General features: G+C 40.5%; 2 protein-coding genes and 1 pseudogene across 2 annotated transcripts in view; 1 reads left to right on the top strand and 2 right to left on the bottom strand.

Moving 5' to 3' along the window:
- SLC25A31 (solute carrier family 25 member 31) overlaps positions 1–19,800 on the bottom strand; it is a 21,173-nt gene extending 1,373 nt beyond the window's left edge. Inside the window, exons 1-5 of the mRNA XM_040966988.1 lie at positions 19,533–19,800; positions 14,303–14,430; positions 10,804–10,921; positions 9,213–9,367; positions 6,763–6,888 (exon numbers count right to left, since the gene is read on the bottom strand). Coding sequence (XP_040822922.1) covers positions 6,763–6,888; positions 9,213–9,367; positions 10,804–10,921; positions 14,303–14,430; positions 19,533–19,773 — 768 coding nt within the window. The 5' untranslated portion in view covers positions 19,774–19,800. The remainder of the gene's footprint in view (positions 1–6,762; positions 6,889–9,212; positions 9,368–10,803; positions 10,922–14,302; positions 14,431–19,532) is intronic.
- A 7,522-nt stretch (positions 19,801–27,322) lies between these two features.
- INTU (inturned planar cell polarity protein) lies at positions 27,323–106,664 on the bottom strand. The gene is made up of 16 exons (XM_040966857.1): positions 106,468–106,664; positions 94,176–94,714; positions 82,156–82,241; positions 73,499–73,702; positions 67,323–67,441; positions 65,544–65,636; positions 59,946–60,023; positions 55,335–55,524; positions 47,129–47,182; positions 44,122–44,184; positions 43,514–43,735; positions 42,418–42,900; positions 40,977–41,074; positions 35,021–35,210; positions 31,665–31,822; positions 27,323–27,733 (listed from the first exon to the last, which is right to left on the bottom strand). Exons 1-16 carry the CDS (start codon positions 106,611–106,613, stop codon positions 27,622–27,624), a joined length of 2,835 nt encoding a protein of 944 aa, XP_040822791.1. The 5' UTR covers positions 106,614–106,664; the 3' UTR covers positions 27,323–27,621.
- LOC121147251 lies at positions 88,521–90,295 on the top strand (annotated as a pseudogene).
- Positions 106,665–144,179: the final 37,515 nt, after the last annotated feature.

Raw genomic sequence — 144,179 nt, 5'->3', positions numbered from 1 at the left:
AGACAGAAAATAAACACATCAGAGTGGCCAAAAAGTTGAAAAGTAATAGAGGAAAAACACACAGCAAGCAAAAATGTCTGAATGGGCAGACCTTTAGCCTCGTGGCTAAGCTGCCAGTTAGGAACACCACACCCACATCACAGTGCCTGGGTTCAATGCCCGGTCCCTTAGCTCGAGAATCCACATTCCTGCTAAGGCAGGCAGGTAGGCCTGGGAAGCAGCTTGATGGTTCAGAAGCAGTTGAGTTCCTGCATCCTTACAGCTCATCTGGATTGAGTTCCTGCGTCCAGCTTCAGTCTGGCCAAGTGCCAACCACTGATGATATTTGCAAATTGAACTAGTAGGGCAGGGTCTCTGAAATATTTGTGCAGCCATTGTTTCAGTAAAAAGGAAATGACCTCAGGATTATCAGATGTGGCAAAGGTACTAAATAGACAGAGATCCAGAAATTGAAGAAAGAGCAAAATGTATTACTTCCTGGAAAAAAATCTTTTTAATTAAAAAAAAATTATTTTTTACCTGAAAGTCAGAGTCACAGAGACAGAGAGAGAAGCAGAGAAGACAGTTTCCATCTGCTGGTTCACCCACCAAATGCCCGCAACAGCCACAGCTAAGGACCAATGCCAGGAGATGGGAACTTCTTTCGGGTCTGTCACATGGATGTAAGGTCTCAAGGACTTGAGCCATCCTCTGCTGCATTCCCAGGCCATCAACAGAGAGCTGAATCGGAAGCAGGGTAGCTTCTGGGATGCCAGAGCCTAGCACAGGATTAACCTACAATGCCACTATATTGACCCCATGACAATTATTTTAAAAATTCCAAATAGGGCCTAACATGATAGCATATGGTTAAAGTCCTCGCCTTGAAAGTGCCAGGATCCCATATGGACAACAGTTTTAATCCTGACAGCTCCACTTCCCATCCAGCTCCCTGCTTGTGGCCTGGGAAAGCAGTAGAGGACAGCCCAAAGCCTTGGGACCCTGCACCCATATGGGAGACCTGAAAGAGACTCCAGGCTCCTGGCTTTGGAAAGGCTCGGCTCCAGTTGCTGTGGCCACTTGGGGAGTGAATCATTGGACGGAAGATCTTCCTCTCTGTCTCTCCTCCTCTCTGTATATTTGTCCTTCTAATAAAAAGAAAAAATCTTAAAAAAAAAAGATTAAGAGCAAGACTGCGAGTTACTGCTTTTTAAAATTTAACAATGAATTAGAAGTCTCAACAAGGCCAAAAGGCAAGATGAGGAAGGAAAGTTTTAGGATAAAAAAAAAACCCATTTTCAGATTATATAGCCATTATGTGAATTAAACCATCCAAACATGTATCTGTAGACTAGTATTTGCAATACAATTAATAAAAATGTGAAATAACAAAAACAGAAAAACAATACAGCTAAAGGCTGATATGCATCTCTGCCATAGTGGTATGCTGAAGAATCTCAGAATAAAACTGTGTTTGGATATAGAATCTTTAAAGATAATGAAAGTTAAATTAGATCACTAGACAGCATGCTAATCGAATATAGCAGTCATTATAAAAAGATCAAAAAGACCATGTGATGATAAAGGAAGAAGGTAGTTACCTATAAACTAAGCAGAGATAATCCCAGAAAAAAAACCCTGACCACAACTTGGTCTCTGATTGTTAGCATTCACCACTGTGAGAAATAAATGACTTTTATTTCAGTCACTCTTTTGTGGCACTTATTATTACAGCAGCCTTAGCAAACTAAAATATGCAGAGATACAAAAATCCAAATAGCCATAATTATTTTTGTACAATTACTTTTATCCAGAAGCACCTCAGTGCACATTTTTAAATGAACATGGTATTTTATTTTTTTAAAAAAGATTCATTTTTATTTGAAAGACGGATTGTACAAGGAGAGAGAGAGAGCCTTCATCTGATGGTCCACGGCCTAAAAGGCCACAAGAGCCAGAACTGAGCCAATTTGAAGCCAGGAGCATCCTCCGGATTTCCCACATGGGGATGGGGGCCCAAGGACTGGAGCACAATCTACCTTTCCAAGTACAGTGTGCAGCAGCTGGGGGATCAGCCAGCGGAGTGACTGTGCTACCTAGCAGGGTATTTTTCTTATCCAATTATCAAAATCAAGAAATTTAGCACTGATACAATACCATTTACCTAATTTATGGTCTACATGCAAATTACGTCTCTATTTAAAAAATTATTTATTCACTTGTGTATTTTGGGTGAAGACTTGCTTATTTTTTTATATTATTTTCTGATACAGTTCCATAGTCTCTGGGATTTCCTTTCCACCTCCCCAAACCTCTTCCCTCCCGACACTGATTTCTCCTCTACTATTACAACAGTACAGTCCTTCATAAACAGTCCATCATTCTGCTTTTTAAGTTTATCCTGACAACGTAAGTATAAACAAAAAAAAAAACTTTCTACTGTCAAGACATATTTAACAGTTTCATTGGCAATCCATCTTAGATTCGCAAGTACAGACACATACTGCATTCTATCTTCACACCTGGATAGGATAGTCTCTATTACAATTACTATATGTCCTCTTAAATGAAAAGCCTTAAAATAAACAACAGGAAGAAAAATAGAAAATTTACAACATAAAGTCAAATAAAATGTTACTGAATGACCAATGTATCACTGAAGAAATGAAAAAGAAAATAAAAAACCTTCTTGAACAAAACAATGCTATTTTATGACCTATGTATCATTGATTAGTAAGAAACGAAATTTTTTTGAAGTGAAAATAAAAACAAAAATAGCAAAACTTGCAACAAAAACTGCATTGAAAGGGACATTTGTAATATCCAGTTCTTACAATAAATAGAAATATGTTGAAATAAGTGATCTAATACTGCATCTCAAGAGCTAATTGAACAGGAAGCAAGAAATGACAAAAATCACAGCAGAAATAAATGGAATTGAAACTAAAAAACTACAAGTTACAACAGAAAGGAGCCATTTTTAAGAAAATGAGAAAAAGAAACTTTTAGCCAGACTAACAAAGAAATGCAAGATACAAAAACCAAGTAAAATTAGAGATGAAAAAGAAAACATCCTAAGTAACTAGTAAGATGACCTCTTCCTGCTGAATAGATCCTTTGATCACTCTGTGGTGTCCTTCATCACTTTCAATATTTTTCATTCAATGTCTTTATGATCTGTTGTAAGAATGGCTACAACAGCTCCATTTTCTTTTCCACTAGCCTGGAATATCTTTTTCCATCCTTTCACTTTCAGTTCCTGTACCATCTTTGTTGGTGAGACTTGCCTCGTGAAGGCAAAAGATAGATGGGTTTTGTTTTTCGATTCACAGCTAATCTATGATGCTTGATTGATGAGTTTAAGCCATTTACTTTCAGGTTCAAATGGACAGACAGTAATTTGGTCCTGTCATTTTAGCAATGGATCCGTCACTGTTTTATTTAGTCTTCTTTAGTTGTTTTATTGGAACATTCTCTATGTTTGCCTTTGGTTTTGGTAGGTGCTATTCCTTTTCCCTGTCGATAGGACATCTTCAAGTACCATTTGTAGGACAGGTCTGGAAGATGTGTATTCTTTGAGCTTTTTTTTTTTCCTCCCCAAAATATTCATTTTCTGTGACTTTTCAAAAAAGATTTATTTATTTATATTGTAAACACAGATCATATTCCCAGAGAGAACCCAGGTCTCCTGCTCTGGTGCAGGTCCCAAGGCTTTGGTTGTCCTCTCTTGCTTTCCCAGGGCACAAGCAGAGAGCTGGATGGGAAGTGGGGCTGCCGGGATTAGAACCAGTGTCCATATGGTATCTCCACGCATGCAAGGCAAGGACTTTAGCCACTAAGTTACTGCACCAGATCCTGAGGGTTTCTTTACTATGGAAGAATATTCTTTCAGTTTCAAAGACAAAGGATAGGTTTTTCTGGGTTAATTATTCTGGGCTGACAATTTTTTCCTTTTAGAATCTGGAGTATGTCACTCCATTCTCTAAATATGTTGACTGATTTTTTTTTCGGGTGCATATTTAAGGATCTTTTTCCTTGTGTTCAACTGAAGAAAGCTTGATTACGTGTCATGGTGAACATCACTTGTTTTGAACCCTACTGGGAGTTTTGTGCCCCTCCTGTATTTTGTTTCCCAATTTTTCTTTTAAATTTATTTTTTTTTATTGCAAAGTCAGAAATACAGAGAACAGGAAAGACATGGAGAAAGATCTTCCACCCAATGATTCACTCCCCAAGAGGTCACAATGTCCAGAGATGAGGCAATCCGAAGCCAGGAGCCTGGAGCCTGGAGCCTGGAGCCTGGAGCCTGGAGCCTGGAGCCTCTTCTGGGTCTCCCACATGGGTGCAGGATCACAAGGCTCTGGGCCTCCTCAACTGCTTTCCCAGGCCACAAGCAAGGACCTGGATGGGAAGCAGAGCTGCCGGGATTAGCTGCACCCATATGGGACCCTGGCATGTGCAAAGTGAGGACTTTAGCCACTAAGCTACTGTGCTGGGCTCCCAATTCTTTCTCCAAATTTCAGAAGTTCTTTATTATTTCATTGAATACTTTTTTTAAACCTAGCCTCTCTTCTTTTGTCCGCTGGTTCGCTCCCCAAATGGCTGCAACAGCCAGAGCTGAGCTGATTCCAAGCCAGGAGAGATAAGCTTTTTCCAGGTCTTCCATACAGGTGTAGGGTCCCAAAACCTTGGGACATTGTCTAATGCTTTCCCAGGCCATGAGTAGTGAGCTTAAATGGAAGTAAAGCAGCCAGAATACGAACTGGAACCCATATGTGATGCCAGTGAATACAAGTTGAAGATCTGGCCACTAAGATATTGTGCCGGGCCCTTCTTTTTTATTCTAGCCTTGTGGTCTTGCCCCACCCAGACATTGTGGTCATTAGGGAGCAAATCACCTGATTAAAGTTGTTCATTTATCTCTCAGACTCTCAAACAAACTACTACTACTGTTTTCCATTTGCAATCATGCTATTATGTGACCACATTCAACATGTATGCAAGCAGTATTTCTCCATATGGCATTGTTCCCTATGTTTGGAACACTCTGGAGAAAGCCTTTTCCCCAAGCTATCCAAGATGCCATATCTAATCCAAAGGACAGTTTTAAGCTAATAGGTACCTCTCTGGAAACTATTAACATTTCTGTTTAAACCATGAACTTTTAAGTCTTCAATATCATACATGAGTTTACGTGCCAATTCCGACCGACTTTGTGTGACTTGAGTTTAACATAGATTAAGAACTCAAATATTTGTTGAAGGACTGGAATACAAGTAACAGCAATGAAATTAAAGTGTATAAAATTTTGGTTTATGGATGTTTATTCAGAACACAGACCATTATCATAAAAGTTTTTATCCTGGAGCTCAAACTGATTTACACTAAACCAGACCTGGCATAGTAAGTAGCCTAGTGGCTAAAATCCTCACCGTGCATGAGCCAGGATCCCATATGGACACCGGTTCTAATCCCAGCAGCCTCATTTCCCATCCAGCTCCCTACTTGTAGCCTGAGAAAGCAGTCAAGAATGGACCAAAGCCTTGGGACCCTGCACCCATGTTGGGCATCCAGAAGAGGCTCCAGGCTTTGGATCGACATAGCTCTGACTATTTGTGGCTACTTGGGGAATGAATCAGTGGACAGAAGATCTTCTTCAATGTCTCTCCTCTCTGTATATCTGATTTTCCAACAAAAATAAATAAATTTTGGAAGGCGTTGTAGCCTAGTAGCTAAATTCCTTGCCTTGCATGCATCAGGATCCCATATATGCGCTGGTTCTAATCCTGGCAGCTCCACTTTCTATCCAGCTACCTGCTTGTAGCCTGAGAAAACAGTTGAGGATGGCACAAAGCCTTGGGAACCTGCACACATGTGGGAGACCTGGAAGTGACTCCAGGTTCTTGGCTTTGGCTGAGTTCAGCTCTGGATGTCAGGGCCACTTGGGGAGTGAACCATCAGATCTAGATCTTCCTCTCTGACTTTCCAATGAAAATTAATAAATCTTACAAAAACACTATATCAATAGCTTATGACTATTCTTATCCTACTTAACCCTTCAGTTAAGATAGATGCATCTAATTTCTTTGATTATCCTTTACCCTCCAAGGAATTTTTCTTATAGGAACAGGACACATTTCTGTTCTCATGAAAGATGAGGAAAGAACACTGCCTGCTGATAGCTATTTTAGCAAAGTATTAAGACAGAAAATATTATGTATTTGCTGCAACTAAGCAAAATAAATGACTCTCGCCTTTCAGCCAAAATTTCTCTTTAACTGAATAAATCACACCTGTGTATCAGAGATGTTGGAAAAACTTAGGTAAGAGCATAAATGGGAAAGAAACATGGTTGGATCTGGCGGTCATTATATTAATTCACATAAGCCAAGCATGGAAAGACAAGTACAGAATGATCTCATTCATATGTATAAATCTTTAAAAAGTGATCTCATAGAAGTTAAATGCACAAAGGAGTTTGCCAGAGGCGAGGGAGGGGAGACAGGAGGCTGGGAAAAGGCTGAACAACTGATACTACTTTATAGTTAGGGCTAAGAAGTTATGGGTCCTCCTTTCACCATGTGGTGACTACAGATAATGTATCATGTTTTTCTCCATTTTTAAAAATCTACAAGATTCTGTTGCCACTATAAACAAAAACTGAAGAAACAGATATGTGTGTCTCCATTCTGAACACATGCATCCATGTACTGAAATACCAAATAGCACCCCCAAGTGTGTACAGTTTTTGTCAAGCTTTTCATTGAAACGCTTGTAAAATACCTGCATCATCATCCGTCTTCTAACTGTATCAAAGGGATAAGAGAGTATTCCAGAGCATGTAGTCACAATTTGAGCAATGAAAAATGAGATAAGAAATGGCGTTTCTTTTGGTTTTGGTAGTAAGCCCTAGAAAAGAAAAATACATCAAGTAAACATACTGCCAAAAAATACCCAAAGTATACAGTCAAAGGACAGTTTTCCTAAACACATAAAAGAGGTCTCAATTTACTTCAAACTCAATTAAGATAGTTGGGTTATTGTAGCAAATCAGGAAGAAACAGAGATGCTAACTACATGTAGCTATCCTTCAAAAGAATGCTTGAGGTGGGGGGAGATGGCAGCCACTTGGTATAGAAATGAAGCAAAGGCTTGGGATTCCGTATGCCAGCTGGAGTACCTGTGTTTGAGAACTGGTTCCACCCTCCATTCTAGCTTCCTGCTAAGGTGTGCCATGGAAGGCAGAAGGTGATGGCTGGAGTATGTAGGTCCCTGCCACCAAGAGTTCCAGGTTCTTAGTCTCAGCCTGGCTTAACCTGGCTATAAACAACTGGGGTGTGAACCAGCAAATAGCAGAGTTTTATAATCTTTCAAATTAAATATTTGAAAATTATTTTACAAAGAATAGTAGGATCCATTTTCAGCCTTTTGGGTAAGATCAAATGTAAAAAGAACACTGGGCAGAAAAAAAAATTCAGAATAAATATTTATTAATGGCATGCAAAACTGAAGAAGACAGCAGCTAGGGCCAAATAAGTTTTTTCATCGCTCTTTGTGGAGTTGAAAAAGATCCAAGAATATCTGCTATCTTCAATACACTCTATTTAACAAGTAACTTTAAAGTTCTAGGCGAGTGAAGAAGTATTCCTAAATTTTACAGCCACTACAATTACTAGGAGGAAAGAAGGAGAAGGCACATAAATCTCTCTGTGATTAAGAATCTGACAGTCTGTAGTTTCTATTAGCATAAACATACATAAATATTTTATTTGAAAAGCAAAATTACAGAGAGGAGAGAAAAAGACAGAGATCTTTCATCTGTTGGTTCACTCACGAAATGGTCACAACAGCCAGAGCTTGAATGATTTGAAACCAGGAGCCAGGAGCTTCCTCTGGGTCTCACACATGGGTGCCAGGGCCCAAGGCCTTGAGCCATCCTCTGCTGCTTCTGCAGGCCTGAAGCTGGTAGTTGGATCAAAAGCAGAGCTATCAGGACTTGAATTAGTGCCCATATGGAATGCTGGCACCACAGACAGAGGCTTATGCTAGAATCCCATGGAACTAACCCCAGCCTAACTGTTTAAAAATACATTTGTCTTGAACACAAGGATATTTAATTGCATTTATGCTAATGAAGGGGAGTAGAAATGATATATAAATCTGTTACGAATTTTCCTGAAGTTTTAATTTCATGTAATAAATAACATTGATACTAATTCCATTACTTCTTTTTGAAAGCATTATGTGATTAAAAGCATAGTTTGCAATTTAATAAATAAATTATATACCCATTCCTCGTCTATTTGTTAAAAATTGTAGTAAAAGTCATGTTAGAACACTGTGAATGCATGAAGTAACAGTTACTAGAACTAATAGCTCAAAAAATGGCAGCCATTACTAGAATCTTTCTACTTTGTGGAAGTGCTGTATATAAAAATAATTGCAGAACCTAATGGAGAATATGGCACAGGATTTAACACTATCCAACAGACAAACCACCACAGATTTAATTAATTATATCTAACCTACTTCCCAAAATGACAAAGGCTAATTATTCACATATTAAAAGTATTGATGGGGCCCAGCGTGGTGGCCTAGCAGCTAAAGTCCTTGCCTTGAACGCACCAGGATCCCATATGAGAGCTGGTTCTAATCCTGGCAGCTCCATTCCCATCCAGCTCCCTGCCTGTGGCCTGGGAAAGCAGCCAAGGATGGCTCAAAGCCTTGGGACCCTGCACCCGCATGGGAGACCTGGAGGAAGTTCCTAGCTCCTGGCTCTGGACTGGCACAGCACCGGCCGTTGCGCTCACCTGGGGAGTGAATCATTGGACGGAAGATCTTTCTGTCTCTCCTCCTTTCTGTATATCTGACTTTGTAATGAAAATAAATAAATCTTAAAAAAAAGTACTGATAAAATTAATGTGAAATCAGAGAAACTTCCAGCAAATTTTTAGATACCAAAATGTCAATGTTGTGCAATTTGTACCAGGTTATTTAAGGCAAACATCTTTTTTGGTGTGTGTGCTCTTTTGGTATGCACTTTACATATAAAGTCAAATTCAAAACACAGATACATTGTAATATGCTAAAGTCATAATTAAAGAGTTTTATCTCCCTTATTCTATCATTTAGCTTAATTCCTACAACTAAAAGCAACATCCATGGAATAAATTACTAATTAGAATAAAAAGAAATGTACCATCCATATAACCAGCTAAGTCTCCCAAATTTACCTTAACTGTATCATAAGCTCCAAAGTAAGAGGCTCGGTACACAATGATTCCCTGAACTGAAACGCCAAACCCTTGGTACAAGCCAACTATTCCATCCGATTTCGCTATTTTAACAATACAGTCACCTAAACCTTTGAACTGTCGTTCTTCAGGACCTAAAATAAATCATATAAAATATATTAGCAATATTACATGTAAAATATTTTAATAAAAGCAAATGAGATATTTTACAGATTTTAATGATCTAGAACTCTTAATCAGAATTTTAATGGAGGCAAAAATCAAAATTTTCATTCATATTAAGATAAACAAGATTTTAAACAGTATCTTAAAAGATGTTCTATTTTTAAAGATTTATTTTATTTTTATTGGAAAGTCAGAAATACAGTGAGGAGAGACAGAGAGGAAGATCTTCTGTCTGCTGATTCACTCCCCAAGTGTGCCCATCTGAAGCCAGGAGCCAGGAACTTCCTCCGGGTCTTCCACATGTGGGTTTAGGGTTCTAAGGTTCTGGGCCATCCTTGACTGCTTTTCCAGCCCACAAGCAGGGAGCTGGGTGGGAAGCATGGCTACCGGGATTAGAACCAGCACCCAAATGGGGTCCTGGTGCACGCAAGGCAAGGACTTTAGCCGTTGAGCTACTGCGTCAGGCCCAAAGATATTATCTCTTACAAAAATCAATCTAAGTCAAACAACCTTACTAAAAAATATTTCATGATTGTTATGACAATTCACCAGAAAATACTTATAAATAGAAAACATTTTAGCACTGCTGAAAAGAGAAAAAGACAACAATGCAGACTACCAAGTCTAGGACAAACATTTCATATGTGTAGTATTTTTCCACTTTTATGATTATGTATTTGCTTTTTTTTTAAGATTTATTTTATTTTTATTGGAAAGGTGGATATACAGAGAGGAGAGACAGAGAGGAAGAGCTTCTGTCCGATGATTCACTCCCCAGGTGGCCGCAACAGTTGGAGCTGAGCTAATCCGAAGCCAGGAGCCTCTCCCGGGTCTCCCATGTGGGTGCAGGGTCCCAAAGCTTTGGGCCGTCCTCAACTGCCTTCCCAGGCCACAGGCAGGGAGCTGGATGGGAAGTGGGGCTGCCGGGATTAGAATCAGCACCCAAATGGGATCCTGGGCGTGCAAGGCGAGGACCTTAACCACTGCACCATCGCGCTGGGCCCTGCATTTGCTTTTGATTTAGAACTCCTTAATAATACTTTACAATTATAACAATATTCTAAAATAAATTAAATCTCATTTTCAAAGATAAAAACTATAGAACTTGATAAGATACAGAGTCGCTTTTATTTTCAAGCAATATAACAGATGAAACTCCTATTATTTTTGTTTCAAATTTATACTTTCTGTGATTGCTTACATATAACTGGTATTTTCTTAATTTATCATAGACACTACAGTGTAGTTATTTGCTTACTTTTATTACTTCTATTTTACATTAAAATGTCATTGGTTGGGAGGAAAATCTGTAAACTACACCCAGTAACACTGTTGGTACAGCAAAAACTCTGCAAGAAATAACAACACAAAGAAGGAAGAAGTAATATTTCTAAATATTCCATACCTTTTCCAATATCAACACCTAATCGGGTTCGGGCAAAATCCAGAGGGTAAACTACACACAAAGAAGTTGCTCCGGCAGCTCCACCAGAGGCCAGGTTTGCCAAGAACCACCTCCAGAACTGAAACATGAAATAAAAAACTCATTAAACTACATAATCATTTAAAGTAGCTAATAAGTTTTTATGTTTACAAATGCTAAAACTCCAGGTTCAATAGAGAAAAAAGGAAAAGAAAAATAAATGGAAGAGGTCAGATTCCCAAGCAACTTATATAAAGTAAACATGTATACATAACATATTATCCAGAATTTCTTTTAATATCACGTCACCTTTGTTTCTCACTATGCCACCTGGAAGATATAGGTTAGATATTATCTGAAACTTCAGGGTATTTCAACATTCCACAGCAAAAGGAGACCAAGTTATTAAGAGACAGCACGGAAGATAATCATCTTTTCAGACTCTTTAAACTGTAGTGTCAGCTACACCCATGTTTAAATGTCAAGTATATATGCAGACTTTAGCTGAGCATTTTTCTTGGGAGGGGAGCAGATTTCACGTTGTCCTAATTTCATTTTGTAATTTCAACAGAATTAAATTTATTTTAAAGATTTATTTATCTTTATTGGAAAGGCAGATTTAGAAAGAAACAGAGAAAGATCTTCTATCTGCTGGTTCATTCTCTAAGTGGCTACAAAGGCCAGAGCTGAGCTGATCCAAAGCCAGGAGCCAGGAGCTTCTTCCAGGTCTTCCATGCAGGTGCAGGGTCTCAAGATTTTGTGTTGTGTTCCACTGCTTTCCAGGCCACAAACAGGGAGCTGGATGGGAAGTGGAGCTGTCGGGATACAAAGCTGTGCTCCTATGGGATCCTGGTGCACACAATGTGAGGATTTCAGCCATTAGGCTTACTGCCTTCTGCCCCTGGATTAAATTGTAACATCTCAAAAATATCCACTTATATTGAAACAACACGAAAATTGGCAGACATCAGTGATAATGTAGCTGGAATGCATGTGAAGGTTAGGTCTTACTGGTGTAGAATGTGTAACTTTTTTATAAACATTTAAGATATGGCTAACCCAAGCCTAACAAACTATTCTTCAACATCTCGTGCATAAGGGAAAAGACAGAAAATTCTGAATTTGCAATATTAAAGAAAACCCAGCCATTAGGCCCTTGTAATCACTAAATACTTTAAAGCAATAATATTCTAGTAGAGGTCACTTTATTCTGTGGCTCCTATTTCTAGTAAGTTTTGAGTCTTAAATAGCATTGGAATTCTCATTTATTATTTTACTGGTTTGGAAAGGACTTTCTTTGACAGTTTAGGTTCTATTTTTTTTTTTTTAAGATTTATTTTATTGCAAAGTCAGATATACAGAGAGGAGGACAGAGAGAGAGTAAGATCTTCCGTCTGATGACTCACTCCCCAAGTGGCCATAATGGCCGGAGCTGTGCCAATGCGAAGCTAGGAACCAGGAACTTCTTCCAGGCCTCCCACACGTATGTAGCATCCCTAGGCTTTGGGTTGTCCTAGACTGCTTTCCCAGGCCACAAGCAGGGAGCTGGATGGGAAGCGGGGCTGATGGGGTTAGAACTGGTGCCCATATGGGATCCTGGTGCATTCAAGGTGAGGATGTTAGTTGCTAGGCCACCATGTCAGGCCCCATGAAATTTCTTAAATCCAACTCATATAAAATTGATTGCAATAATATATACACACATACATACATAAGGATGCTCTTTTACACAAAATTTTCTTCATATGTGCACCAAGGTTGTTTGTGTATATTAGCTAGATATTTTAACATACTGATTTCAGTACCTTTGGATATACCCAGTAGTGGGACTGCTGAATCATACAGTAGTGCTATTTGCATTTTTAGTATGTTATTATTTTTTAAAGATTTATTTATTTATTTGAAAGCCAGAGTTTCAGAGGAGAGGCAACCTTTCATCCATTAGTTTACTTCTTAAAGGGTCTCTGGAACCAGTATTGGGTCAGGCAAGACCATGAGCTGGGAACTCTGAGTCTCCCACAGGGATGCCAGGGCCCAAGCACCTGGGCCATCTTCTGCTGCTTTCCCAGGTACAACAGCGGGAGCTGAATCGGAAGAGGAGCAGCTGGGACCCAAAACAGAGATGACATGGGATATGTGACAGCACCAACCCTCCTTTTAGGTTTTGTGATGATTCCATACTGTTTTCTAAAATGACTGTAAAACCAAAATTGTGTAAGCTGAGTCAGTTGAAATGTCTACGGCATTAGCTCGTTTCTTCTGTTAACCATCAGTCATCTTCAATTAGGCATGAAAAAGATTACTTTTTTCCTTACATACTGATATAGATGATCTGCCACTATAGGTTTCATCTTCACAATTGTCTCACGCCTTTTATTCATTTTGTGAATTGCTGACTTATTCAGATACTGTCTTCATTAAACTTTTCAAAAAGCATCAGTGATTTCACTATTGTTCCATCCAATTTTATGATAAATTTATATTTATTTTCTTCAATTTTAGCAGAATTTATATTTGTCTATTGGGAGTTCTTTTCAAACTTCTGTTTTAGTGCTTCAACCTAGATCCTTAGTTTTTTTATAATATGCTTCTTAACTTTTTGAAAACTGCTTGGATAGTTGCAATTGCTACCTTGTTGTATTTATAATTATATAATGACATTTATTTTTATTGTCTCTTACTTAGTCTATTTTGCCTCAGATTAGTAGAGTTTATGCAGCTCAAGTATCTTTCATCCAAAATACTTGGGACTGTGTGTTCTTAGGTTTTAGAATTCTTTGAATTTTGGAGTATTTCCAATGGCCTTTCTACTAAATATTTCTAATCTGAAAATTCAAAATCTAAAATGAAATGAAGAAAAATGACAATGTGGTTTATATGATTGGGAACTTTGAAATTAAGGTTTTATAACCAAGGGAATTAACCTGAAAACAAAACAAAAAAAAATATTCTTATAATAAAAAACCAGAAATCTCTAACCTAAGTTTGCTATTTTCCTGTTTTGTTTGATTTCCTTGGTATAAATTTTAATCACAGGTAAACAGATCATTAGTAGATAAAAATTCACTTTAGGCAATAATCTATCTCAGTGGTAGGAAATATAATCTGTTGACTCTTTCGTTTTAAAAAGAGATAATGTCAAATTATCCCCAGTGCAGTAAAACAGTGATTTATGATACAAATTGCATTACATTTTATATGAAATACTGCCTTGAGAGAAAATGCCCCTAGCTGTTAAGACTGTGAAGAGCTCAGTGAGCTTTATGAAAAGTTAACATAATTTTGTTTTTCACATATAACCTCCATTGGAACTCCAGTGGTACAATCGGCACACAATGTTTATCAACTTCACAATGTAGCACATCCCATAAATGTTAACAATTAGTCTGTTCTGATGGCCTTGTTCTACCTCCCAAGAACAAAACGTCACAAGAGAAATCTGACCAGATAAAACATTCTAGAAACATTGAAATGTAGTTACCTGTTTTTCCTTATTAACCCCAGACATGAAAAGTTGCTTGTATTTGTCCTTAAAAGCGAAGTTTAGAGCTTGTGTCGGAAAGTACCGGATAACATTTGCAAAATTGCCTCGCCAATAACTAAGGAAACCTATAAAATACAATATTAAAATATATTAACTTACACTATATTATTACTAGAGAATTCTCAGTTTCAACAAAATGAGTTATTTTTCTAAAGCATATCTGTTCTCCTGCAAATAAAATTTTCTAAAATATGTGTCCTCTGAAGAGGTAGTGTTAACTTAATGTACTCTACTGAAATTTTGTTAATTTAGAAAAAGGGGCCTGAGTAGATAAAACCTAAGGAAAGCATTATTAGCTAAATATAGAAGTCTTTACTATGGGAAAAACCAAGCTCATTCATGTTTGTCAGAGATTAGCATCTTCTAGCTCCACAATTATCAGAGAAATGCACATCAAAATCACAATATCACATTGCACTTGTTACAATGGCTATTTTAAATAAGATGAAAGAAGCATTAGTGAGGAAGTAGAGAAAGGGAAACTTTTTTATTGTGTTACAGGATGTTAAGCCACTTTGGAAAACAGCATGGAAGTGTCAAAAAACTAAAAACACAAGGTAGAACTGCTGTATGACCCACCAATCCCACAAGTGGGTAATACATCCAAAGGAACTTAAATCAAGATGTTGCAGATCTACATTCCTTGCAGTATTACATTAGCTAGTCATACTATTATTCATAATAGCTAACATATGGAAGCAACTTAGGTTTCCATATGAAAGAAAGTGACATGTATACTAGGAATACTATCAGTAGGCACTTGGCTCAGAGTTAAGACACCTGCTGGGGACTGGCATCAGGTGTCACAGCATCTGGATTCCAGTCCCAGCTCTGCTTCTGACTCCAGCCGTGTGTGTGTGTGTGTGTGTGCATTTTTACACACGTGTGTATACACGTGTGTATTTTTAAAGATTTATTTACTTATTTGAAAGGCAGAGTTACAGAGACAGATCCTTCCATCTGCTGGTTCACTCCCCAAATGGCTAGTCAAAAGCCTAGAACCCCATCTAAGTCTCCCACTTGAGTGGCAGGGGCGCAGACACTAAAGGCCATCTTCTGCAGGTGCATCAGCATGAAGCCGCATCCAAAGCAAAGCATTTGGGACTGAAACCAATGCTGGCATCTCAAGCAATAGCTTCACATACTGTGCCCCGATGCCAGCCTCTGACTTTAGCTGTCCTCTAATGCATGCTCTGGGAGACAGCAGGCGATGGCTTTTGCCACACAGAAGGAATATCGGCACTGAGTTTCAGGCTCTTAGTTTTGGCCTGATTCACTTCCGGCTGTTGCGGGCATTTAGGGAATAGATTAACAGATGGAAGACCTGTGGTTCTCTACCTTCCTAATAACTAAAAGAAAATTTTTTTAATGAATTTTGCAATTTACAACCTGGAATAACCAAAGGACATTAATGATAAGTAATATAATAGCCACACACAGAAAGACAAATACTGTGCCATCTTATTTACATGTGGAATCTGAAAAGCTAAACTTAAGTAGAGGATAAATGCATGGTTATCAGAGGTGGGATAGGTTTAAGGAGGGAGTGAGAGATAAAAACCAGGGAGATAGTGCTCCTAGTTAAAAATTACAGGATTTCAGTAGTGCCAGGTAAGTAAGCTCTGGATATCTAATGTGGTGGCTATGGCTGATAAAAATGTATTATATGCTTGACACTCACTAAAAGAATAGATCCCAAATGTTCTCATTCCCAGACAAAACAGTAACTATCTGAGCTAACAGATAAATTAATTATCTTCACTATGGCAAAAAATCTATGACACATAAACATATAAAAATCACTTAATATACTGTAAACATATAAAACTCTTATTTTTCAATTTCCTCAATAATGGTAAAAATTATCTTGGAATTAAAATTAACAAAAGTGAAAACCAATAAATTTCTATAGATCAGCTAATTTAATTCTTATAATCACTCAAGATATAAACTATTGTTCTCTCCAGTTTTCGCAAGAAATAATGAGTTAAAACAATTTCCAAGATACAGGGAAGTAGCATGCCCAAAGCCAGGAGCCAGGAGCCTCTTCTGGGTCTCCCACACGGGTGCAGGGTCCCAAGGCTATAATATCCTATAATGTACATTTGTAAAGCATTCCCAAAATATAAATTAAAGAATGAGATGATGATTATTAATTTGAAAATATTCTATTTGGTAATCACTGCATAGCAGACAATGTGCTAACTCACGCCGCCAGCCCTAGGTGTAAAGTTCTTGGTCTTACAGAACTTACATTTTAGGAGGAGAAACCAGGGAGACTAATGACGATTAAATAAGTAAGAACTATGGAGAATGTAGACAAACAATGATGAAAAACTATCAAGCCAAGGTTGTCAGGGGAAAGCTTCAACATTAGTCAATTTTAGAGCATTAAAACAGCATTTATTCAATAATCATTTTAAATACCTTGCTACATGATGTTTGCATCCCATCATCTGCTGTTACCTCAAGGTACCATCGGGTGAGGCATGCAGTAATTGTGCAGCATTGTAAGGCAATTTAAGCTGCCACTGAGCTGTCAGCTTCCCGGATGCACACCACTTGCACATCTGGCTGGCTCTAGTGCTGATCCAGTTCCCTGACAACACACTTGAAGAAAGCAGCAAATGGCTCTGTCACTAGGGCCCCTGCCCCTCATCTAGGAGTCCTAGATGGAATCCCAACCTCCTGGTTTAGGACTGGCTCAATCCTAGTTGTTGCAGCATTTTAAAGAATATTCTCTGTAACTATCTTCAAATAAGTAAAATAATCTTATAACAGTGCACACCAATCTACATTTCAGCCTTCTTGTCTCAGGTCTGATGCTTCCACTCTGTGAATGACGGAGTAATTCTTGGAGTGAATGGCACCATTTGTGTTATTTTCCTATGGTTTATCTGATAGTAATGATATGCTTGGTTGAGCTTTCATGGTACAATCTTGAAAGTATGTCCATATTTCAGGTACTTAGCTAACATTTGGTAATGAAGGCTACAAATCCACCAACTGGATACACGCAAATAACTGCATAATAACTGAGGAAGGATGCCTAGCATCATGTCTATTCCATGGAACTCCCACTGCTCTTTGCAGGATGACTCGCTCTCATGGACTACGTAACTGACTGGCACAGAGGTGTCAGTGTTACCTTCACAACAAACCCTTCCTAGTGTATTAAAACACCTTTGCTGTTCCAGTCTTATGAAAAATATGTGGCCTTTGCCTTTCATATCATTGCAGTTCAAGATTACACCTGTCTTGGTGCTAAGAAATTTCTTCAAATTTCCAAAAATGCCTCTAGATGGCAATATTATTCCTGTTGTGAATTCCCTCAGCTTAGGGCTCTATTATGATGCACCCAGAAGGCTTCCTATTTTCCTAAGAACAGAAAACTGCTTCTTAAAAGCTCATTTATGAGCATCTCAGCCTGGAAGGTACAGAAAGTAGTGGGTGATAACAATACTACTTAGGGGCTTGGAGCCTAATGGCTAAATCCTCACCTTCGAGCATCCCATATGGGCACTGGTTCGTATCCTGGCAGCCCCACTTCCCATCCAGCTCCCTGCTTGTGGCCTGGGAAAGCAGTGAAGGACAGCCCAGAGGCTTGGGACCCTGCACCTGCATGGAGACCTGGAAGAGCTCCTGGCTCCTGGCTTCAAATGAGCGCAGCTCTAGCCATAGTGGCCACTTGGAGAGTGAACCAGTGGATGGAAGATCTTTGTCTCTCCCTCTCTCAGCAAATCTGATATCCCTTTGCAATAAAAATAAATAAATCTTTTTTTTTTTAAGCCTGTCTCTCACTCTCAGTTGCCTCTGGACCTAATAGCTGTTAGCTAGAGGAAAGTACAAAACTGACTTCCAGAGTGATGGAAAATTTGTATTTCTTAAAAGAGAGAAAAAGAAAAGAGCCATAATAAATGCTTAGATTTAAACATTACCACAAAAACATTTAAAATTTAACCAGCATTGGTCAGCACATTCTGACCATAACCTTTGCTTTACCTGATTAAATATTCAAAAGAGACTAGCTAATAGTAAATAGGATCCTACTTCTCCAGAGGTCTTAGAACATAAACCAAGGAGGGAGAGGTTCCATCTTTCCTGGCATGGGAAAGTGGGGTACAAACCAGTGGCACAAAAACGGAATACCTGAGTGACTCAGGAAGCTGCTTTGTTAAAATGACTGCGAGTGGGGAGAGGCGAGCCAAAGCGACGGAAGTGAGCTCAGTTCCCAAGTGACTGTTTTAGAATCACAGTGTAGCCCTCAGGAAGGGTTGTAACCACATCCCCAGGGAAGAAGTACTTTTTGCTTTAGACCCAGGAGTGGAAGAAGGGGCTGCCACGGAGTTGAAGCCACTTCACTTCTTGTTCTATTTTCCTTTTCCTGGTGCTGATGTTTCTTTATATGAGAGGCACAGTTGCAGAGAGGTGGCTTATTTCCTTTTTAAAGTTTGTAAAGATCTCAAAAAGAATCCAACTATACGAGTGAAGCACATGGGAATACAGACAAATTTATCCCTCCCTGCAATCTTATGAACCACTGTATAACAACGGTTCTCAAAACACTTGCATTATTACCAGTATACATCATTTCACTATTAGTGAGAAAAGTTTCACAATGAGCAAAAAAAAAATTCTAAATAATGACCAGACCTGATTTTTAAAAAATCTTAAGACATTAATATTTTGTTTATCACAGATCTTCTCGCATAACTTTTGATTTTAAAACATACTATTTATCTCTATCAGTAAGCTTTCGGGTTTCCTTAAATTTTATGCATCACTGTGTGCCACATTAGTCTCAGCTCTGTGTTTTAGCAATTTCCAAGACTAAAAACAGAACCTCTTTGAAGTAACAGGTAGCCCGGTACTGAGGTGTTTTCGTACTTTAAGAAATAAGCTACGCGGAGCAGCAACTACACCAGCAGCCCTTCAACCCCGAGTAGTCCCCTCGGGTCATGTTCAGGTTGCCTGGCCTGTCCATGGGCAGCAGCAGGACTGGTCACGCGTGGGCCTTCCTGGCCCTGGGAAAGCCGAGTCTTCTGGACCGCCCGAGGAACTAACGAAGCCGTGAGAGGTTCAAGCATGGACGAGCTCATATCCCCGACAGACGTGGGCAGCACCCGCCTGGGGCAGCCCCGCTTCCCGGGAAGCCGGCCACACTCACCCTGCTCCTGGGGAATCCGCACCAAGCAGTCCACCATGCCTCGGTAGCGCGCCTCGGGGCTGATCTGCTTGGACGACGCCTGCACCTGCAGCAGCAGCTTCACTCGCTCGATGGGCGCCACCGCCGTCTTGGACACGGCCGCCGCCACGCCGCCGGCCAGCAGGTCCTTCCCGAAGGACATGGCGTCAAACAGCCGCTTCTCATGCTTCTCGGGCTTCTTCCTGGCAGGCTCACGCTGCATGGCAGGAGGATGGATGTGAAAACACCGACTCCAAGCCGACCCACACGCCACGAAAGCGACGCCGAGGGGGAGCCCCAAACTGCTGCGGCGTTGCCGTGGCGGGAAAGGGGCGCTAGGCACGCCGGGAAACCAGCGTGCCCGACGTGAGGGTTCCGCTGAGCTGCGCAGGCGCCCCCAACGGTTTCCCGCCATCCGGCGCCGGTCAGGTGACTCCCTGCCCACGTGCCTGCCGCGCCCAGCCGAGGTAGCGCCAGGCCCATCGGAGCGCCTGCTTCTTTTTCTGGCTGGCCGCAAAACTGGGGTGGAACAGAGTTACTTTCTGAGGTTGCTGGGGTTTGGTTTCATTTTATATGGTTATTCCCTAGCATTAACACACCCGTTTACTGGGGCAGGGAGCCGATGTCTGTATATATATATATATTTTTTTTTTTTAGATTTATTTATTTTTATTGTAATGGCGGATATACAGAGGAGGAGGAGAAACAGAGAGGAAGATCTTCCATCTGATGATTCATTCCCCAAGTGGACACAATGGCCGGAGCTGCGCCAATCCGAAGCCAGGAACCAGGAACCTCTTCTGGGTCTTCCATGCAGGTGCAGCATCCCAAAGCTTTGGGCCGTCCTCGACTGCTTTTCCAGGCCACAAGCAGGGAGCTGGATGGGAAGTGGAGCTGCTGGGATTAGAACCAGTGCCTATATGGGATGCTCGAAGGCGCACGTTCAAGGCTAGGACCTTAATCACTACGCCATTGCGATGGGCCCTTATGCTTGTGTAGTTTCTTGCTGCTATTGCTCGCTACACAACTCACAGTATAAATCTACACGTACCTTTCCCCCAATCTTTAAGTGACGAATTATTTTTGAAGCAATCATGTGCAGTCTAGACTGCGTATTATGAACCAGTGGCGGCATAGGAATTTCTTTTTTCTTAACGTTTGGGATTAATCCCTGACCAAGTCAGAACTTCTAGCGGTGAGGTTTAGCATTACCATTTAAATTTCCCAGGTAACTAATGTGTGGAGTTGAGAGCTGGCGACCTACTATAAAAGAGTAGCCCATTGGGGCCCTTGCTGCACATAGCAAGCTGAACTGCTGTGGTGCTGAGATCCCATACGATTGCCGGTTCAAGTTCCAGCTGTTCCTCTTCTGATTCCTCTCTCTACTGATATGCTTGGGGAACGCACAGATAATCTGCGAGTTGAGGCCCTGGAACTCACGTGGGAGACCTGGATGAAGTGCCTGGCTTTGGACAGGCCAGCTCCAGCTCTGCCATAATTTGGGGAGTAAACCAGCTGATGGACAATCTCCGTCACACCTTCTCTGTCTGGAACTCTGCCTTTTAAATAAAAATCTTAAAAAAGAAGAAATAGAACAGGGTCTAGCGTGATGGCTCAGTAGCTGAATCCTTACTCCATGCGCTGGGATTTCATATGGGCGTTGGTTTGTGTCCTAGCTGCTCCTCTTCCCATCTAGCTCCCTGCTTGTGGCCTGGAAAAGCAGTTGAGAACAGCCCAAAGCCTTGGGATCCTGCACCCACGTGGGAGACCCGGAAAAAACTCCTGGCTTCAGATAGGTGCAGCTCTGGCCATTGTGGCCATCTGGGGTGTGAATCAGTGGACAGAACCTTATTTCTGTCTCTCTGTATATATTTGACTTTCCAAATAAGTCTTAAAAACAAACAAACAAACAAAAAACAGAAGTTAGCAGATTGTTTTATTGCAGTATCCCCTTTGACTCTCAAAAATTACTGAAAACATAAAGAAATACCTGTTTTTGTTATATGGATTCACCATATCAGAAATTAAAATTTGGAAACAATTTAGAAATAACAATGGTAAGTCCATTACAGGACAAGTCAAGTTCCCAAGGAGGTAGGGGAAGGGAGAGGAGACAGAGATCTTCCATCTTTGATTCATTCTCCAAATGGCTACAGTAGCCAGAACTGTGCTGGACTGAAGCCGGGATCCAGGAGCTTCTTTTGGAGCTCCCATGTGGGTTCAGTAACCCAAGGCCAGGAACATTCTCTGCTGCCTTCCCAGACTATTATCACAGAGATGGTTCAGAAGTGGAGCATCCAGGACTAGAACCAGTGCCCATAGGGAATGCTGGCAACACAGGTAGAGGATTAGTATGCTATGCCACCACACTGTCCTAAAATAACACTTTTAATTGAAAAATAATACTCAAAATAGATTTGATGTCTTAATGTTCCTAAATGTCATAAAGGGGTCCCTCATACCTTAAAATGGATTTGGAAGAGTGGCAGAGAGTGGAAGGGCAGAGTTCATCCATCACTTGGTTTCTCAAATGGCCACCATTGCTAGAACAGGGCCAGGACAAAGCTGTGAGCCAGGAACTCTAGTTGGGTCCTCCACTGGTCATCTTCTGATGGCTGACTTCCCAGAATCACTAAGCAGGAGTATAGATTGGGAGTAGCTGGGACTTGAACCACTTGGTGTGGAACATTGGTGCTGGGTTTTAAGCCAGTCGGCCACAATGCTGGCCCTTGCATATCCTACTTTGAATACTCATGTAAAGTGATATCAAGCTTAGTTTTGCAAGAATATTTGTAGGTGCACATGTCTATTTTCTTCCACTCCAGGTTTTTTTTTTATATATATATATATATAACTCATCCTAGCACTCCCTCTATATTATTGAGGCTATATCCCTTGTAGGTACTCTAATGTTCTGTTTTTTTTTTTTTTTAATAGATTTGACCTTCTCTTACTATGTGGGAGCAACAGAGCCATGGAAAAGCTCTGTTGAAATGAGTTTGTTTTTTGGCACATTTGGACTTTAGGTTATAACCCTTGTAATACTGTCATTAACATAAAAACATTCAGGCCAGCACTCCAAGCTAAGAATTTTGTTAGCATTTTAGTTGGCTCATGTAAAACCAATCGGCTTGTTCTGCTGACATCTTAGGTTTGATGTTACTGCCCTCCCACAGTGGCTTATTCCTCATAGTTAGGTTTATCAACCTCATTTTCTCTCTCCATTTTACAGGCCACTGCTGGGGTTAACTTCTCTGTAACAACTGCAGGGACACGTTATCCCTAGACATCAGTGGTTTAAAGTCTATCATTATATTAACTTCAAAAGTCAAGAAGTAGCTGGCTTTTTTCTTCTAAAAAATGAGAGATGAAACCGGAAATATTTCAGTCATTTTCCCCCTCTTTGTTTTATTTGAATGTTACACAGAGGTTCACTCCCCAACCAAGATCAGGAGCCAGAAGCTTCTTCCAGGTCTCCTACATAGGTGGCAGGGGCCCAAACACTTCGGCCATGTGCTGCTGCTTCTCCTATGTCATCTGGAGCACAAGACTTGAACCCAGGCAACTGGAGAAGAGATGTGGGTATTCCAAGCTGTGTTTTAACCATAGAATCAAAGACTTACCCTGAAAATGTTGTTTTAATTTGTTGTATTGTATTTTATTTAGTGATTTAGGGAAGGAAAAAAGTTCTGGTGATTTATATGGATACTAGAAGTTGCAAGTCCCAGGGCCTTTGCACTGTCATTAACTGCTTTTAGAAACCAGCTGTTGCTTGCCTCATTGACTCCAATGCTGAGGTAACTGCAGCAACACTTTTTTTTTTTTTTTACAGTTCAATTACATTTCCTAGCTGTTTCTGGTTTCACTGTTTCTTCTTTGCTTAACTAACACATTTTACTTATTTATGGGTGATGCACCTCTCTTATTGCAACATAAACTCCATGAAGGCAGGATTCCTTAGCTCTGTTTTTTTTTTTTTTTGAAAGAATTATAGAGAGGGAGAGAGCTAGAGATTTTCCATTTGTTGGCTCACTTCCCAAATGGCCACGGTGGCCAGAGCTGAGCTGATCCGAAGCCAGGAGCCAGGAACTTCTTCCGGGTCTCCCATGTGGGTGCAGGGTCCCAAGGCCATCCTTTGGTGCTTTCCCAGGCCATAAGCTGAGAAATGGATTGGAAAGTGGAGCAGTTGTGACTTGATCCAGCGCCCAAATGGGAAGCTGGCACTGCAGGTGCAGGATTAGCTGGCTAAGTCATGGCGTTGGTCCCCAGGACTTCTTGGCTCTCTTATTCAGATATGTATCTTCAGTATGTAAAACAGCATGTGGCATAGGATGCAAATTCAGTATGTATTTTTTGGCTAAAGGGATTAAAAAGGAAACACAACTCCCAAAAAACTTCCAAATGATTTTTATTTAAAATTATAGTATAAAAATAGTTATATAGAACATGAAAATAAAATTCTGTGAAATTAAGTTATTTCATACAGCTTGGTGTATAGGTTTAAAGTTTTAATAACATTTAATATTTTAAATATCAAAAATATTAAGTCTTTGCTCTGGAAACTATTTATTGAACATGTTTTTCACCTTCTTTTCAATGTTTTGTACAATAGCAGGTGTGATTTAGCTGACTGGTTTGGTGTTCAGTAAATCCGTATTTTATGATAAGAATAATCTGTGGCAGTAATACTAGCTAACACTTGTCACGATGTAATATGTATCAGGCATTTTTTAAAGAGATTACAGAGTAAACAATGTTAAAATTAGACAAACCTAGAAAATTCAGTTTTCCCCTTTGCACTGGAGTAGTCACTGCAAAATTATTAGCTTTCTGGGATGAATCATCAGCAACAGTCTTTTGTCACCAATAGGAAGCATTTCTTAGCTAGGTACAGGTTTCTCACATGAAAAAAACAAGAAGATCTAAAGGTAAGAGAGGAAGAGATATAAAGAAGGAAACAGAGAGCAAGAATCTAAGTACAATGTTGGTGAATGAAAATATAGGGTACTGTTTGTTCATGAAATACATAAGGCTTACTAGATGTCAGTGCTCATTTGACAGTTAAATCTGTTGTTTAGAGTAATGGTGCTGTGTTCTGTATTTGGGTCTCTGATTTGCCTGAAGGTTGCACGCAGCCTCATGAAGGGCAGCCTCTGCTGAGGCCTCTATGACTTAGGGTTGCAGTTTGGACCACAGGTGCAGAAGCCTTTTTGAATTTGGGTGTGAACTGAGGAAGGAACCAGGGCTGGGCATACAGGTGAAGGGTTTGAGTTAGATCGTTGGGAGTTTCTCCCTCTTGCAGCAAGAGGTTATTAGAAACTGTTTGCAGCCTGTCTCTGTTCATTGTTTGGTTTGTTTCAACAGGGTCTTTGCCTCATTTGAGCCTTTCAGTGAATTGTTATGTGTCACTGCTGCATATTTATTCCACCCTGGGAACAGAGAGAATACCTGTTTAGTATTACCCTTTAGACTAGTGTCTGTTTTGTTAATGCAGCTGTGCCACAAATTCTTTTGTCTTTTAAAAAAGTTATGGCTTAAAATTATGATTTGTTTTGACTATGGAATAAATACACGAATGGAAAAGAAAGAAAATATATGGTACTAAGATAGTACTTTATATATTTAAAAACTAGTTAATAGTCTTTCACATTAATAGTCTGGTGAAAGGGGATATTTGAAGGATGCTAACAGCATCCAACTTTACAATGTCTATCTGTGGGCCTGGTGTGGTAACCTAGTGGTTAAAATCCTCGCCTTGCATGTGCCGGGATCCCATGGGCACCGGTTCTGGTCCTAGTGGTCCCACTTCCCATCCAGCTCTCTATCTGTAGCCTGGGAAAGCAGTCGAGGACGGCCTAGGCTTTGGAACCCTGCACTCGCATGGGAGACCTGGAGGAAGCTCCTGGCTCCTGGCTTCAGATTAGCTCAGGGCCAAGAGAAGTGGCCACTTGGGGAGTGAATCAATAGAAGGAAGATCTTCCTCTCTGTCTCTTCTCTGTATATCTGACTTTCCAATAAAGTAAATGAATAAATAAATCTTTAAAAAAATGTTTATCTGTGTTGTCACTTCATCCCCACCCCCCTTTGTTTACCTAACCGACAGACATTTGCCCAATAATCAGCTGGATCTACTTTCCAGTGTGAATCTGGACATACCTGGGAAAATGGGCTTCTAAGTATATAAACATCGCCTCCTTCAGTACCCATTTAAAGATGTTAAACAATGTCTGGTTGTACGCCTACAAATGCAGTGCCTCTGCAACACAGAAATTACAGTAACAGCTACAAAAATAGTGAATGAGGTTTTTTTTATTATTAATATCAGCATTCTGCTTTGCATTTTTATCTCAGTTACCAAGCAGTGGCTTCATGATTCTTCAACACTGAGAAACCAGTTGTTAAACAGATCAACATTTTGCTCGATGGAAATTTATAAGTCCCCCAAGATAGAATCCCAAGTATGAGTTCAGTCTGAAAACCTGAGGCAATCAGTAGCTGCATTAATTAATGATTCCTAGTACTGAGATACTTGTGGTGTTTTTGAAGGGGGAGCATATCTGGAGCTTTGAGATATTCAATAAATACTTCCAACTCTCATTAATACATACATGTGTGCACAGGCAAGCCTAGAACAGCAGTTAAATAGTCTACTGTGTGACTCAGTATTGTGCTCCTTAGAGGAGAGTTTGTCAAGCTACTCTACAACATTTCAAGAGCCAAGGTTAGAATGCTAAACTCCAGGCCCACAGGTCTCTTATGGGACATACGTGTAGCAGTTTGCATCTTAAATGCCTAGGTAAAAATCTGCTCATCTGAAGACTGGGATTACAGGTGTTCCTTCTAAGACCAAATGGCTCAAACAATGCAGCTAATTTTGCAGTCAGTTCTCACTGCTGGAGCGCTTCCACATGAGGTAGAGCAAACACAGACACTGGTTTCACATGTGCTGGGGACTTGTCTTGCAAAGCTTAAGTCCTGAAGAGGAAACAATCTAGTATTATAAAGTCCTGGAAACACGTGAAGCTCCAGAAGAATCCAATGAACAGTACTTGTTGTGTTTCTCTTTTCTCTCAATCTGTCAAAGGCTCACAAAGAAAATCTCCAGACCACAGGTTCCTCCTAAACAATAAGGGCCATTTTCACTGAAGTGTTGCCCATTTGGGAAAATCAAACGCACATTGATTCCTATTCATAAGACAAATGTTAGTATCTTACAAAAGAAGTCACCATACAATTTCATGAGCCAGTGTTTTTAACGGGATTTTTAAAATTATACATAATTTTCCTGAAATTCATAAACTGTCTGAAACGTTTATATACCTGAATCTATTTGAATAGAAATACTGAAAGCTTATCAACAGTTAAAAATATATATATCCTAGTCAAAATGAGTTCACCAGAAAGAATAAAAAAAAAAGTAAGTTTAATTTTTATTCTTCCTCTTTGTTCCCAGAGAGAGGTATGATTAAAGTACTTGAATTAGTGAAAATGTTTGAACTGACAAAGAATCAGTTCTTGGATGCTACAAATCTAGGGACCAGCCAACAGGCAAGAAGGGCAGAAGCATCACATTATACTCAATAGATTTTAAAACATCAATGCAGTCATTTCATTTCTACATGAAACTAAGCTTGAACAGTACCAAGGTTTGCCAAAGTTCTAGCATTAATTAGTTATAAAACCTGGCCACTTCCTTTCAAACTCATGATCCTTTCATTAGATTCCAATATTTGTTTTGAGAAAAACAAACAACAAATTGGGTGTGTTTTCAAAATAAACATTTCCTATATTACTTTTATATAAAACACTTCACATTATTTCAAATTAGTCAATAAATTAACATTATATACCCACATGGAAATAAGTTAACTATCCCTTTTCATATATCAATCAAATATTTTCCCAAAAGTCTCATAATAGTATACAAGATTTATGAAATCAAACAGCATTTCATCTAAATATTTAACAACACTGTGTTCAGTATTGAACAATAATAAGCAAAACTGCATCTCTCTGCTATTTCAGTTATGACACTGATGCTCGCATGGGCTGCCATGAACTAAGAAAACAATTACAAGGTTAATCCAAAGAATAATTTAAATGCCATTTCAACGGCAATTTCCTTGACCGAGTCATGAAAACAGACGTACAGTTCTTGAGGTTTTGGATGAAGAAACAGTCTCCTGTCAAGGAAAAGAACACACTTATTTCAAAAATCAAAGCACTGAAAGAATACAGGGAAAAAAAATCTCTCATTGAATATTCTGTTTCTGAAAGAATCTGTAGTAAATTAAAATCCACATCTAAGTTGATTATTCAATCTGAATCTAAGGGAGAATAAAGCTAGATTTATTTCTAAGCAGATAACATGTACCTTATTTACATGTAACAGGTACAAATATGCCTTATGCCAATATTTACTTATTTTCCCCAAAATATACTTTAATTCTATTTTCTTTTTTGTTGAGCTGATTTATTTTAAGATACAGTTCCAATGGCTCTGGGATTTCCCCTATATTATTACTATAGTGTGTACTTCAAAAATGTAAGTCCATCATTCTGCTATTTAAGTGCATCCTGACATTGTAGGCATGGACGATGGCAGAGAGTCCAGCATCCTATTGTCAAGCTATATTTAACAGTTTCATTGGAAGTTCAGGTTTGATTTGGAAGTAGAGATGCATACTGCATTGCATCTCGACATTTTGATATGACAGTCCCTATTATATAGTTTCTCTAGATCACTATATATATATACATATGTTGACCTATATAGTTTTGATCTTGTATTTTGCATAGATAACCTTATATCAGAGAGAAAATATGATAATTTTATTTATCTTTTAAAAATGTTAAAATACATTTTTCTGTTATATGAAAGGCAGGGAGACATAGTGGGATCTATGTGTTGGTTTACTTTCCAAATGCCTACAATTCCAGGGTTAGGTCAGCCTGAAGCTAGGACGCAGGAACTCTATCTGGGTCTCCCCAGCTGTGAGTGGCAGGAACCCAATTACCTGAGTCATCATTTGCCACCTCCCAGTGTGTACCTTAGTAAGATTTTGGAACTGGAAGTGGAGCAGGAACTGACCCCAGGCATGCCACTAAGCATGCAATCATCCCAAGCAGTGACCTGATGGCTGCACCAAGCACCTACCTCCTAATTATTTTTATGTCGCAACATAAAAATCTTATTTCATCAAAATATATTGCCATATCCCATCATTTAAAAATCAAATTAATAAATCATTGTAACAAAACCAAAAGCATTTGCATTACTTTCAGCATAATAGTTCTTAAACATTAACTGTTCTTTAATTTATATTGAAAGTATTACATAACACTTTTTACACACAACAAATATTGAAATTTTATTTGGTTTTCTTAAATATTGTGACATATTGAATCAGGACCAATGCGTGTAAATTGAACTATCTAAATTGGAGATAATTATCTGTATCATCATAATTCAACATCTTGAGACTTGTAGAAGTAGTTAAGGTTCCACTGCACACTTGAATGTATGCCCACCTGGTCTTTTCATTTCTAGCCTTTCTTGTGGCCATACCATTCCACTGGCAGCAGCCAGCTTAATCTTCTAAAAAGAAAAGCTCTGGCAATACAACATGGAGTTAAGCTATGCTGATGTTCCCAAGTCTGGTTGGTTACATGTTGAAGTCACAAAGGGGCTTATTAAAACCACAGATACCCAAGCCCATGAATTAGGATTTCAGTAAGTTTGGTATGGGGCCCATGCATCTCTAATTAAACAGTCACTTAAGGGGCTCTAAATTCCAAGGATCAGCACCTGAAAATTACTGCTTCAGATAATACTTGAAAATGCTTGTCATTTTTTATATGGCAGATGTCCAGTAACAGTCCCATCTAACACTGTTCCCCTCTGTGGCTTGCTATTCCCTACTAAATTAAATTACTTAGTCAGAAATTGAGGCTTCCTGCAGTGGACTTAATTTAGCTTTCCAACTTGTTTTTAACCTTATCTTGGTATATGTCACTCCCACAATGCCTACACCCTGGCCACATTTTGTCTAACACAGCTCCATACACTGAACCATCACACATTTAGTTGGTGACTATTATTTACCAGCTGCTGCTTCAGGTGCTGGTAGACAAGACCAAAAGAAGCCAATATTCTAGGGAAGGAAAAACAATAAGCAAGAAAGAAAATAAAGGGAAGATAGAGTTAAGTGTGTATCCATTCTTTGAAGAGAAGACCTGTTAGCAGTCCTGGATATCAAGGAGCTAGATAGCATTCGATGTGGGAGAAAAAGCAGAAAGAAGATATAATCACATTTAACCAATGAACCATCAATCAATGTGAGTAAGACTGTTTATGATCGACATTAAAGAACTGAAAAACCTAATATGCTTTTAATACCCTATTTTATTCCATAAAAGGTCAGGAGAGCAGAGAAATCTTTCACCTTACGAGTGTGAGGAAGAAGTTTAGTATAAACTTCTATCAAGATTATAACAGGTAACTTACAGACAGCACACTCAAAACTGCATTAGACATTAGCAGAAACAATAAAGACACACAGTGGGATCCAACAGTGATCCTGACAGCCTCTTAACAGGAGGTCATACGCACAGAGCGGGGGGCAGGGGACCCCAGAGTGGAGTAGGAGGACAGGAGGAGGCTGTATCGAAAACCTGGAGACTCCTGGATCTGCACCAAGGACTACATTCCGACTGCCCAGGAGACCATGGGGAATTGGGGTGCCCTCATAAGCTAAGAACTCTGAGGTCATCCATTCCCTTTCGGATCTCCCACACTGGATGGAAGAAGCCCAGATCCTTCCTCACGGGATCTAATAGTTGCTGGAACAACAGCCAGGAGCCCTGAGAAACAGAAGAACATTAAACTTCCTTCGGGACTCGGGAGAGGAGCTTTCTATGGTCCTTACTTCCAACTTCGGATCTCCACCCTCGCTTGCAATGACCATCAGGGTTGCTACGGAGCCTCCCCCCAAATTAGATCAGATAGACAGAGACCAATAACAAATCTTAGAACAGACAGGAAATTGTCAACTTGGACAATTATATACCTTACCAGGTAGGACACAAAGATTAGTTACTCCTAATTAAGGTATTGAAGATTTCTCTGCATACCCCTCCTAAAACTGTTCTGTGCCTCAAGTGTTAACATATGCCTTGTTAGAGTTATAAGCCTGTTTGGACTATCCTAAAATTCGCCAAGTCCAGTAAAAATCATGCTTCAATATTATAAGCTGATAAATACAAAAATGAAGATAGAACCGAGACAACTGAAAAGTATCCTATAACCATTTTAAGGTGTAGAGCAGCCAGTTGTACGTAAACTAAAATTGAAATGATGATGAAGTAGTCACAAGATGTGGTTAAGAACTTGCATTTCCAACATATTGGTCACTCGATACCATGTCAATTAACTCCAAGATGTTGTAAATTGCTGTCGATGTTGTGTTGTGGCTCTTCATTGGAGGAAATGATATTCTGCCAGCTCTATTTTCAAACCAGGGATGGTCTCCCAGGGAAACTGTTGAATTTATCTGGACAATAAAATGCTGGACTCTATACATTGTAAATCCTTGTATGCATGACTGGATATGAACTGTACTACTGCAACAATCTGTAGGAATCCAACATGGGGAGAGGGCATGGGGAGGGGTTGAGGAAATCCCAGAGCGTATGAAACTGTGCAATAAAATGAAATTAAAAAAAAAAGAAGATATGATCACAGTCAGCGTAGCTGGTACACAGTGCATGGAGGAGGACAGTGATGAGAGAAGTAGAGCTGGGCAAAGGCTAGATATGGCAGGGTCTTACATGGGGACACAAGAGGAAAAGACAAGAAAGGAGAGGAAGGAAGCGGAGAGAAAGAAATTGGAGAATCAATATGGAATTATTCTTTCAGTTATCACATAGTTTCATACCAAACTATTTTTTATTAGAAAGACATATAAAAGACTTACAGGAGATACTTAAGCAATAAAATTCTAAAACTAGCAGAGCTGAATTAATAGTGCTCTACCTATATTTTTAAAATATTAATCTCCTTAACCACCTTCCTCACATTTTGCTTTAATTTCAAACACTTCTTTTCCCACTTACCCTACTACCCAGTAAGACATAACTGGAGGTGCTTTTTTCTGATCAGTCCAGTTTTCAGGTGAGTATTCAAACAACACACCATGCTCTTTCACAGGGTTAAGAGAAGACACTGAGTACGCAGAGGCTGAGTGATCTCCATCATCTAGGGGTTTCTTTTTCTGCAAATTAATAGTCATTATTTGTATTAACTGGTATCAATTAACTTCTTTGAAATTAACTTTGGAAAGGTGGTGAATCAGAGAAATGGAGATCATCCCTCTGCTGGTTTACTCCCAAAAAGGTCTTCAAAATCCCAGGCAGGATGGCCACCAGGAAGCCAGGAGCTAGGTATTCACCCCAGGTCCTGCATGTGGGTGGCAAAGCCCAAGCTGTGAGCCATTGTCTGCTGCCTGCAAGGGCATGCGTTACCAGGAAGCTGTATTAGAAGTGTAGCTGGGATTTGAACCAACAAACTCTAAAAACCCTGAGCAGAATCTTAACCACCATGACCAATGCCCACTCCAAATACTGTCACTTGAAAATGTTTTCACATACGGATTTGATTCAGCCACTTCAGCCACTCCTAGTAGTTAAGAGATAGCAATGCTATTCTTACCTGCAGAAAACTTTCTGCTCTTCCTGTGCACTGGGATTCCTGAAGGAGATTTCGTGGACAGTGTCCACGGACTCTTAAAGGCAAAATTTTGCTCACTGCCCTGTCAATCTTGCATTACATCAGCAATTTATAGATGTTGTCCCCAGCAGAAGGCAGGTTAATGTTTTTTTTTTTTCCCTCAAGGCAAATAACAACGTATTGTTTTTTTTATTTTTTTTTAAAGATTTATTTTTATTGCAAAGTCAGATATACAGAGAGGAAGATCTTCCGTCCGATGATTCACTCCCCAAGTGAGTGCAACAGCCAGTGCTGTGCCAATCTGAAGCCAGGGGCCAGGAAGTTCCTCCAGGTCTCCCACATGGGTGCAGGGTGCCAAGATGTTGGGCCATCCTCGACTGCTTTCCCAGGCCACAAGCAGGGAGTTGGATGGAGAGTGGGGCTGCTGGGATTAGAACCGGCACCCATATGGGATCCCGGCGCGTTCAAGGTGAGGACTTTTGCTGCCAGGCTACTGCGCTGGGCCCTGTTCTTTTTATTTTTAAAACACAGGACTGTCTGGTACATAGAAGGCACTTACTAATTACATACTAACAAATGTAATAAACTTAAAACACCTATCTAAACCAATATTGTTTCCCACTTTGATGCATAATCTTGAAATTTCTAATTAATTAAGCATTAACAAAACAAAAAGGACACATCTGGAATATAATGACTTTTATAAAGCTCAGACTAAAGCAGTAGCATGGTTCTTCATTTTGCTTTTTTTCTCTTAACTCATTTCTTACCCATAAACACATCCTTTTAATTCACCGTTAAAAATATGTCCAGAATCCAAAAGTCACTACCAGTATTTGCTCTGTGAACTTCAGTAGCCTTGTAGCTGATCCCTGCATCCAACCTTGACACCTTATAGCCTGTTCTTCCTACAGCAGCCTGAGTGATTCTTTAGAAACCTGGTGACCAAGCCCCTTCTTTGCTCAGAACTGTGTAAGAACATTCCAGAATCCTTACTGCAGTCCTTCAGGCCACACAGGGCCTGGCATGCTCCCTTTGTGACCTTGTCTCATACTGCAACCCCGCAACCCTACACCCAGGCCCTGCCAATACTCCCCCAGTCCCACCTGCTGCATCCCTTTCTCAAAGCTCTGCCTCCACAGAGCCACAGGGTTCACTCTCTTCATTTAGATCTCAATTCAAATATTACTTGACAAGATCAAAGGAATGTTAGAGGGATCAACAGTAGCTTCACCAAATATCCTCACCATGAGTTAGTATTTGTTACCTCATCTGACATGCTAGTTGCTAATTCATTTTTCTCTTCCATTGGGAAATGGGCTTTGTGACAGAAGGGATACTGTTCTGTTCCCTGTTGTGTCTTCAGCACTTAGAAAAGTATCTGGTACACAGTAGGTACCTCAATATTTAAATAGTATGAGAAAGCTAATTTATATTACTAAATGCTATCAAGTAGGTTCACAAGATATTCTCTTACAGAATCTGTTGAATGGTTGAACAGAGAAGAAGCACAGTAACCCAAATCACATGATGATATATGGTCAAACATAATATTTTTGCTTAATAACAATTTCTGAGAATTCAAACAAGGAATCATGTATGACAGAATTTTACTGAGGTATGATGTAAACCAGTCGCTCATTTTACACTGAGGGCATAGGAAGACTTGAAACTAAATGTAGCATTTGTTATTCCCAACCCAATGTTGTTCTATTCTTAAACCCAAGTTCTTCATGATTACAGCATCCTTAAGCACACATGTTGCTATACACATTCATTACAATCATTGTCAGAGTATTTTTGGGGAGGCTGTTTATTGTTTGACCAGTCACAAGTAAATCTCTACACTTATTCTTTTCAGGAAACCAATGCCTATCTTTCCCTGTCATTAAAAATAATCTAAATGGCATTGTAATTGCATGCATCATTATTTTTTGTCTAACAGGTACAACAGAAAATGAAATCTTGAAAAGAAAGCAGGCAACTTATCAACCAAGTACTAAAATTTTTGCAATAGTGTTGTGTCTTCAAGTTTGCTTTCAATCATTATGTTCCACAATACTTTACATTTTTGACTGAATACTTTAAAAATGGCAAGAATTGGGGCTGGTACCATGGTGTAGTAGATTAAGTCCCTGCCAGTGGTGCTGGCATCCCATTTGGGCACTGGTTCAAGTCCTGGCTGCTCTACTTCTGATCCAGCTCCCAGATAATGTGTCTGGGAAAGCAGAGGAAGATGGCTTAGATCCTTGGGCCACTACACCTGCAGGAGACCTGGATGAAGCTCTTGACTCCTGGCTTTGGCCCAGGTCTGGCTGTTGTAGCCATTTGGAATCTCTTATTCTCTCTTCTCTTTGTAAATTTGCCTTTCAAATAAAAATAAATTACTGAAAAAATGACCAGAGTTATATGAGGAACCAATTGGTGGATATATGAACCAAGTAATGGTTAAGTCATAGATATCAAAAATGGGGAGTTAATTTTATATTACAAACTAGTATATTCTACTTTGCTTCAGAAAACAGAGATCCACCATTACCTGAAATATTAACCCAGAATATCAACCCAGTATTATAAAACAAAGCTTTGAGGTTAAATATTGTGAATATAATCCCATTGTGATTGGGAAAACAAAACAAAATGTAAAAACATTGCTGGACATAATGAAAATGGAGCACAAAGAGAAATTCTAGAAATCTGGAAATGGAATTGGCAGAAGGCTGTATTTATAGCAGGGTCTCACCTCTTTCACCATTGTCTGTTGGAAAATGGCACGAATGGAAAGACAACACTGATGGAAATTCTTGATTAGCTGAGGATGGATAGAACCACTTAGCTGTGCCACCTCTTCGTGGGTAGGAGTAATAAAGATTCCTTGCACTGTTTCTAAGGCAACATAGTGGAAAAGTGTATTCTCAGGACCAGATGTCAATCTTGGGGGGGAAAAAAAGGAAGAAAAAAACCCTAATTTAAAAACACTGTTTCCATGTGAATTTTGCCAATTCTTACATACATTTTTTATCTACGATACTAATATAACTAGGGAAGAAAAATGAACCAAACATTTAATTCCCTCTTACCTTTAACTTAATTACAAGCTAGAATTATTAATAATTCCTTTATACAAGCAAAAGCCAGATATTATGTAAGAATAAACACCAATTCATTTGTAAGGAACTTAATCATCCCTTGCTAAACTACCCAGGTGGCTAAATTTCTCTTTTTCCATGGCTGACAATGAGTAAGTCCGCTCATGCCTGGCCTGGATATCTACGAGCTTGAGCAAGGTATCAGTCTAAGCTAGATCACATATCAAAATGCCTTCTAGCAAACTAAACATGCTTGTTAGTAGCATTACAGTCTTTACTGCTAAAATCAAAACTGATGATCCCAAAGAAAAAGAAGATTATCATTACCAACTACCAAGTTGGGTTAGTATTCTGCAACAGCAGGGCACTTACCCGTAACATTCTAACAGGATTCATAATTACAATCTTCCCTCTCTTACATGCACTATTATTATTTTCATTTTTACTTTCTTCTTTATACTTTCCTCTCCTGTTTAATTTCGGAAAGGCCAGCAGAACCTAAAATACTACTTATTTCTTTTTTTTTTAAAGATTTATTTTATTTTTATTGGAAAGTCAGATATACAGAGGGGAAGATCTTCCATCTGTTGATTCACTCCCCAAGCAGCCACAACAGCCAGAACTGAGCTGATTCAAAGCTAGGAGTCCGGAGTCTCTTCCAGGTCTACCATGCAGGTGCAGCATCCCAAAGCTTTGGGCTGTCCTCGACTGCTTTCCCAGGCCACAAGCAGGGAGCTGGAAGGGAAGTGGCACTGCTGGGATTAGAACCAGTGCCCATATGGAATCCTGGCACATGTAAGGCGAAGTCCTTAGCTGCTAAGCTACTGTGCCAGGCCCAAGCTGCTACTTATTTCTATCACTTATAAAAAGAGCTAAAGAAAAACAATAAAAATAGTAACAACAAAATAATACTAAGTAGCTTATACTGAGTGTCCTTTATGTGCCAGCATAGATCTTTAAAAGATCTTAATTTTAACTGCCAAAATCGCGTAAGACATTACATGTTACTGTCTTCATTTTAATCACAAGGAAATCAATGTGTAGAGTACTTACATTAACTTAAGATCACATAATCAAATGGCAAAATTTAGTTGACTGTGCATTTGCTCTATTGTTCCTGGCTTTTTCTTTCCCATTGCTGACTTCAGATTGGCTAAACAGATGACCTCTGATTGGTTAAACAGATGGAAAACAATTCCCCACTTGCATCTCAAATATTCACCTTGATTTCTAAATTCTTATCTCATAAAACCTATCTGTACTTTAAAGAATCGAACAAAAGATGCCAGTTGACTTTCCGTCCATTGCACTGAGGCAAGAAAAGATATATCTAAGCCCTTAGCCTAGCTACTGACTTAATCATCTGTCGCAGTTAAATTCCTGCTAGACTGTTTGACCACATCATCTGTATAAACATTATCACTGAGACCAGGAATAGAGAGAAAAGAATATCATCTACACATTCTGATATTTTTCCATAGAGTAGCTTGCTCATTAACAACTGATAGCTAATATCTTTTAAGAAAAATTAACATGAAGCAGCATTGTGACACATGGGTTCAGCAGCCATCCAAGACACAAGCAATCCCATATGAATGTCCATTTAGGTCCCAGCTGCTCCACTTCTTATCCAGTTCCCTGCTAACATGCCTAGGAAAGTAGCAGAAAATGGTCCAAGCGGTTGGGCCTTGGACATCTACATGGGAGACCCAAATGGAGATCCTGGCTTTGGCCTGACCCAGCATTGGCCGTTGTTGCCATTGGGTAGAGTAACAATGGATGGAAGATCTCGCCCTCTGTCTTTCCCTCTCTTTAACACTGCCTTCCAAATAAATTACTAAAATTTAACAACAACAACAACAACAAAAAAGAAATAAAAAAAGAAAAATATTTATGATTCAAAAATGAAAATAATTAAAAATGCATATTTTAGAATTTATACCTCCAAATTTAAGATAAGTTACAGAATAAAAATTGTTCTTAAATATAACTTAAGATTCTTCTGAGGGAGGCTAGAATTAATATTTTTATTATTTTTAAAAACTTTTCTTTAAAAAATAAACCACAACACAATAAACAAGATTAGCTCTTGAAAATCCTAAAATTTGTTCAGCATGTATTAACTGGAAGCTTTCAAAATCACCAAACAAGCAGCTAGCTATCCAATAGAAAGACAAAACGTTTATACAGGGAAACAAACAAACAGAGAAAAAACCAGAGAGAAAGCAAGCTCTGTTTTCCAGAGGTTATTCTTGTGGTAGAGAACGGATTGAGGCTCTGCTGGGAGTTGGGAGGTGATAGTACGCTTAAGCCAGGGAAGAGGAAATGTGCACCTGAATGAGGGCAGTAGCAATAAGGGCTGAATGGATTCAGGAACTACTGGAATGCAGAACGGATAGCTACTGGTTACTAAATGAAATATTTTGTTTTATTTTTTTTTAAAGATTTATTTTTATTATTTTTTCATTGGAAAGGCGGATATACAGAGAGGAGAGACAGAGAGGAAGATCTTCTGTCCAATGATTCACTCCCCAAGTGAGCACAACGGGCCGATACTATGCCGATCCGAAGTCAGGAGCCTCTTCTGGGTCTCCCACGCGGGTGCAGGGTCCCAAAGCTTTGGGCCGTCCTCGACTGCTTTCCCGGGCCACAGGCAGGGAGCTGGAAGGGAAGCGGGGCTGCTGGGATTAGAACCGGTGCCCATATGGGATCCCGGGCATGCAAGACGAGGACCTTTAACCACTTGCGCCACCTCGCCGGGCCCATTTTGTTTTATTTTTAACATGTGTTTTTACTTTGCAAAATCACGTACATATAAGTCAGGACAATACACGGTGTTATATAGCATGCTTTCAAAGCGAGTTACATGTATGAACACACCTTTGCATGCTAATAATGAGAAGACACACCTTTGGCATCTTTCAAAATAGGAGAGCATATGATTTACGCCACATGTGAATGGCTATTTAAAGCAGTGAACTTGAAAAGAGTTTTCTTTCACTAGAGGCAACACCAAAGTAATAAACATATTTTAAAAACATAATCCGCAGGTGCTGTGGTTTGTGCATAGTTTAAGTTTCATGTGTTGGAGACTTGGTCCACAGGATGGTGATGGAACCTGGAGGGGTAGGACCAGCAGGAAGTCTTTAGGTCCTTGATGCATGAGTTTTGGAAGGGTACAAAACTAGGAAGGGTGTCCTGAAGTGACGTCTCAACTCAGCAGGTTATTACGGATGCCTGAGCCGGACCCCTAAATCCCTCTCTAGCTTCCGGTTTGGTGATGTCATTGGTATCTCCCTGTATGCACTGAGGTCATGATGTGAGGCCAAACGCCACTAGGCCCCTACCAGAAACCAAACTGATGGAGCCTTCTCTGGCTTGGGCTTTGAGCCTATGCACTTAAAAACAAACAAACAAACAAACAAACTCTTCTCTTTTTAAATTGCTCTGCCTCAGGTACAACAACAAGAACAACAAAATTGACTAGTTTTGTAAAGATTTTGTTTTAGGTTGCATGAAAGGCCTAACTCAGGTACGTTTTTAAGAAGCATTTTAACTATTAAAAATATTAAATATTGGGCCCGGCGCGGTGGCGCAAGTGGTTAAAGGTCCTCGCCTTACACACCCAGGATCCCATATGGGCACCGGTTCTAATCCCAGCAGCCCCGCTTCCCTTCCAGCTCCCTGCCTGTGGCCTGGGAAAGCAGTCGAGGACGGCCCAAAGCTTTGGGAACCTGCACCCGCGTGGGAGACCCGGAAGAGGCTCCTGACTTTGGATCGGCATAGTATCGGCCCGTTGCGCTCACTTGGGGAGTGAATCATTGGACGGAAGATCTTCCTCTCTGTCTCTCCTCTCTGTATATCCGCCTTTCCAATTAAAAAAAAAAATAAATATTAATATTTGAAGGCACTGAATGTCAAATTAACACCTTAGAAAGATTTCTAAAGCATTATATTATAAAGACAACATCCTGAGCCTGGCACGGCTGAAGTCCTCGCCTTGCATGCCGAGATCCCATATGGGCACTGGTTCTAATCCTGGTGGCCCCGCTTCCCTTCCAGCTCCCTGCTTGTGGCCTGGGAAAGCAGTGAAGGACAGATCAAAGCCTTGGGACCCTGCACCTGCCTGGGAGACTTAGAAGAGGCTCTGGGCTCTGGATTGGCTTAGCTCTGGCCATTGCAGCCACTTGGGGAGTAAATCAATGGATGGAAGATCTTCCTCTCTGTCTCCTCCTCTCTGTATATCTGACTTTCCAATAAAAATAAAATAAATCTTTAAAAAAAAGACAATATCCTATTTGCATTTCTTTTTGACCTTTCAAAAGAAGAAAAAACAAGCAAACAGCATTTTGTGCGTTCTATAAGGTAGTTCAAAAAGTTTGTGGAAAATTTGAATTGAAATATAAATTATTTTTGATGCCAAAAATTTGAAATCAATGCGTAATTATTTCATGATGTACATTTTCTATGAACTTTCTGAAGCTCTTCCTTATATCTGAGTTCAATGTAAAATGTCTCAAGAAGGAACACTTTAAAAAATTAGCTGTAAACATATAGAAAATTCTATTTGTACACATCTGATTGTTTCAGTAAAAGTGTACAATTGAGTTCCCACACCAATTGATCCCACATACATCATAATTAAGTGTCAAGCAAGCTGATACAGACCTGCTGGTCACCACAGACTAACACCATCAGGAATGAAATATATAACATTTCACATTGCAATAATTACACAGTTTAAGTTGCTAAATATTCTCTTCTCACTCTTCTCACTTACTTTTACTCCATTCAGTGTAAGTTTGAGGTTGTAACTGTTTTCTGAAGGGGGTGTTACAAGGTCAGACCTGGGAGCAGGCTCTGGGTAGAAGATAAGGCAGGAGAAGTGTAGGGATGAGCACTCAGGAAAGAACAGCAGGTGGGAGGTGGAAGGGAGGTGGAGGGGAGCAGGACTGAGCAGAGACAGAGCTGAACCCTGCTGCACACAGTAACAGATCTCAGCTGGGACCACCAAGAGCTGTAAATAAGGAGCGACTGGGACATGAGCCAGCAGCTGCTGTCACTCCCAGCACCTGGGAGTGAGCACCCTGGGTTAAGGATGACTGGGCACTCACCATAGCACCCCCAGTGAATCTCAAGATTAAAAATTCCAATTTACACAAAATGGGAGCTGAAGAGAGGTTAAAAAAAGGACTGGAATGTCACTTTGTAAGTTTTTATCTTTTACAACATAACAGTGCTAATTTTCCCTTAAATGTACACTAAAATATTACTGAGCTATTATAGCTATTGCCTTTAATATATAAGTTATATAACAAATACATTTGTTAAATAAAATCTCTATACCAAAGTATTTCAAAAATTAATGAAAAATGAAAAGGTAAGTTTATGTTACAAAATGTTTTTTATATGAAGAGTCACCAAAAAATTCATGGGAAATGCATATTATGAAAAATCATGGATTAATTTAAAAGATATTTTTGTATCAAAATAATCTTGTTTTAATTCCATTTTCCATGAAATTTCTGAAATACCCTTAAATTGTATTTTCTCACTGCAAAGCTTCCTTAAAGACAAACCATGAAAGGATATTATAAGGAAGATTCTTACTTCATTGTGTTATGTAGTTCCAATTCCTTTTTGGAAAGATCCTTTCTCATGTTTCCCAAAGAAAGTGGATTTGGAAGAGTAGACTTTTTCTTAGTGATCTGAAAAATACAGTTGATAATTTTATATCTAAGAATGCTACCAAACAGCAGAAATAATGTAAAAATTAAAATTCTTCTAAGAGAAACTGCTTACTAGCTTGCCAACACTCCCTTTAATTATTTCAATGCTAACGTGTACCTCCTGGCTAACAGGGACCCAAAGCGCTGTCATGGGAATGAAAACTTCCTACAGGCATGAGGGTGGAGCCACTGGTGGGTTCCCTTTAGGGCATCCCTGACATCCTTCCCTGCACTCTGCACTCAGTGATGGGGGTTGTGTCTTTCTCATCTTGATATCTTTATTTGTGCACCACACATGACTCCTGGCACTTGGCTGGTGTTCTACAGCCATCTGTTACATGGCTGACTCTTGAAAGTTGATTATTCAGGCTCTCTTAGGAGCTACATGTGGCTCAGTTACCAGGTGTCACTGACTGGTTTATAGTATGGTAGTGATGTGAGTACTTCCTAAAACATTCCACTGTGGCTCTAGAGTGTCCTAGTGTTTGAAATGAAGAGACTGAATCTGTGGTTATTTATGTCAGGCCACTGTGAGTCTCATGTTTTATTTGTGCCCTTCTTGGATTTCTCCTGCTTTGTACTTTGTTAGGGATCACTTCCATCTGCTGAAACGACAAGTTTTGAACATGTTATAAGACAATAGCATCAGGGGCTGGCAAGGTAGAGTAGTATGCTTATCCTCCGCCTGCAGTGTCCTCACCCCATTTGGGTGCTGGTTGATGTCATGGCTGCTCCACTTCTCACCCAGTTCCCTGTTTGTGGCAGAGGAAAGCAGCAGAGGATGGCCCAAGGACTTGGCACCCTGCACCCACATGGGCAACCTAGAAGAAACTCCTTCTAGGCTCTAAATCAATGGTTTGCCAAGAGGATTAAAACCACCACCATTTAAAATGAGGAATGAGTTGTCAATAAAACAATACTAACGGGGTCAATGCTGTGGAGTATAAAGTTAAGCCACTGTCTGCAGTGCTGGCATACCATATGGAAACCATACAGTATGGCTGTTCCACTTCCAGGTAAGCACCCTGCTAATGTGCCTGGTAAGGCAGCAGAGGATTGCCTAACTGGTTGGATGCCGGCAAACACAGCAAAGACCTGGAAGAAGCTCCTAGTCCCTGGCTGCAGTCTGGCCCAGCCCCAGTCATTGTAGCATTTTGGGAGTGAACCAGGGGATGGAAGGTCTCTCCCTCTTTCTGTAGCTCTGCCTTTCAAATAAATAAAAATAAATCTTAAAAAAAAATTCTCTTGTAATTATAAAATAAGGGTTGGAGAGGCAGCTTAGCTCCTCAAAAGTATACCCTTGAACACACACACACACACACCTTAAGCAAGACCCCACTTTCTTCTGAGCCATCAGAGCCTTGACACTCCCTTTGCTTCCGCACTGCATCTGGTGTGGTATGAGGGCTAATGCCAGTACTTTCTCCATCTTCACAACCATCGTCAGGTCGTCCACTGCTTCGGGGAGGACTGGGCTTGCGTGTCTTTAACGAATAGTCACCAAACAGGGATCTTCTGCAGGTTGGAGAGGTTGAGACTTTAGAAGAAACCGGTAACCTACTGAGGATAGGTGAAGTGGTCAAAGTGTCTGTTTTTTCACCAGATCCGGCGAGGAACCAGTCAGCGCAAGACAAGCAGGGTCCTGAAGAAGACAGCAGCTGTTCCTCGATGCGCAAATCGACTCCTTGCAGCTGCTGAAGGGTTGTTTTGACCTGATCCACATATATACAGTCTGGTCCAGGGTTCCCAATAGCTTTGGATGCACAGCCTCCTGCTTCTAATAGCACACACAACATATAATGTTTCTATGGGAGAAAAATGATTAATATATATTAAGCTACCATGGAAAAATATACGTAACAGATATGTATAAACTTATAAATTCTGAAGATATCTGAGCACATGGTATAATCATGTAATGCTTATTAAAAATTCTCCTGCTTCCCTTTCTTGATCTAATCAATGCTTTTTGATTCCTATGGAAAACAGTGTCAGATGGCCTTTATTGTGGCCTACCATGAACCACCTCTGTTGACACATATAATTGTCTAAGATGACTTTCAAAGAACCTCTGATATTGGGAAGTCATTTCATTTGCAGTTACATACTTAAAATTTTTCTGATCTTATGTTCTTTTCATGTTTCCTTCTATTTCCAAAAACAATATTTAAGAAATAGATACAGAAAGAGGAACAAAAATATCTTAAAACTTCTAAATTTTTTCCTAGGTTTTATTAATATTTATCTGTGAGCACTAAATTGATTCAAACGTTTTAAAAGGAACAAACAGGCATATCAGTATTCTAGAAAATATTATATCTGTCCTAGCATTAAGGAAGCATGTTTATTTTTGTACTTATTTAGACAGTCAATGAATGAAAAAGCAAAATCACAAGAAAGAAGTTCAGGTTAACTTACCAAGCCAATGATGAGCAAAAAATATCTCCCTTCAGGTTCCTGAAAGACTTCAGTGTTGGAGTCTGCAGGAGGGTGGAGGTGATACTGAGGAAACACTTCTCTCCATATTATCAACTGACCAATTCTCTGTTTTGCTGCTAAAGGCAGCAGGCAATAGTGGCGACAATATACAGCAATATCAATAAGATCATCCTTAGGCAAATGACTGCATATCAAATAACCCTTGAATTTAACCACAAAGAGCACAAGTCAACTGATGATGTACTGCAATAACCCAGTGATATTATTTCTAAGAGTTTTATGATCTCCTCTTCAAGTAGCTGAAAACATGCATTTCAAATGGAATAGAGATATAGCAAAAACAATTTTCTCATCCTCAGGCTAAACAGAGATCAAATGACAAACTTCAAGAACCCAACCAGCAGATGCCATTGCAAAGCAAGATCCGCTCTGTGTATTATTAGCCCAAGTGTTTTCACAAAACTAGAAAATAAGTACATTCAGAGAGAAAGAGATTACTTCTTATGTTTGCAAAATACTGGGAAAATTTATCAAGCTTTATTTATACAGCAGGTGGACAACTACAAAAATGTCAAGCTTTGACATACCTTGTAAAATAAAGAAGATCCCAAAATTGTATACAGCCTCCTCATGTCATAGTAATCCTCAGACTGTGAGGAAAAAAATCCAGTCTTATTTTGTGATTTAAAAATTACTTCTTTAGAGATTAATATGTTAAAATATTAGGGTGAAATATGAATATATACTTATTTCACTGAGAATAATATTGCTTTTGGATCTTAAGATACTGCTGATCATAGTCTAGAACAGAATGTAAAAATGTATTATTACATGAAGGATTAAAAAATGTTATGGCAAAAACCTGCTAGGCATCATCTAAAATCTACAACACTACATATATTGCTTTTGAAAGCAGATAGTATGGGTCCCTGCACTTAGTGGCTAAAATCTTCACCTTGCAAGTGCCAATATCTCACATGGGCACTGGTTCATGCCCTGGCTGCTCTACTTCCCATCCATCTCCCTGCTTGTGGCCTGGGGAAGCAGTGGAGGACGACCCAAAGCCTTGGGACCCTGCACCCACGTGGGAAACCCAGAAAAAGCTCCTGGCTCCTGGCTCTGGATCGACTCAGCTCTAGCCACTGCAGCCACTTGAGTGAATCAGTGGATAGAAGATCTTTCTCTTTCTCCTTCTGTCTGTAAATCTGCCTTTCCAATAAAAATAAATACAGCTTAAAAAGAAAAAAGAAAAAAAAAAGGCAAGCAAGCAGATGGTCTAAGTATTTGGTGCCCTAATATCAACATGGGAGACCAGAATGAAACTCCTGGCTCCTGTCTGTGGCCTGACCCAGATCTGGCCATCTGTAGCTATTTGGGGAACATAAAGCAAAAAATTTTTTTAAACATTGATTTTATTTTTATTAGAAAGTCAGATATACAGAGAGGAGGAGAGACAGAAAGATCTTCTGTCCAATGATTTACTCCCCAAGGGGCCGCAACAGCCAGTGCTATGCCAATCCAAAGCCAGGAGCCAGGAACTTGTTCTAGGTTTCCCACACTGATGCAGGGTCACAAGCCTCTGGGCTGTCCTTGACTGCTTTCCCAGGCCACGAGCAGGGAGCTGGATGGGAAGTAAAGCTGCCGGGATTAGAACCAGCACCTGTATGGGATCCTGGCGCATTCAAGGCGAGGACTTTAGCCACTAGGCCACGCTGCCGGGCCTGCCAAAATATTTTAAAAGAGATGTTTATTTTGGTGAAAATATTTAAATCCATATATAAGCATTCTTCAAAACACTTATGAAAAAGTGGAATTTTTAAAAAAGGTTTATTTATTTTTATTGGAAAGGCAAATCTACAGATGGAGACAGAGAGGGACCTTCCATGCGGGTACAGAGTCCTAAGGCCTTGGGCCATCATCTGCTGCTTTCCAGAGCCACAGTCAGGGAGCAGGATCAGAACTGGAACAGCTGGAACATGAACCAGCCATACGGAATGCCAGTATTTGTAGGTGGAGAATTAGGCAGCTGAACCATTGCACCAACCCCTATAAATGGTATTTTGAAAAAAATATACATGGATAATCAAAAAAGATTGGGCCACTAAACTGAACTTATCTTTTAATTCTATATTCTATGAACTTTTTTTAAGATTTATTTTTTTTTATTACAAAGTTAGATATATAGAGAGGAGGAGAGACAGAGAGGAAGATTTTCCGTCCGATGATTCACTCCCCAAGTGACTGCAACGGCCAGTGCTGCGCCAGTCTGAAGCCAGGAACCAGGAACCTCTTCAGGTGCAGGGTCCCAAAACCTTGGGCCATCCTCAACTGCCTTTCCAGGCCACAAGCAGGGAGCTGGATGGGAAGTGGAGCTGCCGGGATTTGAACTGACATCCATATGGAATCCTGGCACATTCAAGGTGAGGACTTTAGCCACTAGGCGACGCCGCCAGGCCCATGAACTTTTCAAGTACCCTCAAATAGGAAAAAGTCCAGAAGGATGCAATCAAACTCTATGAGCAATTATACCAGAAGATGGAAATGGAAGACAGGGATGATGGAGGACCTCTGCCTTCAATAACTATGTAGCATCTACAAAGCGCATGCACTACCTTTAAAATTAAAGGAATGGGCATTTAGCTCAGAGGGTAAGACACTGCTTCGGACACCCATGCTCCAAGTTAAAAGTCACAGATTCAAGTCCCAGCTCTGCTTCCAATGACAGCTTCCTGATAACGCATCTCCTAGGAGGGGGCAGGTGAGGGCAAAGCGCTTGGGTCTTGCCTCCCTCAAGCAAAACTCAGATGGAGTTCCTGCCTCCTGACTTCAGCCTCAAGTAACAGCAGTTAATTTGCGTATTAGGGAGAAGATTGGAGGCTCAGAGATCACTGCCTGTATGTTCTCTCTGAATTTTAAATAAAATAAAAATATTTAAAAACATCTAAAAAATTTTAAACTGTCAATAACTCACTATGCTTTGAAAAATTAAGATATATATCTGCATAATGGAATACAATTCAGCAATAAAAAAGGATTGACTGCTGATATATAAACAATATGAGGGGCAGGCACTGTGTCATAGTGGGCTAAAATTGCTACCTGCAGTGTATTTCATATAGGTGTTGGTTTGAGTCCCAGCCACTCAATTTCCAATCCAACTCCCTGCTAACGCACCTGGGAAAGCAGGGGAGGATAACCACATTGCTTGGACTCCTATATCCACTTGGGAGACCTGGAAAAAGCTGGTTTCTGGCTACAAAACAATAGCAGTGCTTCTAATTCAAATTAAGATCCACAGTATCCTTACTTCATGCAATCATTACACCCATGCTTCCTTTCCTCTAAAAGCTCACTTCTAAATGATACCAATATGATCAGTCATTTTATCCTCACAACATAACATGGAACAAATATTTTCAACTGAGCAGAAATACCTTAAGGCAAGCAAAACAGATTCTGTATGTCAACACAGAGGTTCAATGTTGCATGCTTCCAGATTATTATACAGTTGCTTGTAAATACTTAAAACATTGACTGATTTACAAAGTAAGAATTCAATGTTGAACATTTCTTAAAATGAATTCCTTCTCTTACCAGTTCTGCAAAATCTGCAGCCTCTAAGTCACTCAATGCTGTGTCTAATTCCACCTATGTAAGGGAAAAAAGTGAGCAATTCAAACATTTGAGTCACATTTATTACTTTTCAATAATGGTCACTGAAAGAGGGCTTAATAACTACTTCAAGAGTTAAGTATCTGTCTCCTTTACATTATTTTAAATATATTGAAACATCAAATATTTTAAAGCTTCAAATCATAAAACTATTGATAGATTTAACATATGGTAATTTTCAACTATTCCTCAGTTATTACAAAATGGCCTTTATTTTGTTTTTAATGCAAAACAATTTAAAAAGCTACAAAACCGTTTATTGGTTTTAAGTTGGAAAAGTTTTTAAGTCCTTACATTTTTTACAGGAAAATGAAAATTACTGCAAATGTAGTCAATGCATTTGGCTTTCTTTTTCCATTTCCTGTGTATTTCTCAACACTTGGGTTCTTCAAAAAATAGCAACATGTTTCCCCATCTCTCCTTGTACTTGACATTGTGTAAAAAAGGGCTGTCACCTTTTATTCATAGATTAAAACATGAAGGCAGGGTTCCCTTGGCATCTGGCACAGTGTAAGTACCCCACAGAGTTAGCAGAAAAAGCCTCTTGCTTAGGGTTTGGCTTCAGTTTCTATGGAAACTGCCTGAAATCTTGCCTGAAATACTCCAAATTTCAAAAATAGAATAAATCGAACCTTCTACTTAATCTGTAATGCAAATGCGTATATCTACACACTAACAAGTATGGACAATTAGTCTGTAGCATTCACACTATTTGTGAAACAGAATGCTTCTTTTTTTTTCTTTCTTTAAAGGGTAAGGTACTCTGCGCTGGATGACACTGCGCACACTGTCCTGCCGAGATGGCAAAAGATTCTGAAGCATCAGTTATGCTTTCCAATCTTCTGCACAGTATCACTTATTACCATCCACGACCTACATTTTTCTGCATCTAGCAAATACTTCACGTTCTGTTTTCTGAGGCATTTATCTTGTGAAAATCACTGGACAATGGGAAAATTACTAACTTGTGATTTTTTGATGTCAGGAAATATTTAATGAGTTTTTATTCCTGTTACCGGATAAGAGTTCAAGAACAGAAGAACAATGTAGCTAAAATACAGGAGCAATGTAACTGTTTCTTCATACTCAGAAAAATTAAATTTTTACCCAGTTAAAAATAATGATTTCCACCTAAAATTTGTCGGGCACAAGTTATCTCACAAACAGTAGTTTTAACTAGATTTTTAAAGGCTTCAGTTTCTTTCTGTTTTCCACTAGAATATATATAGATAACAAATCTTTCAATTTTTAAGACAGAAAAATCTCAGAAAAAGAATGTGTATCAGTTTAAAAATTTGTTTATGAATCAAAAATTTCAGGTAGTTTTGGTCTCTAGTTGCACATGTAAGGATGCTGAAGTCGTCACTTCAGGCTAACACAAGTAAAGAGCTGAAGAGAGCGCCAAAAGCGTTAACTCTCCCCGGATCCGTGAGAAAGGCTGTCCCAGGATAGAGGCAGACAGACAGACACACTCACACCAGCCAGACTCCTGGGTAGAAACCCTTAACAGAACTACGAGTAGGACAAGAAAACCTCAACCGTAATTGATGAATTACTCCCCGAGGACAAGTCTGAGAGTTAGAAAACACCAGATGGGCCCAGGCTTCAAAGACCTACATACTTGTGTGAATTCTGCCACCAGGAGCTTGACAAAGTTGTCACAGTAAATAATGGAGGGAAATCCCTTCATGCTACCGACGGGGAGAAGGAAAAGGAACCACTTTGCAACATGCCAGGTCCACACAAAAACCTACACAAAGATATTCAGAAGAGCTGTATTCACAACTGCCAGAACTAAGAAACAACCAAGACACCTTTCACTGGGAAAATGGATAAACTATGCTAATCTGAACAAAAGACTATTATTTAGTACTTAAAAAAAGACATGAATTGTCGAGCCATGAAAAGATACAAAGAGGAGTTTAAATTCATACTAAGAGGGTCTGATTGAAAAGGCTATCTATGTAATTTGAACCACAAGACATTTTGGAAGAGGCCAAACTCTGGAGACAGTTAAAGATTGGTTTTTGTAGCGGGTTGGTGGACAGTGAGGACAGGGAGGGAAAGACAGGCAGAAAAGAGAGGAGTTTAGGACAATGGAAGCACCCCATATGACACTACAATGGCAGGTACACGTCATTACACATAGATCCGGGTCTACATACCCCAAAGAGTATAACCTACTGCAAAGTGGGGACTGACATTTGATTAACATGTGCCAACATAGATTCATCAATGTTAACAACGGTTCCGTTCTGTGGGATGCTGATAACAGGGGTGTGGGCCTGGGGGGGGGGAGTGAGGTGGGAGGTGGGGTACAAAGGAAATCTCTGAGCGTTCCTTTAAAGTTCTGTATTCATCTAATATTGTTCTAAAAAATAAAGTCTTTAAAAAACCAAGAGGTTTATTATGTTATTCAACATTTGCACTAATCAACAGACCTTTAGACCTTCTCAGAAAGTATCTACCTCCCTTTCCAAAGTATTGTTCTTAATTTCCCTAACTACATGATAAAATACAGACACATTTCAGTTATTTCCCCAGTGTTTCCTGCATAATAATCTCACTGGCTCAACTTTGCTGCGAACACCTAGGAGTTTTTCTGGATTCCACAAAGCACAGCACAAAGTGGAGCACATGGTAAAAGGAACACTGAAGTCTATCCACGCGTTACAATCAGACTTAGCCAGAACAAAAACCAACAACAACCAAGGCTTTGGCAAGGCAAGCAACAGCTATGATGTGAGGCAATGAATTACAAATCATATACTGGACCTCACAATGAATTCTTAGCTTGGTATTTTTTTTTTCCATTATAATATTTGTTTAACTTTATTGGAAAGTCAGATTTTACAAAGAGAAGGAGAGACAAAGATCTTCCATCTGCTGGTCCAATCTCCAAGTGGTCACAACAACCTGAGCTAAACTGATCTGAAGCCAGGACCTAAGAGCTTCTTTTGGGTCTCCCATGAGGGTGCAGAATCCCAAGGCTTTAGGCCATCCTTCACTACTTTTCCAGGCCATAAGCAGGGCGCTGGAAGGAAAGTGAAGTAGCTGGGATAAGAACTGACACACATATGGGATCCCAGTGCATGCAAGTCAAGGACTATAGCCACTAGGCCACCATGTTGGAACCCAACATGTAAATCTTTTAATTAAACGTGTACAAACTTTAAAAAAAATCAATGAAAAATAAATCTGCATGTAAGTGGTAGCTTAACCATGTTTTTGTAAGATCAAAATGGACTATTTTTAAATGTCTTCAATTTCTTGGGTGATTAAATTTAATCTCAGTGTTAAGTAAATGCTCTGCTGTCCCTAATGAACATGAAGGGACATGGCTACTACAGAAAGAAGAGGCTACTCATTTTGACAGATGAAGTTGCTTTGAAGAAGACACTCTGAGACAGGCATGAAAGCCTGGGTATCTGCCATCTACAAGGGCAGGCTTCATGAGATGGAACTTTCTGGATCAGCAAGTGTGCTTGGCATCTGGGGCTTTCCAAGGACAAAAGACTCCAGAACAGATGAGTTTTGGAGTCAGGGTCTTCTTCTTATCTTAAAGGTAAAGTTACCTAATTACTTTTTGTCTTTCTCAGACACCTACATTTTGCTATGAAAATAGGGATGAGTTTTCCACACACACAAACATATAGGTTTTTATATGATTTAGAGCACTGAGCAAGGAGACTGAAAGATCAATCTGAATGATTATTAAGTTGTCAAAAAGCATTTGCTCTATCAAAATTAGTTTCATGAAGAGTCAGATCTTGGATTAGGTTTTTACTGCAATGTAATCTGAGTTTTTCTCATGGGAAGAAAAAAATGGTATGGCATGGTGCCTCATTCAATACCAAAACAAATTCTGTACTAACTAGTGATCTACACTGGTTTTAAAATGTTTGAAAAGACTTTGTGAATCACACAGTACTAATTATCCGGAAATACAAATGTACATATGCTATACTGGCAATACTTAACCACAACAAAGTCTTACCCATGGTAACTAACTTAAGAGATAAGCCACAAGTTAATTAAAAAATTTTTTTTTCTTTCCCCTCTATTTTGAGTTAGGGGAGAAACAAAGGGAGAAGCCCCGCCCAGTCTCCCACACATCCCAGGTCCCCAATGTGAGGCATGCGCCGAGGGTCCTGCTGAAGTAGTTTTCATAGTTCATCAGTTCTGAATTGCTGCCAATCTCGCTGCTCCAATCAAGATGAAATCTACTCTCAGAATCCACTGGCTGACATAGTCTCTTCATGGTTGGAGTTCTGAGATCAGCTGTTCAGTTTGAGGGATCTCCAAAGAAACTTCGTCTGAGGTGATCCCAGACCTGATTCTTGTGTGTGCTTGCCAGTAATGGGTCTGGCACAGTCCGTCACCCCAGTCAGCTTATGCACATGCTGGTCATTTCAATTGCTGGGTCAGTTCTGCTTCCAGCCCTGTCTTCCACTGGAAACAATGGTCATTGCATTCCAGCCTGTTCCTGCCCAGTTCATACTGGGCCCTCACGCAAACCAGTGGGAGCTGCAGCCTAGTTGGGTGCAGCTATCTACCCTGGTTCCCATAATTGCCAGAATGTACTACAGGCTTGTTCAGTCTGTCCCACTTCCCATTTAGCTCTCGTACATGTCAGTGGACATTGAAGCCTCGTTCAACCTAACCAGCTCCACTATCCAGACCACACACTTATTGGTGGGTACTTTTCTGTCTAGCCACCCCTGCACCAGTCCTGGTTTTCATGATCTTCAGGGGGAGTGGTAACCCAAGAGGGAGGTGCCAACTATTTCCCTTCTAAGCCACTTCCACTCCCGGATTATGCACTCCCCAGGGGCTTCTGCAGTGTAACTAGACATTTAGCCCCCAGTGTCATCCCCTGCCAGCTGATGCTGCAGCAAAGCCCAACCAACCCTCACCCACTCTAATTTTTGCTTGCACCAGTCAGAACAGTCAGCCCAACCTGGCTTTTCCCTGATCTAGCCCCCATGAGGACCACAGGTGTTGTAGCCCTGCTTAGTCTGGTCTGGCCCATACCAACTCCTGCTCTGGAGTGTGCGTGGTTGTCCAGCATGGGAACCTACATTTCCCCTGCCAGCTTTGCCCCCTCCCTCCCTGGTTCTTACATGTGCTGTTTGGGCACTACGGCTACATCTGGTATGGCTCACCTCACCTTGGCATTCCGTAATGTGCACTGGTTTTTGTTATGACCAAACCCAGCCCAACCCACTCTATTCTGGTGCTCGGATTCACCAGTAGGTGATGTGAACTGGCTCAGCCCCCAACATTTGCCAAATGTATGCTGGCGGGTATCTTCTCTGACCTGGTCTGGGTTGCTGCCTATCGTGGTTTTTGTGCTCACAAGCAGAGGAGTTTCCCAAGTTCCAGCATCAGAACCTCTCCCTATGCCAGGTCTTGCGCATACTGGTGGTTCCATGGGCCAGCCCTCATTGCTGGCCTTCAATCCATTCCGGTTCTTACTGCTGCATGTGTCAGCCCAGACAAGGCTTGTCCATTCCCAAACACTGCTCACACATGGCTCAGTAGGGACAGAGACCCAGCCCAGTGCGTTCTACATCTACCCAGGTTCTCCAAAGCACCAGATGGTGCCAGCATCTAACCTGGTTAGGTTTACCCAGCCCCAGTTCACACTTGTGCCAAAGGAGATTGCAGCCATATACAGATCAGAACGCAGCCTCCACTCAGGCTCCTGCCTTCTCTCATGGGAACTGCAATCCAGCTAAGGTGTATTCTCAAAGCTCCCCAGCCGAGCCTATTCCCAGCCCTAGATTATGCACATGCAGTGGTTATTCTGACCCAATTGGCTAAGACCCCTCTCCTGTCTCAACCTTTGCCTTCGATACTGTGGCCTAGTATCCCTGGTAAATGCAGACCAGTCCATGTAAGAGCCTAGTTTAGCATGACCTGTGCTCCATCCTGATTTCTGTTCTTCCCTGTGAGTTTGGTTTGCTTGGCTTTGCCCAATACACCCTCTTCTAGTTGCAGCTCAGCCCATCCCACATCCTATTTTAGGATGCATCTTTGGGCGCTGCTGCCTTGACCTGCCCAAACTGTTGTCAGTTCCTTTACCTGTTAGTGATGGCAGGTTTCATGGTCACACCTAACTCAGCCCATTACCACCCCAGCTCATGAGCTAACCCGCAGGACTGGTATTTTCACATAGTTCGGCCCACACTTCCCCTGCAGAATCTATCCCAGGACATGGTTCTCTCATGTGCTGGTTAGTGTCTTGACCTGCAAGTGTGACAGAGCCACTATTCCACCACTCAGTCAGGTATTGGTATCTGGCCTGCCAGATAGGCCCCCATCCCTAGCTGCAAGTGTGGACTGGTGTGTGGCAGTCAGTGATGCTCTATGCTAATAGCCCATCTCAGGATTCCCATTTGGCTGGCAAATCAGTCTGCCCAAATAGATCTTATGGTCTCTCCCCTCCAAATCACAAGGTCTCAGTCTGCACGCTTACCAGAAAGTTCTGTGATCCCATTGCTGGGAATCACCTAGAATTCATCTCTCACCTACCCTCACACTTCGGTTTATCCATGGATGTCTCTAGGTAGCAATTACATATCCTAAAATCCCCAGAGTTCACCGCTGGGCAGCCAGCAGGTAGAGTCTGGTGCCCAATAGGCACAATGGTTGCTCGAAGCCTAGAACTTGGTCACCTAGGCTTTGGTCCGAGTCCCCAGCATTTATTTTATTTTATTTATGTATTTTTTTAATTGGAAAGGCAAATCCACAGAGAGAAAATTTTTTCATCTTTTGGTTCACTTCCTAAATGGCTGAAATGGCCAGAGCTGAGCAGACCCAAAACCAGGAGCCAGGAGTCTCTTCCATGTCTCCCACATAGGTGTCGGGTCCCAAGGCCTTGGGCCATCTTCCATTACCTAACCAGTGGAGCTGGTTAGGTTGAACTAGGTTTCAATGCCCATTGACATGTATGAGAGTTAAATGGGATGTAGGACAGATTGGACTAATCTGCTGCATATACTGGCAAGCATGGGAACCAGGGCAGGGTGCCGGCCTGGTGGGGGTTATGGGGAGTTGCCCCAACTAGGCTGCAGCTCCCATTGGTTTGTGTGAGGGCCTAGAAGAAGTGGGCAGGAACAGGCTGGACTGCAACAACCATTGTTTCCAGTGGAAGACAGGGCTGGCAACAGAACTGACCCAGCAATTGCAACCACCAGCTGACTGGGGCAATGGACTGTTTCTTTTGGGATCTCCCCAATTGAACTGCCAGACTCAGAACCCATGGTCTGCCATGGAGTGCAAGTTTCAGAGCCAAGCCTCCTCAGAGGCTCAGATGGAGCAGTGGAGATCATAACCAGGTGGACATGGAGGATATGGCAGTCTATCGGAACCTGCGGAGGATACCTGGCATCACAACAGAGGACAGAACAAATCAATCAACTACCCCAGCCACATGTTGGCAGTGAAAAACTGGGCAAACAGAGACTCTAAGGTGGACTATGTCTATCAGTGGATTCTGCAGCAACCTCATTGCGCTTGGAATGGAGATATTGGCAGCAATTCAGAACTGTTGAACCAACAAAACTGCTTGAGCAAGATCCTTGGAACATGCCCCATATCAGGGACCTGGGACGGGTGGGAGACTGGATGGGGCTTCTCCTTATATTTCCCCCTTTGCCCCAAATACAGGATAAAACAATGTGGAAATAATAGTCTTACCCATTTTCCTGTAGTCCTTGAACCTTTTTGCACTAATTAACTATGCAAATATTATCAAAAATAAAGAAAAAATATGGTGTATTAATTAATCATTTAATCAATGTTTCAAATCTCAGTAGAGGCATACTGCTAACATTATTAGCTAGCATTATGAAACCCAAATCACTAAATTCTAAAGTAAGACACATCATTTAATTATCATTTCTGAAAAGTACTCTGAATTCAAACAATATTTAAGTATCACAATAGAGCCAGTTTCTATTTTAAAAGAATAATTTGTGTTTCTAAGTTTATTGTACTAGACCTCGTGAACCTATTATCTTTAATTCTTATCCATGATCTGCAAATGAAAAAAAAATGAGAAGATAATGGATGCTAGTAAGACCAATGGCTCTAATTGTTATTTACTGACAAGTAATGTTACCTTGATTTCCTGTGGAAGTGTGAGCCATCGAACTCCAGGCAGATTGTCTAAAAGTATGGCACTGGAGGCGTCATATTGCTGGGCACTGGAACCAGGGATGGAATGTAGTTTAGCAGGCTGAAGTGTTCTTTGAAAGAACAAACTAAAAAAATGATCCAAGCGAGGAACATTCTCAGTCTGGCAAAAGGCACTGGAGAAATAAGAGTAGCAAGTTAGTAATCTAAAGTATGGAAAAGATAGTCATTTTTCTGTGTGTTGTTGAGGGGACTGGATGGTCTTGTCCAGTTATAAAGGTGCTCCCTTTTCTTCCTTCTCTCTTAATAAGAATCACTGTTGGATGTTATTGATAGTGTTAAGAAACTGACTGTCTACATTTCTGACCTTAAATTCCTCTTCTCAAATGTACACTGTAGAAGGTGCTATACATGGTCCACATGTTTAAATCAAGGGGCCTGTCAACCATGGAAAGAACTGAAGCACCATTTATGCAAACAATATGTTACTTTTACTCTGTCTCAAAATATAGCCAAGTTTGCTTCCCTAATGTAAAGTTAAAGGTGGTCATTTGGACTCACACCTACACTTTTGTTTGGCGCATGTGTGTGTGTTTTTTTCACACACCTACTTTACACTGGTTAGAAATCTCCTTATCAGTACAAGGGTAACGCAGCATTTGTAGACGCACAACCATTTGGAGCTCACTCATGTGGAAAACGCTGGTCAGTAACTGTGCTTGACCAGGCTACACCTCCTCAGAGGCCACTCTGGAGAAGCACACTGCAAACCTGGTCATTTTCTCAGATGACATAACTACAGAAAATTACTTCACATGTTTCAAGAACAGTGGCAACAGAGATCCACTAGAGACAGACACAGAACTGATGCCATTGTGGTTAGGGGAAAAAAATGTATAGACTGTCATTTGATTTTTGCATTGATATGCTCTTTTATTTTATTATTATTGCTATCACTTTACGATACAGTTCCATATTCCCTTATCCCCTCCCCAATACCCTCCTCTCTCCTACCTAGTTCCTCTATATCATTACTAATATATAGTACTTCATACTCAGTCATATGTCCATCATTGCGGGCATGGACAATGGCAGAGAGTCCAGAATCCTATTGTTAAGATACAGTGAACAGTTTCATTGTAAGTCCATCTTTGTCTGGAAGCAGAAATGCATACCACACTGCATCCTCACATGTGGATGTTAGTCTCCATTACACAACTACTGTTATTCCCTTAAATGAAAAGTCATGATACAAAATCAACAACAGAAAGAAAAATTAGAACTTTACAATGCCATGAAGTTAAATGACATGTTACTAGATATGACAGTCTCCATTACACAGCCACTATATACATCCCCTTAAATGAAGAGCTACAAAACAAACTCAACATCCGGGAAAAAAAAGAAATTAATAACACTAAGAAGTTAAACAACATGCTATTAAATGACTAACGTGTAGCTGAAGAAATGAAAATCAAGAACCTTCTTGAAGAAAATGATGCCACTGCATGATTTACAAGTCATTAAATGATTTAATCAAAAGAAAGTGTTTTGAAGAGATGAAACCAACAGAAAACAACAAAACCCATGTGATATAGTTTCCATTGATCTTTGTTGACGTGTGTCTCCTACAGACAATAAACATATGGTTTTGTTTTTTAATCCAGTCTACTAATCTATGATGTTTGATTGAGCTTAAGCCATTTACAACAGCGTTTAATATGTATGGGTGGAACTTTGGTCCTTTCATTTTAGGAATGGGTTGTTCATCGGTTTAGTCTTCTGTTGTCATTTTACTGGGATCGTCTTCCCATTTGCCTTTGGTTTTGTTTGGTGCTATCCCTTCTCTCTGTCAAGAGAACATCTTGAAGTATCCTTTGTAGGGCAGGTTTGAAAGAGGCAAATTCTTTTAACTTTTCTTTACTGTGGAACAATTTTATTTCATTTTCAAAGACAAAAGAAAGCTTTGCTGGGTATGTTATCCTAGGCCGACAATTTTTTTCTTTTAGAATCTGGAATATGTCACCCCATTCTCTTCTTGGCTGTAGAGTTTCCTGGGAGAGGTCAACTTTGAGTTTAATTGACATTCCTTTATATGTCAATTGTTTTTTTTCATGTGCACATTTAAGGATCTTTTCCTTGTGTTCAATTGAAGAGAGCTTGAGAATCATGTGTCATGGTGAAAATCGCTTTTGATCAGGCCTGTTGGGAGTTCTTTGTCCCTCCTGGATCTTGCTTCACAATTCTTTCCCCAATTTGGGAAATTTTCCTTTTTTATTTCATTAAATACATTTGCAAACTCAGCTTCTCTTTCTGCACCTTCCAGGACTCCCATAACTCTTATATTTGGCCTCTTAATAGTGTCTTTCAATTCTTGAATACTTTTTTTGGCCTGATCATCTCTGCTTCCAGCTTTTTGTTTGTTTCCCCCTGGTGACAGGAGATAATCTTCAAATTCTGAGATTCTTTCTTCTGCTTGCTTCATTCTATTTTAGACTCTCCACTGTACTTTTAATTTGCTCTACTGTGTTCTTGATTTCTGATATATCAGCCTTGATTTGTTTTATTGCTTCCTTAAATTCTTTGAACTCTTGCATGAGCTTCTCATTTTTCATCAGAATCTTTAAAATGAGTCTTATGGATTCTGTGTCCCCCATTTTCTCGATGTCTTCCTCAGTTAACTCTGAGGTTGGCGAAGGGTTTTGTTCCTTTGCAGGGATGTTTTTGGTAATATTCATTGTGCCTTTGTCTCTTCTTTTGCTCTTGATCATTGTACTTCTGGTTATCAGATTCTTCTCCTTGGGGCAGGTTTCTAAGCTCTGTCACCCACAGGTCTACAATGCAATTTTACTTATTGTAGTTAGTACACAACTTTTTGCTTACAGTCACTTGTGCCACAACCTCCAGTGAGTTCCAGGTCTGGGTTTTTATGTCAGATTTTCACCGAGGTCTCCACAGCCCCGGCTCCTGGCTCACCACTCTGTACCTCCTGTGATAATGTGCTGAGGCTGCACCGTTGTCTCTGCAACCTTTCTCCCACTTCTGTTTGGAGCAGGTCCCAGGATTAGGGAGACACCAGGTGTCCTATCTAGTTAGGTTGTTGGTGGTGCTGATCTTGTTGGAACCTGTTGGACGTTAGGTCTGGGTGCCACACAGACCTATTTTGACCCATACGATGCCACACTTGGTATTATTTTCCTTTGGGACTTCAGCAAGTTCTCATGAGCTCAGCACATGCGCAGTTCACTGTTGACCCCTGCAGTCCCAAAGCTATTGCCATAGTACGCAAAATGGCGCCTGACTACCACCACTACAGTTCTTGATCTGCTGGCTGTCAGATCTGAGGGCTACTCAGACCTGCCCTGGGTGGAACCCGTAGAATACCACGTCATTGCAGTTCACTTAGTCAGAAATGAGCACACTCCCAGCTCAGCACATGCTCTGTCCTTTACCTTGCCTTTTCCTCCTTAGGCAAAATGGCGCCAATTCAGCTCTAGGGGGCTGACTGTGCTATGAAATCTACTCTGTTCTCGCACTGCCCGTCTAAGATTTGCTGCTCTGTCCCTGCTCCTGGTCAAATCAAACGGACCAGCAGGAAGGACAGTTCTTTGTCTGGGTTCACCTCCCAAGCTCCCAGTGAAAGTCCCTTCTCACCTGGTTGCTGGTGGAGTTCTAGCTGCTGGTGGAGTTCAGATCGCTGTACTGGAGTATCAGTCACTACAACACCACACTGCTGTGCCTGCTGCTTTCCTGTGTCTGTCAGTCTCCAGGTACCCCTCTGTTGTTGTTCTGTCCTTTCTTATTTCCTGAAATATGTTCTCTCTGCTTCATCCTGATTATATGTTTCTCCTTCCATTTAAACGTGTCCTTACCCTATTCCGCCATCTTGATTCTCCCCTGATTTTTGCACTGATATGCTGTTAAAGCTTTGGAAGCAAAGATATAATTTGGACCCCCAGACATACTTGAGCTTACACAATTTCCATAGAGAAAAACATCTACTTTTCATCCATAACATTGTGTGCTCAAATGTTGAATAATTACCTAAAATTTCCTCCTTCAAATCAAGAAATAGGAATCACAATATATAAGTTAAAAAAGGGAAAATATGCATAAGTAAGCCCACTGGTGCATAAAGTTTTTCCATACTCCTATTGTATAGAAATATGTGGCAGAACACACACAGTCACTTCTCTACAGAATGCCTTTTTTTTAAAGCAAGAGTCCATACTATTTTACCAAAAAAAATTTTTTGAGAAAGAAGTATCATATTTTAAGACAATGAATTTGATAATGTGTAAGTTTAGAAAAACACAGAAATGCATTTGATACTTTATTCTTTTTTGTACAATAAATACTCTGACATTTACTCCTTTAGAAAGAGTATTCACAATGTAACAGCAGTTACATAACTCACTGAAAGTTTCACTGACGTATGAAATTTTAAAAATGCAGAGTTGTAAAATAGAAGACAGTAATCAAACATGAGGAGAGAAGGAGGAACAGCCACATTATTTCCAGCAAGAAACAGTATTAGTTACAAATGGTGATATGGAAACATATCCTTAAAACCTGAGATCCAGTTCAAGGCACCTACCCATCTAACGATCCATACATAAACTTCAAGGTTCGGGTGACATCTTCCATCAGGTTCCTTAGCCGAGGAAGCGGAACACTAAAAAAGCAAAACATCCACTCAAATAAAACACAACAAAATAATATTTATCCAACAGAAGTAAAACCGTCTTTTACATTTTATGTGAAAACCGTGTCAGTTGTGAACATGGTTGTGAAAAGTGATTTTACATGACACCAGCAATTGATTTGACATTGAGGCTTCTAGTGTGTTTCAAACATGATTTTTTGTTAAAATGTACCTCTATCTAAAAGTAAACTATTTGGACCTGACGTGATAACTCAGTGTCTAAATCCTTGGCTTACACGTGCTTAGATCTCATATGGACACTGGCTCATGTTCTGGCTGCTCCACTTCTCATTCTAGCAGACAGAAGATCTTTTTTTTAATCTCTCCTTCTATGTGTAAATCTGCCTTTCCAATAAAAACAAATCTTAAAAAAAGAAATAGTGAATTCTTTAACCCTCTTCAGGAACTCAGTTTCTTCATGTGTAAATGGAACCCTAATCACTAAGCCTTTCTCAGGAATTTGACGATTAAATGGAATTAGCACATACACAATACTTAATATAGCAACTTGTCCCGTCCCATAGAAATAAACACCTAATTTTTTTGTTGAACTTTTTTTTTTTAAATTCAGAAGGCAGGAGGCAGGAAAGAGAAACAGACAGAAAAAGAGGTTTTCCACCTGCTGGTTCACTCCCCAAATGGTTGCATAGCCAGGGCGAGGCCAGGCAACACCAGAGACCAGGAATTCAACCCGGGTCTCTTGGAAGTGGCAAGTACTTGGACCACCCACTGCTGCCTTCTCAGGTGCAGGAGCAAGCAGCTGGGATGGAAGAGGAGCAGCCAAGACTCAGGCTGGTAGTCACATGGCTAACTTGCCATGCCACAACACCAGCCCAAAATGCTGAATTCTTGACACTGCCTGGTAGTTTCCAGACCTCAACTGAAACTTAAACTACTGTGACAAATAATGGCCCAGGCCTTTATCAGGGAGCTGGAAGTAGAGTGTCTGGGGCTACAATTAGCACACATATAGGATGCTGGTATCACAGGTAGCAGCTTTACTGGCTGTGCCACAACTCTGGCCCTCTGGACTTATTTTCTCATTGAAGGCTTATAAGAGTTCAATTTGGTGGGTCTTAATTTCACATTATGCTATAAGATGGGCTGAAGTCCAAGGCTACGAAGTTAGTGGAGCATGCCAGTGGTCACACATCCACCTTCCTACTGCAAAGCGCCTCCCTGCCATGCACGTTGGATTTCCAGGTGAGGTTCCTGTTCTGTGCTACCGCCATCACAGAAGATCTTCCCGTCTGAAAACACACACTCCTGGACCACACACCTCACCCCACATCTGCAGACCAGTGCTTCTCCGAGCCTGCCTGTGATGGGAACAACGGTGGGGAGGGAAACACAGGCTGTGGCAGAGAGGCAGGCAAGGAAAAGCCCCAAGGCTGCCAGTGCAACTGTCGCTACCACTTGTTGTGCTGGGGCTACAGACAGGAGTCAAAGCCAAGGAGGCTCTGTCAATACTTTTTTCTGCAGTGCAGACCAAGGAGAGTATTGATGACACCTGTTTTGCCGGGTGATGGGAAACTAGACAGAATCAGATAAGGAATCTAGTATAGAGTGGTTGGCAAGAGCACTGGGTGAGGGATACAGAGGGTGCTGGGGTTTATTTTTATAATGCAGTATAAGAGAGAAATGACATAAATATCTAGAGAAGATGGCTCTTCAAAACTTGAGAAACAGGCCAGAGCTCTCTTAGCTTCAGGATCCACCCACTACTGACTGCCTTTGGTGCAGATGAGCAGCCTCAGCCCCAGCACCCCAGCCAGGCCTCTCCCCATCCCTGCCTGTGCTATCTGTATCTCACCTTCGTGTTTTCTGTTTCTTCTCTTCCACCATTTGGGCTACTACAAGTTTTATTCTGCCCCTGCAACTTCAACTATCCTATTCTAGATGCTCTCCAATTTGTGCAAATTCACTTTTAAAACAACTCCTTCATGTTTTATGGTTTAACTTATTGTCCTAAAGAAATCCCCTCGCAGGGTTCATCAGAATCCCCTTTTAGACAGCAAAATGCAAATTACAGAGCAAGCACCATCTTCCAGTGTATGTCACACCATTACAACCTCATGCTAAATACCCTCAGCTCCATTTTTATGATAGCTTATCTCTCCAAAATTAAAGCCACCTTCAAAATATAATCATTTGGGGGCGGGAATGGTGGGGTGGGGAGACAGGCACTGTGGCATATGCGTTACATCACCACCAGCAACACTAGCATCCCATTTCCAAACCTAAGTTCAAGTCCTGGCTGCCCCACCTGTGAATCAGCTCCCTGCTTATGCATCTGGGAAAGCAGGAGATGGTCCTGGTAGACCTGGGCTGTGTCACCTACATGGGAAATCCAGACAGAGGTCCTGTTCCCAGCTTTGGCCCAGCCAAGTCCAAGTCATGGCTATCACTAGAGAAATGAAGTGGCAGTCAGAAGATCCTCCTTTGTCACTCTGCCACTCTGCCTTTCAAATATATAAACTCTTAAAAAGTCACTTTGATACTTTTCACAGAAGCCTTTGGAGTACCTTCTTGTAATGGTAAACGGTAAAGCATATCCACAAATTCTCTGATACACTTTCCCTCAAGAAGTATGGCTTACTTCTCTCCTCTTTTTTTTTTTTTAAAGATTTATTTATTTTTTTTTTTTTTATTGGAAAGGCGGATATACAGAGAAGGAGAGACAGAGAGGAAGATCTTCCGTCCAATGATTCACTCCCCAAGTGAATGCAACGGTCGATGTTATGCCGATCCGAAGCCAGGAGACTCTTCCGGGTCTCCCACGCAGGTGCAGGGTCCCAAAGCTTTGGGCCGTCCTCGACTGCTTTCCCGGGCCACAGGCAGGGAGCTGGATGGGAAGTGGAGCTGCCGGGATAGAACCTGCGCCCATATGGGATCCCGGGCATGCAAGGCGAGGACCTTAACCACTGCGCCACCGCGCTGGGCCCTACTTCTCTCCTCTTTTTAAAAAAATATTTATTTATTGTTGTTGAAAAGGCAGATTCATGGAGAGAAAGATCTTCCATCCCTGGTTCACTCTGCAAATGGCTACAACAGTCAGAGCTGAACCCATGTTTTTAAAAGAATTTTTTAAAGAATTTTTTATTGGAAAGTCAGATAAACAGATAAGAGAAGAGACAGAGAGGAAGATCTTCTATCCAATGATTCACTCCCCAAACAGCTGCAACAATGGGAGTTGAGCTGATCTGAGGCCAGGAACCTGGAGCCCCTTGGGGTCTCCCACACAGGTGCAGGGTCCCAAGGCTTTGGGCCATCCTTGACTGCTTTCCCAGGCCACAAGCAGGGAGCTGGATGGGAAGTGGGGCTGCTGGCATATAAACCGGAGTTCATATGGGATCCAAGCGTGCGCAAGGCAAGGACCTTAACCACTAGGCCATGGTGCCGGGCCCAGATGACTGTGTTCTTTGTCAACAGTGGATGGCACCTTCTAGAGAATCTGGCTTCCATCCTCTGATTCACTCTGCAAATGGCCACAATGGCCAGAACTGGACTGATCCAAGGGCAGGAGCCAGAAGATTCCTCTGGGTTTCCACTGTAGGCAGGGGCTTAGCCAACTCTGCCATAGCACTGACCCCCAGAAGTGGCAATTAAAACAACTGTATCACAACAACAATTCCACAATGTTTATTTTGATAGGTTCATTACTACTTGTAGACGTTATGCCATGATTGGGGAGACTAAAATATATTTAATGATTTAATAGAAATTATCCAAATATTTTTAAAGTACGTAATACTAAGTCATGTTTTAAAAATCATTAAACAAGGATGCAAAAAATAAATTCTTTTCCTTAGGGCTGTTCTCCATATTTGTAGTTCATTCCCATTCTCCTTACGCCTCTAGTTTAATGTTCTGTGACATTAGAGAAGCCGTATAGAATTAACACAGGCCCTCATTCACTTCCTGTCCTGTCTCATTCAATTACGGGACCTTTCACAAGGTATTTAATCTTATCTTTGTTTTATTTTCCTCATATGAAAAATTGACCTGGTAATTACTAAAATAAACTGAGGTTGATTTTGAAGAATAACTAAGATTAATATAAATGTAAAATAATGGGGTGACAGGTAAGGCTACCACATGCAGTGCCAGCATTCCATAAGGGCACTGGTTTGAGTTCTAGCTGTTCTACTTCCTATCCAGCTCTCTGTTAATGGCCTGGGAAGGCAGCAGAGGATGGCCCTAAGTACTTGGGATCTTGCACCTATGTGGGAAACCTGGAAGAAGCTCCTGGCTCCTAGCTTCAGACAGGATCAGCTCTGGCCATTGTGGCACTTGAGGAGTGAACCAGCAGATAGAAGATCTTTCTCTGTATCTCCTTCTTTCTGTAAATCTGTCTTCCCAGTAAAAATAAAGAAATCTTTAAAAAAAAAATGGAAAAAGTTCTTGATGCCCTCCTGACTCCCGGCTTTGGCCTGGCCCACCACTGGCCGTTGTGGCCATCTGGAGAGTAAACCAGCAGATGCAAGATCTCATTCTCTCTCTGTAACTCTGACTTTCCAAGTACAATAAATCTCTAATTCTTCTGCATAAATAAATCTTTAAGACAAACAAACACAGTAAAATACTTGCAGAAATCCTTGGAGTCCTAATCAGTTTGTCATACAAATCCTGTTATTAGCTCCAATTACTAACTTAAGATATATTTTAAAACATCCCTCCCCTGGCCCGGTGCAGTAGCCTAGCAACTAAAGTCCTCACCTTGAACGTGCCAGGATCCCATACGGGTGCCAGTTCTAATCCCGGCAGCCTCGCTTCTCATCCAGCTACCTGCTTGGGAAAGCAGTCAAGGATGGACCAAAGCCTTGGGACCCTGTACCCATGTGGGAGACCCAGAAGAGGCTCCTGGCTCCTGGCTTCAGATCGGCTCATCACCAGCCATTGCAATTACCTGAGGAGTAAATCATCAGATGGAAGATCTTCCTTTCTGTCTCTCCTCCTCTCTGTATATTTGTCTTTCCAATAATAATAAATAAATAAATCTTTTAAAAAAAACCTTCCCCCAAAAGTTAAGGAGATCATAAGAATATAAAGTATAATTAGAGAAGTCCCTTTAGAGTTACATATTATTTTGTCCAAAAGTGATCAACAACAGGGCAAAATATCCTCTTATTGACTGTTAATTCTCCATGATTTCCAATAGTAAAAAGCAAAAACAACAAACTGCCTGTAAAACCCAACATCAAAGTGACAGTATTATCAGAAGTCTGAGTGGAGGTCAAGCTCATCTCTGGGTGCCCTTTGTACTGGCCATGAGAGAGGGATGTGTACAGACAGTACCCACCTTTCCTGCACTTCTGGACCACCTCTCCCAAAAGAACGCAGGCCAACTAGCTTATGAGTGCACACACCTGCAAATCATAAAACTGCTTCAGAAGCTCAACTTCTGATGACATCAACTGTTTCATGAAACGGACCTTGCTAACAACATATTGGATATGATTTTTAAGGTAAACAAAAATCTCAACTTACTCTTCGGCAGGCAGGCCAATTAACAACAACTTGTCAGATTCTTTCCAATAAGCTACATGAACTTGTTGTTTCACATTTAGAAGGAGAGATGAGCTGATAAAAAAAAAAAACTCAAAATAAGGTTAGAATATCTTCAATGTCTCATTATGATAATAATCATTCATGAAAGTTTATATATGGTATGATTCATGACCATAGGATTAGTAGGAACATTTCTTTTTCTTTTTTCAAGATTTATTTATTTTTACTAGAAAGGCAGATTTACAGAGAGGAGATTCAAAGATCTTTCATCTACTGAGTGACTCATCCAACGACTGCAATGGCCAGAGCTGAGCCAATTTGAAGCCAAGAGCCAGGAGCCCTTTCCAGATCTCCCACACAGATGCAGGGTCCCAAGGCTTTGGGTCACCCTCCACTACTTTCTCAGGCCACAAACAGGGAGCTAGGTAATATGTGGAACAGCTGGAATGAACCAGTACCCATATGTGGTGTTGGCACATGCAGGCAAATTAGCTAGTTGAGTCATTGTGCTAACCCCAATAGGCAAATTTTTACCCACACAGAAAATGCTAGGAATTCTATAATACACATATTCTAAAATGTTTAGAAAACCAAATAAATGTTATCAATATACTCTAAAGCACTTATTTTAAAAAATAATAACAAAACAAAACCACCAAATAACTCAGCCAGATAAAAGTAGATTCGTTATAGAAAAGGTAGATTCATTAGAGAAAATATGTTTGGGGCCCAGTATGATGGCTCAGTGGTTAAATCTTCCCCTTTCAAGCTTCAGGATCCCAAATGGGCCCCAGCTCATGTTCCAGCTGCTCCACTTCACATCCAACTCCCTGCCTGTGGCCTGGGAGAGCACCAGAGGACGGCTCAAAGATTTAGGACCCTGTACCCACATGGGAGAGCCAGAGGAAGCTCCTGGCTCCTAGCTTCAGATCAGCTTAGTTCCAGCCATTGGGACCACTTGCAAAATGAATCAGCAGAAGGAAGATCTTTCTCTCTGTAAATTTCCCTATCCAATAAAAGCAAATAAATTTTATATATATATATATATATACCAAAAAAAACATGTTGAAGTTCTTTTGCTACTATTAATTAGCTGTCTGCAACTATATTCCACCCCAGTTGGTTAATTCAGCAAAACATTATATGACTATTTATCTATGAACATGACTTGCCAAAGAGATTACCAAAAAAAGAGAGACATGACTCTAGCCCAGAAGACCCAGGTATGAAAATAAGGAGCCAGAATATATGTCAGACATAAACATTCTCATGTTTTTATTATGTGCTCTGTTTTTGTAATATTTGACATTAGTCTTACTGACTCATCACTGTATAAAACTTCATGATGACAGTGAATTCTGAATATTCCTCCTGTTGTACATTTCTAATGTTCTAAGTACATGATAGTAAGCATATGAAAAATTCAGTGTTCAGTCACTTTTTCCAAACACATAGATACAGTCTAGCATGTTAACAGTCAAGATGAAAACAGAAAAAGGTGAAGACTCATAATATTGCCATTCTCTTATCTTAATAGCTTCCAGAAATTAATATAGGTCATTTTAGTCCAACTCTGCCATTTAAAGTGCATCTACACATCCAGACTTACAGGTGTTCTGAGGACCTGCAGTCTAAGTGAAGTAACTGACTGCCAAAAACAACAGAAGAAATCAAAATCGACAGATATTTGTATTATACACACTTGTTTCAAGGTGAGAAATAATTGAAACAGAGTTAAAGCCAAATAAAGGTGGTTACCTTGTAACTTGTGTTCCAGTTACATTTTCCAACATGTCAGAGAGAGTGAGAAAAATTCCTCTTACACTTTTAAGTTTCTGAGATGCTTCCGACATTGGATAATAATAAAGAATCTCTTGCTGTTAAAAGAAACAGACATGATCAGGTTCTTCAGATTTCCTATTATTATTTTATTATTATTATTATTATTGCCATGCATTGTCTAGATTCTATATTAAACAAAGAACAACAACAAAAAAGAAATTTTTTTATCTTGAAAGGGAGATTCATTCAAACACAAGGGCAGAACTATGCCTGCAGTTTGAACAAATTAACTACTGATTAACTACTCATTATTATGCATATGAGTTAAGTTAAAGATGCCAACTGATCGGATATAAAAATATATACAATCGGTTCTCGGCCTTTTGGCTAAGATCAAGTATAAAAATATATACAAAACAGGATGCTGATTATTCAAAATTGCAGCTGATTTCAAACAGGATTTTTATACTTTAATTGTGTTAATGATAGCTTATAATACTAATATTTTATTACAAAGATATTTTCACCTCCTGTGGTTACCTAACTACATTGACACTACACAAAACTTTCAGGGATTTGAAATTCAGTCACTCTCATGCTGACTTTTAAAATAAAGGTCAATAAACACATATTTGTAATCTCACAAATGAAGGATGTAATGGCAATCAGAATACCAGAATCAAAGAGAATCGACAGACTACACCTCTATTGAAAGTAGGCCCCCAATGAAACTTCTAAACATAACTGGACAACAAAATATTCAACTTTCTGCCATTGTCTATGCCAACAGTGTCAGGACCCACATAAAGAGCAGAAAGTTGGAGTCAAGATTATGCCCAATAGACTATTTCACCACAAAATAAGGAGAGAGAGGAGGGGGGAGAGGAAGCCCTACACCTGCAAAAGCATAAAACAAATTAAGAATGGGAAAAAAAAAGAGTCTTCATCAAACATGGTGAAGTCCTTGCACGTTTAAATTCAAGACAAGACTGAAATTTACAGAATGAGTGTACAAAACCAAATCACACTAGTAAAAGCAGGAAGAAAAAAAGAATCATATTATAAAATCTATCCTAAATTGAAAGGATCTGCATACTTCAAACTGATCCAAACTGAAACTTTGAGAATATCTTTTACTCTAAGTTATAGAAAACATGATAACTCATAAAATACTTTTGGCTTTTCTATATCCAAGAATGTTTCCCTGGCAGCAATTTTTGTGAAATAAAATAAATTTCAAGATCAGGATCTCCAATATGCTAAGACTTTAATATCAAGAAATGAAACATTCTGCACCTAATTTCTTTGTTGTTAGTTAAGGACATCTAATGTTCTCAAGTTACAAGCAGGCAAAATAAACTGTAGAGAAACCAGAGGAGCTTCCAGCCACACAGTTCAGTGACTACGAACATAAATATTAATGTAGCCACATTGAAAGCCCAAACTCCTTAAATATCTTTTCCTGGCTCCTCTCTGAGGAGTATTCTAAACCTTGCTTTGGTGTCTTTCTCTATAAGAAAAAAAATCATATGACACAGTGTTTCTGTCTTGGAAACTTTTATATTATGCCAAAAATAAAGAATTATAAATTTATATCTACTAACCATTCAAAGTATGCAAAGTGCAATAGGACATGTTGGCCAAATACATACTGCCGTACAACTCGAATTTTCTTACAATATTTCTAGTGTAAGCACAGCAATCAAAACATTATTTCCAGAAATGAAGTCAAACAGTGAGTACTTTCTTTTATGTCTACTTACTAATAAATGTAGACTCTGGACAATAAATAATTTTATTGTGTTTAGCCAAAATAGCAAACACAACTTTAAAATAACCATCTACCCTTTGGCCAGTTTTCTGAAAACTTCCAGCTTATGCTCCTTACATTCTAAATCTTGTAACTTGAAGAAAACAAGCTTTTGTTAAATACGTAACTTGCACAAAACCAAATAACCCTATGACATTTCATTGTAAAACATGTACTACCATAAAAAAAAGTCATTTGAGAAAGTCTCCATTCCAGTCACAAAAGCCTCACTAAAAGACCTGGCAAGCTTGACTGTCCCTAACCGATTTAATTAGCTGTATTTTAAAGCACTTGTTAGTAGCAGGCAATTGCAGCAACTCCTATTATATTCGTTGAAAATAAAAAGTCTCTCCTCATTACAATGTTGATACAGGGCTGAAAACAACCTATTCATCGGGGAAACATCTACACATTTTCCCATGGAAAGAAAGGGAAAGATGACAAAAGGTCTTAACAGTATTCTACTCAGAAAACACCCAGAAAAACTCAGGTTATTATCGTCCCAGGAACATATGCTTACATATCTCTTTTGCTCTGAAGGTATAAGGAATCAGTAATACACACAAGAAATTGGAACTGTTAGCTGCAGGTCTTTCTATATTCTTCAGAACAAAGAAGATTACAATAGCATGTACAAGCAAGCCCCTTCTTGGCCATTTCATGTGTTTCTTATATTTTGATACATTAAATGACACAAAGAAATGTATTATTTTCATAAAATGACTTTGGCATTGAGAATGGAGGCTGAAAGGACTTCAAAAACAAAGGGGGACGGGCACTTGGCCTAACGACTTCGATACTGGCTCAGACACCCACATCCCGTAAGAAAGTAGGCGGCTTTGTCAACTGGCTGTGTGGCTACTGACTCTAGCTTCCTGCTAATATAGACCCCTGGGAGAATTACTTGAGCTGGCTCAAATAATTGGATCCCAGCCACCCACATGGGACACTTGGATTGCGTTTCAAACTTCCAGCTTTCACTCAAGGCCAGCTCTGGCCATTGCAGGCATTTGGGAAGTGAGAAGGGTGTTCACTCTTTCTTTCAAAAAAAAAAAAAAAAAAGCACAAATAATATAAGTCAGATAAATGTAGATTAGTTGAAAACTTTTAAGTTGCCATTTCTGAGGAAAGAAAATGGTAGACGAGATGCTTTGAGAGACTATCATCTTGTGGAATTGGATCCATGGCCAAACTGTACTTAGTGTTTTCCAAGTAGAGAAGTTTCCAAAAGCATTCTCTCCACACTCATCCAATCACCATGAAGCAAACTGAGCCTCAGTTGGGAGAGGTGAGTGGTGGGTAGAAGGCCAGAGCAGGTTGTCCCAACAGCTGAGACCTACAACAGCTTCAATCGGAACACTGCTCTTGGAAGGAATTCATGCAGTTCTCAGAAGAGCCTGCTTACTTCTCTTGAGAAGGTTGTTGTGAGAGAGCAAAACCACTCCTTCCTTGCTCTCCTCCTGGCTTCCTGTCCTTCCTGGTCCTTCTCTTGTCCTGCCAGGATGTAATGCAAACAAGGAACCCTGTGCAGAAGCTGACTCAGTGGGGCCACCTGATGTTGGACTCTCAGCCAACTGAAATGTGAGCTGAATACACCTCTTTGCTTTATCCAGTACTCAACCTTAGCTCATTTGTAATGGCAACAGACAACAGTAATTTATTTAGAAGTAATTTAGTAATTTATAAGCAATATTTTATATTATAAATAATTTATAATATGTAACTTTCACATCTTTAACATATAAAATACAGTAAGTAGTCTATGTAGTAAAATTATTACCAAATTATGGAATTATTAAAAAAGAGCTAGCACTACAATATTGAAGACAACAGCATGTAGGTAAACAGGGTATACTCTGGGCCCTGAATTGGGCAATTATTCTGAAACAAAACAGGGTTTAACTTTAGAATCTGTTAAGACAAATATAGCTCAAATTTACAAATAGTCACTTAAAATTAGAGTTTATAACAAGAATAACAATGATATAATCAGCCAAAAATAAGTAACAAAAATATTATAGGCACTAGTACTGCAGTGTAGTGGGTAAAGCTGACACCTACATACTGCATGGAGCTAGTTTGAGCACTGGCTGCTCCACTTCTGATCCAACTCTCTGCTAACGCACCTGGGAAACCAGCAGAAGATGGCCCCAGTACTTGGGCCTCTGAACTTATGTGAGAAACCTGGAAGAAGCTCCTGGCTTCTGGCTTTGGACTGGCCCAGCTCTGGCTGCAGCAGCCATTTGGGGAGTAAACCAACACATGAGACCTCTCTCATTCCCCCTCTCTCTTTGTCTCTCCCTTTCTCTCTTTATAACTCTGCATTTTAAATAAATAAATCTCTTTTTTTAAAAGAGTGAAATATTACAGAAAAAAGCAATTCAAGTACAATTTTTAAAAGATGGCAGAAACATATGTATCTATAATGCATACAAAGGATTTCATCGAGCTTGTCAGAAATTAAAGGTTGCCATATAAAATTATGAGACACATAAGAGACACATTGAAAAAAACACAGAATGACAAAAAAAAAGACCTTTCAAAATATATAAAGTAAAAGTATATAGAAATAATGGAGAAAACAGAAAAATCTCCATAAACGTAGGTTTCCATGCTTCTGTTAATTATGAATAGGCTAAGCAGACACAAAATTTGAAAAAGTCTCAAAAAATGTGTGGGGGTCAATGTTGTAGTAGAGTAGCTAAAGCTGCTGCCTACGATGCCACTGTACCGTATGAGCACCAGTGTGTGTCCCAGCTGCTGCACTTCTGATCTAGCCCTCTGCTAATGCACCTGCAACAGTAGCTGACGATGGCCCAAGTACTTGGGGCTCTGGTTCCTGGCAAAAGTCAAGGCTATATATGTTAGTTGTGGCCATTTGGGGAATGAGCCAGCAGATGAAAGATCTCTTTCTATGTAACTTACCCTCTCAAAATAAATACGTAAATCTTTACAAAAAAAAAAGAAGAAGAAGAAGAACAAGAGCACCAGCATTTGGGAAGGGGGCTAGCATTATGGTTCAGTACATTAAGCTATTGCTTACAACATGGTGCACCCTATTTTGAGTCCCAGCTACTCTGCTTCCAACCTAGCTCCTTGTTAACGCACCTGAGAACACATCTGCTGATGGCCCAAGTACTTGAGCCCCACCACCCACGTGGGAGACCTGGATGGAGTTCCAAAGTCCTGGCTTCCTCCTGGCTCGCTTCTGGTTATTGTGGTCATTTGGGGAGTGAACAAGTAGATGGATGAGCTCACGCTCTCCTGCTCTGTCACTCTTTCAAATGAATAAATAAATATCCTTAAAAAATTATTAGGAAAAGCAACCTGGTTACTATAAAGAGTGAAGAACGGGGAATGTCAACATCTCGTTTCGTAGAAATTGAGCCCTTTATTTGTGTGTACTATAATTATTTTCTTACGTATAAGTAAAAATACCCAAAATTGGATATTATCTCAGGCAAGGGTATTCGGCAAGCATTGAGAAATTAATGAATGATAAAAAAAAATGTGAAACAAACAAAAATATTTGTAAGCTTTAAAAGAACGTAACAGAACATGAATCTGTGTAGCAAAGGCAAGAAAGCAAAGAGAGCAAATGGCACACATTTCTTTGGGGGAATGACTATGACAATGGTTACCCAACTATACATATTTGTCAAAACTCACCAACTTGTATGCTTAACACTGTTGTACTTCATTATACACAAATGATACCTCAATAAAGCTGACGTAAATGAAATAAAATCACTGAAATTTTAGTTTCCAAGTCTGCAGATATTACAAGTATATATTCCCCTTTCTCCTTTTCCTGCTGCTTAACTGGTTAATTCTTTCATTTTTTAAAAGCACTTACCGTAGGAATCAATCATGTCTATAATAAAGTATAAAATATGCAATTTAAAGAGTAACAATGAAACACAGTTAATTCACTTTTATTTCGTTCTTAAATTAAAAACGCTCACGGACAGGGGCTGGAGTTGTGGCACAGTGGGTGAATCACTGCCTATAATTTCAGCATCCCAGTTCAAGTTCTGGCTGCTTTACTTCTGATCCAATTTTTTGCTAATATGCCTGGGAAAGTACCACAAGATAGTCTGAGCACTTGGGTCTCTGCCGCCCACGTGGGAGACTCCCCAGATGGGAGTTTCTGGATCTCGGCTTCACCTCGGCTCAGCCTTGGCCATCACAGCAATTTGGAGAGTGAACCAGAGGATGGAAGCTTCCCCGCCCCCCCCGCCCCCGCCCGCCCCTCCTGTCTTTCAAGTATAACAAAGAGATCTTAACATTTTTTAACAATGCTCTTTATTTCCCGGGAAGATGCCTGAGAGAGGACACCCACCTCTTCCTTAGATGCCTCTGAGTCTAGTTGAAGTGTGAGATACATAACGATATGCGGGGTGTTCAGGACCTCCTGCTGGGCACTGTCAGCCGCATCTCCCCACAGAAGCTGCACTAAATCATTTGTGTTTGACTGTGCCTTTTTCTCTCTTGGCTGGGCAGTTTCCTTCTTCACAGCATAGGCGTTTTCAAACGTTAGTTTCACCTGTAAAAGTGGAAAATGACTTGTTGGCTTTCCAACAAGGGAAAAGTCAGCCACAAGTCCTGCAGACAAGGCTCTGTACATGCACTGGTGTGTGCGTGGAAGGCACGCCAGGGAGAGTTCCTGTCGGCAGAGGCCACAGGCTCCCTGCAGGTCCATAATAAGTATCTATGGCGTCTGCAATGTATAATATCCTGTCCCAAAATTCATTTACTGAAACAAGATAACTATATTGTAAATTACTGACTACAAAAACACACACTGTGTGCAAACAAATGTTACTATGATCAGAAAGTGCAACACAGTTTAATACTACATTCCAAATGCAGTAGCTGCTGACTCCTGGGTGAAGACACAAAGTAGTCAAGAGCCTCCTCTCATAACCAGTTAGCTGTCTTTTCAAATGCAGTAGCAGTTTACATTTTCTTCTCTCAGACATTCTTTGTGGTCCTTTAAAGCAAAGGTCAAGGATAAAGAACTAACAGTATGCTGGGACATGGAATACCACTGAGAAGACTATCAGTTTATCAAGCTAGTTTTAATTTCATGGTCTGATGTCAGGATTGGGAAAGAGTCCAGAATGTGACCATTTTCCAGTGGCTGAAAGCTAGCTTCCACTTCTCAATTACCTTCCCTTGAAAAAGGAGATACCTGTCTAGACACCACTTGGTCAAAGACAACTCGCTTATTTCAAGGAAGGACCAGACAGTGTCTCAAAAAGAAGTTTCTGATAGTCAACACATCATCAGAAGTTGCAGGAAAACAGACTACTCAAAGTTTCATGATGTCTTTAAAATATGTTAAATTTTATAAGTCAAAAAGATTCATGCTTAATCAAGAAAAAAGAAGCTTAATCAATCCTGAAAGGCAGATAACATGTGTGTACTGTAGGTTACATTCTGGGAAAATATTAAAAAAATTATTTCTAAGACACAGAAATTATCTTCTCTCTTAATATTATAAGCCATTTTCAACACTGAACTTACATGTATGATAAAAACTAATAAGATAGTCATTCTTTTTAAAAATGAACTTTTTATGACAAATGTTAAGCATCTTAAAAATATCCATAACTCCACCTATCAATTTTGTTGTTCATTCACATGATACTATAAAATAGTATAATACTATACTATACTATAATACTATAAATAAACATACAAATATGAACACAAATACAAGCATAACATCTAAAATCTTTGAATAGGCAGTTGATGAAGTGAATGGCTTGCTGATCAGAGGATTCTTTTATCTGAGAAAAGAGAATTTAGGAGCTTCTGAAAGAAAATACATGGTAGCCTTTTGTGGCATTCACTGGAAATGTGAGAAATCGCAAGAATTTGAGAAATTCTTGAGTATAAATTTTGTGATATGGCAGACAGAAGCTTTGAAGATTTATTTCCCCCGGACCCGGGGCTTTGAAGAGGAGCTCCGCATGGAGGTGCAGGAATGGAGGTGGGGAGCAATCTGATTGGAGGGCCATAAGATGAGTGACACCTAGGCAGGCAGGCAGGAGTGAGTCTGTAGAAGTGTGTGTCCGGGACAGCTGAGCAGAAAACCTGAGCAAGGCATGTCCCCAGAGGGGGAAAATGTTGTCTCAGAATGGTGAGGCCATCTTTTCCAGCTGACATTCTCGTGGATGGAAAGGTCAAAAGATATGGCATAACTCACCAAAAGTGTCAAAAGCAAACGAGCTAAAAATACAAAATTCACCAACTTTCCTTTAGGCAGTAATAACAACCTCAAATTTAAGGCTGGTTTGCTATGCCTGGTGGAAAATGACATATGTGTTTGAAAGCTAAGTTCCATGTTATCCTTGGCAGAAGACCTGCCTTCTTCTCTGTGAGGCAGAGACCTAATCTCCTCTCCATGACAAAAACCCAAACAAAAACACACATCACAGAACCCCCCCATTAAAATTCTTCAAGGGACCAGTTCAGCTGCCATTCTTCTGATTTCAGAGCAGCTGGCACATAATGCGAAGATAATTACACTTTAGAAGGACATTTTTAAAAGCTCGCATGTTAAACAGCTATAAATGTCAGGAAATCAGGGTAGCCTTGATGAAATGAAAAAGGGTAACAAAGAAAAACCAAACTGAGTTAAGAGCTGTTTTTTAAAAAGGGGTTGACATAAATAAATATTAAAGATATTACATGTCTTATAAACAAACACTTTAATTAAACAATCCCTAAAGTAAGTCAGTAAATATGAAACTTTTCTTATGGAGAGTTTTCTTGCCATTCTGTAGACTTTAACACAAGCCAAGGTTCATGAGCCCTCAGCTGCTCTCTCTTTCTTGTGGGATTTGACTATCCTTTTCTCCTCCTTTCCCTTTAATTTAGGACTTAGAGCACTTTCCTCAGGTCCAAGGACACACACACTCTATATGCTCACCAGTTCCCAAATCACTTCCTTTTGCTTTTATTATCCCCTGCATCTATCTCTATTTTCAACTCATCCTATTTAAGAAGCAATGGCTTTTTAGCACTGACCAAAAGACCCCTGTCTCTGCTCTGGCTACCAAGCTCTCTACAGACGGAGCCAGGGCCAGAGCTCTGCCTCCGGAAGCAGCTGTGGGCGGCTGCCTTAGACTGCACTGTCCCTCCCACAACCCTGATGCTGTTCCCTGCAGGTCTCTTCCTTCCCTCTTTGGCTACCAACTGGCAGATGCTTTCAACAGTTCTTAGTCAAAAATGTGAAGGAACCATCTGGCCCAGCAAATGACTTCCCCTGAACCCTCTTCTCTGGCAGCTACACTGGCAGCCTTCTCAGCCTTCTCTCCTTCCTGCTAGAAGTACTGTTTCCTTCATTGCTCCACATCTCAAATCGCATCTATGTCTCCTCCACCACTGCAGTCAACATCTTTGCTCAGATCTTTCTCACCTTCCTTATGCAAATACTGCAAACCTTTCCGCCTGGTTTCCAGTCCTCCCATTTTTTTTTTCACCTTCCTGATCCAGAGTCATGTTTACCTAAAAAGCAAATCTGGTCACATCACATCCTCCGCTTTAAAATGTTAACATGACAGTAGGCATTTGACCTAGCAGTTAAGATGCCAGTTAGGATACTTACATTCCAGATGGCACTAAGTTTGATATCCATCTCTGGCTCCTGACTCCAGCTTCCAACTACTGCAGACCCTGGAAGGCAGCAGTGAGGGTTCAAGTGATCGGGTTCCTGCCGACCACATAGGAGACATGGATGGGACCAACTCCGGCTGCTGTAAGCACTCGGGATGAACAAGAAAATAGGAACTATCTCTTTCCCCCTCCTCCCTCCTTTTCTTTCTCTCTCAACTAAATATTTTAAAATAAAACATAATATATAGATGGCTACCTCTAGGCCCAGACAATAATTTTATAAATTAAAAAAAAAACTTATTATATTGTTTCCTAATTTTTCCATAATGCAAGTATTACCTTTGTGTAACAAAGAGATAACAAAAGCTAAAACAATCAAGTATCAGCTTTTCTTTAGGCCCAAGAAAGAGCTGATGTCGAGTCCAATACTACTGTATGATCTGCAGGCTGATCTCCTACAGGAGGTGCTGGGAAGCTGTATAAATCAGCCCTGGTCAAACACAGCTTGAGGCCAAGCTCTGTGAGCAAGCCAGGGGAGAGGAGGAGGATATGCTACACACACGGCTGTGCATGCTGAATACGTGAGAGGGCAGAGCTGTGGCAAGGGATCAAGATCATGAAAGTTGGTCAACGAGAATGGCATTTGTACTGTCATTCTTACTGTAAAGGTCTAATTTGTAAAAAAAAAAAAAATTCTGCAACCTTTTGTTTTAAATATTTCAACTCTACAAATTGCAAGGATGCAATAAGGATCACCCGTTATTTTCCCTCATCCACACTTCATCATTGTTACCACGCTGCTACATTTGTTTCTCTTCTCTGCATCTCTTCTCTCCAATCTTGTTCCCTGGGCTTTCCAATCTCCTCTCTCCACAGACATACTACAAAATTTTTTGGCTGAACCATTGCAAAGTTATTTGAAGACATTTCCATACATCATCCCCTAATTGAAGGATTTATCTCATGAGAATCATGGCATCCTCCTATACAACTAAAACATAATTACCACACTTACAAATTTTAGCATTATATGTAACACTGTTACATTCTAAAATTCAGGTCCAATTTTTTCTCAGTTGTCCTCACACTGCTGTTTTCTACTGTCTCCAGTATCAATTCAGGATTACTGACTATATTTCCACTGATGAAGCCACAGAGAGTGATCCCATAAGACTAACACGGAGCTAAACACTCCCCATTGCTTGGCGACTTGGACATCATTGCACAATGCACCACTCACATATTTATGGTGATACTGGTATAAACAAGTCTGTGCCTTATCAGTTGTGTGAAAAGTAGAACTTACACAATCTGTGTATATACATAACACTTGATAACAAATGACTACTACAGGTATCGACCACACATAAACTGTACTCTTATTTTTGATATTTTACGTATTTTATTTATATTTTAATAAAATGGTATGCTGTGTTAGACCCATAGTAATCTCATAATTGAGTGTTTATAATATCTCCTCACTATGTCATTTTCTCTTATGCCTGATTTAAGTCCATGCATTTTGTTATCTTGGTCTTAAGTAGTAACAGCTTATCCCAAATAGATACAGCACACAATCTGGGTATACAAACCATCCAGCTTTCTCTAACTATATGCTCTATTCTCTAATACTCATACAATGACAGAACTGCCTCATGATGCATTTCTCAGACTATATCCTATCATTAAGTGATATGTGGTTGTATTACATGCCACTTAGTCGGCACTAGTCTAGATCAGTTCTCTGGTCTTATAAATTTTTGTCTCTTATGAGAATGACTTTTTTTTTTAAATAAATTAACTTCAACATTTTACAAAATGTTAAAACCTGGCTTTAAAGGAGAGGATCTGGGCTTTTGTAGCTCACAAAGTGCAGTCTTTGCTTCTGGACTTCATCTAGTATTCTGTTTCTATCAGAAATTATTTAGAAAGCAGATATGTGCGGAGCTAGAACTGGACTCAGAGACTGCCCTTGTACAGAAGGCCTCTTATTACAGATGAGGAAACTGGAACCCACATGAGTTTGGAAACTTGTTCAGAGCAAGGTTTAATTTGACCTCCTTGTCCCTGGTGGTGTCTGTATCACACCGAACCATCTCCTGGGTCTTCTGTTGGATGACAAGAAGCAGCTGCAGCCTTATATATATAAAAGGGTACTGTTAGGCACTTCCAGATTTAAATGTTAAAAATCTCCTGTGGCATTTTTGATAAATCAAAGCTCTTCTTTTCTTTTTGCTCGGATAACTGTTTCAAATGACACAGATGCAAACTGGGTACAGGAACTCTTTCTGACACAAGTCCAGATCAGCTAGCTTTGGCCAAGCAAGAATAAGGGAATACACATACTAAGATCTACACAGCTTGTGTGTGAACTGAAAAATCATGTTGTAGAGCCAGCTTGAGCTCCAGTTCTAGAGGTTATTAATCCTGCAACTTTGGGCAAATCGTTATATCTATTTTATATATATATTTAAAGGTTTATTTCTTTTTATTTGGAAGTCAGCTTTACAGAGAGGAAAGAAAGAGAGAAGGTCTTCCATCTAGTGGTTCACTTGCCAAATGGCCACATTGACTAGAACGGAATGGATCCAAAGCCAGGAGCTTCTTTCAAGTTTCTCATGCAGGTACAGGATCCTAAGGTTTTGGTGCCATCCTCCACTGCTTTCCCAGGAAACCAGGCAGTATGTTATCGAATGCAGGCATTTTAAGCAGTGATATAACCACTGTGCCAAACACCCACCACTGAAATACTTGTCATTTGTTCTTTCTCTTTTTTTTTTTCCCTGACAGGTGTGGACATAAATGAATTTGCAAATATTGATCATATGTAAATACATTATGACTCCGTCTTAATATAATTTTCCCTTTTTGAAAACAGAAGAAATGTGGCTGAACTTGGTCAACACATCCACAACTGACTTAAGCAAGTGGGCGAGAAGCCTGTCCCTAAGGGTAATGCACTGCTACTTTACTAGGAGGAAGCCAGCTTAGTTGATGCTGTCATTCTTCACTAGGGTTTGGTAGCTAGCAACTGTCCAAGGCCCTAGTACCCTGACTTGCCCCAGGACCCTTCCACATGAAATGACAAAGGCTATATCAGCAGACCTTATTTTAGCACTGTAATTGGTAGAATTTCACACATTGCCCTACCTCTCTACCTTTATCCATTCTTAGGTATTGCTGGTCACTGGTTACCATATCCGGTTTCTTCATTTTCTATTTCTTTATACATTTCATGTGTACATGCAAACATGTGTACATCTGTTTAAGGGAAGGAAGTGTGGGTCCTGGAGCTATAGCTCAGTGACTGAATCTCCCAGCTGCCCCGTTTCCCATCCAGTTCCACACTTGTGGCCTGAGAAAGCAGTGGAGGATGGCCCAAAGCCTTGGGATCCTGCACTGGTGTGAGAGACCTAGAAGAAGTTCTTGACTTCTGGCTTTGGTCTGGCTCAGCTCTGGCCATTGAGGCCACTTGGAAAGTGAACCAGCAGATGGAAAATTTCTCTTGTTCCTTCTGTCTGTTAAACTTGCCTTTCCAATAAAAATAAAATAAATCTTAAAAAAAAAGAAGTATGAAGAAGCAAAATCTTACTTATTAATAAATAAGGAATTTAATCCACAAGACTTATTATTTATTATTAGTATTTCAGAATCTCAAATAAGATGCTAATAAGTCAGAGTTACAGAGTGAGAGATATCTTGCATTTGATGACTCACTCCCTCAAATGGCAACAATGGCCAGGGCTGGACAAGGCCAAAGTCAGGAGCCAGGAGCTTCTTCGAGGTTTTCCCCATGTTTGGCAGGGACCCCAACACTTGGGTCATCATCCACTGCTTTTCTTGGACCGTTAGTAAGAAGCTGAATAGGAAATGGAGCAGCTAAGACAAAAACCAGCTAGTAACCATACAGGATATCAGCACTGCAGGCAGCAACCTACCGGCTGTGCCGTGCTGCTGGCCCTAGAGGATTCTGCTCTTCACCCCTGACTAAAACAAAAATAACTTTATCCTCTCACGGCATGATGGATCCTCCAACCTATCTAAACACACCACCTTCTTGACCGCCAGAGAAAAGTTAATCTCTGATGCTAAATATAACGGAGTATTCATAAATACATACTACTTTCAAAATACATCTAATAACCTTAAAAAAATGTCATCTAGGGCCTGGTGTGGTAGCCTAGCGGCTAAAGTCCTGGCCTTGCAAGCACCGGGATCCCACATGGGTGCCAGTTCTAATCCTGGAGGTTCCACTTCCCGTCCAGCTCCTTGCTTGTGGCCTAGGAAAGTAGTCAAGTATGGCTCAAAGCCTTGGGACCCTACACCCATGTGCGAGACCTGGAGGAGGCTCCTGGCTCCTGGCTTCAGATTGGCTCAGCTCTGGCCACTGTGACCTCTTAGGGAATGAACCAACTGATGGAAGATCTTCCTCTCTGTATCTCCTCCTCTCTGTATATCTGCCTTTCCAATAAAAAGAAATAAATATATTTTAAAAAGTAATCTATATTACACGATTTCAATGTGATTTATCTGGGAAAAATCTGATCACCTACAGTGATGAAAAAATAATTTACTAGGCAGCTAAAAAAATATTAAGGAGGCAAGTTAAATTAGAGAACAGAAAAAAGCTAAAAAAGAAAAAAACCTGTAACCAAGTAACTAGTTTTTAAAACAAACAAAACTACATTGAAAAATTTCATAAGAATAGTGATTTTAACTAAGTCAAAGAATAGAAAATTCTCAGTTTAAAACGACTCTTCCAGGAACTAAACTATCATTAGTATATATGGAGATTATAATGGCAAGTTAGTAATTATACGTTTTTATTATTGCTGCAAATCAGTTTTATTTGTAGATATTTTTCTCTCATTTTAGAATATCTAAAAATGTTTTCAAGAAATGTTAGTTTAGCAATGGGGCCAGTATGATGCTATAGCATTCTAATCCTCCACTTGCAGTGCCAGCATGCCATACGGGCACATGTTCAAGCCCTGGATACTACACTTCTTACCCAGTTCCATTCCCTGCTAATGGCCTGGGAAAGCAGCAGAGATTGGCTCAAGTTCTTGCACGCCTACACCCATGTGGGTCACCCGGAAGAAGTCCTGGCCTCTGGCTTCAGACTGGCTCAGCTCTGGCTCTTGTGTCCTTTTGAGGAATGAACTAGCAGATGAGAGATATCTATTTTTCCCTCTCTTTGTAAAAGAAATAAACTAAAGTAAAATAAATAAACTTTTAAAAAGTTAGCAAGAGCTAAAATTTCTTAAATATATACATCTCAATGTAACTCACTCACCATACATAATAATTTTTGGAAACAAGATGTATTTATTTTATGTAACATCATAAAATATAGCAAATGAATGTCCACACCTGCATGGGTCCAGGAATGCAAGACAGAACTCTCTCTATGTTTTCAGAGGTGACGTCAACATCATTCACAGCAACAAGGACATCACCTAAAAACAGAATGAATAATGATGAAGGACAACTAGGTGACATTCTCCAAACCAAACACATCTAGAAGCCAAACATTTAAAAAGTGCCTATTCTGTCCTCACAGCAGGATGGAAAATGTGGTAGGCACACTCAGAGATTTGTCTAAGTTACAAATTGTTATCAAAGCTAACTCTCCAACTCTGTTGTTCTTAGTCTATAATACCACTCACCATTATACCACGGATACAGCCAATCAGTATGTAAAGCAATGGATATTCTCATTCTTGACACAACTGGGAGAATTAACGCAAACCTGAAGGTTGAATGGAAGGTGTGTTGCAAAAAATAAGTGTGGCATTCAACAAAACTGAACCTAACCTGTTGGACCCACAATAAAAAAATTTAAGCTGAAAATTTAACTAAATCCACATGGCACATCCTAACTCAACAGCTGTGGTATTTACTGCTACTATTGATCTGTGTCTGCATGCTGCTCTTTGCTTCAAAATCCTCAACCATATCAAATTACACAGCTCATTTCATTGAAAAATGATCTCTTCCCTGGCTTTTCTCAAAATGTGCATGTTTATCAAATTTGGTAATAAAATAAAGGATCGACGTTAAAATAAAAACATGCTTTCAGAGTATAAAGATCAAAACACCAGTTAGCTGTATTAATGGAAATCTATAACAATTATTTTGCTCATCAATCAAGCAACTGATGTTCAATAATTCATTCAAAAAACATTTACTAAGCACCCACAGCGCGTCAGGCACTTTTCTCAACACTACAGAGAACTGATGAAACACACAAAAATTCCTGCTTTTAGGAGCACAATATTCTTTGGGGAGGATAACAAACACATAATATGCTGGTCCACACATTCTCCTTGGGTCTCTTGTGTTCCATATATCTCTAAGCTGAGATACTAAGAATCTTTATTCTAAACATTTTTTTTTTTTCATGGATGTTTGTGTAGCAAATGGCTTTGGACAACACAGATAACTTCTTCCTCTAGAGTAAAGGTCAAGCTTGTTTACTGCACAGTAGGAAGACACTGTCTTACTCAGTATCTTACTGTTAGCCCTTGTTCTTTATAAAAGATGGACGTTTCCTAAGTTCAAAGTTCCTCCTTCAATGTGAACTACTTTGGGTGGAGAGCAGAAGGAATGCTGAGACCTTGGGATTGTTACTCTTCCCTTCTTTCCTTCCCCTGTATGCAGGGAAGAGGATAAACACAGGATGAGCAGGAGGTTCTTGGGCTATCCACAAACAGCCCCACAAGGCTGGCCCTAGGTTTATAAGCACTAGAGATGCTACTCAGTTGAGAGGTTTCTAAGTCTCCCACGTACGTGCAAGGGCCTAAGGACTTGGGCCATCTTCTGCTGCTTTCCCAGGACATCAGGAAGCTAGATCAGAAGTGGAGCAGTTGAGACTCGAACTGGTGCCCATGTGGGATGCTGGTGATGTAGGCAAACGCTTACCCTACTATGTCATGATGGAGGCCCCTATTGTATTCTTAAATATTAATTAAAATTAAGCAATATAAATAAGTAAAGTAAAAAAAATATTTGCAAACTAAAAAAAAAGTTCATGGAAAATAGAATTAAAAGTATGAGTTTTGGTATAAACCTTTTTGAAATATATTTATAGTTTCTCATTATATTTTGTACATATTGTGAAAAAATATTTTGCACCCAAATTGATCCCCATCTAAGGCATGCAGGCGGCTCTGAAAGCTGCCTGGAAAAGAGTCAGTTGAAGCTCCAAAAAGGAACGCAGTCCTGTGGACATCTTGATCTCGATGTAGAAGGTCCTATTTTAGAGTTCTGACTTGAAGAATTGCAGGGTGACAAATTAGCATTAAGTCACTAAATTTGTGATAACAGACCATAGCAACAAAAGAAAATAAATGCACTCACCTAACAATACAAGGCAATCTTTGCTAAGCACCAAGGAAAGTCAAGTCAGGGCCATGAATGCAAAGAAGTAGGATGGGTACACTGAATGCATTTGGAAGTCGGGGGGCAAAATCTGTCACGTCAGCAATGAAACTTCTGCAGTGCAGTCAGTTATGCTGCTGCCGACATCACCTGAATCCCATTTGGGTATAAATTCCAAGTCCCAGCTGCTCCACTTCGAATCCAGCTCTTCCACTTCCAATCCTGGGAAAGCAGATGTCCCAATAGCTTGGGTCCTTCATATAAGAAAGACTGTATGAAATTTCAGGCCCCTGGCTTTACCCCAGTCCAGTTGTAGCTACTGGAACATTTGGTGAGTAAATCAGCAAAAAAGTTGCTCTCTCCCTCTCTCTGTAAACTTTGCCTTTTAAATAAATAAATATATATATATATACATATATATATACATAATATATTTATAGATTAAAAAAACGAGGTTTCTGCACAAAAGGACTAGAAAATATGTATAAGACAATGGGATGAAGGTCAGATTGAAAATTCAAATTAACCATTTAAACTAAGTCAAATGTGACTTCAAGAGAAAGAGAAACTGGTTTTTGAAACATAACATTCACACTGCCATTTTTTACATTCAACTTTTATTAACAGTGTCTTTATTAGCAATGACTTTCATTGTTATGATTTTTTGAGAACCAATCTCAGCTTCTCATTTATAATATATGTATGCGTTCTACACTACAAAATTCCCTCCTGACCTACCATTCTATAACCTTGCTCCAACAGAGATAGAACAATACTATAATTATCATTCACAACATTTGGTTAGTAGTTTTACAAACCTTAATGACTGGGGGTAAAAAGCGTGTACAAAGTTTATATTTGCAGTTAAGAAAACAGTGTTACAGAAATGTAAGAATAATTGGTGACCCTAGAACTACACCTGATTATTTTTGCAAATAATGTTTAGTCTTTACCTATGTTTATACAAATGAGGTTTAAAGTGGTTTTTATTTTAGCTTAAAAATATTTATTTAAAAGGCAGAGTGACAGAGAGAGGGGGAAAAACATGAGAGGGAGGGAAGGAAAGTGAGAAAGAGAGACAGATTTTCCATTTGTTGGTTCACTTCCCAGAGGCCCTGGCCAAAGCCAGGAGCCTGTTTATCCATATTACCCATGTGGGTGGCAAGATTTAAGAATTTGGGGCTGTTGTCTGTGGCCTCCTAGGTATATTAGGAGGAAACCAGATTGGAAGTGCACAGTGGCCAGGATTTAAATCAGGTACTGACACAGAGTGCAGCTTCCCAAATGGGAACTTATCTTGCTGTGCCACAACACTGGCATCAGAATTTTAAATGTTAAACCTCTCAAAAAAAATGGATTTTTATGTTGTTGCATAGTTTTTAGAATTATAATTTTAATAACCGATTAACATCCCAAATGTATTAAATTATAATAAAAATAACCATGCCCTTGTTTGACATTTTTATGCTTTTTAATTAAAAAAATTATTTTAAAATGCTTCAATAAATGTTTTCTATGCACAGTTTTTCCCCTCTTTTAATCTGGGTCAGCAAATTTTTCTGTTACAAACGGGAAAGAAAATAATTCAGGCTCTGTGGGCCATATGGTCTGTGTTGCAACTGCACTGCTCTGCTGTTGTAGCTTGAAGGCAGCCATAGACAATAAATAAATGAATGCAGCTATGCTCCCATAAAATTTTATTTATGGATACTGGCATTTGGGCTTCATACACTTTTGCATGTCATAAGTTATTGTTTTTGTAAAAAAAAAAAAAAAGTTTAACCATTCTTTACAAAACCAGGTGATGGAACTGAGCTGACCTTCTGGCTATGATTTGCTGATCTGTCTTAGATTACATTCAGGATTGATGTTTGACATGTGGATTGACTGGGTTAAAGAGTACATGTTGTAGATTGATACTTTTCTCCAAATTACATTTTGAAAAGATTAAGAGTCTCCCCGCCCCCCCCCCCTTTTTTTTTTTGCTTTTCAAGGAATGAGAAATCCTTTGGCCGTTTTCCCCACCTACTGAAGTGAGCAATGTGGCAGGTGAGAGAGTCCAGCAATGGAATCAGAATGCATGAGTCCCAGCTTTATCACTGACTGGCCATCTGGTATTGTGTAAGTCATGTCACCCTTTTGACTCTCATCTGGAGAAGGAAGTAATTGCATCAGCAGCTCTGGAAAAGCCAAAAGACACAAAAATTCTGTCTTTCCAACATACTCACCACTTCAGTTTCTTTCCTGTACTAATAGGTCCAGTTATGGCAGCTAAAACATGGGAAGGAAATGAAGTGGGAGAGACAGAGTAGAGCTAGCTTCCTCCAAGAAAAACAAAGTGTATCCGACAGGGAAGATAAAAATGTGTATGTACCAAAATAAAAAACATCAGGGAATAAAAATATCCATGAGCTACTCAAATCTATCTTTACAGAGAAGCACTTCAAGTATCTTAACTAGCAACAATCAAAATAGTCATCAAACACGGAATGAAAGAGTAGTGTGTATACATACAACAACAAAGGCATTGCTCATGGATATAAACATATGCTAAAACTAAGAGAAACAGCATAACATACACCACTAATTTGCATTTACATAAAATTCCAGCTCATGCAAATTCAACTCAGTTAACTGAAGCTTCTAACCTCTAGAAGACGATATTTGATGTGGTAACCATCTACGAGGTGACAGGGTCACTAGGTACCAAAAAAATTGATCTCTTCATTTGGATGGTAGTTACAGCTACATTCCCACAACCATATCATTCCAAAAGAGGTCAACACTATGGTGCCAGCATCCCATATGGGCACTGGTTGAAATTCCAATTGCTCCACTTCCCATCCAGCTCCCTGCTAATGTGCTTAGGAAACCACCAGTAGATGACTCAAGTCCTTGGGCCCTTGCATCCTCCTGGGAGATCCATAAGCTGCTGTCCCCTGGCTTCAGATAGGCCTAGCTCGAGCCGTTGCAGCCACGTGGGGAGTGAATCAGTGATGGAAGATTTTGCTGTCTTTCCTTCTCTTTCTGTAAATCTGCCTTTCAAATAAAAATAAATCTTAAAGACAAATCATTCTGAACACTAAAGATGTGCACACTTAGGTACACTTCTGTACATTTAAGATTTATATACCTTGTCTCTCAATTAAAAACACCTTTAAAAAGTAAATAAAAACCTTCAAAAACATGAGAGCTGAATATCCTAGTGTATTATTCAAAGCCAATCAGTGATCAGAAGTAAGAGTAGAAAGTACACAAAGAGCCTGAAGTAAAACTTTTGTTTTTTTCTTCATCAGAAATAACTTGCAGGAGTTCAAACCACAAACAGGTGATATCTCTGCCCTCCACCTCGTCTCTTTCAATTCTTGGAAAAAAATTTTTTTTCAGCTAAAACGACCAAGAATGAGTCATCTTGGAGGGGGGAAAAAGCCATCAAAGTGATACACAGCTTCCATGATACAGTTAATGGGAGCATTTCCTTTGATGTGGTCTGAGGATGGGGGCAGTTACAGGTAGTTGAGGAGTTCTCAGTCGACTGTCAACCTCTAGGGAAAACTCCGAGGCAAAAATTTAAACAAGTAAGGAGGCAAGCCTTTGACAGCCGGAATTGCAAAAATGGTGCAAAATCCCCAAGAACGATTAGAATATAGTCCTGCTGTTTTGAAATGAAAGGAATCCCTCCACTGTAGGGAGGAGGCCCATTCTGCAGGTTCACAAAGCCAAAGCTGTCCCTTGGAAATGCATTATAGGACAAAGCCTTCATGATTCTCTTGTCCTTAGGGCTATCTCTCTGTTTAATCACTGACCACAGATGGGGTGAAACAAAATTATAAGAGACTAGCAGAAAATTAATGAATGTACCTTACAAATAGTCCATTCTTCACATCTAAAATATATTTATTTTTTTACCACTATACAACAATCATAGAATAGGAAATTTGAAAAAGTAATGAAAACAATCATCAGTAATGCCCTCATGCTTTCTCAACACTAACAGCATACTGGCTTATTGACTTTCACTTTAAATGTTTCCCCTCTATATATTCTTCTTACAATCATTGAATACATGTTTTTTTGAGAACTTAGTATGAGCCAAACATGTTGTTATGTACCAAGAACAAAAAAAAATAATTTCATTCTGACAAATTTTTTCCACAATAAAGCTGAAATCATGAGCCTTGTTTTTCCTTTATTGCTATTAAATACACATGCAGAAAAGTGCACAAGTTTCAGGAATACAATACCAAAAAAGTTCACAAAGTTAAAAAAGAAATCCATGTAACAACAGTCTCATTGAAAAGCAGCATCCCAGATGGGGCAGGCCCACTAGGGTACCTGCAGCTCCTTGGATCGGAATGGCAGTGGGAGTCCCGGCTGTCCTGATTCTATCCCAGGTTTGTGCTCCTGCACTGGGCAAAGGCAGCAGAGGGCCTGAGGTTTTATCCCCTGCTGTACTAGGAGACCCAGATGGAGTTCCTGGCTCCTGGCTTTGTCCTGGCCCAGATTTAGTTTTAGGCAGTTGAGCAATGTACCAGCAGAAGGAAGATCTCTCTTTCTGACTCTGTCATTCTGTCAATAAATTAAATAAAAACTTTATCTGAAAAGTAGCATCCTACAAATCTGCTTGCACTTCCTCCTGATTACAACTCCTAAGCTTCCTAGAGGTAGAAATGATTCCTACTTACAACACCTTAAGTTTGCCCATTTGTGCCTGATACATGCTTAATATTAATGGGCATGAGATCAGTCATTCAATCATATACTTGACTTAGTTCACTTGGCTGTTGCTGATTTTGGCTGCTGAAAGTGACAGTACCAGGATACTGACCATCAGTCAGAAGTGCACATATACAACTTATGGCTCAATGCACCAAATTCGCCCATGAACAGAGACTTAAAAGCAGATATAAAGTGTGACCAATGGAGATCCCCACAGAAAGAGTAGGCAAGGACAGGAGCTGAGCCAATCTGAAGCTAGGAGCCAGGAACTTCCTCCTGGTCTCCCACACGTCGGTGCATGGTCCCAAGGTTCTGGGCCATCCTTGACTGCTTTCCCAGGTCACAAGCAGGGAGCTGGATGGGAAGCAGGGCTGCCAGGATTAGAACTGGCACCCATATGGGATCCCGGCGTGTTCAAGGCAAGGACTTCAGCCACTACGCTATCATGCTGAGCCTCTAGAAGCGTTTTTTTGTTGTTGTTGTTTTTGTTTTTGTTTTGTTTCTAAAGCACTTGTCAGGTCAAATTCAGGCTGGAACCATAGTAGTCAGCAAAGAGCTCTTACAGATGGACATGTATGCGCTACTAGGCATTGAGAAGGCTGAAGAGGTGAAGAAGCTTACCAGCAGAAGGCTCTCTCCTGCTACCCACACAAAAATCCAGATAATCTTAATGCAGCTCAACAATTCCACTAGCTCTTCCATGCCTTGGAAGTACTGACTAATGCCGCAGCCAGAGCTGCCTATGACAATGTCAGGACAGCCAGGAAACAGGCAGCCGAGAGGAACCAGAAGCTTGATGAGAAAAGAAAGAAAATGAAGCTCAACCTAGAGGCACGGGAGGGGCAAGCTCAGGAAGAGGATGCCAAGTGCCATAGCCCCAGGATGCTCGAGCAAGAGATTGAATGCTCGAGACTGAAGGCTCCTGGCAGCTGCAAGAGCAGCACACGCTGATCGAGGAGCGGCAGCAGAGGCTGAGAAGAGAGCCCGAAGATGCTGAAGCCCAAGGATCCCCCAAACTCAAGCTGAAGTGGAAGTGCAACGAGGATGAATCCCATGGCGGCTACTCCAGAGATGTCCTCCTACTTTTGCTTATGCAAAAGTATGGTGAGGTTCTCAACCTGGTGCTTTCCAGTAAGAGGCCAGGCCTGGCTGTGGTGGAGCTGACTGTCAAGACCATGGAGCCGGCTGTGCAGAAAGAAGTGGGCCTGGTTGATAACCCACTTACGATCTCCTGGTTGGAGGGACAGCCCGGGGGCGCCACAGGCCCTGGCCACCCAGGACTGCTGAAGGGCTTGGTGCTGTCAGAGAGGGACTAGGAGACCTGGCCAATATGTACATGCATCAGGCTGCAGAGTGGTAGCAGCCGATTGCCCAGATGCAGTGGGAGGACACAGAAGGCCCGCCCACATAGCCCTGGCCCAGGATCCCCAACACACAGCCTTTTCCAGAAGTTCCTGCAATAAACTTCTGTTTGTTAATAGTAATGATGATAATAATAAGTCACTCACTGACTTCTAACAGAAGAGACACATTCCTTGAGAGTACAAGTTTAGCTTAGTTTTTTCACCTGTTGCTGCCATTAACATAAGACTTCAGAGACCAAAGCCTTTGGGGGCACCCAAACTAATATCCAGATGACAGCATGCTGCTTACAGACCCAGTGGGAAATGCATACACTGAGGTAGCTCGAGACAGAACAGACCTACCCAAAGGCCTCAAGCTCATGACGAAGCCTGCCTGTCACTATAGTTCACTCCTAACCAAGCCCCTAAACCATGGGCTCCAAGTCCATGGCCTACAGCAAACAGGACCATGTGAAAAGTGCTGCTGATCAATGCCTCTTTCACTCTCAATGAAGGTGCAAGACTGCACCTTACTTTGCAAGTCAGAAAGTTTCCAAGAAAGAAAGCACCAAAAGAAAACATAAATAACAGGCCACATGAAGAGTCCTAACTCTGCAGGCCTCAACGGCACTTATTATCAGTCATGTAAACTCCAGCAGCTATGGGGCCTGGGTGCTCCCATCTCACTGTGCTTTTCATTCGCATTTCTCCTACAATTACTGAGGTTTCATAGTTTCTGGGTCATTTGGGCATCCTCTTTTGAAAAGTATCTACCTGTGTGAGTTTCTTATTCATTATTTAACTGGGCTGTCTATATTTCTGTTACTTATTTGCAGTTCTTTTTCTAAAAGCCTACTGTAAGTTATAGGAGGTTTGCTTTTTTAACTCTAACAGTAACTTTTGATGAAAATTCAAGTTAATTTTAAGTATAACTTTTCAATTTTTATTTTATGAGTCATATCTTGCACTACTCTCACATCTTCTAAAAATGTTATTATTTCTTTTTCCTTTATAGATTTATTTATTTTCATTAGAAAGGCAGATTTACAGAAAGAAGGAGAAATAGAACAATCTTCTATCCTCTGGTTTACTCCCCAAATGGCCACAATGGCTAGAGCTGACTGATTCGAAGTCAGGAGCCAGGAACTTCTTCTGGGTCTCCCATATGCATGTGTGTGGGCTGGAAAGTAGGGTTGGGTAGGTTGAACCAGGCTTCAATGTCCACTGACATGTACGAGAGCTAATGGGATGTGGGACAGACTGAACAAGTCTGCGGCACATACTGGCAATTATGGGAACCAGGGTAGGGGACAGACCTGGTGGGGGTTATGGGGAGTTGCCCTGACTAGGTTGCAGCTCCCACTGATTTGCATGAGGACTGAGTATGAAGTGGGTAGGATCGAGCTGGACTATAACACCCATTGGTTCATGTGGAAGACAGGGCTGGAAACAGAACTGACCCAGCAATTGCAACCACCAGCATGTGCATAAGCTGACAGGGGTAACAGACGGTGCCAGACGCTGTATTGGCAAGCACATACAAGAAACAGTTCTGGGTCCTGGTACCGTGGCCTAGCGGCTTAAGTCCTTCCCTTGAACACGCCAGGATCCCATATGGGCACCGGTTCTAATTACGGCAGCTCCTCTCCCCTTCCAGCTCCCTGCTTGTGGCTTGGGAAAGCAGTTGAGGATGGCCCAAAGCTTTGGGACCATGCCCCCAGATGGGAGACCCGGAAGAGGTTCCTGGGTGGGGCTTCTCCTTTTGTTTCTCCCCTGACCTCAGATACAGGGGAAAAAATGATATTAGTGTGGAGACAATGGTCTTACCCACTTTCCTGTAGCCCTTGACCCTTTGTACCTTAAGTAACTAAGAAAGATTAGAAGAAAAAAAAACCTTACTGCTCTTATCTATCAGTTTTCTGTTTTAAGGATGAGTCAGAGATGTAGGTACATGGTTACTTTGAGATAAACAGAGATTTGGCGCTTAGCACTGAGCAGGCTTCAAAATATTTGCTGAATGAATGAAGAACTTTTATTTAGAGGTACTGATCTATAGTATCATCTATAGAGGAAACTACAGGCCTCCTGGCCTTTTCTTCATTTATTGACAAGGGAAATGCTAACAAAAGTCTGAAAATTAGAATTCTTACGGAATAGTGTTAGGTACGATGGCCCACTGGCTGAAGTCCTCATCTTGAACACACCAGGATCCCATATGGGCGCTGGTTCTAATCCTGGCAGCCCTGCTTCCCATCCAGTTCCCTGTCTGTGGCCTGGGAAAGCAGTAGAGGACAGCCCAAAGCCTTGGGACCCTGCACCCACGTGGGAGACCTGGAAGAGGCTCCTGGCTCCTGGCCAGATTGGCTCAGCTCTGGTCGTTGCAGTGACTTAGGGAGTTAATCATCAGAGGCAAGATGCTTCTCTCTGTCTCTCCTCCTCTCTGTATATCTGAGTTTCCAATCAAAATAAATAAATATTTTAAAAAATTTACAAACAGTACAACCACCATGGCCAAAGTTATCTTTCCCCCTGAGTCTATTTTCTTTCCTTTCAGGGAGATGGCAAAGAGCAGGCCTAGCATTAACCTCATTGCTGCAAGGCTCAGCAAACTGGAGTGAGGCCCAGCAAACTTGAGAGGCTGATGGCCACCGAGCCTCCTGCCCTGAGTTTGCAGGCCTTCCTCACAGAATAACAACTGGGTTCCAAACACAGGTGTCCTCAAAGGAACCAAGCATAAGTCACATCACCTTGTCTGATCCAACTTCTAATGTCCCAAACACTGCATAAGCTGCAGTCACTGACCCGTCTAGACTCAAAGTCATGTACGGAACACTCTATGGGAGGAAAATCAACATTACATTCTAAGAGGAGAATATGAAGACCATAAGTGACCATTCCAGAACACACATTTGGCCACCGATACCAAAACCCTTCCTATGTGATTCCACAGGCCTCTCCCAGCAAATCCCCATGGCAACACTGGCCACACTGTGTCCAACTGTGGGCCTCTTTGTCACCTCTTCGTCACCCTTCTTTTCCCCTGTAGTGTGAGCTTCTAAGGTCCTTTCTAGAAGTAGAATGATGGTGACAGTGATCTTGGTAGATCTGGCACTTAGCAGAGGCTCAAAAGAACCTTTGCTATAAGAATCAACGAATAAGAAAATGAAATTCAAAGTCAGAAACATCTTCATATGTTTCTAAAGTAACTATAAAAGTTTCTCTATCTCAGTCTTAACCCTGGCCAATTAAAAAGATCTTTACAACCATTATAACTTCAAAGTTTCACTCATGACATATTCTCTTATTTGATTAGTTTATTTCTAAGTGGGCTAGCTTCAACACTGTGTCAGCAACACAACATGCTCAGCCTACTAAGTGTGTATATTCAGAACAAAATACATATTTCATTTTTTTCCTCAAAGCTGGTAAGATAGTTTATGACACACACATCCTTAAAAGGAAATTTATGTATAACACCACTGTTACTAACTATACCAAATATAACAGTTTTAAACCATTCCAAGAACTTAGATGACTTAAGAGCAGACATACAATTTAAAAGTATTTTTATTCATAAATTACACATATTTCTGTATCATGTTATTGGATATAGCCCTTCAAACCCAAATTACCACTGTGCAATCAACTTATTTTTCTTGTCAGCAAATACAACCAGAATGAAATAAAATTCTATAATTAAAAACTCGAAGGTTGGTGAAGTTATTCCTGGGCCTGATCAAAGAATACACAGAATTGACACTTCCTAAGAGCTTGTTTTTCGAGGGCTCTGCGTTGCAATACACTCCCTTAAGAAGTTCACTACTGTATCAAACACGTTCAGCAGCCCTTTGTGGAGACTCTACGTAACTCTGCTTTTCTCAGTCCCACACAGAGCATCATCCTTCAGCACACATCTCACAAACAAGGGTGCTCCCCAGCAACACTCACCAATCAGCACCTGCCCGCTCTTGATGGCAGCTCCTCCTGGCAGCAGGCCATGTACTGCCAGCTTCTCTGCCTCGCTCTGTTTCCCAGTCTTTCTCCAGCTCCGTTTGGTCTGATGGATGATCCCAAGGAGCACTTCCAGCAGTTTGAGCTGCTCTTTGGCTTTGACGACAGTCAGCTTTCTGGGGTTGACGTACACATTCACATCCTTGTACTGCTGCTGGACCACGACTCCTGTCTTCTGATTAGACTGATGCTTGAGGATGGACACTGGCCCATTGTCTTTGCTGTTCTTTTTATTGTAACGCTTGGGTAAAAGCCTTTTACTCTTCAGGATTTTGGTAAACCGCTTGAGTTTGGGTTCGTACTTTTTTCTTTCTTTGTAATCATCCTCTTCAATAATGATCTCATTTTCACTGAATCGCACGTGGTTCACTGTCGGTGATTCAGGAAGGAGGGTTTCTTCCTCATCCTCACTCAGTTCCAAATAAAACAGCTCCCCATTTTTCTGCACACTGTCAAGCCACTCAGGTTCAAGATCACTATGAGAAAAGACAAGACACTTTGAATAGCTTCCTAACCCAAGATAAAGAGTCACATTCTCCACAAAGTGTGGTGAGAGCAGGTAAAAGGGGAAGGGCAGAGGCAAAGCTTCAAATTCTCCCTACTATTTCTAATTTGTTATATCAACTTTTTTTTCTATAGGATTATTTTATAGAGTCTTGAAGAACAGGAACCAAGGGAAAGAAAATTAAAGGTATACAATGACAGAAAAAAAAAATTCTTTTTTTGAATGGAGACGGTTGGAGCCAATGCTGTGGTACAGCACATTAAGCTGTAGTGCCAGTATACCATATGGTGTACTGGTGTGAGTCCTGGCTGCTGAACTTCTGATTTAGACCCCTGCTAATGTGCCTGGGAAAGTTGTGGAGGATTTTTCAAGTGCTTGGACCTTTGCACCCACGTTGGCAACCCAGAAGAAGCTCCTAGTTCCTAACTTCAGATCAGCTCAGCTGCAGTCATTACAGCCATTTGGGGGAATTAAGAAGTAGATGCTTGTAGGCCCCAGTCTCCCAAGGATTAACTCCACAGCACAGCTTGTTTCTCAAAGGTGTAACGGGAGGGGCAATCATGGCCTGATACATTTAGCCTGTGGCTTGACTGCAATCTCCCTCCTTCCTGCTTCCCCTTGTTGCATGTCCTTGGGGGAGCTTAGGTGTGGCTTAACCATTGGGAGGATCCTGGGAGGGGCCAAGCAGACTATAAAAGATGCAGCTTGACTTCAAATAAACGGCATTCTCCTCACATGAATGACCCACTGTGTCTGTGTGTTGTCTGTCTTGTCTGTCTCATAACCCTAGTCCCTCCGCTCGACCCGGAGCTCGGGGTACGTGGCGACGCGGGCGTTGCCAACAGATGCTAGCTCTCTCTCTCTCTTACTCCATAACTCTGGCTTTCAGATAAATAAATACATGTTATTCTAAAAAAAATGGATATGGTCATTTTCTAGAACACATGGGTTTTAGAAAATTAACCAAGTTAACTATGTAGTTACTGTTCTCTTTAGACAATTTCATTGGACAATAATTACATTGGCAGTTGACTATGCAATTACATCCAAAGAAGCAACTGTGGAGATATGAACTGATATATGAAAACATCCTGTTGACCCAGCATTTATTCAGCATGGCTACCAGGTTAAAAGTCAAGGTGGAGCCTGCCTGTAGTCATAGGCCTATTTAACTAATAAATTTTTCAAAAGAAGACACTCATCTCACCAAGAACTGAAATCTTTGCTGAAAACAAGTTGTAATCACAGCTAAAAACAATCACTTTTAAAGCATATAGTCTTTATAAAGCTTTTTTTTTTAGAAGAAGCTATACCAAGAAAAGTAAAGCACATATTACATAATTTGTTATATGACTGCTTAAAAACCTTTTATTGGAAAATAGGCCATAAAAAGACAAAATTACTGCTGCTAAAATTATTAAAACAGCGCCAAAAAACAAAATACTCATCTCACAGCAATAAACCTAATCACAAACTCCACCTTGTTTGATGGCATGAACAGTTTACCTTTCAAACAGCTTTTCTTTACACCAGAATTACTTTCAATGGAAACACTAACACGTAGGAAGAGCTTTTCAGAAACAAGCTATAATATCTTGGCATGAAAGGGTATAATTTGTGTTCTAATCATTCACAGAGAAGACATTCTGCTTTCTGCAGTGTTTATTAGCAAATCTGGTTCTTTTTAACTTAAGTCAAATGTCTCTTTCTAAGTGGAAATTAGCCCCCAAAATGTATTCTCCTATCACTAAACCCTAAAATTATACATTGCCCTGGTCTGTGGCTGGTCAGTCATATAAAATTTCAAATTCCATAATGAGTCACTCAAAAAAACAAATAGGCAAGGCTGCTGGCTCAAGACACCAAACACAGCACTTCTTTGGTCCTTGTTGGTTTCTAGCACATGGTATCATTTTATGTCCTTGGCCCCATTTACCACAGATTATTAATCACACAGCAGCTGTGTCAGCCACCCCTATAGGCACCCACAGAAATGGGTATTGAGTAATTCCTCAGTTCTACCATGGAGAGTTCAAAGAACATCAAGTTTTGGGGGTCCAGTGAGGCTGGGTTCGCCTGGCCTGGGCTCTTCAGCCAGCCTGCACAGTGGGTGCTGCATCCGTGAGCCCTGGGGGGCGGGGAGCTCCGGTGGGGCCTAGGTTGCATGGCTTGGGTCCTTTGGCCCGTCCATGAGAACTTGTCTTCTTCAGAGTAAACAATGGAGTGGTAGATTGCAGGCCTTTGAGCACATAGAGGATATGGCAGCCCATTGGGGCCTGCAGAGGACATATGGTACCATAGCAAACAAAAGAGAACAGAATAAATTGAACAACTAAGCCAAACTGTCAGCAAATATCTGGGCAAATAGAGACTGTAAGGTCGACTGTGTCAGCCAACGGACATTGGAAGGGTTTCCTTACTCATAGATTGGCAGGATAACGGCATTTCAGAACTACTGCAACCATCTGGGCAGAACCCACAAAGCACGCTCCACATTGAGACCCTGAATTGATATCAGGTGGCCATTCCCCATCCGTGGATACTGGGATGGTTGGGAGGTTGGGTATGGCTTTTCTTCTTATCTCCTTGCCACCCCACACCCCCAGAAATGGGAAGAAGAAACAGAAAGTTCAAAATATTGATCACACCCATTTTACCCTAACCCTGGATCCTTCCCATCCTGATCAACTATGTAAACATCATTTAAAATTTAAAAAAGAATCAATATAAACATGTGCCAAATATACCAAGAAAGTGAAAAAGATAATCAAGCTAAATGATAAATGAAGCTTCTCCTTGATGGTTTTTCCCTTCTCATTTCATATGCTGTTTCATTTAGAGATATCTGAGTCCAAAGAAATATCCTTTTCCACTTACTAAACATAAAAAAGGTTAATCTTAATCTTTAAAATTTGAACAGGAACCCACGCTTTGGTTATAATCCAAAGATCCTGCAAGGGAGTGGTGGGGGAGCTGAGGGCAGGTGCATAGATCATTGAGCAAACAAACAGTGCCAGGCACTGATCTAAGTATCAGAATTTCAATGATAAGAAAAGCAGCTCCTGCCATCAATAGTGAGAAAGAGAAACTGAGAAGCAATGACTGCCAATGCACATGGTAAGTACAAGACAGGGGTACACAGGACAGACCCCTAATTCAGTCTAGCTAGGGATGGTGGATAAGATTTAGGAAGATGTTTTGGTGGTAGAGACTCTTAGAATTGGGTTTTAGAAAAATAAATGGTTGGGAAAGACACTGAGCAGGGGAATAGAGAAGAGAATTCCAAACAGAAGTGACACATAAGCAAGGCTTTAAGGGTGTATGGAAAATGATGGGCAGTGTGCAATTGGCAGGGTAAGGTGGGAGGTGAGGAACCATGGAAGAGGTCAGTCTTCATTCTGCAAGTGAGGGGTTTGGATTAGCATAAGGGGCCTCAATGAAGCACATCAGCGGTGGATGTGCATGTCGGACCTCCCTGGACAGATCTACTCTGGCAAGCAAAAGACAGGAGAGCTGAGGTGGACAGAGTCCAGGCAGGACAAATTAGGGGGCTGTTTCAGTAATGGAGGCAAATATACAAACAAAGGAACAGCAGAAGAGGCAGAAAGTAAAAAAAAATCATTTGAGAAATGCTTGAAAATCACCAAGGCTTTGTGACAGATACAGTGAACAAGAGAGAGGAAGGGATGAACGCTGACTAAATTCCTAGATAATGATTACACTTCCAAGCATTTTTGAATACATTCATGTGCACAGACTCATCTCACATAAATGGGAACAATCATCATAAAAGTCATTTATCCTCCTCTCTGCCATAAACAATGTTGAAATCCACATTTTTACAATCATGTAAATACATTTATGGGGGTTATGTTATCGCTAGCTTGAAATAGAAGGTACTCATATGTTCACCAATATAAGGATATATACTCATACCTACTTTTCATAATTTTGACCCTACCTCTCAAGCTGTGGCAATCATCTCTCCCTTTTTTTTTCTTCTTTTTTAAAGAGTTACTTGTTTGTACTTGAAAGGCAGATTTTCAGAGAGAAGTGACACACAGAGAGAGATCTTCCATCCACTGCTTTACTCTTCAAATGGCCACAACAGTCAGAGCTGAGCTAATCTGAAGTCAGGAATCAGGAGCTTCTTCTGGGTCTCCCATGTGAGTGCAGAGCCCCAAAGACTTGAGTCATCCTCCAGTGCTTTCCCAGGTCTTAAGCAGGGAGTTGGATTAGAAGCAGAGGAACCGGGACATGAACCACTGCCTATAGAGGATTAGCCTGATATACCACTACACTGACCCTGGTAACCAACTTCATATGTATGTGTATATAAAAAGATCTTTACCCAAAAGACCATACCAATTCAATTTCACCAGCAATGTAAGCGATCTAACCTCTTAGTGTCTAAATTTTTTTTTTTAATTCTTTACTTTAAGAAGAAGAAGAAGAAAAAAAAAAACCCAGCAAGCTAAGAGAGGGATAGAAAGATAGAAATAAAGACAAAGAGAGGTCAGTTGTGGTACAGTAAGTTAAGCCTCTGCCTGGAAATGTCAGCATCTCATGTGGGCACTGGTTTGATTCCTGGCTGCTTGCTTTGAATCCAGTTTCCTATTCATGGACCTAGGAAAGTGGCAGAGGATGGCCCAAGTACTTGGGTCCCTGACATTCAAATGGGAAACCAGGATGGAATTTCAGGCTCCTAGCTCCAGCCTAGCCAGCCCCAGCTGTTGCAGCCATTTTGGGAGTAAATCAGCAGGTGGAAAATATGTTCGTTCCTATGTCTCTCCCCACATCACCTTTCAAATAAGCAAATAAATGCTTTCAAAAAAGAAACAGGTGGGCCCAGCAGCGTGGCCTAGCAACTAAAGTCCTCGCCTTGAACACCCGGGATCCCATATGGGCGCCGGTTCTATCCCGGCAGCCCCTCTTCCCTTCCAGCTCCCTGCCTGTGGCCTGGGAAAGCAGTCGAGGACGGCCCAAAGCTTTGGGACCCTGCACCCACGTGGGAGACCCGGAAGAAGTTCCTGGATCCTGGCTTCGGATCGGCATAGCATTGGCCATTGTGCTCACTTGGGGAGAGAATCATCGGACGGAAGACCTTCCTCTCTATCTCCTCTCTGTATATCTGACTTTCCAATAAATAAATAAATCTTAAAAAAAAAAAAAAGGAAACAGGAATTTGGACATACCAGGGCTCACAGAAGACAACATGTACAGTGAAGAGCAGAGAAAATGGATTTAGAAACCAAAGAGCTGAGCTCTGATTCGATTTTATTGTGATTCTAATCTCGCCAAGACTGATTACTTAACTGAATCTAAACTTTAGTTTTCTTCTTGAAAACAGGTAACAGCTACTTCCCAGGGCTGACATTCATAACAAATAAAGCAATATTATGTTATGCATGATAAATATCTAGTAAATGGTAGTTCTCTTCCTCCGGCCCAACAGATATAAAACTTGGAGAGAAACACACACCTTTACTTGAAACAGCTTCTGTGTTTCCATGTATGGTCCTAAGCCCTGCACTTTCTGATTAGGCTCCAAGGATCTCAGTTCGTCTGGTGCTAGGCTAGGTGCAGTGACACGAGAAGCAAAACCAGTCATGACCTTTAATGCTCCTACAGTGTAGCATTCCTAGAAGATGCCTCATGCCTTCTCCAAAATATCCACTCCCAGTTAGACGTCTTATTCCACTGTGTGCAGTCCTAACCAAACACCTGACACTGGGCACTTTATCAGGAAAAGAAGCTTAGTTTAGCTCATGGCCTCGAGGCTGAACAGTCTCAGGTGTGAGTGGCCACATCTGACCTATACTGTATCACAGGACTGCAGAGTAGGTGGCATCACATGGCAGCAGCAAGTATGACAGCAGAGATGGTACAGATGGAAGTAGCACACAAGACAGAGACGGAGGGGAGGAGCTGGGCTTCACAAAGAGCTGCTTTTGTGGCAACCAATCTGGTATGGAGAGCATGAGAATTCACTCTTGGGAGGCAAGCTTTAAACCCTTTCTTGACAGAATTAGCTCTTAGAAGCTCCAATTCCCTTCAACACTTTTAAACAGAAGACAGCCTCAATATGAATTTAGTGGTGTAGTCCTTATTCAAACCAGAGCGGCAGACAAGCATCACGAGCTTACATGACACAGGCAGTCTAGAAAGTTCACTAGAGATCTCAGCGCTGTACTCCCAAAACAAGTCTTCAGTTGCACTAGAAGGAAGGGATCTACCAAAACGTGAAAGAAATAAATAAAAACCCCAAGCTTTCATTACAATTATGCATGTAGGTAATCCTCGCTCAAGGAGGTGCATTTAGTGACTGTTTCAAAGAAAGGCAAAAGGATAACTTTACAGTGAGGAGACCTAAACAACTGGTCAAGGTCATGAAAAACAGAAAAGGAGTTAGAAATTATCATAGACCAGAGGAGACCAGGAAATATGTCGATACCCTGAACTCAATCCAAACAAAGCTCAGTTTTATTAATATGACTTGAATTTCTTGAGGTATTTAAAAGGTCTATACTGCTATTCAATCTTTTTTCTTTTGTAAAAGTTACTTGAATCTCAAGTATTTATTTGTGGTAATGCCACTATTTCTCATCATTTGAAATAGTAAGGGGATTTCTTTAAGCAAAAGAAAAGAATTATAATAGCCATAATAGCCACTACTCATACATCTCCTTATTTAAGGAAACCACTGCTGCTACTACATCAAATCTGCTACATTATACCAGCCTTTATTTTTAGTGGATACAGTACCAGTGCCCAAAATATGTAGTTATATCATGATAATGGCTACAGCAGGATGTTGTAAGGACAGAGAAAGCACACATAATAAAAATAGAAACACACACACAATTCAGCTAATCCAACTATGACAAAACATTCAGTCAAGCCTATTTTCAGTAAGCTCTAGTAAGAAAAGAAAAATGGGACAGATCTAAAATAGCTTTAAAAATCATCCTAAGGAACCTAGCATTCATTTGGGAAGTCATCAAGCTTTTGAGGAAGTAGAAGAATGATGTAGAACAGTGATAGATAGAAAATAAGCTCTGGAGGACAGCACTGTGGTACAACAGATTAACCCACCACCTTTGACACTGGCCTCACACATGGGGCACCAGTTCAAATCCTGGCTGTTCCACTTCTGATCCAGTTCCTTTAACAGTGTGCCAGGGAAGGCAGCAGCAGATGGCCTCTGCCACCCACATGAAAGACCCAAACGAACTTCTAGTATCCTGGCTCAAGGCTTAGCTGCTGTTGCCATTTGAGGAGTAAACAAGCAGATGGAAGATTTTTGTCTCTCTCCATTTTGCTCTGGCACTGTATCTTTCAAATAAATGAGTCCTAAAAACAAACAAACAAAACTGTGGCAACAGTATGGAACAAAGAGTGGGAGAAGACATTACAGGGATGCTGGTCATTGAGAACTCTACTTCCCTGGAGTATGAGAAAGGGGAGAGGCCAGCCTATCAAAGTATGCAGAATCCATGGGAATGGAAAAGATACCATATGGGAGGGGCAACAGGACTGCACACTTAGACATGAAAACCTCAGTAGTAAAGAGCAGCCAGCAAAGGAGAGGGAAAACATATAAAACAAGGAAGAGAATGAATTCTCTCCAAACATGCTGAGTTGGATATAGAAAGTGATGGTAGCCTGGAATGACCATTTTCTACCATTAATCCCACCACATTTCATTTGACATTTTTAATCCATATGATTTGATACAAGAAAATTTATATTGAAAGAACTCAGGATTTAGAGCAGAAAAAAAAAAGGAAATATTCTAAATTGGCTCATGGGTTTAGATGAAATATTTTTATTCTGCAAGTAGCAAAATTCCTGGTTAAAATCCAAGAAAAGGGCCCGGCGCGGTGGCGCAAGTGGTTGGGGTCCTCGCCTTGCACGCCCGGGATCCCATATGGGCACCGGTTCTATCCCAGCAGCCCCGCTTCCCTTCTAGCTCCCTGCCTGTGGCCTGGGAAGGCATCGAGGACGGCCCAAAGCTTTGGGACCCTGCACCCGCCTGGGAGACCCGGAAGAGGCTCCTGGCTTCGGATCGGCATAGCATCGGCCATTGTGCTCACTTGGGGAGTGAATCATCGGACAGAAGATCTTCCTCTCTGTCTCTCCTCTCTGTATATCCGCCTTTCCAATAAAAATAAAATAAATCTTTAGAAAAAAAAATCCAAGAAAAAAAAATAAGTCGTTATATCCATATAGTGGAAAGCTACTCAGAAAAACAAAAAGGAGCATGAATGAATGTCAAAAGGAAAATGAGTAAATGAATGCAGAGGAAAATGAGATGCACAAAAAACAAAGTCCATACTACAGGAGTCCACATCTCTAAAGCTCTAGAAAACATAAAGGAATGTACAGTGACAGAAAACAGGTAAGTGGCTGTGAAGAGCAGGGGAACATGACTGACCTTGGATAAATGGATATGTGCATTATCCTGACAGACAAAACATGTCAAAAACATAACAAACTACACTTTAAATATGGGTGACTTTTATACCACTTACATCCCCCCAAAAAATCCCCAAGAAAAAAATACAAAGGACACAATTGCTTTCTCCTTCAGTCAATCCTCCCCTTTTAGGAACAAGTTCCTTACTCCCTCCTTCAAGTTCAAATCTCTTCTAAAATCATTCTTCTTTTTCTCTATTAACCAGAGTTTTAAAACACAATAAATTTAAAAATCTATGAAAAATTAAAAATCTAAGTGGTAAAGTTAGGAATTCTTGGCCAATAGGAACAAACCAGTGTTGCTTTCATAAATTATAGTATCTTATTATTATTATTATTATTTTATTGGAAAGGCGGATATACAGAGAGGAGAGACAGAGAGGAAGATCTTCCGTCCGATGATTCACTCCCCAAGTGAGCGCAACGGCCGATACTATGCCCATCTGAAGCCAGGAGCCTTTTCCGGTCTCCCACACGGGTGCAGGGTCCCAAAGCTTTGTGCCATCCTCAACTGCTTTCCCGGGCCACAGGCAGGGAGCTGGAAGGGAAGCGGGGCTGCTGGGATAGAACCGGCACCCATATGAGATCCCGGGCGTGCAAGGCGAGGACCTTAACCACTTGCGCCACTGTGCCAGGCCCCGCTTTCATAAATTATAAAAGCCAAAGCAAAGAAAGGTGATGTCATTGAAAGTAAATGTTTGATTTCTGTTACCTCAGTATTGAAAGTAGGCAATGGTTTCATCAATCAAATCCAATCTCTGAGGCCTCCCGAGGAACTTCCCCGGATGCTCAGGGAAGCCATACTGTACCCCTCTCTCTGTCTTTCCTTCTTTCTGTAACTCCGTTTTCCAAATAAAAACAAAACAAAACAAAACAGGTCCAACGTAGTGGTGTAATAAGCTAAACTTCCATCTGAGTCACCGGCATCCCCAGATGGACATCAGTTCAAGTCCCCACAGCTCCACTTCCAGTCCAGCTCTCTGCTCCTGGGCTAGGAAAGCAGTGGAGCATGGTCTCCACCCATGAGGGAGACCAAGAGGAAGCTCCAGGTTCCTCGCTTCCGATCAACTCAGCTCCAGTTGTTGTAGCCAGTTGGTGTAAAGTGAACCAATGTATAGAAGACCTCTCTCTCTGTCTTTCCTTTTCCCTGTAACTCTCCCTTTTATATAAAATCTTTAATAATTGAAAAAAAAAGATAATACTGCACCCGTATGAGCATTTGACACAATGGTCAGCAAGGTGCTTGGGATACCTGCACTCCACACGTGAGCCCCTGGGTTTCAGTTCCAGCTCTGTTCCAGCACGGTTCCTGGGAGGCAGCAGGTGAGGACTTAAGCACACGTGGGAGCCCTGGACTGAATCCAGCCTGGCCCAGATCTGACAGCTGTGGGCATCTGGGGAATTAACCAGCAGATGGGAAATCTGTCTGCCTTCAGTCTATGCTTTTCAAATAGATACATGAATAAATAAATGTTATAAAGATATACTGCTTAATCTAAAACCTTTCCTAAAAACAAGTCTAAAACAAACCTTTTTTTAAAATGATGTATTTATTATTTTTTGTTGGAAAGTCAGATATGGAGAGAGGAGGATTGAGAGGAAGATGTTCCGTCTGCTAATCCACCCCACAAGCAGCCACAACAGCCAGGGCTGAGTTGATCTGATCCAAAGCCAGGAGCCAGGAGTGCCCTCTGGATCTCCAACATGGGTGCAGGGTCCCAAGGCTTTGGACTGTTCTTGACTGCTTTCGCAGGCCACAAGCAGGGAGGTGGATGGGAAGCAGGGCCTCCAGGACATGATGCCTATATAGGATCCTGGCATGTGCAAGCAAGGACTCTAGCTAGGAGGCTACTGTGCTGGGCTCAAATAAACCTACTTTTTAAAATTCCAATATAATGTACCCTAAACTAATTTTCATGTCAAAAATGTTATGTAGTGATACTCACAGGCAGCACAAATTGTTTTTTTAGGTACAACCATGTATGAAACGATGAAATCTTCCAGAAAGAACATGCAGATAATTAACTAAAACCTTAAAAGTTCAGGATACTGAGGCTGGCACTGTAACTCAACAAGCTAATCCTCCAACTGCAAGAGTCAGCATCCCATACGGATGTTGGTTTGTGTCTCAGCTGCCCCCACTCCCATCCAGCATGCTTGCTTGTGGCCTGGGAAAGCAGTGGAGGACAGCCCAAATCTTGGCTCCTTGCATCCTTGTGGGAGAGTCAGAGGAAGTTCCTGGCTTTGGATCAGCACATCTCTGGCTGTTGCAGCCACTTGGGGAGTGCAACAGCAGATGGGGAATCTTTCTGTCTCTCTGGAAATCTTCCTTTCAAATAAAAAAAAAAAATCTTAAAAAAAATCTTAAAAAAAAAAAAAAAGCTCGGGATAATTTACATGAGACAATACGTAGTCTGACCTCCTCAGTGGGCTTCATGTAGACCATGAAAGATGAGCAACGATTCGTCTTTAAGGAGAAAGATGGGGGTTTGAACTCCCTTGCCTTTGACCAGAGAGGGGTTCTGCCCAAGGTGAGCATGGATGACTGAAGCTCAGCGAGGTAGATAGCTACTACCATAAAGCAGGACTGGAACATGAGCCTTCCAGGCCAAGTCAGCAAACCAACCCTCATCTCTCACAAAGCAAGAAGAGACAAGCATAAAATGTGTCCTCGAAACACAAACCAGCAAAACATTACAACAGGGATTTATTGTGCTTTTACTATTAGGATGATGAAGAGCCTGGGACACTTGGAGTGAATAATAGGAAGGGTAAAGTTCACTCACACACACACACATATAATATATAACATATATATTAGTATGATGTGACTGTAAGAGTCAGCATTCCTTTTGCTATATATTGGTGCACATACATAAAAAACAAACAAAAGCCTACATAACTTAAATAGCTTGTGAAATGTGCAGGAAATTCATTCCAGCCCAAATACATAAGTTACCAAGAGCAGGAGAAGCAAAAAGATACCTCAATAAGGAACAAGACTGTATGGACTCTTAACAGATCCTCATATAGCACGAACCCCAATACCAATAAAAGAAGCTCCTCCTCACCCCAGAATCACAAAACCCTGCAGGAGCAAAGCTGCTTCATTACGGCAGCTGAAACCTGAGCAAAGGACCTCTGCTACAGAGAGAACTTCCGATACTCAAGTCCAACCACACCGGCACCCTCGCAGTTCGTCCCAGCCACTTGATGGATTTAATTGTCCCGCCTCGAGAGCCTTACTCAGAGTGGCTACCCGCTGAAGAGTAGGAAGCCGAGTCGCTGACTGGATCTTCAGAATCACAATCCTCATCTTCTTCTTGAGATGACGGTTCCCCAGGGAGTTCTTCCGGGTTCTGAGGCAAGTCGCACAGAGCTGCAGACGCCATGGTCTGCTTGCAGCAGCTACCAGGTGAAAAAATCAAACCTCACAGTGGCTGCTTGCCGAGGTAGCCATGTTGGCTCTCTCCGGGGAAGCGGGCAGACGTCACGTGACCACCAAGCTTAGCTGCGATTGGTGGCTGGCCGAGTTGCCAAGGAGACAGGGAAGCTTTCCCTGAAAGAATGGAGCCTACATCAGAAGGGGCTGTCTTAGTTGGAGCGTTGGAAAGAGCTAAAACTTCCTCGCTCTTGCGCTGCCCTAAACGCTCCTTCAAGCGACAGAACTTAGTAAAAAAAAAAATCGGAGACCCACTCAAATTTTCTCGTTTCTTTTCCAGTACCATGTATTTCCCGTTTGTACTTTGTCATGTTTCTATTCCAAAGCCTGAATTTCCTTGGAGGTAAAGAAAACGACCTCTTCACCTCTCCTTAGGGCCTCTGCTTCGGCGTGGGGGCACAGGCTTTTAAGCAGGGCTATCTTCGTGGGAATGTAAAAATGTAAATACGCTCAGTTGTTTTGTTTTTTTCTTTACACTACTTAGAGACATGTTTACATTTCCACTAAGCAGGTATTGTAGAATGAAACAAATTCAGCTCCTTTTATATTGCATACTTTTTACAACGCAAAATTTTATAATCATGATTTCATCACTTCCTTTGGAAGTGTAAACGGGTGAATTTTACCTTTGATTTGTTAATATCTACACAAAGTTCTTCCTAGGTACAAAATAATATTTCTGAGTCAGCAGTTGTTATAATTTAGTACTTGCTATCATCATATACTATGTAAAAATCATACATTAGGCCGTAAGTATTTTCTCTATTAAAATAAAGGAGCTGAAGCTTAGAGAGGAGATGCAACTTGTTGTTGGTTATGACAAACAGGCAACAAGACAACCAAGAATCTACAGCGTTGGAGTTGTGCAGTAGGCTAAGCCTCTGCTTGGGACTGACACCCCCTTGGATTGCTGGGAATGCCTGTTGCTCCTTGCTCTCCAGCTCCCTGCTACTGTGCCTGGTAAGCAGTAGGTGGCACCCATGTGGAGGATGGAGAGGTAGTTTCTGGCCCCTGGCTTAGCTACTAAGGTCATTTGGGTTGTGACCCAGCAGTCACTCTGCCTTTCAAATATAAATAAATGAATACATACATAATTTTTAAAAATGAACACAAGCCATCACCCACTCTGTCCAATGTTCTCCTCAGCTCCCAGTACTGTATGTATGTAATCCGTATTTACTGGCAGTTGTGTTTTCTAGTCACAGACACCCAAGGGCAAACATGTTCCAGAAATATTAAGTGGAAAATTCCGGAAATAAACAATTCATGAGTTTTAGGTTGTATGAATCACCCCTTTGTCTAGTTTGTCCATGCTGAATATACCGCCATCTATTAGTCACTGAGTGGCCAGATCAGTTATCGGATCAACTGTCAGTTCTCCCAGTTGTGACCCTGCAGTTCTTGTGATCCAATGAGGACAACATTAACCTCGTGCTGACACACAGTCCCGCACTTCCTCTCACTGTTTCATCTCACCTCATCACAAGAAGAAGGGTAACAACTGTCAAATAAGGTGTCTTGAGAGACACCACATTCACATAATTTTTAATACAGTGTATTATTGTAGTTGTTCTATTTTGTTACTAGTTATTGCTGTTGATCGATCACTGTCCCTAATTTATCAACTATCTCACAGCTACGTGTCTACAAAAAAAAAAGCATATGTAAGTTAACTATCCCTAACCTGAAAATTCAAAATCTAACATATCCAAAATTCAAACCTTTCTAAATTGCAACATGATGCCACAAGTAGAAAACTCCTCATGTGATTCATGATAGGTTGTAGTCGAAATTCAAGTGCAATAGAAATATGGTGTGAATTCACTTTCAAGTTAGGTATATCAGGTTTCTAGGAAATATAAAAGAATTTAATGTTTAGGTTTGGATTTCATTACCAAAATGCCTCATTGTGTTTATACAAAATTCTCCTAAAACTGATATCTAAGATACTTGTTGCCCCAAGAATTTTGGATAATGGATAGTCAACTTGTAAAATTCAGTTCCACTTGTGGTTTCAGGCATACATTGAGATTCTTGAAAACTTGCAAAAGAAGAAACTATTGTGATTCCACTACTAGAGATATAATCTGAGAAAATAAAGGATAAAAATAAATATGAAAAGTTGAAAGCAGTCTAAATGTATAGCTACAGGAAAATAGTTGAAATATACTTTTATAAATAAAATATAATTAATATTAAGTAAAAAGGTTTTAGAGTAATCCACAGGGAAACACTCATGTTATAAACAAGTTTTTAAAAAGACACAATGTTATTTTATGATTTCAATAAATGGTTGGGAAAGGTTCAATTTAACTAGATGGGTAGATGAAAACTGAGAGACAAATGAGCAATATACAGTGATAAGTATCATGATAACTCTGAATTGGGTTGTAATTAAATATTCTTAGAAAACCAAAGTAGCACTGCAGGGCCACAGTGAATTTCTTAAAGGACCTGAATTTATTTTATTAGAATGAGAAAAGTATGGGGCTGGCCTGGCACAGTAGCCTAATGGCCAAAGCTCTCACCTTGCATGCGCTGGGTTCCCATATGAGGGCCGGTTCTAATCCTGGCTGCTCCACTTCCCATCCAGCTCCCTGCTTGTGGCCTGGGAAAGCAGTCGAGGACAGCCCAAAACCTTGGGACCCTGTACCTGCATGGGAGACCTGGAGGAGGTTCCTGGCTCCTGGATTTGAATCAGCTCAGCTCCAGCCGTTGTGGCCACTTGGGGAGTGAATCATCAGACAGAAGATCTTCCTCTCTGTCTCTCCTCCTCTCTATATATCTGCCTTTCCAATAAAAATAAATAAATCTTTTAGAAAAGATAATGAGATAGAGTTAGAATAGAGAAGAGTCACAAAATTTTGAGTTACCACATGCAGCATCCCTGGAGAACTCTACAGAGTAGCAAACAGTATTTTCACTTTTAAGCTGCTGTTTAATTTCATCTTATTAAGTTATGTATGTGCAAATGTCCCAGCTTTTATGAATTTTTTTATTATTGTCTAAACTTGCTTTTGTTTCATTATCAACAGTTACTGAATTATAAAATTGTTTTTATCTTATACAAGAACCATAACAGTTTTTCACACCTCTTTAAAATTACAACTAAAGCAATTTGTGAACGATCCCAGGAAGTTCACAAGAGTTTTCACTTTGAAAGAATTCCACATATTTCAAGGCTAAAAGCAGGAAACTGGTTTGTCCAGATGGGCAAAGGGAAGTCCTAAAGGGGGCCAGTAGAGAGAGCACTCAAGACATGGATGGAGGAATACAACCTCTCAAAACTTCTCTTTCCTGAAACCAGAGAGAAAGGCCACGGGGTGTGTGGGTACTAACTTGCCACTTTCAAACAGGCAGCTAGAAGTGTCCTTGCTATGGGGTTTACAAGGGACCCTCAAAAGTTCACAGAAGACGGAACTAACAGATGTTTACTTTGGTGCCAAAAATTTGGGGTCTGTGAATAATTTTTTAAAATATGTGAGTCCATGACTTTTTGGAAGATGCCCTGTATTTTCTGTAACTGGTAGGCAGCCATCTGCTATGTGAAAGAGAAGGAGTTTGGAGAGAGTGGAACTAAGAAAGAGAAACAAGTATTTCTGCCAACACTGAGATTCAACAAAAACATGTTACTTTTAAAATCAGAAATACTATTATAAACTGAGGTTGGAATCACCATATTAGCTATTTTACATTTCATGGTAAAGTATACATATTTTCACCACAATCTCACACATTAAAAATTACTAAAATAACCTGGCAGTATTAAGTCACAGCTTGAGAGCCTGGATCCTATGTCTGAGTGCTGGTCTGAGTCCCCCACACCTCTAGTTCTTTTTTTTTTTTTTTTTTTAATTAATCTTACTTAGTTACTTAGGGTACAAAGGGTCAAGGGCTACAGGAAAGTGGGTAAAACCATTGTTTCCACACTAATATCATCATTTTTTCCTCCTGTATCTGGGGTCAGGGGAGAAACAAACGGAAAAGCCCCACCCAGCCTGCCTCCCATCCCAGGTCCCAATGTGAGGCATGCTCTGAGGGTCCTGCTCAAGCAGTTGTGATAGTTCAACAGTTCTGAATTGCTGCCAATCTCACCATTCCAATCACGATGAAATCTATTCAGAATCTACTGGCTGACATAGTCTCTTCATGATTGGGGTTCTGAGATCAGCAGTTCAGTTGGAGGGATCTGCAAAACAACTTTGTCTCACACACCTCCAATTCTAATCTAACTTCCTGTTTATACATCCTGAGAGGCAGCAGCACATAGCTCAGGTGCTTGGACCCCTGCCACCCACACACAGATCTTCCATTTGTTGGTTTACTCCTCAAATTCCTACAACAGCTAGGGTTGGAACAAGCTGAAGCCTGAAGGTTGGAACCCAGTTTAGGTCTCCTACATGAATGGCAGGCACCCAAATATTCTAGCCAACATCTGCTGTGTTTTAGGGTGTACATTAGCTAGAAGCTGGATTTGGAAGCAGATCCAGGATTCAAACTTGGGCACTCTGATATGAGATGTGGTCTCAACTACTGCACTAAATGCTCGATCATCCTTTTTTTTTTTTTTTTTAAAGAATTTCATATCTTGGGCCCGGCGCAGTGGCACAGTGGTTAAGGTCCTCGTCTTGTACTCCCGGGATCCCATATGGGTGCCGGTTCTAATCCCGGCAGCCCCGCTTCCCTTCCAGCTCCCTGCCTGTGGCCCGGGAAAGCAGTCGAGGACGGCCCAAAGCTTTGGGACCCTGCACCCACGTGGGAGACCTGGAAGAGGCTCCTGGCTTCAGATGGGCATAGCATTGGCCGTTGCGCTCACTTGGGGAGTGAATCATTGGACGGAAGATCTACCTCTCTGTCTCTTCTCTCTGTATATCCGTCTTTCAATAAAAATAAATCTTTAAAAAAAATTCATATCTTGCTCCTTAACTTCTAATGGGATCATATTAAATGGAGAATTTTAAAAATCTAGTTTCTTTAAAAAGTATTTGAATTCTGCAATTTAGTGTCAACTAGAAGACATATTTTATTCCCTGCTGCATGTTAATCAAGTGCATCCATTTTACCTGATCAATAGCATCACTTGGGTCTTGTTAAATATGGATTTTAAAGGGGCAAGCCAAGTGGTATCATAGGTTAATCCTTTGCCTGCAGTGTCAGCATCCCATATGAGTGTTGGTTCAAGTTTTGGCTGCTCAGTTTACAAAACTAGCTCTCTGCAGATGGCCTGGGAAAGCAGCAGAGAAAATGGCCAAATTGTTGGGTCCCTGAACCCACATGTAAGACCAGGAGAAGCTCCTGGCTCCTGGATTCTGGCTTCAGATTAGCTCGTTCTGGCCAATGTGGCCATTTAGGTAGTGAACCAGTAGATGGAAGATCTCTGTGACTCCCCCTCTCTATCTGTAACTCTTTCAAGTCAAATAAATCATATCTAGATAGATAGATACGTGATAGATTCTGGAGTGCTATTCCACATCAACAGGACCAGAATCTCCAGGGGAGGGGTCTGCCTGTTTCCATTTTATCTAAGTGTTGTTAGTGGCTTACCAAACTTGAAAATCATTGCTAAGCTTTTGATGGCTCTCAGAAACTTACAAGTCCTCTGGCAGCTTTCTGAATAGGGTGGAACTTACTCCCATCTGTTGCACTTGGAGCCTAACACACCTCTCCTTGCTGCAATTACCCATCTGTATAACCATAGACAAATCAACCTCTCCAAGATTTACCACACTTCTCTTTTAAATTCAGATAAGAAAAAAGTTGAAATATATACAGTTTTTCCATTATATATATCGTCTATGGACTGTCTGAAGATGTTTTGTATGCATGGCTTTCAAAATTTTTGCACCAAAACACCGTAACTTCATCTTCAATTATTTTTTGAAGTTCCTGTGTGTGTGTGTGTGTGTGTTTCATTCATACTTCCTGATTCATAATTCTTATAGCCTTTGTTATTTATTAAATGACTTGAACAATAAGGTTGAAATATTTAGTCTTTTGCTCTTGGCTTCTGGAGCAACTTCAGGACAGTTCAGTGCAATAGGTAAACATCTTTTGCTATAATGTGGGGACACTTTAGGCCTTAGCATCAGGCTTCAGAAAGCACAATCTGACTTTCTGCCCTCCTTCCGCCTGTTCCTTCTCCCTAAGACAGACCAAGGGAATGAAAGGCAGGTCATAAAGATAAAGCATACTTTAATTTTTGCTTGACTTGCTGTTGTTGGCCATAAAGGCCTTCTTTGGTTGCTAGGAGATCATAAGACTGTCCCCTGTTTCACAAGAGGTCCTGCCCCATACCTGGGAGGAATGCGGCACAGGCAGGCCAAGCAGCATGTAAACACAATAGGCCTTTCTGGGCTTTTCTACCCAGTACAGTAACATTAGATCATATCCTTCCTGTCCAATCACATTTCTACACAGTTGTCCATGCTAATGCAATGAGTTCTTCATTAAAAACCCCAAAAGGACAGGATTCAGAGAGGCTTTTTTTTTTTGACAGTTGAACACCTGGAGGTTCCCAGCAAGGTGGGCAAGAACTCCTGCATGCCGTAGAAGGGTGATGCACCCTAGCTCCCCAGGGGACTAAGGTGCCTGTGCTGGGGACCCCTCTAGATCTCATCCTGCACATCTCTTCCTCTAGCTAATTCTTCCTGTCCTTCATGATACCGTTTGTAGCCACCCAGTAAACGCAAGTGTTTCCCTGAGTTCTGCTAGCCTCTCCATCAAACTGATCAAGCCCAAAGCAGGCATCATGGAAATCCTTATTTGTAGTTGGTGGATTAGAAGAGTTTGAGGCCCACACTTGTGGAGGCCTCCAGGGACTGTCAGAATTGAATAAAGTCAGAGGATGCCCAGTTGGTGTCCACTGCCAAAATAATTGCTTTCTGGCCACCTGGTGGGAGGCAATCCTTAACCATTTTTTAGATGAAGAAATGATCTGTGTTTGAGCACATGAAAAAAGAGCTGAATTTAAAAAAATATCTTCAGAGGTACGCACTGCACAGGACTGCACATCACATGCCTAACACATTCAGTGTCAATAGAACTTAGCTATTTTATAAATTTTACCCATACAATTCTCTCACTGGGAAGTGATACTTATCTGTAATTCACTTGTTAAAATACTACATTTTCCTTCAAGGCCCAACTCAAACAGCACCTTTTTTTCAAAAAGCCTTCTGCAGATGCCTCTCCCGGGGAAGAATTCCTGTTTCTACCTCCTCCTCATGCTGCGAGCCAAGAAGTTGTGCTACAACTGATAACAATTCATCTTGTTTCTAAATTGCTGTGGGCAGACATTGAGTGCTTTGAAAACAAATCTCTGCAAGGGCATTCTTCATGCAAGACAGCAGTCTGCCAGAAGAGGAAGTCCTCAGGCCAAGTGTTCCCCTTAAGATAGCAAGTTCGGGTGTTGGAGGTCATTAAGGAGAGACAGAAGCTAAAGAAGGACCAAGGCAGACTAGCGCCAGGTGTTTGAGAACAGAACATGGGATGGTTGACCAGGCAGGTGGTTAGTGAGGCCAGAGATTCAGGCAGCCCCCATCCCTAAGGTAACTGGCCAAGTGTTCTGCCTGAAGACCTGACTGGGACTGGGATTAATCAGTCAGTAAACGACCAACAGGGGAATTAAGCTGACATAAAATAGGGCTCCCCAAAGGAATAAAAGGCACCAGGACAAGCATTAATTTGTTCCTCTCCCACACCGAAAGAAGAACCCTCTGACTGACTGCTTCCTGTATTTTTCTTTTTCTGACTACACGTTGTCTCTTCAAACTCTGGTTCATGATGCACAGGTTGTTGGTATAAACTATTTAGAAATCCACCTCTGTCAGCAAAAGACCATCTCCCGAAGCACAGGACTGGGTTTTTGGTTTTTTAGTCTTTCCCTTCCAAAGGGTTGAACTGAGCAGGAAGTGCTGCATAAAAAGCACATCTTATTAAGCGTATTCCTTCCACTAGCTTTCTCTGTATCAGCTCTGTTGGTTTATTTAATTCCATTGGTTAGTTTAATGGATAGAGATAACAAAAAAAAGTGACCCTCTGCTTTTTTTTTTTCACAAGAAAGAAAATGTTTATCTCTTAGCCTAATTTAACTTTCAGAGCATGTTACCAGCAAATCCTATTTCTCATGTCACATTTGTGCTAACTTCATTGCTATTTAATGACCATGGATGTACTGGAGAGGATGAAGAAAAGAAAACATTGCCATTTCTAGGCCTTTACAAAAATTCTATTTTATAATTAGCAGTTGCAAGGAGACTTCAAAGATTTAGACTGTCCATTCATCTGAGGCTCGAATGCATTTAGTTTAATAAGTAGGAGTCACAGGTATTTATTTCCATGATTACAATCTCAATTTGGAGAACAATATAATTCTGACATAAAATACACTTGATAAGAACATCATTAAATATTTAGTATTGTTGGCAGGTTCAGGAGCTCTTTGCCTAGTAGTAACAGAAGCTAGCAAAGAGAAGTAAATGAAAACAGGGCCATGGGAGGTCATACCATAGGAAGAGTTGAAACTACCTGGTGACAATTCATGTGATGAAGTTCTATTAGGAACTAATATTGCCTTAACTGTGGATTTGTAAATAATTCATCAACCACGTGATAATACTGCCAACCATATTACTTTTTAAAAACTAACAATTAAATGAGCTGGTGGACCAGAAAAATGGCATTTTAGAAATAGAAACTTTGTAATAAAGAACTCTAAATTTAACACACAGTCATAACATGTTGGCGATACCAAATTACAGAATTGCACTATGGCCTAAAATTCTAATTTCCCAACATAAAACTGAATTATTTGCAATAATGTGTTGAACTTACCTTTTACTGAATCATATATGCTACATTTGAATAATAATTAGATACAGATGAGAATCCAAAAGGATCTGGGACTTTACTCTGTTAGACCAGAGAAGGTCTCCCCTAGAAACCGCTGAACTTATCTGGACAACAAGATGCTGGACTCTATGCTAGGTATATGATTGCAATGAATGAATCCCAATTGAACTTCAACGGTGATTATGCAGCAAGGTGGAGGAATCCACCATGGGGGTAGGGTTGTGGGAGGGGTGGGGGGATTCCCAGTGCCTATAAAACTGTATCACATAATACAATGTTATTAACAATTAAAAAAAAAAGAATCCAAAAGGATGTATAAAATAATTGGCCCAAAGTTTAAACCCCAAGCCCAATTAATTTACTCCTACTCAGCTTCATTTTGTATCTAAATTTACAGAGTATAAACTATTTGGCAAACAGCTCTACCACACTGGATCAGTGGCTGCCAATAAGAAGGCAAAGCCATGCCCCTACCCCCACCCTTAAAGTAGGGATCCGGCAGCTCCAAATGTGCCTGAAGCTTGACAATCTGATGGTGAACAGGGAACACATGGCAGACACATGAATTAGGGAAAGAAAAAAAATAGACTTACAAAGCTCTAAGCAGCACCAAAAAAAAAAAAAAAAAAAAAAAAACACGAAAACTCTTTAAGTCCACAGCATTGTGGAAATGACAGTAATTTGCTAGCAACCGTGAAAATGTTTGATGACATTTCCTGTGGTTCCCACTCAGAGGATCTGAGTTCTCCATGAGAGATTGGAACTGGTCACCAAGTAAACATGACCATATGTCTCCTCCTCTGAAGACAGCAGTACTAATCCCTGCCCATCACACAGAGATACTTAGGATCGAAGGACATCACCTTTGAAATCCAATACCTCAGCCTGGCGCAATAGCGTAATGGTTAAGGTCTTTGCCTTGAACCTCCAGGATCCCATATGGGTGCTGGTTCCCGTCCAGCTCCCTGCTTGTGGCCTGGGAAAGCAGTCGAGGACGGCCCAAAGCTTTGGGACCCTGCACCCGTTTGGGAGACCTGGAGAAAGAATTTCCTGGCTCCTGGCTTTGGATCTGCGTAGCACCAGCCGTGGTGGCCACTTGGGGAGTGAATCATCAAATAGATCTTCCTCTCCGTTTCTCCTCCTCTATGTACATCTGCATTTTCAATAAGATAAATAAATCTTTTTTAAAAAATCCAATGCCTCACACCTTAACAGAGTAACATAAGATGTATGCTACATTTTCAAAAGGTTTTTTAGATTTTACTTTCAAAGCCTAAAGTTAATTTTACACTTTTTTTTTTAAGACACAGAGAACGACAAAGACCTGTCATCTATTGCTTTATTCCCCTAATGTCTGAAACAACCAAAACTGGACCAGCTTGCAGTATGGATTTCTTACGTAGGTGCGAGGAACCTGCTGCCTCCCAGGGCGCACATAAGCAGAATGCTGGAATGAGAAATGAGAGTAGAGACTTGAAAACAGGCACTTGACCCTTGGTCTCAAGTGGCTTCTCAACCACTGCATCCAACACCTGCCCTTATTTTACATTCTTAATAACAAACACGTAATAGGCACACCTTTTCCTCTGAGTGGTCTGAATATTTGAGATGTGTTGAATATGTATATTTTCACTCTTGGTAGGAGTATGAAACTTAGATCATCAAACTTTTTTTTAATATTTATTTTATTTTTGCTGGAAAGGCAGATCAGAATTATAGAGAGGAGAAAGAGGAGAGATAAGAGCTCTGAAGCCAGGAGCTTCTTTCAGGTCTCCCACATGGGTGCAGGGTCCCACGGCTTTGGGCCGTCCTTGACTGCTTTCCCAGGCCACAAGCAGGGAGCTGGAAGGGAAGTGGAGCAGCTAAAACATGAACAAGTGCCCATATGGGATCCCAACGCTTGCAATGTGAGGATTTAGCCACTGAACCATCGCCTCAGGCCCCATCAAACATTTTCAAGCATGGGTCTCTGGCTCATTCTCTATTAGCCTTCATGCAAAAATGAAGAAAAAAGAATGTCCAATTTTAGTATCTGTGCTGCTGGAGTGAGCAAAAAAAAAAAAAAAAATTGTCAATGTTGCCGGAACCAGCACCATGCCTCAGCCATCAGGCCTTGTGCAAAGTCTCAGCTGAATTTTAGAGCCTTTAAGAAGAGTTATCCTTTTGTACTTTGTTTTAGCTTTTTAAGACAGTTGTTAATATAATCCCTGATACTTGGGTGAAATTTAAGTTTTATAAAGCACTTCTACAACATTGGAAATCCATTCCACTATCCTGAGAGGTAAGTATTACCCCATTATATCACAGAAAGATCAAGAAAATATAAACAAACTTAAAAGCCTTGCCAAGTCATACAACTAACAGAAAACTGAAATAGGACAAGCTTTTTTTTTTCTAATCTTAGCAAAATGTAAATGAGCACTAATATTTCAGGAATTGAGAGAAGCAGTTTGACCCAAATGTTAAGTAAAAGTAACTGAGAAATGCAATCTGGAAGCTTTTCCCTGACTCAGACAAGCTCTATGTAACTTTCTCAAAACATCAGAATAGCTAACCCCTGCTGAGCGGTTGTTGTTTTAGTTTTGACAGTTTGAAGTTAACACTTGATGCAGAAAAAGGTTTTTAACTTTGCTTTAATTTTGGTTTGGCTAAACTATCTTTTCCAAAAGCATAATGATTTAATGCTTTATATTTTGAAAACCATATTTGCAAAGGAAAATATAAAGTAACCAAAAAAAAAAAGGTCTTCAGCAGACTTAGCTTTTAAAATAAGATGTAAAAATAATATGATCTGTTATTTTTTCTTGTCTGTAATTTTTCTATGGCCCCAAGACTACTGGTTCTTTACTGCAATTATTTTTAGATAACTTGCAAGGGATGTTTAAAGCAAAAACATAGAATCGGTAGAACTGATTTTTATAATTAGGGCATGCACTGATCTGGTCCAGGAGTATTATCATGAATAGATGTGTATGGTTTAAAAGTTACTTGCGGGGAAGGGGAGGAGACTTGGGGAGAAGGTAAGACAAATCTCAGGGCCTATGAAACTGTATCATAAAATGATAATAATAATAATGAATTCTTTAATTTCTGTTACATTGTGTCCAAACAAATCTTTATAGACATAAGCAAGAGACATTTAATTCCATATAAACTTCTGCAAGATTTCAAAGAGAAACCTCCTCAGATGTTTTCAATTTTAATGTGTTCGTAAATATTAAATAATCATGAATAAAGTTAATGCAGCACAAAAGGAAAAAGATTTTCACATAGTGTTAATAAGAAATCGCTGTTAGCCATGATACTGACACTCTTTAACAGTTTCAGATTCCACTGGTTCCTACAGCATATGGGAGCAGTTATTTGTAATTTAGATAAAGTAGCTTTTCATTCTAATACTGAGCAAGTTTAGTCCAGAAATGCTCCATTACTTATTTCCGAAGTAATCATCTTGGTATTATTGCAGCATAATCTTTCATCCAGGTTCATTCAGACAAGTTTCTTCTTTGGATATGAAATCCTGTACTGTTAATCAGTTTGGAATTTTATTCGCATTCGGCACGAAGAAATTCTGCGGGAGCAGAGTTTTGTGTATTTAAAAGAAACACCTCTCCCGCTCTACTGACACCATCCTGTGAATGGGTGTTTCTAGTTAACGCTTCTTGGGATTATCACTGAGTGGTAATTTTAATCAAGTGCAGTGGAACTGTTTTAGAGATTTTGAGCAGAGGACTTTTTTTTAGCTGCACATTTGATTATATATGTATACATATATTTTATTTTATGGCAGGGACTGTCTTGGGGGTTGGGGGAGGGGAGGAAACCAACGTTGGAAAATTGCAGGTTTCAGAAGGCAGCTCTTAAATTGAAGAAATTGGACTTCTCCCTTGCATAGCGTCTTTCTTTTTGCTCACACTTGCAGTGAAACAGAATTTCTACAGCTCATATGGTTTTGCACAAAGACTTAAAAGGGTCACTTGAAACGTTTACAGATGAGAGAACTCACATAAACCTCCCCCGACAGTTATTTACCAAGCGCCACTTACTCTGGCTCACCGCAAATGTATTCGAGATACTTTTGATATGTTTCTAAAGGAACTTTTTCCATATCTTACGTCTTATGAAAGCCAGGCCTCCCTGCAGTTAAAACAGCACCGCTGCCCGGCAACCCCAGTGCTTTGTAAAAATGGTTCGAGTTGGCTCTCCACGTGGGTCCTCCTCACTGCCATCTCCGTAAACTGACTGCCCTCACCAGGGGAGGTAATATTTGGACCAAGGGACTAGCAGTTACTGACCACGGCCTAACAGTCCCCAGAAAGTTGGGATTCTCTAGTTCTGAGAGGAACTTTCCCATTTCTTTTGTATAGTTGTTCATGTCTTGTCGTGCGCACGCGCGCTTGAGTGGAGGACGGGCGGGGGTGGACGTAAATTTGTTTTAAAAAAAAAGTCTCCTGTTGCAATCGCAATCCCTAGTCCCAACAAAATCCTCAGTTGTTTTTCCTTGGAGTAAGTTCAGGGGTGTTTGAACTGCAGTTTCGCTTTGCTGTTCTCTGGAAGGCATCGGGGAAGCCTCAGGCTCAGCGGCGGGACACGGGATCGCGGGCATCGAACTCCCGAGCGGGTTGATGGCAGATCCCAAATGCCCTCTTGCGGCAGACACCACCTTACGGCGAGTCCCAAAGCAGATGCTTCCCGCAGACCCCGGCGGGAAAAGCGACCCCTCCCTTAGCCATGATCCCCAGGGAACCAACGGAGGGCAGGATTTCCCCGGGTCCCCCGGCCCCCGCACTGACCTGTGTAGCAACACGCGCTGCACCGAGTCCAAGTCCTCCAGGTTCCGGGGGGCGGCTTTGGGGATGCTGGACCTAGCCACTTGAAACATGCCCACAGGAGACAGGCTCGCCGCACCGGTGTCCAACAGGTAACGCGCGCGCAGCCGGGGCGCTCGGCGAGGTCTCAACTGCCAACGCTCGGCGCGACTCGCGGCGACCCGAATTCCCCGTCGGGAACCCCAGTGCTGAAGGAAAGGGCTGCCACACGTCCAAAGGAGCAAATCCCACGTTCCCAGGAGGCGGTGTCGGCGACCTCAGTGCTCTCCTCCACTTGCAACCCCACGCGGATCGTGGGGCACCGCGTGCAGAAAGGCGGCGCGACTGCTGCTTGCGCTCCGGGGACCCCGGGACCGGCGAGGACTCTGCTGGCCAACGCTCCAGCCAGGGCTCGCCAGCTCCACGGAGCCCCCTTTCCCGCCTAACTGCCTCACAGCAGGGGTCCCTGGCACCCGGGGCCAGCCGTCGAGCGCCGCGCGAAGCTGTGTGCTCTTTCGCCGCCTAGTGCGGATTGTAGTTGGTTCTTGACGCGTTCTTTCTGCACCGCGAGGCCGCCCCTGCCAGGGACACCGGTGACCAGGCGCCGCCCACAGCTGAGAAAACCACCACCTGAAGCTTCCATGGCCCGGAAGAGAGGCTCCGGTTATCCCTTGGAGGATCTAAAAATGAATAGGAAAGAGAGCAAGCTGGGAAACTATTCTTAATGCGAATTTAAATTCAGCGAAACTAAATTGTATACATAGACCCCTCCATGTAAACATGAACCAATCACCTGCTCTGTCCTGCGCTAAGTTTTTGTTCTTGGAGATGAGGGAATGATAAAAGACAGTCTTTGATTTTTCTTGTACAAACCCTTTGCTCTTTCTTGGGACTCCAAGAATATATATCTGATCCCAGGAGACAGTCTCTTCACTTCGCAACACTAAACATTTAAACAGGTTCTCATGGCTTGTGGTTGAAGGGGTAGTAGTGGGGGAGAAGACTAAACTAGGTGGCTTTTCCATCGTGGGAAAGTGACCCAGGTGTGACTCCCTCTTAGAAATTGCCTCCAAGTCAGAATCAGCCAAGCAGGTGAGAGAAGAGTTAGAGGGACACGCTGCCAAATGGCGGTTGTAAATATGAAATACCACTGATTATAGATTACAGAATAATTACAAATGGTGGCAGATTATTTTTCAATGGTAGAGGAATTTGATGGGGCTTGGCTCTTCATTGTTGGATCTATAAATGTCCTCTGTAAATCTTGGGTAGCTGTCTCCAATCAGGATTGGCTTCGTGGTCAAGTGGGCGAAGAGAGTGAATGTTGAGGTCGTAGATCTTAGCGTGCAGACCGCTCCTCAATGCTTCTGTTTTCAGTACGTCAACTTAACTCTTATCTTCATTTTAAAAGATTCATTCATTCATTGATTTGAAAAGCAAGTTACACACACACCTGCGCACACATGTGCAGCATACATCCATTAGTTCACTTTCCACATGGCCACACCAGCTGGAGGCTGACCAAACCAAAGCCAGAAGAACTGGGACCCCATCTGGGTGTTCTATGTGGATGCAGGGGCCCAAGCACTGGGGCCGTCTTCTGCTGCTTTTCCAGGTGTATTAGCAGGGAGATGGGTTAGAAGTGAAATAGAGCAACTGGGACTCCAGGCTCAGCTCTCATGGGGTTTTGCCTCACAGACAAACCTGCTGGCTTACACTTATTCCTGTCTTACTCTGTTTCCAGGGTCTAGTGCATTAGGTGTCTGAAAATGGGACAGGCATTTGACCTATGGTAAGATAGCACTTGAGACACCTTCATTCCACTTGGAGCACTGGGCCTTGTCCTGACTCTGCCCCTAATACTAGATCCCTGCTAAAGCAGACCTTGGAAGGTGGAGGGCAGGGCAACCAACCAGTAGACAGGAGCGCTGGACACTCAGTGGTCATTGTCAAGTAAAATAACAAATAAAAACATCTAAAAATGTCTCTATCATTTGAAATTAATCCCAAGGAAATGATTATTTTAAATGAAGCTCATTATGTTCATGATAATATGTCATCAACAAAAATAGGAAAACTATTAATAGCCAAAATGCAGTACTGAGATAGGTTAAGGCTCATTCATATAATGAACAAATATTTAGTTTAAAAATATTTTAATTTATGTATTTGAAAGAGAGAGATCCATCTGCTAGCTTACTGCCATATATCCCCAAGGGTCAATCTGAGCATGGCCTGAGCCAGGCACCTCTTCCAGGTCTCCCACATGGCTGCAGAGCTCCAAGTACCTGGACCATTTCCCAGGCCATTTAACAGAGAGTTGGGTTGGAAGTAGAGCAGCCAAGACAGGAACCAGTGTCCATGTGGTATGCTGGCACCCCAGGCAGCAGCTTTACCTGGCCCCTCTAATGCATTAATAAAAGGAAATTAAAATAGAATGCTTAATGGCATAAGAAAATATTTATTATTGAAATTTTAGGATTAAAATATTAAGGGGAAACTGTATATTTACTTTTTTGATAATTACATGGAAATTATGAAATTGATTAGACATTCACTGAATCTTAAAAGTGACTAATATCTGTTATAATTATGAATTTTTAAATTTTATTCTTTAAAATTTATGTCATTTAAAATTTTGTTACAATAAATGTACCTATGGTTTTGGAATGAGGTTATCACTGTAAATATGTAAAAAAATAATTTGAATGATAGTTGGCAACCTCATGCACGTGCATAACTTCCTCTATTACCTGTTGTAAATGATCTTGAATGCTCATAGATGATTTTGCAAACTGTTGTACCATTTTAGAGTCCATGGGTAGCCAGTATTTTTACAAATTAAATTAATTTTTTTTTACAGTTCTTCCTTCCTTTTCTTCCTTCTCGGTTCCTCCCCTCTCCCCATTATCACAGTAGTACAGTCCCTTAATAACAGTTGTGAGATCAGCTTTCTGCTATTTAAGTGTATCATGATGTGGTAGATGTAAGTAGAGATAGAGAATCTAGCATCATGCTGCACGGTTATATTTACATGTTTTAAAATAGGAGTCCTACTTTTATTCTGGAGTAGAGATATGTACTGAAATATAACTTCACTCCTCAGTGTGCTAGTCTCCGTTGTGCAGTTCATCTGTGGGCGTATATGTTTATACTGGATTACTTGCACCTATTTCTTTGTAATTTGCTTAAGGGATGTTCTGTATCAGAGAGAATATATGGCATTTGTCTTTTGGGATAGCTTGTATTTTTTAAAAGGCTATTACACATGTTCTATGTAGGAATAGTTATTGCACATAGCAAATAACTGCAAGTTTGTCTTAATTTTAAAACAACTATATTTTCTAACATTAAATTTCATGAAAAGTTCATGAGTCTGTGGATTATTTATATATTTTTTATATTTTCTTTTTTCCTATATTTCATATTTTCTTAAAACAAGATATGCTACCTACTGGCAAGAAAAGAACAGGTTCAGGGCCCAGTGTTGTGGTGTAAGAATTGAACTGCCACCTGTGATGTCAGCATCCCACCTGAATGCCTGCTTTGAGTCTCAGCTGCAATATTTTGGGTCCCATCCAGTGTCTGGGAGTTGGCAAATACACCTGTGAAAGCAGCAGGAGATAGTAAAAGTATCTGGGTCTTGCCGCTCACATGGGAAACCAAGCTTCTGATTGCAGCTTGTCGCAGTTTCTGCTGTTGCAGCCATCTGGGGAGTGAACCAGTAGATGGAAGATTGCCTCTCTCTCTGCCCTAACCCCTTTCTTCCTATTGTTTTACCTTCCAATATCCAATATATATACACACACATATGAGAAGATTTATTGATATATTCTGATTAGTTTCCGATTCTGATATGCTTCAGATCTGGGGTGTGTGTGTGTGTGTGTGTGTGTGTGTGTGTGTGTGTGTGTGATGTTAGCCAAGGAATACTTAGGTTCCCAGGAGAAAGGCGTGGAACAGAATTCCCCCTAGGACTCCCAGAGAAATCATGGATCTTCCAACACTTTTACTTAAGGCTCTTACCCTCCAGAACATTTAAAGGAATGCATCTCCACTGCTTTAAGCAGCCAATTTTTGGATAATTTGGATAATTTGGTGTAGCAACCCTAAGAGAGACCACTTGTGGTGGTGGCTTTTTCTTTTCATTCTCCTTCCCTTTACCCCCCTTTCCCTCTTCCTCCCCTTCTTCCTCCCCTTCTTCCTCCCCTTCTTCTTCCTCTTTCTTCTAATTTGATGTGAAACAGGAGAAATGATCATCTGGTGAATCTGTCAGGTCAGGTAGGTGATGGGAGTTTGCAGAAAAAGCAAGCTCTTTTGCAGGGAGGATGGGATGGACCAGAGAGTAATAGATACTAAGACCTTGAGGGTTGTAGTTGGGAGAATTTCCAAAACAACCACCCTAAGACACTGTACCCCAATCCTCAGAACCTGAGAATGTGATGAGATACCACATTTATGCTAAGCAAGACGTCTTCTAAGTGTTCATTGAAAACATGTGTTCTCTTTTAACTGCACTTTTTTGAAGTTCCTCCATATGACATGGTGCAGTTAGTGAGCGATAAAATAGGGTGATTATCTGGATGGGGAAGTGCTAATAAAAAAAGCAGGGAGTATTCATCAGCTTATGCTGAAGGAGAAAATTAGAATATGGACATTTAAGCTAGTGGCTGAGATTTGTTAAATTACATGTTTCCACATTGGAGTACTTGAGTTCAGTATCCAGCTTCACCTCCTGATTCCAGCACTCTGCTAATTGCAGACCCTTGGAAACAGCAATATAGCTCAGATAATTGGGTTCCTGCCACTCATGTGAAAGGTCTGGTTTTACGTCCTGGTGCCTGGCTTTGGCTTTGCTCCAGTCCCAGCAGCTTCAGGTGTTTGGGAATGGAACCTGCAGATGGGAGCCACTCTACCTACTGCCTTATATCTGCTGGTTCACTTCCCAACTGGCAGCAGTGCCCAGGGTCTGGGCCAAAGCCAGGAGCCTGGAAGTCCATCTAGGTCTCCCACAAGCTGCAGATATCCAAGCACTTGGACCATCTTTCACTGCTTTCTCAGGTGCATTGGGGGGAGTTGAATCAGAAGTGGAACAGTTGACACCCAAACCTATACACATGTAGGAGGCTGTAATAGCTTTACCCACTATGCCACAATGCTGGCCTCAAAACAGTTGTGCTTTTATGGTGGGGACTACATGAGAGGGGACGTAGGTAGCCTCTGGAAGCAAAATGGCCTCAAGATGACTGCCAGCAAGGAAACAGGCTCCCAGTCTTGTAATGTCAAGTGTCTCAATTCTGCTGACAGCCTGAATGAGCCTGAAAGAGGATTTTCTCTTGGTACTCCAGAAGTAGCTTTAAACTTAGAACATCTGAAATCTTGATTTTTTTTTTCATTGCAAGATCATAGGCAAAGGGTTTTATTGAGCATTCCTGGACTTCTGTTGTAGGTAAATATATGGGTATTGTTTAGGGCTGTTAAACTTCTGGCATTTGTTTTTCAGTAACAAAATCAGACCCCTGTGTTCTCAAGCTCAGTGATGATAAATTGTCTATGAAATCTCCCTTACTCATTGGTCCTGTGGATGAGATGATCTCCACCAGTGCTTGGTGGTCTCCCAGACTCCACATGCTCCAAACTTGAGTACTTTTGCACTGCCTGCTTCTTCTTTGTTCTCCAAAATCTGCAGGTTGCTTCTCTCACCATATAGTAAGTGATTTCCAGTGTCTGAGGAGTCATCACTTAAACAAAGATGGTCTCAGTTAGTACACTTTCTGAGGGCAGAATAAAGATAAGCAAACTTCATTCCAGGGTGGGTTTATACTTCACAAATACTGCGAGTTGGGTTCCTTGGGAAGCTGGCTTTGAGATACAAATTTCCATATGGCAAAGTTGCACGAGGAAAGACTGCTTCCTCTATGGTTTGGAAATGGATTGGATATGTCTCTCAAGGTTTCAAGTGTTGAAACTTATTCCCCCACTGTGAGGCTTTAAAAGGATGGAGACTTGGCTGGTGATCAGGATTGCTAGGGTGGAGCCACAATGATGGAGTGCTGGTGGCTTTCTAAGAAGATGCAGAGAGAGGGAAGACACATACACATTGCACTGTCTCTTGCTGTGTGATGCCTTGTGTGTCCTCGGGACTCTGCCAGCAGGAACACCATTGCCAGGTTTTGCCCCTCTTAACACTGCTAGAACTGAGAGTCAAAATAAAACTCCTCTCTGTGTAACTCACACTCTGTGGTGTCGTGTTACTAGCAACAGAAAATGGCCTTGTACAGCCTTCTTCCTAAAAAGGAAGTGGATTGGAGCAGTGCTTCGCAACATCTAATGGAGTATCAAAGAAGACTCACTCATGAGCTGTACTCTGACAGGGTGTCATGTCACTGGAGGGGCTGGATTTCTCCACAGAGGTGGTAGAACTCCTGGCAATGATTTTGTACAGTGAAATCTAGTGTTGAAAAGAAAAACGAAGTGGAATATGCATGCTTTGAGAGTGTCCCCAAACCCTTGCTCTCTCCAGCATTTCAGGTTGCTTCATTCATCCAGGCCAATACTACTTCACCCCTGCAGCTTTAAAGCAGTGATCGGTTGTGCAGTTTCTGCCTTAGAAAAAAGACTCAACATGGGTAAAAGCTTGAGGTAGAGTCTCTAACTAATTACCTTTGACACAGTGGACATCAGTATGTTCTACTCATGACAATACACATGTGAGAGGACAGTTCTCCACATGTCTCTGAACAGACCCAGTTCTCCCATACTTCTTGTTTGAAGTTTTTTTTCAGTTTTAACATATTCTTATTTTGAATTTTGAATTGTGTGGCACAATTTCGTATACACTGGGATTCCCCACAACTTCCACCCCCCCCATCAGATTATTTCCATTTTGTTACAATAGTGTAGTCCTTCATAAGAAATCATGATTCTATCAGTCTCTTATTTAAGTGTACCCAACATTGTTGGTAAAATGTCAGACAGTTCATCATCCCATTGTCTACACATGACCAACAGTTTCACTGGGAATCCATCTTTCATCTGGAAGCAGGGATGCATGTTCCATTGTACCCCCATGTCTGTATATGATAGACCCACTATACATTTCCTTAAATGGGAAGCCATGAAACAATATCAACAACTGGTATGAGTTAGAATAGCCACATCAACAATAACAACAACATCAACAACAAATTACAGCACCATGAAAAAATGCACTACTGAGTAACCAACATATGGATGACAAAAGGAAACACAAAAGTTTCTTGGGAAAAATAATGCTATCGTATAATCCGTGAGTCCGTGATGAATTTGACAAGAGAAAAGAAATTACTTGGAATAAACCAAACTGAAATTAAAAAAAAATCAAACCACATGGGATACAGCAAAAAAAGTAAACAAACAAACAAAAACAGTAAGGATTGGATTTTTGAAATTTCACTTTCCATGTTGATTTCCTTATATAAGAGAGAACATATGGTATTTGTTCTTTTGTGATTGACTCATTTCACTGAGCATAATGATCTCTCTTTGGGACCAGCTGGTTGTATTTAGAATAATTTCATTCTTCTTCATAGCTGAATAATATTCCATGGAGTAGATGTACCACAGTTTCTTTAGCCACTTGTTTGAAGTTGTTAAGACTAATTATGGGACATTCTGGGGATTGAACATCCTGAGATAAAGAGGACTGGCAAGAACAGGATACATTCTGTCTCTGTCCCCACTAGAAACTACATTGTTTTAGCCTAATGACTCAGGGATACTCTGAGGGGTAAAACTCAAAGTGGAGTGCTTTCTAGAGTTCCTGCACTGTACTGCAAGTGGAACACATGCGTGGAACACTCCATCTGCCCTGGGTAGTCTTGCTCAGCCCTGGGGGTCAGCCATGCAGGAACCCAGACTTGTGCTCACCGTTGCTGCTTGCGTATAACAGATAAATCTGCCTCATGTAAGCAGTTTTGTGAATGAGTGTTCCGATGCACAAAACTACTGCAAACAGAAAAAACACGGCCTGAAGTGCCATGGGCCTCAGGGGAAACCAGAATAGAGAACATATTTCACACATAAGATGTCCAGATTTTTTAAAAGATTTATCTATATATTGATTTATTTTAAAATGCAGTGACAGGAAGAAGGGCAGAGAGATCGTCTGGGTTTCCCATGTAGACATAGTATCCTAAGGACTTGGGCCATTCTCTGCTGCCTTCCCAGGTCATCAGCACAGTGCTGGATTGGAAGTGGAGAAGCTGGGACACAGAGCGGTGCCCATATGGGATGACAGTGCCGTAGGTGGAGGATTAGCTTGCTATGCCACCGTGCCAGCCCCATTGTGTTAGCTTTTTAAAGTGCTTCTGAGCCTTTGTTTTATTTAGTTCTTGCTCCGTCTTTGTGACCAGAAGAGGTACCTGGCTTGATCCTCAGCTTCCCACAGGGTTAGAGATCTTGGTCCCTTTCTCAGGAGTCGCTTCTCAGCTCTAATGCACCAAGTTCTGCCCTGTTGCAATCTGTTTACAGTGATCTGCCAATGGAACTTAGCAGCAAGGTCAATATGTCCATTGTCTGAGATTCTATTGAAGCATCTTCTGCATTTCTTAGGTGATTGGGCCCAAATTCAGGGGTTTTCTTCCCAAATATTTTATGTCTGGCTGAAATATCAAATATTTCTTCCTAAATATTTGATAGATAGCCAGATGGTATATGGAATGATACAAAGATAGTTAGATAAAGGTTTTATTTGCCCAGATCCAAATTCCTTCTGCATGCCAATCATCAGAACAAAATGGGTGGAAAGGGCTCTTTCTTTCCTTCGATTCATGTCAGAGGCCTGGCCTATAACTGCCTGTGAGGAGCTGAGGATTGGATAAATGGTGTAGAGTACCGATGGCAACACCCCTAACTTGGAAAACCATAGCTCTGTCTCAATGTGGAATGTATTTGGAATACTCCTGTAGATTCCATGGGTTTGTGTGAGTTGCACAGTGATGCTGTTTCATAACAAACAATACCCCTGGCTCCCCTTCTAGGAGCATCACAGAGATGAAAGTGAAGGAAGCCACAGCTGCTTAAAAGAACTGTGTGGGAGGTGGGGATAGAGAAGTGCTACAATGATTCTTTGCCTTTGTTAAGTATCTTTTGGTCTGCCATGGTTCAGATATTTTTAAGCAGTAGTGGAAAATCTCTACCTCTGTTTTTCTCTGTGTATTACTTTGACTTGCAAGTAAGTGAAAAGAAACGTTAAAAAAATATAATAAACAAACATTACTTCCACAGATCCATATTCTGCTTGATTTCTCATTTTGAACTTTCTCTGCTCTGGGTTGGGGGAGGGGGATGTAATGTATTCCCAACGCCACATAAACTTTGAGGGTTATTCTATGTATTCCTATCACGAGTCTTTCTCTGGCCTGAGACATTTTCCTTCATGTGCATATTTACTGGCCAGTAGCTGAGCACCTGAGGGAAATCAGCTTCTGATCTCTGACATTTCCTAGCTCCACATGCCTCTTTTCTCCCTCATGTTCTGGAGTCTTGACAATTCAGTCTTCAGCATATGAATTTGTTCAGGGGGCACCCTTCAGCTCTTAAGAGGGGAATGTTAGGAATGGGTGTGAAACTTTGTTAAAGGATTTTCTGCTTTAGCCTTAATTGAGATAATTTTATCCTTATTTCCATTGCTGCAGAAATTACAATAATAGATTTCACATTGCTAAAGTAAATCTCATTTTTAAAATATACTTATTTAAAAGGCACAATGATAGAAAGAGAGGAAGAGATAGAGGTTTGTGAGGCAATGCTGGGCTTAAGTAAATCTCATTTGATTACAGTGTATTAGTTTCTTAATTTGGTTTAATATTTCACTTAGGATTTTTCAGTGGCAACGTTGGTCTACCTTTTTCTTTGTCTTATCTGTATCAGGTGTAGGTATCAAGGTCAAATTTTCTTTAGTGTCTTTTCCTGTGCTGTAGAACAACGTACTTGCCAATATGATGATATGATCTTTGATATTTTTGATAGAACTTACCCATGAAACCATTTATACTTGATGCTTTTATGTGAGTTAGCTTGTTAATAATTCTTACATTTTGTCCAGGTTATCTTCTAAAATTTTCTGTGTTTGCGTAGATTAAACTTGTAAGCTGCATTTTCCTATAAAAATTATTCATCCCACTAAGGTTTTCACATTCATGTACAAAGTAATCTCTTGAGACTAAGATATCCTGATCTAATGAATTTTTCATTTTATGATTTTTATAGAAGTGTATTTTCATTTATTGACACTCCTTTGTGAACACCTGTTCCCCTTGCCTGATGATTTATTTTACTCCTCAAACCCAATCATTACATTTGAGTCATAGAGTGAGTTAAAAAAAAAATCCCTGTGAGTTTTAGTGGGAAATTACAGTGGATTCTATCTCAACCCAAAATAACCACAACTTTTAACTAACAAATCATCTTAACAATGTAAATTTAAGTAATAAAGAGCAACTTGGAAGTAAATAAATGCAGGTGACTCAATGTAATGTGAAGGTGATTTTGCAAGAAAAATAACTGAAGTATATGGTGCATGAGTCCAAAGTAGTCATTTCTTTTTCAAAGATTATTTTCATTTTTATTGGAAAGGCAGATATATAGAGAGGAGAGACAGAGAGGAAGATCTTCCGTCCGATGATTCACTCCCCAAGTGAGTGCAATGGCCAGTGCTATGCTATCCGAAGCCAGGAGACTCTTCCGGGTCTCCCACGCAGGTGCAGGGTCCCAAAGCTTTGGGCCGTCCTCAGCTGCTTTCCCGGGCCACAGGCAGGGAGCTGGAAGGGAAGCGGGGCTGCTGGGATTAGAACCAGCACCCATATGGGATGCTGGGTGTGCAAGGCGAGGACCTTAACCACTGCGCCATCATGCCGGGCCCCAAAGTAGTCATTCTTTAAAAGATTCCTCCTTTATGCATCATTTGCTTTTGAACTTTAACGAACACACTGACATTGCACTGAAAATTAAAATTTATAGAGGCTGGTGCTGTGGCACAGTAAATGTGCCATTTGTGACAGCAGCATTCCATAGATCCAGTTGCTCCACTTTCAATCCAGCGCCTAGCTAACGAGCTGGGAAAGCAGCAGAAGATGGCCCAAGAGCTTGGGCCCTACAATCCACAGGTGAGATCTGGAAGACATTCCTGGTTTCAGTTTGGTACTGTCCCGGCTGTTGTGCCATCTGGGGAGTGAACTGGTAGATGATTTCCCTCTGTGTCTTTCCCTTCTCTTTCTATGTAACTCTGCCTGATCGGTATTGTGGTATAATGGATAAAAGCCACTGCCTGCAGCATCAGCATCCCAGTGGGCGCTGGTTCATGTCCTGGCTGCTCTAACCCAACTCCCTGCTGATGCTCTGGGAAAGCAGCAGAAGATGGCCAAAGTGTTTAGGCCCCTGCACTCAAGTGGGAGATCTGGGAAAAGCTTCTGGCTCTTCAGTATCAGCCTGGTCTAGTCCTGGCTGTTGTTGCAGCTATTTGGGAAGTGAACCAGGGAATGGAAAATTACTTTGTCTCTCCCTCTCTTTCTGCCTTTCAAATAAGTAAGTAAACAGATAGATAAATAAAATCCTTATTAGTTTATTTTTGTGATGATATTGATGATTCATCCAATAAAGTACTCTTGTCATCTCTGAGCATTTCTTTTTCTCTTTTTGAAGGGAGAGGGGTGAGGGGACCCTCTGGTGTTTTCCTTGGCATATCAGAAGTGAGTAGCTGGAACATGATCTGGTACCCATATTGGGTGCCAGCAAGACAGCAGAGACAACTTGCTACCCCATGGCACTGGCCTAATACTGGATATTTCATGACTTATGATAATGAAATTCCTTCAGATTTAAACTCAGAACCTTCGTTTAGGCTTTGTATTTTTGGGTAAAATTCACACTTCCTAATTCTACTGAAAGACCCTCCACAACCTGGATTCTAATCAGATCTTTCATTTGTATTTTTTCCCTAGAACCATGTGTTTTAGTTGTGTTGACATGTGCTTACTTTCTGGAGTTTGCTCTATTCCGTTTTACTAGAAAGCACTAATAATCACTTTCTCTTTTAATCTTTGCTTCATTCTCTCCTGCTGAGGAACCTTACCTTCAATCACAGCTCTTTGGGAAGCGCTGTTTCCTTTGTTAGGTCAGCCAATAGGCGCCCTTGCTGTATGCTTCTGGAACACTCAGTATTTCCTACGTACAGCAGACACTTGCTTCACTGTATGCCTTCTGATTTCTCAAGGCAGGCACTGTGACAGTCTGTTTCATGTTTATCTCTTCGGCAGACAGCAAATGCTTTTAGTATTGTCAACTTCATCATATAATTTTTGTAGTTACAAAAGTCCATGTATTTGTATCTTTTTCCTTGCAGTGAGAATGAAAGAACTCTGAAACAGCTGCTAGAATAAAAGTCTACTTGCTGTAGAATAAGTATATCTGCTTGCTAAATGTCCTTGCTAAAAACAAAAACGAAACATAGATTGTTAAAGTCATCTTTTACCTTCAGGGAATTTTTCTAGAAGGTTGTTTAAAATATTATACTTTATAACCTAAAGTCTATTTTAAGACGATGTCCTGTCCTCTAAGGAAAGCATTCTGAGTAAGAAGACGATGATGGGCTGCTGCCGTTTCGGAGTGGATGAGAGCCATCGCCTGTAAGGCTCACGTGGTCTCATGTGGTGCCAGTGTGGGTCCCAGCGACTCCATTTCTGACCTAGCTGTCTGAGAAAGCAGTGGAGGAGGTCTATATGCTTGGGCCCTGAGCCTATGTGGGAGTTCTGGAAGGGGCTCCAACTTCTGCCTGGCCCAACCAAGGTCGTTGTGGCCATTTGGAGAGGGAACAGCAGAAAACAGATATCTGTCTCCGTTCTGTTTCTAACTTTGACTTTCAAATAAAACATGAGAATAAAAAGCAGATTGGAGTGCATTTTCAGTATTTAAGGGTTTGCATAAGAATTGACTTGTATTTAAATTAATTTTTTCTAACTTTTAAAGAATGCAAGCATTTAAAAAAGTGTTATTTTAAACTATTTTATGTATTTATAATTGTATTTTTATTGGCTTTGCACTGATATTAGTTTGCTCCGATCTGTGTAAAAGTTAGAAAAAGATAAGATTTCAATAGTGATGAATATGGTACAGTATCAGTCAAATGATTTCAAAAGACAACCTAAGAGCTACCAAATAATCAGTTTATAACTGTATTAAGAAAAAAATTTTTCCTTCACTGTTTTAAAAAGCCAAAGAGCGCCCCCTGGTGTTGAATATGACTATTACTAATTTTTACGTGATAATTTCGATAATAAACTGTCCATTTTCTAACTGTCCATTTTCAGCACAACTTTCTCATTGTTCTATCCTACTTATAGTAGTTCTATATATTATTGACAAATTATGTGGAATTATTTTTATGAAATAATTGACATCTTAAAAAATAAAAACAGGTCTTTCAGTGATGTAAAGGGTTTCAGAAAAATGTCTTACATTCACATTCTCTTCGTAGTATCTGCAGCAGTGAAATTACACCTCAAGACCCAGGGGTCAGCTGCTGTGCTTCGAAATCCACGTGTTTCTTGGTTTGTACTCTGGCCACACCTCCCTTTGGCTGCTCTCTCCAGTGACTTAATGTATTGGAGACAGAGCAGCTCCCTTACCCATCCTGGATGACAGGTGGATGACTTTGTCTTCTCACTTAGTCTCCAGGAACCCTTGCCCTTGCCAAGCCTTCTGTAAACTGCATGAAAGTCCAGGATATTTTCATTCAAACCTTCCACAGCTTCTCTCAATCTCAGATTAGATTCACATGCTTTTGCTATTTCCTTCCAGTTTCTTTTTTTACACAGGCATTTCCTTCCACACAATTTTTGCATATTTCATTTTGTCTTACTGCTTCTCCAAGATCCTGGACCTACACAATATCCCTTTTGGACACTTTATAGAAAATGAGAAAGATGAGATATTGATCTTATTTTATAATATTTGGGTTGTATAATATTTGATCTTTATGCATTCTATATCTTAAACTCAGGATTCTTGTAGGTTTGCTGATTAGCTCATGGTGTAGAAATTACATGTCCTGTGAGACTGCTTGGTTCTTTGATTCTCCATTGCAACAGATGGGACTCTTGAATCTAGCCAAACAACTTAACCATTGTTCCAGTCACAGGGCATCGGGAGAGAGTGAAGACCCTTCAGTGCAAACCTAACATCTCTTCCAGAAAATATTTCCATGAATTATTATTGTTTTTAGTCTATGGAGGGAAGGCCTTTGGGTCATCTTTTCCTATATGCAGCGAAATCACACTGAGTGCTGTATCTCAATGTTAAGTGGAGATTCTGATTTGTTTGGCTATTACTGAAATGTGATACACATTATTGGAATATTTAGAGTGATCAGCACTGTGGAGTGAAAGACGCTTTGTTGTTGCTGATAGAAAGGCTGCAATTTAGAATGTCTGGAAACGGCCCCTGGGTCTTGTTCTGGCCGTGTTCTCGGTTTGCTTCCATCTCACTGATACACTATGGAGTAATACAATTCTAGGAAAATAAACCTTCACGGTACTTTGCAGTGTGATTGAGTGGAAAGATCCAGAGCCTGAGAGATAGAATTTCTGTGGTTGGCTTTTGGCTTCACAGCAGTTTAACCCTCAAGACCTCGGGCATGTCACTTACTGTTCTTTAGCTTCTGGTTTGTTTTCAGTAAGGTGGAGATCCAAATGTGTAACTCTTTCATGTCATCTGACAGTTTCAATGGAATAATCTATTTACAAACACTCAGAAAGTTAAAGCACATTGCATGTTAAAATGATTTGTTATCATTGTTTATATTTTTAATGAAATTATCTGCTAAAGTAGGTAAAGGTGTTCTAACATTTTACAGTAGCTCTGAATTTTCTAGTACAATGTTTAGAGATTTATTAAATAAAAAATTATGATTGCTTATTAATAAAAAAGAAGCCACAATTTAGTTACCCTTTGAAAGATTAAAAATGGAAATAAGCTAAGATTAAATTGAGTGACAAATATATAAATCAATAGTTAATTCTTTTCCTGCAATTTTTAAAAAATTAGCTATTTTATTTTTTAAAAAATATTCATTTTATTTTTATTGGGAAGTCAGGTATACAGAGAGGAGGAGAGACAAAGAGGAAGATCCTCCATTCGATGATTCACTCCCCAAGTGGCCTCCACAGCCAGAGCTAAGCCGATCCATGGCCAGAAGCCTTCTCCAGGTCTTCCAAGTGGGTGCAGGGTCCCAAGGCTTTGGGTCATTCTTGACCTCTTTCCCAGGCCACAAACAGGGAGCTGTTTGGGAAGTGGGTCCGCTGGGATTAGAACCAGCGTCCGTAAGGGATCCTGGTGCATTTAAGGCAAAGATTTAACTGCTAGACCACTGTGCTGGATCCTCTCTTTCAATTGTTAAGGCAGTGGTGGAGAAGAGACATATTTATACATCCTGAAAAGGAAAAAATGAAAAACACATTTTTGGTTCATCTCTAAACAAAAGCAATACATAATAATTTAGCTTTAACACTTTAAAAAAATTGTACAGTTTTATAGGTTTTTGTGAAAGCATGTCAATAATGCAACTTATCTTCTCCAATTCTATTCTAAAGCTGCAGCTGGAGGTGTTATTGCGTGAGAACAAGATTGTTCCTAGGTTATTCACTTATAATTAAAACACAAAATAATTATACTGTCTTTTTTAAAGATTTATTTTATTTTTACAGGAAAGTCAGATATACAGAGAGGAGGAGACACAGAGAGAAAGATCTTCTGTCTGATGACTCACTCCCTAAGCAGTTGCAACAGCTGGAGCTGAGCCCATCCGAAACCAGGAGTTCGGAACTTCTTCTGGGTCTCCTATGGGGGTGCAGGGTCCCAAGACTTTGGCCATTCTTGATTGCTGTCCCTGACCACAAGTAAGGAGCTGGATGTGAAGCAGGGCTGCCAGGACTAGAACTGGTGCCCATATGGGATCCTGATGTGTGCAAGGCGTGGACTTTAGCTGCTAAGCTACTGTGCTGGGCCCATATACTGTCTGTCTTAATACTTTGTTTTTGATGTAACCATAACTGGTAAGTATATTATTATTATTATTATTATGAAATGGTTTTATTAAACATCTCAATTCTTATTGACCTAAGGAGAAAGAGGAGAAAATAACATATCTTACACATATTCCAAATAGAAGTTGAGCACCTAGACCTAGGGATAGGTGACTTGGGGATGGAAGGAACAACTTCTTCCTTTTGCTTCATTCAACATTCGCATTCCTTAAATTAGAAAATGGGGCCAGCAATGTGATGTGTGGGCTAACCCTCTGCTTGCAGTGTCAGGTATCCCATATGGATGCTATCTCGTGTCCTGGCTGCTCCACTTCTGATCTAGCTCCCTGCTTATGACCTGGGAAAGCAGCAGAGGATGGCCCAAGTTGGCCCTGTACTCACATGGGAGATCCAGAACAAACTCCTGGCTCCCAACTTTGGTTTGGCTCAGCTCTGTCCATCGTTGCCATCTGGGGAGTGAACCAGGGCATGAAAGTTTCTCTCCTTTTGTCTGTAGCATTGTCTTTCAAATGAAAATAAAATAAATATTTGAAAAAAGTTAGAGCCTAGATAAGGATGCATTCTATGCCTAACCCTGGGGTCAGAGAAAGGAAGATAGCTTCCTTACAAAACCAGTTCCATGAGCAGAGGAGGAAAGAATTCCCCGAAAAGCAGACAAAGGGATGCTGGGAAAACCAAACCAAACCAAACCACATCACACCACACCACACCACACCAAATCAAACCAAACCAAACCAAACCAAACTCCAGATACCCACTATTAGATAGGCTCAACTATGATGATTTCCAGTGCTGTTTTGTTTCCCCTTGGATTACTGACATTATACACAGTAATTTGTCAAGCGACGGTAAGCTTGGATGTCCACCACATACCTTTTTGTTGTTTTTCTTTCTTTTCTCCAAGCAAATGCTGTGTTGGATAAAGCAGGTACTGCTTCTCAATCATTGAAACATTGACACTTTTTCATTCTTTGGTATTTTCTTAGAAAGTTGATACTATTTACAGTTAAGGAAAAACACACTGGAACATTGTGTGCATGGAATACATTCAGGGAAATTACACTCCTTGATTGCTTTGTGTTCTCACCATGCCCTGTAGCCACAGGGGACCCTGGCTAGGGGCACCGGATGGCCTTGAATTGTTTTTTTTTTTTTTTTTTTTTTTTTAATCTTCCTGAGATAGATTGCTGCAGTAGGGAAAATGGGATTAAAAGATAAATTTATTTTGATGGCAAACATTTTGAAATCTGCACATAGTTTTTCATAGTATACATTTTCCATGAACTTCTGGAAAAAGATTTCAGGTCAAAGCCAGGAACCATGCAATTCCATCTAGGTCTTCCACTTGGATGGCAAAGATCCTAGTATTTATTGTCTACTGTTTCCTGGCCTGCATTAGCAGGAAGCTGGGCTAGAAACCACATAGCCGTGACTTAAACTGGCACTCCAAGTAGCGGCTTAATCTGCCATACACCCACTCCGCATATATGCACGGCACGAAAGAGGCACAGTCGTGGCTGTGCTGACAAGCTACCTATGTGCTGCAGCTTTAAGAATGAGTCCTGTAAGCACTTCAATTAGCAGTTAACTAGGAAGGTGCTTCTAGAAAGGAGGCGAGATGTGTGTTCCCCAGCTTAAGAACTCTCAGGACAGCTCTGATTTCTATCACACTGTGTATACATTACAATATCTATTATTTAGATCGTACAGCATGCCTCGCTGCTCTCATTTTTTGTTTGTTTTTTTTTTTTGTTTTGTGGCGGGGGGAGCTACATTTAGAAGGGTTTAAACATCTGGATTCCATTATTTCTGAGCTTACTTTGTAAATAGCTAGTGATCTCATGTAAGTCTATTATATATCTTTCCATTATTAAAAAGAGATTCTAGCAAGAAACGCTAGAGGGCATCCATTGCTCTTTGTAAGATAATTGTACATGATTTTAAAATGTGATTGTTAATATAAAATACAATTTGTTTTTATGCTTGAGAAATTAAATTTGAAAATTTTTACTTTCCAAAGTAGTTCAGCACATTATTGAATATTCAAAAAACAAAAACAAAGGCAAAAAAGAAGTCAATGATTGAGTTAGAAGGCACAAAAATATATAATATTCATTGATGTTATGTGGTAAATAAATTCTTAAATAATTAACTTCTCTTAAAATGGCAACAAATAATACAAAGCATGAACACTTGGAATTTATAAAGAAAAAGTGTTGTTACTTTAGACTTCCTTTTATTTTAAATAAACATGGAATTTTAAAACACAAAAAATGATTAGAAACAGATTCTGTGAGTTAAATTAGACACTTACCAATTATAATTTTGCTATATCATTAAAATTACCAGGCTTTTATTTTCATTCTCAACATTTCTTCTTATACTTACCATTCTCTTGCTCTTGATGTAATTTAACTTATTAGACATTCAATTTATTCATCAGTCTCCGTGAATAAAGTATTTTACTAGATGTTGTGGTTCTCAAAACGTTGTGTGTTTTTCACAGCAAAATATGTTCAAATAATTTGAGACTGCATATCCTCATGAGTTTCTACAATGGAGAAGGATATCCTTTACCTTCAAGTTTTTTTTTTTTAATTTTTTTTTGTTTTTTAGGTTTTAGACTGCACACGTGGCTAAATATTTATGTGCTTGAATTGAAACCATAATGTGCAAAATGGTAATACCAACTTTATGGAAAGATAAGTGTATCAAGCAACATGGTTAGCAAAAACCTAAGAACATAGAGTTTTCTTACATTTTTTAACCCCTAAATTTGTATTTAATATGTGAAAAATTTCTTAAGACAAAAACCATAAGCATTAACAAACTCATACCTGCTTTTAAGAGTTTTTCTTGTCAAGGAAGAATATAATGAAAGGCAAACAAATTTAAATAATCTTTGTGAAATTTTCTAAACAATATAAAGTGCTTTAACTTTAAAAGTTGTCACTTCAGGACAATTTGTAACTCTGGTGCTTATCAGTGCTTTCATCAATAAAAAAGGAGATGATAAATCATGAGTTTTTATTTTTATTTTTTGACTCAGTACTTTTCTGAGAAATGACAATCTAGCTAATGGTTACTGTCTAGCTACTTCAGAAGCGGGGGACTCTATGAGAAGCAATAAAGATAAAATCAAAAGAAAGTTATTGTACTACAAGAATGAAATTTTCATTTACATTATAATGTGATACCAACAACCTAACACATGAGGCAAAAATTGCAGTGGCTGGCATCGTGGCACAGTGGGTTATGCCACTACTTAAGATGATGGCATTCTGTATCATGGTGCTGATGCAGCTCCCTACCAATGTGTCTGAGAAAAATGGTGCAAATGCCTGGACCTCTGCACCCACAAGGAAGACATGGATGGAGTTCCTGGCTTCAGACTGGTCCAGCTCCATTTCTAGCTACTGAGATCATTCAGGCATTGAGCAAGCGAAAGAATATTTTTTTGGTCTGGACCTCTCTCTCTGTCACTCTGCCTTTCAAATACATAAAATTAATCTCAAAATTACAAATTTACATCTCTTAATTTGCAAATTTTTGATAGCTTAATTCTAAGTTTCTATATAATCGGCTGTTTGTTTGAAGAATTCTTTAAATGCATTTTGGAACCTTTACTGGCTTCCAGAAAGTGCAGTTTTTAATCTGTCTTCCCTGTCATTACTCAATGTGGGATTAGGATGTACCATGACAGATTTCATTAATCATAACTACCAAAGCAAATTCATAGAAATTAAAAAACGCATGTTTAGGTTAGTTATTTTTTGTTATCTCTGCCAGGTCAATCCAAAGGTGAGCAGCACAGAGGAAGTCACGCCAAAGGAAAGAGTTTATCTAGGAGTGACAGAAGGATTGCAATCTGGAATATGCATGCATGACAAACTACGGGTGGGCGGGTGGGGGTGTATGTCTCCCTCAGGAGGCAAAGCAGGTAAAGCTTTTAAAAAGTAAGCTCATGAAGGTTAAATAAATTGTTCTGAAGCAATTTTCCTTAGCCAGAAGGATTAATAATGAAAGCGATGTCAGTCCAAGGCTGAATAGGCAGTTTCTAGGCAGGTGTCCTGGGAGACATAAATACTCCTTGTGCAAGGTTGTGGTTTTGACAGTCCTTTGTGACTGTTCCTGTAATTAGATAATTACACGTAGGCCCCTTGCCTTATGGTCTCTTGGCTCTGTTATGTGAAGATTTGGCATAAATGATCCTTTTTGATTCCGACAACTTTCACAGCTTTAATCACCTCCGTTAGTATAGATAATTAAGAAGTTTTCACTAATAAAGTTGTTCCTATTTGAGTATGGAGTTAGCTCTGCAAAAACAGCACAGAGAGCATTTCTTTTAACAGTGACTCTACTTACCAGTAAATGCTGTATTCAAATAGTCTTTTTTGTAGAGCTATTTTTGTGGAATTTTGAGAATAAGCTGGTTTAATATTAGAATCTGAAAGAGTAATAGCACTTTAAAAAGCACATTTGGGCCCCATGCGATGGCCTAGTGGCTAAAGTCCTCGCATTGAATGCCCAGGATCCCATATGGGCACAGGTTCTAGTCCTGGAAGCCCCGCTTCCCATCCAGCTCCCTGCTTGTGGCCTGGGAAAGCAGTTGAGGATGGCCCAAAGCTGTTTTTGTGTGGGTGGAGGGCATTCTGGGAGGTAGCTGGTGGTTCTATCACATCTGAAGGAGTATATGTAGCTTTTGCAAAACAGTATTTAGCACCTTGGAAAAGGGCAAGAAAGCAGCATTTTGCCATGCTCCTCTGCAGTGTTGTGGTCTATGTTTAATTGCTCCCAGTGGTATTGACTGCCTCAGCTTTTGTATTCAAAGTTACCAACATCATGGAAATCCTATCTCAGCCTGAAGCCTGTAAGCCCAGTTTTTCCTTTACTTTGAAAAGGGAGGTCATCCTCCATGCAGTTTCTTTAGTTTTTTTCCTTTTCTGTCTTCAAAATCTTTATCATCCCACTTGTACGTCTCACACCAAATGCATATTTTTTATTTTAGTATTTAGTGTTCTCCCATTAATCAATTTTCTCAACATAACCTCTCATACATATTCCATTCTCTTTCATTATTGTCAAACTCATTATTTTTCATTTATTCAAAAAATATACTACAATTTGTTAACTTTTCATGTTTTCTTTTGCTGTTTTATGCACTAAGAACATTCTTCATTTTCAAGTGCAAGCGTTCAGTCGATTTTTAAGGCACATATAAATTTTAAGTCTTTGAGTAGGCCCTCTGTGATCTCATTTAGATGTGACACCTCTTTTTTTTTTTCTGAGTCATATGTTCAGCTTATGTTCAACTTTATGTTATGTTCAACTTTAGGTTATTTTGTCTTTGAGCATGAAGGGTTCTTATTTACATCATTTTCTTTTTTCGCCCTCTGTATATTGTATATTGGGTACATCTGGTGATAGGCTCACAAATATTGACAAAAAAATCTTAACCACAAAGTGTTACTTTAGGTGCCATCAACGTGGCTGAACAATGAGGGAATCTAGCAAATTATTGCTGACTTTTTTTCTTTAAAAACTACAGAAATTCTTTTATCAGTTTTCATTTGTCTTTGGTTTTGGTAGGTGCTATTCCTCTTCTCTGTCAAGAGAACATCTTTAAGTATCATTTGCAGGGCAGGTTTGAAGGAGGCATATTTTTAACTTTTCTTTACTGTGGAAGAATTTTATTTCATTTTCAAGACAAAGGAAAATTTTGCTGGGTATGTTATCCTGGGCTTTGTTTTGTGTTTAGAATCTGAATGATGTTGCTCCATTCTCTTCTGGCCTGTAGAGTTTCCTGTGAGAGGTCTCCTGTGAGTTTAATCGACATTCCTTTATATGTCAATTGATTTTTTTCACGTGCACATTTAAGGATCTTTTCCTTCTGTTCGATTGAAGAGAACGTGATTATCATGTGCTGTGGTGAAGTTTGCTTTTGGTGAAGCCTGTTTGGGAGTTCTGTGCCCCTCCTGGATATTATTTCCCAAATCTTTCTCTAGATTAAGGAAATTTTCCTTTATTATTTCATTGAATATATTTGCAAACTCAGCTTCTCTCTCTGCACCTCCTGGCACCCCCATAACTTGTATTTTAATAGTGTCTTTAATAGCTTTTTAATAGTGTCTTTCAGTTCTTGAATACTTTTTTTGGGCCTGATCCAGCTCTGGTTTCAGCTTTTTGTTTGTTTCCCCCTGGTGACAGGAAACATCTTCTAATTTTTGAGATTCTTTCTTCTGCTTGCTTCATTCTATTTTGGAGACTCTCCACTGTACTTTTCATTTGCTTTGCTGTATTCTTCATTTCTGATATATCAGCTTTCATTTGATTCATTTCCAGTGTGACATATTCCTTAAATTCCTTGAATGTCTGCTTTACGTGCTTCTCATTGTTGAGAAGAAGCTGTGTAACAAGTGCTTTGAATTCTGTATCCCCATTTTCTTCATGTCTTCCTCAGTTAACTAGAGGTAGGCAAAGGGTTTTGCTCCTTTACAGGGGAGTCTTCAGTAATATTCATTGTGCCTTTGTCTCTTCTTTTGCTCTTGGTCATTGTACTTCTGGTTATCAGATTCTTCTCCTTGGGGCAGGTTTCTAAGCTCTGTCACCCGCAGGTCTACAGTTTGATTTTACTTACTGCAGTTGGTACATGGCTTTTTGTTTGCAGTCAGTTATGCCACTCCCTCCAGTGAGTTCCAGGTCTGGGTTCTTATGTTAAATTTCCACCGTGGTCTCTGTAGCCCCAGGTCTTGGCTCACCTGTCTGTACTGCCTATGATACTATACTGAGGTTGCACCGTTGTCTGTACAACTTTTCTGCCACTTCTGTTTGGAGCAGGTCCCAGGATTAAGGAGACATCAGGTGTCCTATACAGATTTAGGTTGTTGGTGGTACCTATCTTGCTGGAACCTGTTTGTTATTAGGTCTCACTTTCTTATTATATAATGTTCAAAACAGAGTTTGTTTACAGTCAGCCCTCAAAAAATACTTGTTCAATTAAGGTTAGCTCCTAAACTGAAGTTAAATTTTATAAATTTCTTATTAACTTATTTTCCACACATTTAATAGAGCTTAGAACAATGGAAGCTGGGCAAATGGATTTCTTAAAAAGCAAGAATTCTTCAAACATTTGTTTTTCAACGAATTACTTCTCCTAAAAGTATGCTTTTCAGAAAATTATTTTACTCTTTTCCTTACACAACCAGAGGTGAAATCTTTTATAACAATATTTTCTTGTTCGTATGCAGTAATTTTTTTTTTTGACATGTCAAGAAGCGGAAAATGACTGTCATTTATTGCTGTATTGATGTTTTCCCAGGAGAGCTAAATTATACGTAGCCACAAAGTGCCACATTCTGCTTTAAAACCGTGCGACACTCCCTTTATTTCTCTTTTAAATGTCATTTTATGTTGTATGTATAAAGCAACAGGAGCAGTTACAAAATGTTGTCTGAGTAATTTTGAGAGCTCAAAACAAGGATCTGTAGAGGCTGAATAAAAAGATGTTCAATTGGGCCCGGCGCGGTGGCGCAAGTGGTTAAGGTCCTCGCCTTGCACGCCTGGGATCCCATATGGGCGCCAGTTCTATCCCGGCAGCCCCGCTTCCCTTCCAGCTCCCTGCCTGTGGCCTGGGAAAGCAGTCGAGGACGGCCCAAAGCTTTGGGACCCTGCACCCGCGTGGGAGACCCGGAAGAGCCTCCTGGCTTCGGGCCGTTGCGCACGGAAGATCTTCCTCTCTGTCTCTCTTCTCTGTATATCCGCCTTTCCAATAAAAAAATA

The sequence above is a fragment of the Ochotona curzoniae genome, unplaced genomic scaffold, assembly GCF_017591425.1.
Source record: "Ochotona curzoniae isolate NIBS_2020 unplaced genomic scaffold, NIBS_Ocur_1.0 scaffold_4506, whole genome shotgun sequence".
Classification (NCBI taxonomy): domain Eukaryota; kingdom Metazoa; phylum Chordata; class Mammalia; order Lagomorpha; family Ochotonidae; genus Ochotona; species Ochotona curzoniae.
The sequence above is the reverse complement of the archived record's forward strand: the minus strand, read 5'-3'. Positions and strand labels throughout refer to the sequence as shown.

Coding starts and splice junctions, on each gene's coding strand:
- INTU (XM_040966857.1), bottom strand. CDS start 106,613: ATGGCGTCTGCAGCTCTGTGCGACTTGCCTCAGAACCCGGAAGAACTC. Junction 94,715..106,467: donor TCAGCGGGTAGCCACTCTGA/GTAAGGCTCTCG, acceptor CTTTTCTCATAG/TGATCTTGAACCTGAGTGGC. Junction 47,183..55,334: donor CACTTCCACAGGAAATCAAG/GTAACATTACTT, acceptor TCCCTTACATAG/GTGGAATTAGACACAGCATT.